This window comes from Schistocerca serialis, chromosome 4 (assembly GCF_023864345.2).
Source record: "Schistocerca serialis cubense isolate TAMUIC-IGC-003099 chromosome 4, iqSchSeri2.2, whole genome shotgun sequence".
Lineage (NCBI taxonomy): Eukaryota > Metazoa > Arthropoda > Insecta > Orthoptera > Acrididae > Schistocerca > Schistocerca serialis.
The window spans coordinates 799,733,725-799,877,903 of record NC_064641.1 but is presented as its reverse complement, the minus strand read 5'-3'; the positions used below and the strand labels follow the sequence as shown (position 1 = coordinate 799,877,903).

Here is a 144,179-nt window from a genome sequence, read left to right as displayed (position 1 = left end):
TTATGTCCACTGCCCATCGCGATGTTGAATGCCTCCTGGTGGTGTTGCAGGCACGTGAGGAAGTAAGGAAAGAAAGTAAATGGAAGAGACACGAATCGGCAGTGACTTTAGAGAAGAAGTGGTTCTGACAAAGGGCACATTGCTGTAGCGCTACGGCTAGAAACGAGAATCTCTGAAATGGCGAAGCTGGTCACCCGTTGGTGTTGTACTAATGTCGCGAGCGTCTATGAAAAATGGTTGGAGAATGGTGGAATAACGCTTAGGCCGTATGCTACTGGAAACCACGTCTGACTACAAAACCTAGAGGTCGGAGGATCCCCTATTGTGTAATTCAGGATACGTAGTGATGTGTGGCAGATCTGACGTCAGAGTACAATGCTGGTGCAGGCACAAGTGGTTCGGAGTTCACCGTTCAAAGTCATTTTTGAATATGGAGCCCCACATCCCACCATCCTACGTGTTCCTGTATTCATCCAACGATATAGCCAGTTACCATTGCAGGGGCACAGCATCACTGAATTTTCACCGTGGATCAATAGAAACATGTCCCTTATCGAATGAATCACATTTCTTGTTGCACCAAGTTGATGGCTGGGTCGTTACACGCCGTCAGGCGGATGGCTGCTTGAAACACCCACCGCGCCACACATGCAAGCCGTTGAGAGCAGAATTATGCTATGGGGTACACTGAGTTGGGCTTCTATGGGACCTACGGTACAGTCGAAGACTTCATGTCAGCCGGCCGATGTGGCCGTGCGGTTCTAGGCGCTGCAGTCTGGAACCGCGAGACCGCTACGGTCGCAGGTTCGAATCCTGCCTCGGACATGGATGTGTGTGATGTCCTTAGGTTAGTTAGGTTTAACTAGTTCTAAGTTATAGGGGACTAATGATCTCAGAAGTTGAGTCCCGTAGTGCTCAGAGCCATTTGAACCATTTGAACTTCATGTCAGCGGTGAACTATGTGAACATTATTGCGGACCACCTGCATCCCTTGATGGTTGCAGTCTTCTCCGACGGCGATGACATCTTCTAGCAGGATAACTTTCTGCGACACAAGGCCAGACTCGTGCTGAAGTGATTTGAGGAGCATGGTAGTGAACTCACATTGATGTCTTAGTCAGCAAATCCCCTGATGGAACACATATCGGGCGCCACCTGCGTGCCACAAACAACAGTTCCGTAATTTGAGGGAATTTAGTGGCCCGACAGTAGACATGTGGCGCTACACACTTCGGGAAACCTATCAAGCACTTGTCGAATCCATGCCAAGCAGAATCATTGCTGTACTGCGTATGAAAACTGGACCAAAACGCTATTAAACAAACGATCATAATATTTTGGCCCATCGGTGTGTATTCATGTTCGAAAGAAGGAAGGAAGGTTCAAATTGGTGAGCATTTAATTTTTTTCCTTAACTTGATTAAGCTGTATGTGAATTTGTTCGTTCATAAGACCACGTCAAATCTCCTCCACAGGCCACATTCAACTTCGCTCGTGGTCGTTCGCTAACTATCTCGACGTTTACGAAACTTCGAACGAGAAACTTCCTGCCTTCTTACTCACACACGCTCCTCTACCGTGCAAATGTAATCGAACAGTGGAGGCAAGTAGTCCTCAATCACCATACAAATGTAGAAATGGCAGATGTTGAGATAACTGATGGCGGAATAGAAGATCAACTACAATCTCTTAGTAGTGGAAGGACACAAGGACCAGATGAGATAGCTGTAAGATTCTACAAACATTATGCGACGGAAATTGCTTCCTTTCTAGCAGCAGTTTATCGTAGATCGCTGGAGCAACGAAAAGTACCTAGCGACTGGAAAAAAGCGCAGATCATTCACATTTTCAAAAAAGGTCGTACGGCAGATGCACATAATTTAAGGCCTGTACCGTCGGCGTCAATCTGTTGTTAAGTTATGGAATATGTTTTATGCTCACATAGTACGAAGTTTTTGGAGTACGAAAATCTCTGCTATAAATATAAACATATATTCCGCAAACAGAGATCTTGCGAAACTCAGCTCGCTCTGTTCCTCCGCGAGATCCAAAGCACGGTAGACAAGTTTCAGGAAGGCATTTTACATCGTCCTGCACTGCTGCCGTGTAATACACTCACACACACACACACACACACACACACACACACACACACACACACACACACACACACACTCACTCACTAGTCATACCGGACTCGAGAGTCCATTACCGCAGCAACGTATTTTCGCCATCTGTCCCTGTCTTGTGCTATTTCCTTCCATTTACCTTCAATACCTAGGCTCCTCAAATCAGCCTTCACATTGTCCTCCCATCTACGCCTGGGTCTCCCCACAGGACGTTTTCCTTCTAGTTGCCCTACCAGTACTCTGCGCGCTGCCCTGCCCTCATCCATTCGAGCTACGTGACCCGCCCATCGCAGCCTACGTGATTTAATAATACTGATTATGTCAAGGCTTCAATAGAGTTCGTGAACCTTTTCGTTATGCAGTTTTCGCCACTCTCCGCTAATGTCATCCCTTTTTGCTCCGAAAATTTTCCTCAAAATTTTGTTTTCAAATACTCGAAATGGCTTTTCATTTTGCACAGTGAGAGACCAAGTCTCACACCCATACAGCATAACTGGTAGAATAATAGTTCTGTATATTCTAATCTTTAAATTCCTAGACAATATCCGTGATGAAAGTAATCTATTCAGTGAGATGTAGTACGCATTTCCCGCCCGTAATCTCTTCTTCGGTTCGGAATCAATCTCACTTTTGGAGATAGATACTTAAATGTGTTTACTTTTTCAAACTGCACGTTCCCAACTCTTAACATTTCCTGATCTACTGCTGTTGGCATTCTAGTAGCAACCAGGTATTTAGTTTTGTCTTCACTTGTCTGCCGTGTAATGAACAAAACAATAGGAGCTTTCCAAGAATCTGACCAGATTTGAGACTGAATACATCTTTACAGATGGAGCTCAACAACGGAACAAAATAGACAGATGTAAAGGTAATTTTCGGAGTGCCCTAAGGCAGTGTGATAGGACCGTTACTATAACAATGCACATGAATGATCTAGTAGAAAGTGTCGGAAGCTCTTTAACACTGTTTGCAGATGATGCAGCTGACTATAGGAAAGTAGCAACAACAGAATACAGTATCGATTTCCACAATAACATTCAGAGGATTGGTGAATGGTGCAGGTTTTGGCGGTTTACCCCGACCGAAAATAAATGCGACATAAAGCGCATACAAAGGAAAAGAAATCCACTACAGTACATCTGTACTATTGATGAGAAATTGCTGGAAACTGCATCTGCCGTATGATATCTAGGAGTAACTATTTCCAGAGCAATGTTAAGTGGAATGACAATGTTAAACAAACAGTAAGAAAAATAACTGCCAGACTGAGATTCATAGAAAGAATTTTAAGGAAATGTATCTGATCCACGAAGGAAGTGGCTTTCAAGGCACTTGTTCGACCGATTCTTGATTATTGTTCATAAGTCTCGGATCTTTACTGGGTAAGACTGATAGAAGAGGTAGAGAAGTCCAACGAAAAGCGGCGCTTTTTATCACGGGATAGTTTGGTCAGCACGAAAGCGTTACCGAGATGTTCAACAAATTCTAGTGCAGACATTACAAGACAGGCTTCGTGCATCACGGAGAGGTTTACAGCTGAAATTTCTAGAAGCCACTTTTCGTGAAGAGTCGGACAACATGCTACTTCCTCTCACATAAATCTCGCGAAATGACAGTGACGAGAAAATTCGAGAAATTAGAGTTAATACAGAGGCTTAGCAACAATTGTTATTCCCACGCGCTATTTGCGAGTGGAACAGAGAAGGGGGAATCAGTTAGTGGTCACAGGAGTGCCCTCCACAACGCTCCGTTAGGTGGTTGACGGAGTATGATGTAGGGTGTACGTGTAGGTACAGATGTTAACGAGACTTTAAGCGCCAAACTTCGTCTCTTTCTACTCACAGAACTCCTCCGGGTAGCAAAGTTATCGAATCGTGGAAGCAGACAATTTTATGCGTCTATAAATTCTCTGATCGGGAGGAAGATACATTGTTTATCAGTGAACGAGATTGTGCTGATCATTAAGTCTCTGATTATTACTAACTGACGTCAGTTTTTCGACTACGTCTCTGTTCAGTTCACTGCTTCCGCACAATCCTACTTCACATCCAGAATGCAGTTAAGTGAATCGGAAAGTGACTGATTATCAACATCAATCGGCATTTCCTTGTTTTAACGTTGTTGGTAATTCCAGTCATACAAGAATGTGAACTGGCGGAGACGCGATGCACTACACCATGAACATCTTGCGCGAACGCTACTAAAGTGATACTGCAGTGACGAACAAGTGGTGATGAGTTGAACTCTAGAGACTGCACTGCGAAAAGATTGTAGGATTGTTCGACTGGCTGTTATGAATAGTCGCCGGCCGGTGTCGCCGAGCGGTTCTAGGCGCTTCAGTCTGGAACCGCGCGACCGCTACCGTCGCAGGTTCGAATCCTGCCTCGGGCATGGATGTGTGTGATGTTCTTAGGTTAAAAAATGGTTCAAATGGCTCTGAGCACTATGGGGCTCAACTGCTGAGGTTATTAGTCCCCTAGAACTTAGAACTAGTTAAACCTAACTAACATAAGGACATCACAAACGTCCATGCCCGAGGCAGGATTCGAACCTGCGACCGTAGCGGTCTTGCGGTTCCAGACTGCAGCGCCTTTAACCGCACGGCCACTTCGGCCGGCGTTCTTAGGTTAGTTAGGTTTAAGTAGTTCTAAGTTACAGGGGACTGATGACCTCAGGAGTTAAGTCCCATAGTGCTCAGAGCCATTTTGTTAAGAATAGTCGGATGACAACAACTGAAATCCGGGCAGAAGTCACGACCAGTGTGTCAGGACCAACTATCTGGAGCCGTTTACTGGAAATTAGGTTGAGATCTGGACTGGGATACTGGGTGGCATTTGGAGGTGTTCGACGATGAGTGTCGCATGTCTTCTTGGCGGTCAGATTCACTCCAATGTCTCCGTAGACGACCTGCGAAAGGCCTCAGGAACTAGCAATTCTCGAGACCCATATTGTCCAACTCCAGAATCGTGGTATGGGCAGCTATCGGTTGAAGAGATGCTGAATGCGTGCTAGTATATGACAAGAATGAGAAACCCTGTCGTCATACCAGGGCACCAAATTACATACACAGAATGATTATACAAGATCCCACACTGCAATCCACACTACAAACGCCTTGAGAACTGTATGAATCAGTCACAGGACTGCCTGTTCCTCTGACATTTCACACATACAGCATGATTGGGACGAGATATGATGACATATAACTTGATACCAATCTAAAGTCATCAATCTTCATGATCCGATAAAGTATATCACTGAGGCATGGTAATAAAATGCAAAAACAGTTTCATGTAAAAACATGAAACAGTATAGCGACAGTATCAAAGCAGCCTGTATCTTACTTTTTTTCATTTGTAGATGACCCAAGACTCACTTCCGTAGAATAGTGTGGGAACGATCATTACTTTAAAAAGCACTGTTCATATTAGTTTCTGATGTTTCTAAAGTACCTATTTATTGTTCACACTCACAAATACTGATTAATCGCTAAAACGGGTTCGAGTGGTTACTCGAAACCGTTTTAGCGATTAATCAGTATTTGTGAGCGTGAATGTTAACCTATGTAGTCAAGAGACTAATACAGTAGAGTAAAAACGGAAGTGCGACGTAAAGTATATTAGACAAGCGACAGTTACATGGAGTTTGAAAGTCGGTAATATTTTAGACTATAGGTGCTGCTACTGGAGACCGTCCAAATCGGGCTTAAGGATGGCGAGTACTGGATATTGATTAGTTGTGTGTGAGAAGACAAGATTTTCAGAACATGACACACATCTCTCCAGGTGTAGAAAAGTACGAATACGAAATAGAGTGGTATCAGGAACAATACGCGACAACAGAAGTCTACGGGAATACCTGCTATGGTGAACATATTGGAATCAGGATAGCACAGTATCAGAACATTTAAAGAACGATATTTTGGGGACACGCGCGCGCGCAAACACACACACACACACACACACACACACACACACGCACACACGCACACAGAGAGAGAGAGAGAAGGAAGAAGGAGAGTCGTATTGGATGTTGGGAATGTGTGACATTTGGTGAGGGATCACCGAAGAGAAAGTAGTGAGGAATGGACAGATTAGTAGTCTAAGATTGCAGACCATTGGTCGTTATATCGGAACAGGGGAAGTGAAGTTGGTAGTTTCTCGTCGTCATTTAACTTCTGAAATTCAGTTTATCCGAATATAGAGAATGGAAGATAGTAATAGATGGGCCAGACTCGAGTGACCTGGATGTTTCTATTGTTCACGAGACACGATTTGTCATGTACCCCTCTAACAGAAGAATAGTACTGCAACATGCCGTCGTTTGGAGCTGGGTCCACTGTATTTTAGTTACGTCTAAAATAATAAAATTCCTCCCTTGCGACAAGAAACGGCACTCAAATTCTTTATAAGTACAGAGTAGTATAAAGAATGGGTGGAGTTAGATCGAACACTCCTTTTATTTCGTGAATGGGTCAATGTTTATGAAAAATAATACGATATCGATGGGCAAGTAATTTCGTTTCTTCTTCTGAGCTTCAATTGTAAGGCCTTTACTTGTTGTGATATCCGTCCAGAGTTCTTCGGCCTATCGGACTTTAATAATTTCTGACTCTCTGAGGTGGTCTGCTGTTGCTCATTCTGTCGACATGTTAGCTCGATTTACTTCTATTGTATTTATTTCTATCGCTTACGTTAAGTACGTTTAATTTCTCCATGATATCGCTGTTTCTTAATCTGTCTACTCAGCCTTTCATATCACTAATAAATCTCATTTCAGCTGCCTGTATCTTACTTTTTGTTCGTCTGTAAATGACCCAAGACTCACTTCCGTAGAATAGTATGGGGACAATCATCACTTTAAAAAGCGTTATTCGTATTAGTTTCTTCTCTGTTGCTTCTAAAGTACCTGTTCATCGTTCCACATATGTTTCAAAATTTTACTACCTTCTTGTCTATATCTCCATCATACTCGTTGTGATATAAAATCGCAGACAATCAAAATACCTCATTTGTTCTATTGCTGTATTCTACTACTATACTGTTCACCACTATTTTTGTACTTAAGGGATCCCTTCCTATTAAGGCCATTGTTTTTTATTTGCGGTTTTAATCATATCGCAGTCTTCGGATATTTTGCTTAGAAAGTAAATTCCGACAGGCAGGCAGCAATGATTGTCGGACGAAATACTTAAACTTACTGGTTAGGAAACAGAAAAACATGTAGCTAAAATCTTTAATGCTTGGTATTCAAACACGAAGCATCCCCACCTCTTGGGATCAAACAGAAATAATGCTTCTACACAAGTAAGGAAGTTTTCCTGATGTGAAGAATTACTGTGGCATCAGTTTACTCACTGCAATCTACAACGTTTTTGCTTGAGTCTTAAACGGCAAGCCACAGAACTAGCTGGATTCTACAGTGGTAATAGCAAAGTTGACCGATTACACATACAGAGCATGAAGTAATTAGTCGAGCTAATGAACATGAAATGCAGCTACGCACAGCTTTCATAGGTTTTGATTGTGTCAACCATACGGCAGTTAATAGGTACGGCTGAACAAGGTGAGGGAACAAAGTACATAAACATTTTGTGAAACATTTGTGATATCTCGATGGCTTCTGTCAGCACAGGAAAACACACAAGGAAATTTGCCATTAGAAGAGGAGTAAACCAGGGTGCTCTCATATTCCTCAAACTGTTTATAGCTGTGCTTGAGAAACCTGTGTCCAAACTTATTTGGAAATAAGGGGAACTAGAACAAATGGGAAAGACTAACTTGAGATTGGTAGACGATATAGTAGTTTTAATCATCAGTGTTAAAAAGACTGCAACCCTCTGTAAAGGATTTATCAGTTAGTTCAGAAAAAGTGAGTCTTAAGATAAATCTGTCCAAAACAAATGTTATGCACAGAAAATCAAATAATACCGAACAGCAACTTCACAAAAGTATTAACGAATAGGTTTATCTGGAACAGTTAATTGGTGCCCAAAGTGACTTAAAACCTCAAATTTTCTTCCGAATGAAGCTGGGTTGGAAGGTTTATTGAAGAGACGCAACCGTTTTTAAATCCAATGTGTCAATAAATTTTAAAAGTGTTGTTTTCGAACGATGTGTTCTTCTCGTACTAACATACGGCTGTGAAGTTTGCTTTTTAAAAGAGTTTTTCAACAGAAAACATCGAACAGCTCTGAGAACTTCGGAAAGGTTATTCTTAGGTCTCACTAAGAAAGATCAGAAAGGAAGCGAAGAAATAAAACAGGCGTCCAGAATGTTGTGGAAAGGCTAAAGGCTCTGAAATGGAAACGAGCAAGGCATATCGTACGAAAAAATGACGGAAGATCGACAAAGGCAGTAACTGAGTGGACCCCAGGGAAAGACGAAGTACGCAAGGCAGATCACCCTAACACCAGCGTAAAGGACTGAAGAAAGCCGCAGGCTTGAACTGGCAGAGGGCAGCAGGAGACATGAAACATCAATTGAAATTGAATCTGTTAGCCTAACATTGAAGAGACTACAGTTTGTAAAGGTAGGATTAGCTTAAAAAGTGTGAGTGAAATGCTACACCCTTCTCTGACTCCCTTGTTAGTGGTGAAGGTTGGTGCCATTTATCTCTTTACCTCTAACGTGAATGTCGCGTTTTCATATGGGCTTCTTAAGGTGATTATTAAATGGAAAGTGTACCTTCTTTTTTTCGTTATGCTCCACTGTTTTCTCTGTTAGCTTTATCTAAGACTTTTGCCAAATCAACAAATGCTAAGTGTATCTCTCAATTAATTTCTGCTTATTTTTCAATGATCTGTTTCGTCTCAAATTCTTCGTCTGTTGTCAATCTTCCTCTATGGAAAGCCATTTGCCCTTCACATAATAAACACCCTGATATTACTCAGCTGTTCAGGATCGAAGCATTTCCCCATTTCCTGTCTTCCGTTACATACCAAAAGGATCTTTAGTGTTCGCACCATTATTGCTTTTTTACGTTATTTATCTGCACTGCTCCTATGTCTGATAATTATGTTAACCATTGTCATTGTCTTAGAGACTAGTGCTCGTCGTCCGTGGACGTCAACGTTGTAGTGGTTAGTAAATTTGATTTGATATTATAATCACTGAAATAACATTACTATACCCTCTTCACCTGCGAAGTTTCATTTCGTTTCCTCCTCTCATTGTACGTGCTTCAGTCTTTTTATCAGGAAGTTTCGTGAAGTTTGCATCGCAACAGGCGAGACCGCCTGCCTTGCCTTTCAATTTCAAGACACTTCTCGGACACTTTTGCTTTAGCTTCAGCACTAATAAGCGCTATATTGCAGTACTTGTCTTTTCAAGAGCTCTGGAATGCCCTTACAAGTACATCATTTGATTAAAAAAAATACACCTTATTCGATGTCACGGTCACTACAAGATTTAAGAACATCAACCATGCAACAAAATTAAGTACCCTTCTGCTTCTTCTGAGAATATACAAATAGCGCCTGCCTCATTGCTTTTAACGAAAACACAAAGGAAAACCCTGAAATTCATTTCTATTGATCTTACCCAAATAAGAAATTTGTAACACACAAAACAAATAATTTTCCAGTCAGGTGCATGTGGATATGTGAATGCAGCGCCTGTGTTAAAACTGTGTTTTTAGAATCTACTGCACACAAAAGGAAGAACACATCAAGATGTGTTTAGAGCGATGAAAACTACCACTATCTTCTCACTCCACCGTGCGAGTACTTATCACATTTTGTCTTTCATTTTATTGCTCTGGAAATATTCCCTTTTTATGATATTTGACACATGAATGAACAACATGAATGATAGCGAAACATGAGGTAATGAACTAACTTTCATAGCGCAATGGAACAATAAAGCGACCTTTAACATGCTGAATCAAGATAAATTGTAAAGAATGAGATTTTCACTCTGCAGCGGAGTGTGTGCTGGTATGAAACTTCCTGGCAGATTAAAACTGCGTGCCAGACCGAGACTCGAACTCGGGACGTTTTCCTTTCGCACGCAAGTGTTCTATCGACTGAGCTCTCCAAGCACGACTCACGACTTCAACTGTCCTTTTACTACGTATCAGCGTATCACTCCATAGGAGAGGTATGTGCAATACAGATGTAACTGTACATGGTATGAAATATCCATTCTCGGATGTTCTATGGAAGAGGTACTAATATCTATAGTGGTGTTACGTAGCTGATCGTACCACCACGCAGCCCTGGTTCTCAGTTGACCTCGCCTTTTCCAGTAGGAGGCATTGTCTTTGTGGTGTTGTCTGAAAAATGAGGTGCCGTGAGACCGTTAGTCACGACGGAACCACAATTAAGCACAACCCCTGCTAGACGAAACGACTAATTAGAGACTTCGGCGTAGACACGCCTTCAAGAGCATTCATACGCCGCCTCTGCTGAAGACTTGACTTACGCCAGAACAGAGTGCCGCTCAGCCCCACTCTGCAATCATCGCCGAAGACGACAGCATCGACTCACTACAGAGCCAGTAGCACGAAAGTTGTATTGGACAGAGCTATGCCTGCAAAGTTTATAGTAATTGAGAGGAGAGACTATTATTCTGTACTGTATCAAGTGGTTCGTCAGTGACAGTAACAAATATACGTAGACAGTTCTGCGGACATGGATTGTTTCCAAGTTAAGTATTTCATCTTTTTCAAGTTATAATAAAGTGATCCAGTATTTTGTGCATGTTGCAGCATCCGCTCGCCCTCGTCCAGAAGCAAAGCTAACAACCTACCACAATAACGAAGAGGGTTTTTCGTACGTCACGACAGTGTTGCTGCTTCGTTCAACGAAGTCCAAACGCTGCCATTGACGTGCATTTAAGCATGGCGGATGCAGTCGTCGAGATTTCCCATAGAAGGGAATATACATTAACTCTTAATCTTCATACATCCATAGTTGAAATGGAGGACAGTGGGACGTCAACTGGTATAAATTTATATTAAAAATGAAGAAATTCCTCCAGCTACATTTAAGGTGTCGATTTTATTTTTGCAACTAGTTTTCACGTTGTAACAACGTCATCTTCAGGCCCATACACTTCTTGACGTCAACTGCGTGCGGCTGATACTAGAAGTCAGTGGTGAGATACGGACGTGCTCTGTGTTGAAGGTAACTAACCACCTTCTACACGGAGCACGTCCGTATCTCACCACTGACTTCTAGTATCAGCCGCACGCAGTTGACGTCAAGAAGTGTATTGGCCTGAAGATGTTGTTACAACGTTGAAACTAGTTGCCAAAGAAAAATCGACACTTTAAATACAGCTGGAGGAATTTCTACATTTTTAATATAAATTAACTCCTAATAGCTGTCGATAAAATACGGGTTTGGAAGTTTTTAAGCTAACGGTAGGGCAACAGTAAGAGATTAATCGGTCCACTCGCGGCGGGTGCGCGTAATTGCACACAAAATGAGTGGACAAATCAGTATCGTCATTCTTAGTTACTAGCCTGTATTATCATTTGAACAATTATTAAGGCTATAGCGAACTGTTAGAAGCGTGACAGTTTATTTTCGAGAAGCAGTACAGAAATGGAAAACCTAGACCTGAAGTGTGACTACATTTAAGTGCAAGTGTGGGTACGGCTGTGTCTAACCATAGTCAGAAAGAGCGTTACTTACGAAATCAATAAATCAAGTGAATGGCATGGACCATTAACCGGACAAAATAACCTTTTCACTTGTAATTAAAGTACGAGGGCCGTTCAGAAAGTAACCTCCGGTTGATTTAAAAAAATACACCAAGTTAAATAAAAATATTTTAATATATACATCTTACAACTACATCTTTGCACTATTTTTCTACATAGTCTCCATAGCGATTGAGGCACTTATCGTATCTCTTCACAAGCTTTGAAATTCCTTCTGCATAAAAATCACCCGCTTGTGCCTGGAGCCAGCCTGTGACCGCATCTTTGAGCTCTTCGTCGTCATCAAACCGCTGTGACCCGAGCCATTTCTTAAAATGCATGAAGAGGTGATAATCACTTGGCGCCAGGTCTGGGCTGTAAGGTGGATGGTTGATAACGTCCCACTTGAAGGACTCAAGAAGGGCCGTTGTTCTGCGAGCAGAGTGAGGACGGGCGTTATCGTCCAAAAAAACGATACCGGAACTCAACATACCACGGCGTTTGTTCTGTATAGCCCGTCGTAACTTTTTTATTGTTTCACAGTACACGTCTTGATTAATGGTCGTACCACGTTCGATGAATTCAACCAACAACACCCCTTTGGCATCCCAAAACACCGTTGCCATCAGTTTTCTGGCAGAAAAATCTTGCGAGGCTTTTCTTGGTTTGGTAGGCGAATTTGAATGTGCCCACACCTTTGATTGTTCTTTTGTCTCAGGGTTCAAGTACTTAATCCAGGTTTCGTCACCGGTCACGATTCTGTTTAACAATGGTTCTCCTTCGTCCTCATAACGTGACAGAAAGTCTAATGCAGAGGCCATTCTTTGAGTTTTGTGGTGGTCTGTAAGAATTTTGGGCACCCATCGTGCACAGAACTTACGGTAACCCAATCTTGCTGTCACTATCTCGTACAAGAGAGTCTTAGAAATCTGTGGAAAACCAGTAGACAACTCCGACATTGAGAAACGTCGATTTTCACGAACTTTTGCATCAACTGTCTGAACGAGTTCGTCAGTCACCAATGATGGTCTCCTCTCTTCATCATGAACGTTTTCTCGTCCCCTTTTAAATAAACGTACCCATTCACAGACAACTCCTTCACTCATAACTCTTGGTCCGTACACGGCACAAAGCTCACGATGAATAGCTGCTGCAGAATATCCTTTGGCTGTAAAAAACCTTATGACAGCACGCACTTCACATTTGGCGGGGTTTTCTATTGCAGCACACATTTCAAACTGCCACAAAAACTAAACTAGCGCAGGTACGACGTTCACTCGACCACGGCTTGATGCCGACTGACCTGTTGAGTGCGTGAACGCACAGATGGCGTCGCTACTCCCCCCACAACCCGCACTGTGACCAATCGGAGGTTACTTTCTGAACCGCCCTCGTATTTAAAAACCCTCAATGTTCGTAATTAAAAACCTTCAATGTTGGTAAAGAAAATAACACACGCTCAAGTTTTGTACGAAGTGTCTTCTCGCTGCTGCCCAAAACTTACCAAAAGAAAACTGTTTCAATTAAGATCCAGCGAAATGTAACGACAGAGAGGTTACATTTGCTTCTGACATATTTACAAAAGGGAGGGCGAGAGAGGCAGCATTCTGCTTATGATTCATTCTGACTTCCGTCCACAAATCAGCACGTATTGGAAAGCATCCCTCGTGCGAAACTCAAGTTGGCTTTTTTCTCATAATATACTGCGAACAATGGTCGAAGCGCAACAGGTAGATTGCATGTTCCTAGGTTTCCGGTAAGTGTTTGACACAGTGCTTCATTGCTGACTGTTAACGAAGGACAGATCATACAGAACAGGTTCTCAGACATGTGAATGGCACGAAGACTTCTTAAGTAATACAACGGGACACGTTGTGCTGAACGGCCAGTGTTCGTCAAAGCCAAGTGCATCGTCAGGAGTGCCCCAGGAAAGTGTGATAGGACCGCCTTTGATTTGTACACTCCTGGAAATGGAAAAAAGAACACATTGACACCGATGTGTCAGACCCACCATACTTGCTCCGGACACTGCGAGAGGGCTGTACAAGCAATGATCACACGCACGGCACAGCGGACACACCAGGAACCGCGCTGTTGGCCGTCGAATGGCGCTAGCTGCGCAGCATTTGTACTCCGCCGCCGTCAGTGTCAGCCAGTTTGCCGTGGCATACGGAGCTCCATCGCAGTCTTTAACACTGGTAGCATGCCGCGACAGCGTGGACGTGAACCGTATGTGCAGTTGACGGACTTTGAGCGAGGGCGTATAGTCGGCATGTGGGAGGCCGGTTGGACGTACCGACGAATTGCTCAACACGTGGGGCGTGAGGTCTCCACAGTACATCGATGTTGTCGCCAGTGGTCGGCGGAAGGTGCACGTGCCCGTCGACCTGCGACCGGACCGCAGCGACGCACGGATGCACGCCAAGACCGTAGGATCCTACGCAGTGCCGTAGGGGACCGCACCGCCACTTCCCAGCAAATTAGGGACACTGTTGCTCCTGGGGTATCGGCGAGGACCATTCGCAACCGTCTCCATGAAGCTGGGCTACGGTCCCGCACACCGTTAGGCCGTCTTCCGCTCACGCCCCAACATCGTGCAGCCCGCCTCCAGTGGTGTCGCGACAGGCGTGAATGGAGGGACGAATGGAGACGTGTCGTCTTCAGCGATGAGAGTCGCTTCTGCCTTGGTGCCAATGATGGTCGTATGCGTGTTTGGCGCCGTGCAGGTGAGCGCCACAATCAGGACTGCATACGACCGAGGCACACAGGGCCAACACCCGGCATCATGGTGTGGGTAGCGATCTCCTACACTGGCCGTACACCACTGGTGATCGTCGAGGGGACACTGAATAGTGCACGGTACATCCAAACCGTCATCGAACCCATCGTTCTACCATTCCTAGACCGGCAAGGGAACTTGCTGTTCCAACAGGACAGTGCACGTCCGCATGTATCCCGTGCCACCCAACGTGCTCTAGGAGGTGTACGTCAACTACCCTGGCCAGCAAGATCTCCGGATCTGTCCCCCATTGAGCATGTTTGGGACTGGATGAAGCGTCGTCTCACGCAGTCTGCACGTCCAGCACGAACGCTGGTCCAACTGAGGCGCCAGGTGGAAATGGCATGGCAAGCCGTCCCACAGGACTACATCCAGCATCTCTACGATCGTCTCCATGGGAGAATAGCAGCCTGCATTGCTGCGAAAGGTGAATATACACTGTACTAGTGCCGACATTGTGCACGCTCTGTTGCCTGTGTCTATGTGCCTGTGGTTCTGTCAGTGTGATCATGTGATGTATCTGACCCCAGGAATGTGTCAATAAAGTTTCCCCTTCCTGGGACAATGAATTCACGGTGTTCTTATTTCAATTTCCAGGAGTGTATATACATAAACGATCTGACGGACAGGGTGAGCAGCAATCTGCGACTGTTTGCTGATGACACTGTAGTGTACGGGTAAGTGTCGTCGTTGAGTGACTGTAGGATGATACTAGATGCCGTTGACAGAATTTCTATGTCGTATGATGAATGATAACTTGCTCTAAATGTAAAAAAAAAAAAAAAAAAAAAAAAAAAAAAAAAAAAAAAAAAAAAAATGCAAGTTAATACAGATGAGCAGGAAAAAAATCCTCGAGTCGCTGACTTCAGTTTATTGGGAGAATTCTAGGAATGCGTACCTCATCTATCAAGGAGACTGCGATATTTGATTTGTGGTAAGTTCCTATGGGACAAAACTGCTGAGGTCATCGGCCCCTAGGCTTACACACTATTTAATCTAACTTAAACTAACTTGCGCGATGGACAACACACACACCCTTGTCCACAACACACACGCCCATGCCTGAGGAAAGACTTGAACCTCCAACGGGGGGAGCCGCGCGAACCGTGGCAAGGCGCCCAAGACCACGCAGCTACCATGCATGGCCAGGAGGCTGTGTATCGAACACTAGTGCGAGCCATTTTTCACCAGTTCGGATTAAAGGAAGACGCTGATGCAATTAAGTGGCGTGCTGCTGTATTTGTTACCGGTAGATCCCTAAAGGCAGAAGAATCAGCAATGATCAACGGCATGAAGGTGCATTAAAGACACGTAACATGTATCCACAGGACATGTGGCCTGTAAGTGAAGAAGTGTCTTGATGATCTCTCCTTTGACGAAAGATTCCGGAATAGTCCGCCATTCGGATCTCTGGGAGGGGACTGCCAAGGGGGAGGTTACCATGAGGAAAAGATCGGATAATCAACGGAAGGATATCGTTCTACGAGTCGAGGCGTGGAATGTCAGAAGCTTGAACGTGGTAGGGAAACTAGAAAATCTGCAGTAGGAAATCCAAAGGCTCAGTCTAGATATAGTAGGGGTCAGTGAAGTGAAGTGGAAAGAAGACAAGGATTTCTGGTCAGATGAGTATACGGTAATATCAACAGCAGCAGAAAATGGTACAAGGGAGTAGGATTTGTTATGAATAGGAAGGTACGGCATAGAGTGTGTTACTGTGAACAGTTCAATGACAGGATTCTTCTTATCAGAATCTACAGCAAACCAACACCGACACGTAAACTGAAGATGAAGAGATAGACAAAGTATATGAGGACATTGAAAGGGTATTACAGTATGTAAAGGGGATGAAAATCTAAGAGTCATGGGGGACTGGAATGCAGTTGTAGGGGAAGGAGTAGAAGGAAAGATTACAGGAGAATATGGGCTTGGGACAAGAAATGAGAGAGGAGAAAGACTAATTGAGTTCTGTAAGAAGTTTTAGCTAGTAATAGCGAACACTCTGTTCAAGAATCACAAGAGGGGAATGTATACTTGGAAAAGGCCGGGTGATACGGGAAGATTTCAATTAGATAACATCATCGTCAGACAGATATTCCGAATTGTACGGCATACACAGGGGCAGATATAGACTCAGATCACCATATAGTAGTGATGAAGAGTAGGCTGAAGTTCAAGACATTAGTCAGGAAGAATCAATACGTAAAGAAGTGGGATACGGAAGTACTAAGGAATGACGAGATACGTTTGAAGTTCTCTAAAGCTACAGATACACCAATAAGGAATAGCGCAATAGGCAATACAGTTGAAGAGGAATGGACATCTCTAAAAAGGGCCATCACAGAAGTTGGGAAGAAAAACATAGGTACAAAGAAGGTAGCTTCGAAGAAACCATGGGTAACAGAAGAAATACTTCATTTGATTTATGAAAGGAGGAAGTACAAACATGTTCCGGGAAAATCAGGAATACAGAAATACAAGTCGCTGAGGAATGAAATAAATAGGAAGTGCAGGGAATCTAAGACGAAATGGCTGCAGGAAAAATGTGAAGGCATCGAAAAAGATATGATTGTCGGAAGGACAGACTCAGCATACAGGAAAGTCATAACAACCTTTGGTGACATTAAAAGCAACGGTGGTAACATTAAGAGTGCAACGGGAATTCCACTGTTAAATGCAGAGGAGAGAGCAGATAGGTGGAAAGAATACATTGAAAGCCTCTATGAGGGTGAAGATTTGTCTGATGTGATAGAAGAAGAAACAGGAGTCGATTTAGAAGAGATAGGGGATCCAATATTAGAATCGGAATTTAAAAGAGCTTTGGAGGACTTACGGTCAAATAAGGCAGAAGGGATAGATAACATTCCATCAGAATTTCTAAAATCATTGGGGGAAGTGGCAACAAAACGACTATTCACGTTGGTGTGTAGAATATATGAGTCTGGCGATATACCATCTGACTTTCGGAAAAGCATCATCCACAAAATTCCGTAGACGGCAAGAGCTGACAAGTGCGAGAATTATCGCACAATCAGCTTAACAGCTCATGCATCGAAGCTGCTTACAAGAATAATATACAGAAGAATGGAAAAGAAAAGTGAGAATGCGCTAGGTGACGATCAGTTTGGCTTTAGGAAAAGTAAAGGGACGAGAGAGGCAATTTTGACGTTACGGCTAATAATGGAAGCAAGGCTAAAGAAAAATCAAGGCACTTTCATAGGATTTGTCGACCTGGAAAAAGCGTTCGACAATATAAAATGGTGCGAGCTGTTCGAGATTCTGAAAAAAGTAGGGGTAAGGGGTAAGCTATAGGGAGAGAGGGGTCATATACAATATGTACAACAACCAAGAGGGAATAATAAGAGTGGACGATCAAGAACGAAGTGCTCGTATTAAGAAGGGTGTAAGACAAGGCTGTAGCCTTTCGCCCCTACTCTTCAATCTGTACATCGAGGAAGCAATGATGGAAATAAAAGAAAGGTTCAGGAGTGGAATTAAAATACAAGGTGAAAGGATATCAATTATACGATTCGCTGATGACATTGCTATCCTGAGTGAAAGTGAAGAAGAATTAAACGATCTGCTGAACGGAATGAACAGTCTAATGAGTACACAGAATGGTTTGAGAGTAAATCGGAGAAAGACGAAGGTAATGAGAAGTAGTAGAAATGAGAACAGCGAGAAACTTAACATCAGGATTGATGGTCACGAAGTCAATGAAGTTAAGGAATTCTGCTACCTAGGCAGTAAAATAACCAATGACGGACGGAGCAAGGAGGACATCAAAAGCAGACTCGCTATGGCAAAAAAGGCATTTCTGGCCAAGAGAGGTCTACTAATATCAAATACCGGCCTTAATTTGAGGAAGAACTTTCTCAGGATGTACGTCTGGAGTACAGCATTGTATGGTAGTGAAACATGGACTGTGGGAAAACCGGAACAGAAGAGAATCGAAGCAGTTGAGATGTGGTGCTATAGACGAATGTTGAAAATTAGGTAGACTGATAAGGAATGAGGAGGTTCTACGCAGAATCGGAGAGGAAAGGAATATGCGGAAAACACTGATAAGGAGAAGGGACAGGATGATAGGACATCTGCTAAGACATGAGGGAATGACTTCCTTGGTACTAGAGGGAGCTGTAGAGGGCAAAAACTGTAGAGGAAGACAGAGATTGGAATACGTCAAGCAAATAATTGAGGACGTAGGTTGCAAGTGCTACTCTGAGATGAAGAGAAGGAAAGGAATTCGTGGCGGGCCGCATCAAACCAGTCAGTGGACTGATGAAAAAAAAAAAAAAAAAAAGAGGAAGAAACATGAGTCGATTTAGAAGAGATAGGGGACCCAGTATTAGAGCAGTCAGTCAATTAGCGTCATGGTTTGGCGCAGCTTGCTCCATGGAAGTCAGCCTGCCGTTCTGGAGTCTGGAGATGATCCTTAAGAAATGAAACCGGTCACTCCGATTAAAAGAAATTTGCGATCAAGACTGTTTTTCATTATCATATTAATATAAGATCGCTGATAATGTTTTCAAAAATTTTCTGCATCCAAGTTGCTTGCAAGAGTAGTATACAGAAGAATGGAAAGAAAATTGAGAATGCGCTAGGTGACGATCAGTTTGGCTTTAGGAAAAGTAAAGGGACGAGAGAGGCAATTTTGACGTTGCGGTTAATAATGTAAGCAAGTCTAAAGAAAAATCAAGACACGTTCATTGGATTTGTCTACGTGGAAAAAGCGTTCGACAACGAAAAATGGTGCAAGATGTTCGAAATTACGAGAAAAATAGTGGTAGGTAACCTTTAGGGAGAGACGGATCATAAACAGTATGTACAACAGTCAAGAGGGAATAATAAAATGGACGACCAAGAACGAAGCGCTCATATTAAAAAGGGTGTAAGACAAGGATGTAGCGTTTCGCCCCTACTGTTCAATCTGTACATCGAGGAAGCAGTGATGGAAATAAAAGGAAAATCTCAGGAGTGGAATTAAAATTCAGTGTGAAAGGAAATCAATGATACGATTCGCTGATGACATTGCTATCCTGAGTGAAAGTCAAGAAGAATTACATGATCTGCTGAACGGAATGAAGAGTCTAATGAGTGCAGGGTATGGAATGAGAGTAAATCGAAGAAAGTTGATGGTAATGAGAAGTAGTAGAAATGAGAACAGTGAGAAACTTAACATCAGGATTGATGGTTACGAAGCAGATGAAGGAACTACCTAGCCATTAATATAACCAATGACGGAGGGAGCAAGGAGGACATTAAAAGCAGACTAGCTATGGCAAAAAGGGCTTTCCTGGCCAACAGAAGTCTACTAATATCAAATATCGGCCTTAATTTGAGGAAGAAATTTCTGAGACTGTACGTCTTCAGTACAGCATTGTATGGTAGTGAAACATGGACTGTGGGAAAACCAGAACAAAGGAGAATCGAAGCATTTGAGATGGTGCTGCAGATGAATGTTGAAAATTAGGTGGACTGATAAGGTAAGGATTGAGGAGGTTCTATGCAGAATCGGAGAGGAAACGAAAATGTGGAAAACACTGATAAGGAGAATGGACAGGATGATAGGACCTGTTAAGACATGAGGAAATGACTTCCATGGTACTACAGGATGTTTTAGAGGGCACAAACCGTAAAGGAAGACAGAGATTGGAATACATCCAGCAAATAATTGAGGACGTAGGTTGCAAGTGCTACTCTGAGATGAAGAGGTTAGCACGGGAGAGGGATTAGTGGCAGGAGGCATCAAACCAGTCAGACGACTGATTACAAAAAAAAAAAAGATCCTTTCAACAGACGACTGTCACGGAAGTGCTCCGTATCCTCAAATGGCAATCCTTGGAGGTAAAGCGACGTTGTTTCCGCGACATACTATTCCGTAATTAAAATATTAGTGATTCATATATATTTTTCCTTATTTTATATACGTCGGCGGCGCAATAGACAATCTGATATACTTAGGTAACGTGTGGCTCTTGGCTACGTAATTTCCGAAGGTGCTCGTGCTGGTCGAGTGAAACATGTCAATAGAGGATATTTACATGCCACCTGTGACTGCTCTACATTTTTATTCCTAACGGTCTCTGTTCCCCTGAAGGCGAAGTTTGCACTTTTTACTACTGAGAAAATCTACAGGACTGCCATTCGTGGCTAATAGCAGAAGGATTGTACTGCCACCAACGTGCATTTCTCGTAATGACTTCGAAGACAAGATAAGCTGGACTCGTACACAGGCATACAGAAAGTCCTTTTTCCTTCCATTCATTTTCGAGTGGAAGAGGAAAGGTAGTGAGTACTAGTGGTACAAGGTAACCTCCACCATGTACAGTATGGTGGCTTGCAGAGTATGTACGTTGACGCTGATGCTACTGTGCATCTTGCCTAGATTCCAGTAAATACGGATGTAGTCATCGCAACCTTCAATAAATCTTCCGTCTGTCGAGTAATGGCATCCGGCGCTTCACTAGACTGATATTGGCTTTTATTTATGTGGCAGTCGGCATGTTCAGTTTTGGTGAATGTTTGTCACTAGTGTCACGCCTCCATGCTGCTACGGACTGCATCTAGGACGCCGGGCTTCTACATTTCCACTCTTGCAACATGCCAGTCGGATTTTTGTATTTTTTTATATTTATGGTACATGAAGTTCAGGAAAATATCAATCAGCCTTCTCTGTTCAATGCCAGTTTCAAAAATTCTCGAGAAAATCGAGTTTGTAGTTTCCCGCCCATTTTTAATACACAAAACAATGGCTGTTGTTTTCGATAAGCAATGTGCTATGCGGTAGACTGCACATATGACTCGTGTGGGGCATGACTTCAGTTCCTGATGGAATCAAATCTTTAAACAAAGATGCATATTCTACTAGCATTTGTGTGAAGCGTCAAGTGCTTAAAGAAGGAAAAAGCTGTAATTTTTTAAAAATATAAACAACTCCAATTAACAATCTTTTGTAAAAGATCAGTAATTAAGAACGCGTTTGCAACGAAAAGTGGAGCTAAGTGTGTGATGTGTACATGGACGAAAAAAAATTGCAACACCAAATAATAATTAATGTCGAGTAAAGAAATTTCTGTATTACACTTGTCTAGGCAACATATTTAACTGATTAAGATTGCAAGATCATAGGAAAATGTAAACATGCGCTATGCCATTGCAAATGTGAAATTCTGGTGCATTAATAAGCAGTGTAACCGCCAGAATGTTGAATGAAAGCATACAAAAATGCATGCTTTGTGTTGTACAGGTGCCGGGAGTCTGTTTAAGGGAGTAGTTCCAAGGTGGTTGCACTTAGTCGGGCAACACACGGATGATTAATGCTCGTTGTGGATGATGCTGGACTTGTCGACTGATGATGTCCCATACGGGGGCGTTTGAAAAGTCCGTGCAAAAATAAAAACTACTTACGTGGTTGGGGTAAACCTTTTTTATTTTTCGACATAGTCTCCTTTTAGACTTAAACACTTCGTTCAACGCTGTTCTAATTTGTTGATCCTTTCCGAATAATAGGAACTGCCCAAGTCTGCAAAATAGCTACTAGTTGCTGCCATCACCTCCTCATTTGAATGAAATCTTTGGCCCGCCAGCCATTTTTTTCAAATTGGGGAACAAATAGTGCTCCGAGGCAGCCAAGTCTCGAGAATAGGGGGGATGTGAAACGAGTTGGAATCCTATTTCCATTCATTTGGCGACCTCAACTGCTGAGGTGTGTGCTGGTGCATTGTCGTGATGGAAAAGAACATTTTTGCGGTCCAATCGCCGGCGTTTTTCTTGCAGCTCGGTTTTCAAACGGTCCAATAACGATGAATAATATGCTCCTGTAATAGTTTTACCCTTTTACAGTGAGTAGATGAGGATTATCCCTTGCGAATCCCAAAAGACAGTCGCCATAACCTTTCCGGCAGAAGGACTGGTCTTCGCTTTTTTGGTGCAGATTCTCCCTTGGTAATCCATTGTTTAGACTGTTGTTTGGTCTCAGGAGTATAGTAATGTATCCATGTTTCATCCACAGTGACGAAGCGACGCTTGAAGTCCTGCGGATTCTTCCTGAACAGCTGCAAACCTTCCTTGCAACACTTCAAACGATTCTGTTTTTGGTCAAGCGTGAGCAATCGCTGAACCCATCTTGCGGATAGCTTTCTCATGTCGAAATGCTTATGAAAAATATTATGTACCCATTTATGCGAGATGCCCACAGCACTAGCAATATCACGCACCTTAACTCTTCTGTCATCCATCACCATATCATGGATTTTATCAATGCCCCCTCCAAGGGGCGTTCAGAACGTTCAGCATCACTTGTGACCATATGGCCACTCCGAAAATTTTTGAACCATTTATAAACTGTTCTAATCGAAGGTGCAAAGTCAGGGTAATGTCTATCAAGCTTGTCTTTAGTCTTTTGATGCGTTTTGCCTTTCATAAACTAATGTTTAATCACCGCACGAAATTCTTCTTCGTCCGTATTTTGACAGTCACTCGACTTCCTTGATTCACACGAATGCCAAACACAAAGAAATAGACCAATATGTCTGAAGCTTGGTATGCGTTCTTTCCAAAGATGCTACTAACCAAACATGACCTCGATACACTTCGGTGGTGCCATGTCTTGGACTTTGCACGGACTTCTCAAACGCCCCTCGTATATACTCGATTGGAGATCGATCTGGTGATCGAGTGGGCCAGGGCAACATGTCGACACTCCGTAGAACATGTTAGTTTACAGAAGCAATATGTATGCCAGCTTCATTATGTTGGAATACAGCCCTGGAATGTCGTTCATGAATGGCAGAACAAAAGGTCGAATCATGCGTGGGATTACCACGAGAGTGCTCCTGCTGTCATACGAAGTCGCATCCAGACCATAACTCAAGGTGTAGGTCCAGTATGTTTAGCACACAGTTTGGTTGCAGGCCCTCAGCTGGCCTCTTTGTGACCAACACACGGCCATCTTTGGTACCGAGGCAGAACCAGTTTTCATCACAAAACACAACAGACCTCACCCTGCCCTCAAATGAGCTCTCGCTAGACACCTCTGTAGTTGCAAAAGGCGGTGGTTTGGGGTCACTGGAATGCACGCTGCAGGGCGTCTGAATCGAAGCTGTTCTTGAAGTAAGCGATTTGCACCGGTTCGTTCTCACAGTGGTGCTAACTGCTGCTTAAATTGCTTCTGCAGGTGCTCTCGATGCGCCGGAGCCAGACACCGAACTTGATGGTCCTCTCTCTCAGTAGCCAGCAATCTAGTTCAATGTCTACATTCCTGCTAACCTCTCTGCAATACCGCAGAAAGAATATTCAGTTTCAAAAAATGGCTCTGAGCACTATGGGACTTAACATCTGAGGTCACCAGTCCCCTAGAACTTAGAACTACCTAAACCTAACTAACCTAAGGACACCACACACATCCATGCCCGAGGCAGGATTCGAACCTGCGAACGTAGCAGTCGCGCGGTTCCGGACTGAAGCGCCTAGAACTGCTCGGCCATCGCGACCGGCAATATTCAGTTTCTTGTGGCTCTGTTGCACGACCTCGTTCAAACTGAGTGAGGTGTTCATAAGGGTGTCTTTCTCCCCTTAAAGGCATTCTTGACTAACATCAACTCACCATGTCCAGTCTCAAAGATAACTACCGCTCCCGACCGTCACAACTTTTATTTAAGCGAACCTGATTTGCATGTATATAGTGGCGCCACTAGCGCTAGTCTTAAGCAACTGGCGCCAGATTTTAATGGACTTCATGTTTTAGATGCACAAACAAGATTATGAACTTTCGTTTATGTCGCACAGATTCTTCTTAGTATTGCGATTTCTTTCCGTCAGTCAAATTATAAATAAGGAGACGTATATTGCTCATAAAGATGACAATTAGAATCGTCAATTAGCTTATATTTTATAAATTTTACTTTTAAATGCCTTGGGTATTTGAACTGAACGGAGAAAACTAAAAAAAATAATAACCGAAACGAGACTCATTCGAGCAATTACCAGACTCGAATGCTACCAAGTTTTTTACAACTTCACTTATTGGACGCTTAACGGAAACGTTCGTAGAACATACGTCTTTGCTTAAAAATTTGCTTCAGCCATGAATCGAACGTATGGCCCCTTGTGGGTAGCGAGGGAGCCATATCACGGAGCCACGCTTCTTGTCGAGAAAAGTGTCTACCTTATTTTAGCTTATTAATCCTCTCATTATCAAGGGGGCAGGGGAGGATGCTACGTGACTAACTTTTGAAAAAATATTGTGATCTAATCAGTTACTTCATATTTTAAAATTTTGAATAAAAATGGTTATTGTTTATAATGAATTCTTCTTCCGGATTCCATAAATGTTTTACATTTTTCAGAGACACTTAACCCAGAAATTTAAGTCTCAGTAGACTAGTAGATGCCGGCCGAAGTGGCCGTGCGGTTAAAGGCGCTGCAGTCTGGAACCGCAAGACCGCTACGGTCGCAGGTTCGAATCCTGCCTCGGGCATGGATGTTTGTGATGTCCTTAAGTTAGTTAGGTTTAACTAGTTCTAAGTTCTAGGGGACTAATGACCTCAGCAGTTGAGTCCCATAGTGCTCAGAGCCATTTTTGAGACTAGTAGATGTCAGACCCGCCAGGTTAGCCGAGAGCGTTGATGCGCTGCTTCCTGGACTGGGGGACTCGGGTAGGCGCACCGGTCCCGTATCGAATCAGCCCAGCGGCTTAACGACGGAGGCCAGTGTGCCGGCCAGCCTGGATGTGGTTTTTAGGCGGCTTTCCACATCCCCCTAGGTGAATATCCCGCTGGTCCTCATGTCCCACCTCAGTTACACGGCTCGCAGACACATGAAGACATTCACACTGTTCCGTGGATTACACTCGACACAGACAGTTGGGGTACACTAATTCCGTCTGGGGTATGGGGTGGCGGCAGGAAGGGCATCTGGCCACCCCTTAAATTAACCTTGCCAACTCCGATTAACCATGCCGACCCTGCGTCATTGCGGGAAGAATGCTCAAGCAAAAGAAAAAAAAAAGACTAGTAGATGTCACTTTGTCCAGTGAACCCCATATTCAGTATTTTGAAGTTTAGTACCTTATTTACACATCAACATTTTTTTGAAAAGTATGTTGTGCGTAAAAGTCACCAACAGTCAACGAAATTTGCACTTGTTGTAATTTTTTTGGGGTAGGCGAAAGTATATCCCCCCTCCCACCTTTGGCAGTACATGTTATTAAAAGTGTATTGATATTGCTAAGAGTGTGCTATAAGATATTTTCTTGTTCTGGACTCAGCTAACATACCAGTGCCTTTTTAAAAAATAAGTTGTTAAGATAAGTCAATTACAGTTACTGAATTATTTTTTGGCTAGGCATAAAGTAGCTACAATCCCTTGGTAATGCGCGTTATGGAAAATACGTCGGTGTTGTTGTTGTTGTGGTCTTCAGTCCAGAGACTGGTTTGATGCAGTTCTCCATGCTACTCTATCCTGTCCATGCTTCTTCACCTCCGAGTAACTACAGCAACCTACATCCTTCTGAATCTGCTTAGCGTATTCATCTCTTGGTCTCCCTCTACGATTTTTAACCTCCACGTTTCCCTCTAATACTAAAATGGTGATCCCTTGATGCCTCGGAACGTGTCCTACCAACCAATCCTTTCTTCTAGTGAAGTTGCCCCCACAAATTCATCTCTTCTCCAGTTCTGTTTAGTACGTCTTCAGTTATATGGTCTAGCCATTTCATCTTCACCGTTCATCTGTAGCATCACATTTCGAAAACTTCTATTCTCTTCTTGTCTAAACTATTCATCGTCCATGTTTCACTTCCATACAAATACTTTCAGGAAAGTCTTCCTGACACTTAAATCTATACTCGATCTTAACAAACTTCTTCAGTGACGCTTTCCTTGCCAGAGCTCATCTACTTTTTATATCCTCTCTACTTTGACCATCACCAGTTTTTTTGCTCCCCAAATAGCAAAACTCATCTACTACTTTAAGTGGTTCATATTCTATTTGAGCGATTTCCGAAATCTCTTGTATTTGGGGTCAGCGGCTGGTCGATGGCGTAGATGCTGATGAGAAGAGTGAATACTTACCCGAGGTATTTTCCGTGTATCCAGCTATTACAGATGTTACAGGAATAGCTCTTAGCACAGAGGATGTGTGGAAACGTCTGGATCAGATTTGCGGGCGCTCGCCGTAAAACTCTGTCATTAACTTTCGTGCAGTGATAATGACAAACTGTGTTATGCGAAAATTTGACACTCTGTTGCGAGTGCACCGTGCGTGGCGCTCTGTGACCTCAGCTGTCAGCAGCTGGACGGCCAGGTCAGCAGCAAAAAAAAAGTGCAATAAAAATGATACCCGGGCAACCAAGTTTCCGCCGGAAGGGTATAAAAGCGAGTCTGGAGGCATGCCGCTGTTAGAGCTGCAGCAGTGCTCACCATGGGGAGAGTCCGACACAGCCCGCCCCCGCTCTGGCTGGGGGCTGCCGTCGCAGTCTGCCTGGTGAGTGAGTCCACATCCTCCGCTCGCTTCCACGTCCACCGCGTGATTCTTACTGGGATTAGACAGTAGATAATACAGACCACGCGTGACGTCATTATGTTGAAACCGACATCTCGATCAGCTGACGAGAGCGGCGGTATCCCGTTGCACGCTACTTCTGGAACACTGTTCAGTTCATGTGAACATAGCTGCAGTAGTTTCAGCAAAGGTTTCTTTATTACAGTGGCGAAATCTCGCGTAGCGTTTGGTCACATATGTGACGGAAAGAAATATTCAGTTCCGCAGGTGAAGTTCTTTGGGATTAGTGAATTTACACGCTCAAGCTAAGGACTGATAGAGTTACCAAACGGGTGCGAATGGTCTTCTATTTGCCACTACTTATTTTTAATATGAATCGAATGATAAATATGATCGTGTTAAAAAAGAAACTTCTGTAGTTTGAGAGGCAGTACAATCGAACAAAACAATGAAAAAAGTTCCATAAAATTTCGGCCATGCAGCCGCATAAATTCGACATCTTCTTCTAATATTTCGGCTGTATACCGTCCAGGCATCTTCAGAGTGAGCTCACTCTGTACAATATTCAGCTAAAATGTTGGAAGAAGAGGTCGAATATATGCTGCTGCAGGCCACAAATTTTATGGAACAGTCTTCGCGCCACCAAAATATGGAAATGGACAACGAAAAAAGTTCAGTAAACATTGCGTCTAAAACACATATCTTGGGTTATGTGCGCTTGTTGAAAAGAACATGTGTTTCAAGGTAGTAAAGATCAGAAAGTGCCAATAGCTCGTAAGATATGCATTTTAGGGCCATGTATACTGGACATTTTTGTTTTGTTTCAGTGCACACTGTCATCTCTGAAAATGTTGTTGTTATTGTGGTCTTCAGTCCAGAGACTGGTTTGATGCAGCTCTCCATGCTAATCTATCTTGTGCAAGCTGCTTCATCTCCCAGTACCTACAGAAACCTACATCCTTCTGAATCTGCTTAGCGTATCTTGGTCTCCCTCTACGATTTTCACCCTCCACGCTGCCCTCCAATGCTAAATTGGTGATCCGTTGATGCCTCAGAACATGTCCAATCAACCGACCCCTTCTTCTAGTCAAGTTCTGCCACAAATTTCTCTTCTCCCCAGTTCTATTCAATACCTCCTCATTACTTATGTAATCTACCCATCTGATCTTCAGCATTCTTCTGTAGCATCACATTTCGAAACCTTCTATTCTCTTCTTGTCTAAACTATTTATCGTCCATGTTTCACTTCCGTACATGGATACACTGCATAGAAATACTTTCAGAAATGACTTCCTGACACTTAAATCTATTCGCGAAGTTAACAAATTTGTTTTCTTCTGAAACGATTTCCTTGCCATTGCATCTACAGTTTATATCATGTCTACTTTGACTATCATCAGTTATTTTGATCCACAAATAGCAAAGCTCATCTACTACTGGAAATGTCTCATTTCCTAATTCCCTGAGTATCACCCGATTTAATTCGACCACACTCCATCATCCTCGTTTTGCTTTTGTTGATGTTCATCTTATGTCCTCCTTTCAAGACACTGTCCATTCCCTTCAACTGCTCTTCCAAGTCCTTTGTTGTCTCTGACAGAATTACCATGTCATCGGCAAACCTCAAACTTTTATGTCTTCTCCATGAATTTTAATTCCTACTCTGAATTTTCCTTTTGTTTCCTCTGAAAATATAGAATACTTTTTTGTAATATCCTGTTTACAGGGTGATTCAGCTGCCCCTACCTATGCGTTTTATGAAACCTGCAACGCTTTCAAAGACCACGTGTTAGATTTCCATGTTCTCTCGCTTGCTATACGCAAACTGTTAGTGCTGCAGAAAAAAATAAAGTGGACCTTTTTGTAGGAACTTTAATGTGGATAAATTTTGTGGTGGAGTACATTTTCGTTAGAAGTCGTAGTGGTCGAATTATTCAAGATAAACCAACAAAAATGACCTTCAAATGTATTTTTATTCCGTGACTCAAACTCTGTGGCCTCCAGCAATAACGCGTCCGAGTACAAAATTTAAGCACATGAAGTTTCCTACAAAAAGGTCCTGTTCATTCTTTCTGTAGAACCAAAAGTTTGCGCATACTGAGTGAGAGAATATGAAAAGTTCGAATGTCCTTTTTGAAGGCGTTGCAAGTTGCATAAAACCCACAGTTAGGGGCAACTCAATCATCCTGTATATAGGGCGTCCCTCCTAGGAGTCATCAGGCTCATTTTTTCTGGTGTTTCAGCAGATACTTGCAGTTCAGTTTTTTGCAATGTGAACGTGGAGTCACCTCAAACAGATATTGCTAATCACGTCTTTCATGTGACACCCAATGCCAACTAAAAGTTTCAGTTTGTTACCCACTGCAAACAAAATGACTTTTTAAAACGGAATTTTATGTGCCCTTTCGCCGTGGCGGTTCACAGTTACTCTAGTGAGATATTCGTTTTACCGATATGTATTTACAGGGACAGTAAAACACGAAGAATAACCAGTGCTCTAGCAACGACCGAGCACCGCCATTGCCGGCCCTGACTGTTATCGCCATGCACCGGCTTCGCATGAAAAAAAAAAAAAAAAAAAAAAACCTTGATGAATGATATATAGACCTTGCACCTCACGTCCAAAGCTTGATGGATGACAAAAATTTTGAGACGACAGGATGTTAATATCAAACTCAATACTCATTTTCTAATACAGCATGCTTCTTATGTTAACATTGTTTCGCTGTCTGTACTGGACTCAATGAAACTCATAGAATATAATCGCTTATTTTTGTAAAAACCGGGCATTATGGAACAGAGACGTATCTCATTTCTTATAAAAGCATAATAAAATATTTCACATGTATTGTTGAGGAGTTGTCAAAGACTAAATACTTTCTGTCAAACCTATGTTTTCTTTTTTACTCCTGTGGTAGCAGCGAACTAATTGACTCACTTTGATACAAATACAGGAATTCAGCGAAGAACTGTAATTCTATTGCTTGCAACATAAAAATCTTTCACGCAGGGTTTAAAATGTTTCTTATCGTTACACATGGACAAACGTAAAGATGATAACTATCGTACTAATACTGGAAATGGACAAGTTGCGTTAATTATACTACTACATGAGTGTTACTAATACAAGTCGTTCAACAAATGAGGAAAATCGTAAACGTCAGCTCTACTTCGCACAATACGTGATGTTAGAAACTCGCCTTTTTGCTCTCCGTCACAAGACTCAAAGGCTGATTTCAAACCTCAACATGGCAGAAACAGGGGGGTGCGCAGTCTAATCGTTCCTATGTCTCCGTTGCCGGGTCTGCTTCATACAGCAGGTGCTGGTGATAGTCCTACGGAAAGGGGGCCTCCCGTAACAAATAAAACTTGTTGTCATCACTACTTATAATATGCTACATAGCCAATGATTTTAATGACAATAATAATAAATATATAATATGATTTAATATAATACTAATCTGTTTACATCAGCGCTTTACCGAGCGAGGTGGCGCAGTGGTTAGCACACTGGACTCGCATTCGAGAGGACGACGGTTCAATCCCGCGTCCGGCCATCCTGATTTAGGTTTTCCGTGATTTCCCTAAATCGCTCCAGGCAAATGCCGGGATGGTTCCTTTGAAAGGGCACGGCCGACTTCCTTCCCTAATCCGATGAGACCGATAACCTCGCTGTTTGGTCTCTTCCCCCAAACAACCTAACCTAAACCCTAAACATCAGCGCTTAGTTTGAAAGTTACCTGAAAGATAAAGTTCATTAATTTAAAAAATTAAAAACTAACGAAACCCCAGTCCTAAGTAAAACTGAGAACAGATATTTGACATGCTACATCGTTGGCGAATTTCAGATTTTTACGTGATTTTTATAACAGTTGGAGATATTAAACTTATTTTCTATTCTCCGCGGACAGCAGAACTCTGCGATGACTTCCTGAAGGCAGTACTTGTAACAAAAATGTCGTAACCTGGACCCTAGGATATGGCGTCCCAGGCTTTTCAGTTGGTAGATCTCTGTGCAGTACGATCCTTCGTAATGACAGAGCCAGCTTTCGTGTTTGTTCTTGCAGATTTCGGGCCATTTCTCTTTAATTTATCGAATGTGATGGTGATTATAATTCCATGTTCATGGGTGCTGATAATGTCGTGGATTCACCCCAGTTCCAAGAACTCCTGAAAATACACTCCTGGAAATTGAAATAAGAACACCGTGAATTCATTGTCCCAGGAAGGGGAAACTTTATTGACACATTCCTGGGGTCAGATACATCACATGATCACACTGACAGAACCACAGGCACATAGACACAGGCAACAGAGCATGCACAATGTCGGCACTAGTACAGTGTATATCCACCTTTCGCAGCAATGCAGGCTGCTATTCTCCCATGGAGACGATCGTAGAGATGCTGGATGTAGTCCTGTGGAACGGCTTGCCATGCCATTTCCACCTGGCGCCTCAGTTGGACCAGCGTTCGTGCTGGACGTGCAGACCGCGTGAGACGACGCTTCATCCAGTCCCAATCATGCTCAATGGGGGACAGATCCGGAGATCTTGCTGGCCAGGGTAGTTGACTTACACCTTGTAGAGCACGTTGGGTGGCACGGGATACATGCGGACGTGCATTGTCCTGTTGGAACAGCAAGTTCCCTTGCCGGTCTAGGAATGGTAGAACGATGGGTTCGATGACGGTTTGGATGTACCGTGCACTATTCAGTGTCCCCTCGACGATCACCAGTGGTGTACGGCCAGTGTAGGAGATTGCTCCCCACACCATGATGCCGGGTGTTGGCCCTGTGTGCCTCGGTCGTATGCAGTCCTGATTGTGGCGCTCACCTGCACGGCGCCAAACATGCATACGACCATCATTGGCACCAAGGCAGAAGCGACTCTCATCGCTGAAGACGACACGTCTCCATTCGTCCCTCCATTCACGCCTGTCGCGACACCACTGGAGGCGGGCTGCACGATGTTGGGGCGTGAGCGGAAGACGGCCTAACGGTGTGCGGGACCGTAGCCCAGCTTCATGGAGACGGTTGCGAATGGTCCTCGCCGATACCCCAGGAGCAACAGTGTCCCTAATTTGCTGGGAAGTGGCGGTGCGGTCCCCTACGGCACTGCGTAGGATCCTACGGTCTTGGCGTGCATCCGTGCGTCGCTGCGGTCCGGTCCCAGGTCGACGGGCACGTGCACCTTCCGCCGACCACTGGCGACAACATCGATGTACTGTGGAGACCTCACGCCCCACGTGTTGAGCAATTCGGCGGTACGTCCACCCGGCCTCCCACATGCCCACTATACGCCCTCGCTCAAAGTCCGTCAACTGCACATACGGTTCACGTCCACGCTGTCGCGGCATGCTACCAGTGTTAAAGACTGCGATGGAGCTCGTATGCCACGGCAAACTGGCTGACAATGACGGCGGCGGTGCACAAATGCTGCGCAGCTAGCGCCATTCGACGGCCAACACCGCGGTTCCTGGTGTGTCCGCTGTGCTGTGCGTGTGATCATTGCTTGTACAGCCCTCTCGCAGTGTCCGGAGCAAGTATGGTGGGTCTGACACACCGGTGTCAATGTGTTCTTTTTTCCATTTCCAGGAGTGTAGATGTTGAATGTGGATATTGCATCACAGACACAGTGTGTTCAGTATTGTCATTAAACCCGCCCAAAGATGTAACCATGCATGAGCAGCGCTTATTAGACGGAAGGGGTCCAGCAGCCGATCAGTTCCAGTCATTCCGCCAGGAAGGAGGTACACGGCTCGTGTTGTCTGTAGTTCAACAATGCCTAGACGGTCAATACCGCGGTTCGATCGCGTCCGCATTGTTACTTTCTGCCAGGAAGGGCTCTCAACAAAAGAAGTGTCCAGGCGTCTCGGAGTGAACCAAAGCTATGTTGTTCGGACCTGGAGGAGATACAGAGAGGCAGGAACTGTCAATGACATGCCTCGCTCAGACCGCCCAAGGGCTACTACAGCAGTGGATGACCGCTACCTACGGATTATGGCTCGGAGCCAGCAAAGCTATCATGTTGAATAATGCTTTTCGTGCAGCCACAGGACATCGTGTTACCACTCAAACTGTGCGCAGTAGGCTGCATGATGCGCAACTTCACTCCCTACGTCCATGGCGAGGTCCATCATTGGAAACACGACATCATGCAGTGCGGTACAGATGGGCCCAGCAACATGCCGAATCGACCGTTCAGGATTGGCATCACGTTCTCTTCACCAATGAGTGTCGCATATGCCTTCAACCAGACAATCGTCGAAGACAACCCGGTCAGGCTGAACGTGTTAGACGCACTGTCCAGCGAGTGCAGCAAGGTGGAGGTTCCCTGCTGTTTTGGGGTGGCATTATGTCGGCCGACGTACGCCGCTGGTGGCCATGGAAGGCGCAGTAGCGGCTGTACGACACGTGAATGCCATCCTCCGACCGATAGTGCAACAATCCCGGCAGCATATTGGTGAGGCATTCGTCTTCATGGACGACAATTCGCGCCCCCATCGTGCATATCTTGTGAATGATTCCCTTCAGGATAACGACATCGCTCTACTAGAGAGGACAGCATGTTTGACACACATAGTGGTTACGGTTACTACAAGCCACACCACAAGTTGGGAAACGGGGCCAAATTTCTAGTAGTTTACTGTCGAGTTGAGATTCTCACACACAGATGTTTTATTCATATCTTACAGAAACTAGCAATACGGCAATAAACAGCCTTTTAAACACGCCGCTAACGGCAATCAAATCATTTATAGCAATACAACAATTTTAAAAAAATTTCTTTTTAAAAAAATGGAAGTGACAGTACGGCAATCAACAACCTTTCCAAAGCACGCCGCTAACGGCAATCAAGTAATTTACAGCAATGCAACAGTTCAAAAATTTCTTTTAAAAACGGCAATCAAGTCATTTATAGCAATACAACAGTTTAAAATTAAAAAAAAAGCAGAAGCTAACAGTACGGCAGTAATAGCCTTTCAAAACACGCCGCTTACGGCAATCAAGTACTTTATAGCAATACAACAGTTTAAAAATTTTAAAGAACATTAGTCAACAGGTTACTATAGTAAATACAGAACTTTGTTAATAAAGTTCGGTGAGGTAGTGAAGCTACCCACACCGCCATTAAAAAAGAAAAAATCAAAAGCCTCAGCAAACACACGATTAATGGCAATAAAGGAATGGGGGAATTTAAAAGGTTTTTAAACAAAAGTGTCCTGGAATATCATTAGAACATAACAGATATGACGGACCCGTGTAAGGCGGCCACAAATCACTCACTCAGGGATGCTCAGGCTAGGCAGAATACTGACCAATTTAAATACGCCCGTAAACACAATTGCCACTCTCAGGCTGGTCACTGCACCGACTTTTAGCCAGCGAAAACTTGTAATAAGATGGCTTAACTTGCTAACAGAATTAGAGCTAACCTCGTGCAAGGAAACATTACACCACACAGTCCTGAATGAGCGACCACATGATCAACCAACAAGAAGCATGAATTTACTCATAACACACGACATAATAGCGAAACAACTTCAATTACACCGGTGCCAGGGACAGGAAACCCGATCGCCGGAGGCCACAAGGCAGAAGAGACACTGGTTACGCAAACTTATTACTTAATGATCAAACCTTCCACTAACTTAACATGCAATTACGCTCGAACAGGCATACACGACCTCCCATGGCAAGGATCCACACATCCGACCGCGCACGCGTCGCCAGTGTACCCAACACGCCACGGTCACGCGACAACACGCTCTGTCACCGGAGTTCACGTCTTCTCTGCAACGTTGACGGGTAGTGACCGCTCCTTCATGTTAGGTGTCTCCTTTTCAAACTCCAGTGTTGAAACGGAGGACTTAAAGAAGCTTGTTAACGTCCCACCAAGGTGAAATGAACAGCAACTGTAGTGACTTAGCAAGACAGCCAAGCCACTCGGAGGTAGCCGAAAGGCACGCGTTTAAGCTCACGCAGACTGGCGTGAGGTCTGGAACAGGACAATGTCTTGAGAATTGCAAAATAAGTACGAAGATCTTGGAATACTTAACTTTAATCCATAATTGGTGTACATCGCTCTTGAGGGTACATGTTTTACAATCTCAATATAAACTGGTAATGGCGCCTTGCTAGGTCGTAGCAAATGACGTAGCTGAAGGCTATGCTAACTATCGTCTCGGCAAATGAGAGCGTATTTGTCAGTGAACCCTTCCTAGCAAAGTCGTCTGTACAACTGGGGCGAGTGCTAGGACGTCTCTCTAGACCTGCCGTGTGGCGGCGCTCGGTCTGCAATCACTGACAGTGGCGACACACGGGTCCGACGTATACTACCGGACCGCGGCCGATTTAAAGGCTACCACCTAGCAAGTGTGGTGTCTGGCGGTGACACCACAGCAACTACTCGTGGGGCGATTCTGTATACAACCAACCCTCGGGGAGCTCTTCTGTCAACTCGCCCGCTCGTTACACACAACCGACAAACATCACGGGGCGACTCGGTACAACCGACCACGGCTAGTCCGCGCTGGCGAGCCACACTGCCCTCCCGTGTCCACCAGACTCTCTCAGCGCACTCCGCCCCTACTTCCGCGCCACCACACGAGGTTACAATCGGTCATAGCAGTTTCCCGGAAGCAAGTGGAGATATCGATAGCAGAGGGAAAAGACAACCAAGCAGCCACTTAATGACAGACAACATATCAAACAAACAAGTCATGGGAAGAAGAAAACCAATGCAATCTAAATACAAGGTGTAGCACGAGTCGATACACGGCTCAACCTCCTCCCCTCAAACTAGAAGCCGGAGGGTGATATCGCGAAATAAACTAACTAGCAGCTTCTAAAAGGCACAAGACAATGGCCACGAAAGGCCGCAGGCGATACACTCGGTCGGACCCACCCCTGCAGGGGAATCATGCCCTCAGGCTACCTCGACATCCCTGCCCCGGGACGGCACCAACCTAAGACCGACAAGACGACCAACTCACAGCCGTTGCTAAGCCAGCAACGAAAAATAGCGAGATACCCTTTCGGGCTTCAAGCATGCAGAGGAAACATTCCACAGGCAATCCGACATCTCTACACAGTAGAAGGCACCGAGCTAAGCCTCACAAGATGACCAAGGTTGAAGGGACTATTCGAAGCGGACAACCAATGAGCTACCAGAAGTTTAAGATCTAGCGAGATACCCTCTCGGGCTTCAACCACGCAGAGGAAACATGCCACTGGCAATCCGACATCTCTACGCAGTAGAAGGCACCGAGCTATGCGTCACAAGATGAGCAAGGTTGAAGGGACTATTCGAAGCTGACAACCAATGAGCTACCAGAGGTTAAAGACCAGAGGGTAATGCTCGGAAGCTAACGGACGCGGTTGATCAACACAAAACCAATTGTGTTTCGAGTTATCTGAGCCACTTAATTCAACTGACCCTAAGTCACGTATCCGATTACCGAGGTGAGCTAACTGCGCCCGCACGCTATCTAATTGCCTGCCACTAGGCTGAGCATCCTCTAAGAATTTTGCTGCCGTCTTACACTCACCAATCACTTCAGGCGTGATGACCACCGGAGACGAAAGTGCAGACCGTAAACGCGCTGCCAGCTCCGACACACTTCCTCCCATGGGCTGCTGGCGGATGGCCAATTCATACAACAAATGTTCCCTCTTCAACAAGTTTATTCCAGGGCACTTTCGCGGTTCCGTAATTACTAGGACGCTGAAACAGAGCAAATCAGCTTTTGCACCACAAAAGATTTCAGACAGTGAAACAATTTCTCGAACTCGACAGTAAGCAACTGACCAAGAGACCGTAACCACGCTCTGCTACCAAAGCTGACAAACACAGTGGTTACGGTTACTACAAGCCACACCACAAGTTGGGAAATACAAGGTGTAGCATGAGTCGACACACGGCTCAATGTTCTACAGACATGAACCCTATCGATCATGTCTGGGATAGACTGAAAAGGGCTGTTTATGGACAACGTGACCCACCAACCACTCTGAGGGATCTACGCCGAACCGCCGTAGAGGAGTGGGACAGTGCGGACCAACAGTGCCTTGATGAACTCGTAGATAGTACGCCACGACAAATACAGGCATGCATCAATAAAACAGGAAGTGCTATTGGGTATTAGAGGTACCAGTGCGTACAGCAGTCTGGAGCACCAAATCTGAAGGTCTCACTGTATGGTGGTACAACAAGTAATGCGTGGTTTTCGTGAGCAATAAAATGGCGGAAATGACGTTTACATTGATCTCGGTTCTACTTTTCTGTACAGGTTCCGGAACTCTCGCAACCAAGGTGACGCAATTTTTTTTTTTTTTTTTTTTGTGTATATGTTAGTGAAACGTTCTTAGCAAATAGGAAAGTTGTATTTATGGATTATCGGCTTATGATTTGGATACTGCTACAGAACCGATTATAACAATAAATGAGGCTCAGGATCAGACAGGGGCGAAGAGGAGATGGACAAGGGATGAGAGGAAATATATACAGAAAGTGGAAAGGAGGAGATGGACAAAGAGTGAAGGTGGGACGAGCTAGAGAGTGGAAAAGAGAAGATGAACTGAGAAAGTGGGCAGGAGATGATGAACGAGAAAGTGGTGTGAGAGGCGCAGGAGGGGATGGAGAGAGGAGGAGAAGATGGGCAGAGAAGAGGGGAGGTGATGGACAGAGGGAGAGAGCTAGGAGAAGATGGAGAGAGAGGGGAGGAGAAGATGGACAAAGGGTGGAGGAGGTGATGGGTTGAGAGAGGGAGAGAGAGAAAGGCAGGAGGGGATTGAGAGGGATAAGAGGAGGGACAGAGATGGGGTAGAAGGTGATGAACAGAGAGACGGGGAGAGAGATGTCCTGGGCAGCAGTAGGTGGACAAAGAAAGAGGGTGGAGGTGATTGAGGGGGGGAGGGGGGAGGGTGGAGAGTGGCACAGGAGGAGATGGAGAGAGAGAGGGGGGGGGAGAGAAGATGGTCAGAGAGGATGGAAAGGAGAAGGAAGAGACATATATCCAATTTCCATACGTATTAGAAACGAGTGCGTTTGTAATTTTTCTTTCTGTTCATTGTAACCAGACCCAGCCACAGCAATGCGTGGCTGGGAACAGCTAGTTCTCTACAAAAATCTGAGTTTTCGACGTACATCGTCAGGGAAGCAAGGGTGACTATCGAAGTGATGGAACCACACATAAAAGACTGTGATAAACTGCATAAGAATAGGCCACGAATTACACATTGCGATAGAAACAAAAACACCGCGGACGATATATGATTGTTTCCAGTGTAATCTCTGGTCACAGTGGTCGCTACCACATCTACACTCATGCTCATAAATCAAAGATAATTGCAGAATGTGGTGCCACACAACGTGGCACTACACAAAACTGGCGCTAAAAGCATTAGCACATAGGGAACATACATGACGCAGATTAAACACATGTGCTACAAAACGCCTCTGTTTCCTGCGCATGTACCCCGACATCAATATGCGATATGATCACCATGCACACGTACACAGGCCGCACAACGGGTTGGCATACTCTGGATCAGGTGGTCGAGCAGCTGCTGGAGTATAGCCTCCCATTCTTGCACCAGTGCCTGACGGAGCTCCTGAAGTGTCATAGGGGTTTGAAGACGTGCAACGATACGTCGACCGAGAACATCCCAGACGTGCTCGATGAGGTTTAGGTTTGGAGAACAGGCAGGCCACTCCGTTTGCCTGATATCTTCTGTTTCAAGGTACTCCTCCACGATGGCAGCTCGGTGGGGCCGTGCGTTATCATCCATCAGGAGGAAGATGGGACCCACTCCACCCCTGAAAAGGCGGACATAGTGGTGCAAAATGACGTCCCGATACACCTGACCTGTTACAGTTCCTCTGTCAAAGACATGCAGCGGTGTACGTGCACCGGTCATAAGCCCACCCCACACCGTCAAGCCACAACCTCCATGCAGGTCTCTTTGAAGGACGTTAAGGGGTTGGTATCTGGTTCTTGATTCATGCCAGATGAAAACCCGGTGAGAATCACTCTCTAGACTGTACTTGGACTCGTCCGTGAACATAACCTGTGACCACTGGTCCAGTGACCATGTACTGTGCTCATGACACCAGGTTTTACGGGCTCTCCAGTGACCAGGGGTCAGTGGAATGCACCTTGCAGGTCTCTGGGCGAATAACCCATGTCTGTTCAGTCGTCTGTGTCTGGAGACAACTGTTGCAGTGACTGCAGTAAGGTCCCGAGCAAGGCTACCTGCATACTCCGTGGCCTTCTGCGGGCACTGATGGTGAGATATCGGTGTTCTTGTGGTACTGTACACTGTGGACGTTCAGTGCTGTAGCGCATGGACACGATTCCTGTCTGCTGGAATCGTTGCCAAAATCTTGAGATCACACTTTCTGTCACTCGGAGGGTCTCTGCTACGACCTGCTGTTTCTGACCAGCCTCCAGTCGCCGTCGTATTCTACCCTCATAACGTCATCGATACGTGTTCTTTGAGCCATTTTCAACACACAGTCACCATTAGCACATCTGAAAGCGTCTGCACACTTACTCGCTCCACCGTACTCTGAGATGCACCAACACACCTCTGCGTATGTGGACTGCTGCCAGCGCCACCGTGCAACGACCGCAGGTCAAATGCACCGCATGGTCATATTTTTAGGTGATTTAAACCCGCAAACCGCCCACCAGAGCGTTGTTTCACCATCTGTCAGCACTATCCTTACTTTATGAACATGAGTGTAGTTCATCTGCCACTACGTTTACGTAGGTTTCCCAAATCCGGTTTTCGTAAACCGATTTTGGAATACCGCTTCTGGTTGTCACTTAAACTCCCCAAAATCTACTCTGGAACTTCTTCAATCTATATTTGCTCACTTGTAAACGCTGTACCGTTTGCAACGTGTTACAGGTGTCAGGTTTATACTCGCCTTTAAAAATTTCGACTAATCTTGTCGGAGTGAACTTTTATACAGCGTAGGACAAGAACGAGAATTAGAAATAGATTCAGCGAGAAGTTTTCACCACCTCTCCAACCCATTGCTCCCCACCCTCAAATAAGTCACTGAAGAGAAACAGTCACCGTACTGACTGAACAGACCACGTGTGTGTAAAACCGATATGTGACGGGGCTGGAAAAATCGATTTAGATTTTCGTATGTAAACTGGTTACGACAGTAGATGCCGACATTAGGTTTTCGTCTTTCACAAGTGGCATCGCATTTAAAGGTGATGTGTGCGATTCAGACACTTCTTTCACATTTAGGAGGTTTTATGAGGAAGAAAATGCTGGATATTGTTTGAAGCTCGGATTTTTGTAGAGAATTAACTCTTTGGTGTAACGTTTTCAATGCAATGGACAGCTTTTAATGGTAACTTCTCTAGCATTTTCAAATGCATGCATGGCATAACACCAGCAGGGAGTCCCCACTGTAGTGGGGATGCCTCTACGGCCTCATGCCTGACTGAAAACGCCAAAGAAGCGACCATTAACGGCTATCCACTTAAGTGGACAGTAGGCGCCACAGGGTTAAAACAATTAGTGCACCGAGAACATTTCATACAACACATCCGTTACTGAAAGACTTCGTAGTTATGTATAACTTGTTGTTTCAGGTGACCGTGGGATTGGGATTGGCTGTACCCCAGGGTGCAGGTGAGTTGAGTAGCATCCAATAACGCAGTACGTGAGTGTACCTTATTATAATACTGTTCGGAGAACTGACGCTTAGGTCAGATGCTACTGTACATAAGTTCTGTTCTGTCTTGCCTGTAGCTCGAGATGGCGTTTCCACCGTATGTAAATTCATGTCGAACTAGTTTCGAAATATCACAGTATGCTAAGTGAATTATCATTGAAACTAGTTGTTTGTACAATGGACCATTCCTTAATAAAACTATTTTGGTATGCAAGACATTTTGAGCTCATGGAGCATTAAAGTTGTAGCTTCTTACTCTGGATGAAAAACGATAATCAAAAGCTCTTTGTAGTAGAAACTATTTGTTGGCTGCAGTACAAAGACGAGTTCGGGACTGTATGGAAGATGTGCAGCGTACTCACCCACATGTTGCTAAGGTTGTTTCCACCACGCTGCAGAAGTTTCACTGGGAAGCCCTCACACATCCGCCATACAGACGCAACCTCCTCCCATGTGGTTTCCGTATTTTGGGAGCCCTGAAGAAAGACATTAGTGGACGTAGATTTGCGTTTATCTGGGTACAGTCGTGATTCCGTAGGCAACCGCTAACATTTTTCCATGGATGCATTGAACGCCTTGCCTCGCAGTGGGATAAAAGTGTTAACAGTTATTGCCATCATTTTTGATATAATAAACAGTTTACTTACGCTTTTTCATCTGTCTCATTCTCATTTGACTACCCCGTTTATGTGGGGGCTCACATATATGGAGAAAAATACACGGTACGTACATACTGTTCGAAGACGGAGTTATTACTGCAGCGGGTTAACACGCAAAGACGATTTCTGTATTTATTTCTGAAAAAATAAGCAGGAAATAAATAAAGAATTTAACTTTTGACTCGAGTGTGTTTCACTCTGGAAGGATTTCAGGGCACAGGCCACTGCAGTTCCAGTTAAATATACCATAATAGCAAGAGAACGTTGTCACATTTGCGAACATATTATTCTGAGAGCATCTGGAAGTAGAATAAACAGAGTAACAGCTCTGATATCAGTAACATTTTACACACAGACCAGAAAGAACTCCACTGTGATAATGTTTAGTTACGCCGCTATTTTGCAGATAAACGATACGCGGTTTTCGTGTATACGCTATCGTTTACCAAACAGAAATATTACCGTCTGTTTGCTAACGAGTACTACGAAGTCTGCAGTGTACAGACGAATGGTGAATGAAGCTTTGATGTAACTTGCTAAGATAATTAAGCCAGAATTCAACAACGCAGCAAGCCACATATAATGATAGTACCGTGTCATGCTACATGATCCGTATCTTCCTATATTCCAGATCCTTCGCTGAAAGATGTATTTAGTCGTACTATCACTTGTTACTTGAAGTGACAACAAATAAAATCAATTTTAATTGAAATGTGGTGCTGCAAATGAAAGGTCCGATGACATCCTCAAAACAAGAATATAAAAACGCTTTAGGCCAAATTATACCGGACATTAGTTATTCAGCTTCTTTTTATTGTTTAATATGTTAAGATGTGGCTATTAAATACCGTTTTTTTACTGTAGTAATTGAATTACTGAAACTAGATTTATAAGGTCACAAAATGATTGATCCACAAAGTTCCAAACTTAATTGTTGTGTTGTTGCGAATGAGAGCCATTTTTCAAATTTAAGGCAAAAATGGTAGAAACCGGCGCAGCTGCACTCGAGGTCTTTTGCTTGTGATTTTGGACTCCAGTGAACCACAATCAGTAATTTGTCAACGTAAGTGTTCGCGATTACATTTTGCAAGTGACTGTTTCATTGTCCCAGTGGAGACTTAGAGACATTTGCGGTCACTTTGGTGATAGATCCTCGCTGGTTTTCCGCGAATCACTAAGGTGATGCAGCAGTGGGGAATAGAAAAATTTGAGGACTGTAAGAGCGTTGGAATTTTGCTAAGTTGAGTAGTTTCATATTTTGGAACTAGGCGGCTTAAAATGTCATGATTGACTTTGTGCATATGTTTGTGATGGATTTCTGGAACATTTAAAAGCAATTAATGGGATTTGATCGCATGCTAAAACAACCACCTCTTTAATTTTGCTTTCTGAGTCAGTGTGAGAACACACTGAACGAACAAGTAGTTCATTCTTGGAAGTAGATAGTGTCGATTACAGTAATTTATGACATTTCATACTAGTTTTTGTGAAGTATGTCCGTTTTCACAAGTGCTAGATCAGCATCCTTCAGTGTAGTTTGAAATTTGTAAGCAATTATATTATCAGACCATAATGTTCGGCTGTGGGAACCTTTCCCACGAGTAGTCATGTGAGCTAAAGTAATGATAAAAACTGTACAGCAGCCTGAACCCCATATTTTCACATTCATTTAATGTATTTCTATGCATAGTGACCAGATTTGTTCTTTCTATACCGACGGCAACCTCACGGCAGGTGTCTGGGGATCCTGTGCCATCAGTATCCACCAGCTGGCAATTGACGTTTGCTGTAAACATTCAATAATAAGCCGCCACGTCTTGTTCAGTGCCTCGTTGATCTCCCTCTGGAGTGGAGAGACTTGTACCAGACAGTAAATGGGTCTTTGTGATGGAGTAGCAGAATGATAATCATTCTTAACGTTCGTTGCTGTGGAGGGGGAAGGTATAGGACAGGTTAAAACTACGTACCAGACCGAGATTTGAACCCGAGACCTTTGCCTTTGGCGGACAATTGCTCTACCGTCTAAGCTACCCAAACACGAGATCATGCCCCGTCCCCACAGCTTTACTTCTGACAGTACCTCGTCTCCGACCTTCCAACCTTCACAGAAGCTCTCCTGCGAACCTTGCAGAACTAGCGCTATTGGAAGAAAAGATATCGCGGAGACATGGCTTAGCCATAGCCTGGGGATGTTTCCAGAACGATATTTTCACTCTGCAGAGGAGTGTGCGCTGATGTGAAACTTGCTGGCAGCGCACACTCCGCTGCAGAGTGAAAATCTCATTCTGGAAACATCCCCCAGGCTGTGGCTAAGCCATGTCTCCGCAATATCGTTTCTTCCAGTAATGCTAGTCCTGCAACTTTCGCAGGAGAGCTTCTGTGAAGTTTGAATGTTAGGCGACGATGTACTGGCAGAAGTAAAGCAATTAGGAGGGACCGTGAGTCGTGTTTGGGGAGCTCAGACGGTACAGCCCTCGTCCGCCATAGGCAAAGGTCTTGAGTTCGAGGCTCGGTCCGGCACACAATTTTAATCCGCCAGGAAGTTTCATTTCAGCGCACACTCCACTGCAGAGTGAAAATCAATTAGAACAATTCAAAGTGAAGATTGTGATTACAAACGGCTATAATGTTTTTGCATAACTATACATCAATAAGAATTTTAAAAACGGGAGGTTCAAAATATTTTTACTTACTTCATTGCTGTACTACACAGTGTGATTCAGTTGCCCCTACATATGGGTGTTAATCAGCCCACAATTCCTTCGAAAATCGCATGTGAGATTTTCATATTTTCTCACTTGCTACACGCAAACTATTTGTCCGCAAACTATTTGTCCTACAGAAAAGAATTAGGAAATGTTATGTACCGGAATGTTATGTTTGGATTCGTTTTCGCTGGAGGCCACAGTTTGCGAGTTATTCTAGAAAAACGGAATTGAAGGTCACTTCTTGAATAATTCTAAAGCTACGCATCCCAGAACGAAATTTAACTGCATTAAATTTCCTACAAAACGGTCCTGTTCATTTTTTATGTAGGACTAATAGTTTTTACGTAGCTTGCAAGAGAATGTGAAACTCTGGTATCTGATATTTGAAGGCGTTGTGGGTTGCATAAAATCCAGGGACAGCTGAATTATATTTAGTTCTAATAAATATGGTGACATCAACTTAACCCTTTCCCCGTTGTAGGTGTCCTTTACATAGTACTTATCATCCGTTAGCATAGGTACATTAGTGTCTTTGAAACGATTCTCTTGGAGACAGCACTACAAGGACACCACCAATGGTGAGACTCCCAGCTGCTTCATAAGAATTCTAACTCGTTGATTTTTCCACTGTAGTCATTTACTCGTCAAATTTGTTAATCTCTGTACCTGTTTTATTCTGTCATGGAAAAGATCTTCTGTCTCTGGAGACGAATGAGTCAGGATGGTACTTTGGGGGATGGAGGGTTTCCCCAAGCAGATATCGCAGACCATACTTCCTGTAGAGTAATTGGACTCTTCTGGAAGTACTAGAATTGTATGGCCATAAGACTTCGGTATGAATTCCCTTAGCCCCTAGTTTACTATGTTAAGCTTCCCCTTGTAAGTGCTTTCGCCATAAGCGATATTCTGCCGCTTATCCTTCATTTACCAGTGGGGAAGATGTCATGTTTGCGAAATCCCAGCATAATCTGTGGGTTGTCTGGAGGTGTCGACGGGTTTAGAGATAATAATCTATTTTCTGTTGCACCTGTAAGTCTTGGCCCAGTCGATTTGCAGATGAGTTGAGATGTCGCCTATCCAATAGGTGTTTTTATATCCGAAGCAGTTTCGGAAGTTAGTGTTATTGTGTTTTTGTGTTATTATCGGTATAAAGAATCCGCCTCGTTTCCTCAAGTTTCCGAGTCTTGCATTTTCCAAAATACATAGGACATTCCCCTTATTTTAAATGCATTGGGGTACCATGTAGCAGTTAGGTGGAGTGGTGTTCGAGGTGCAGATGTGGGGCTAAATTTTACAATTATTTCAGTTCATATCAAAGTACAGGGTATCCCAGAAGCCTTTCCCTGATTACAGACGTGAATAAGGCAGAAGATATGACCGTAGATTTGACGTGCAGGTAACATATTCTAGTTATTATGTACAGACATACACTACTCATTTGAGGGTTAAAGGTTCGTACCTGCTTGGATACAACATTTCCGGGAAGATGCATTGGGCTTGGTGGTCGCATCAATTGGCCTCCACAATCACCCAACATAAAACCACTGGATTTGTTCCTCTGGGATTACACCAAGTACTAAGTTTACGGAATGCCAGTAAACAACATTACAGCATTACGATGCCGAATGACTGGCATCATAACACCTATCCCTCACGAAAAGTTGATCAACACATAAGTGGAACTGAAATATCGCCTGGCAATCCTTCATGCAACGGAAGGAGCATAACATTGGTCTTCTACTATTGCTACCGTCACCAGATAGCTACGAAAACAAGCTACACTGAACTCAAATCAAACTACCTATGCGTATATTTTTATTAATTTATACACAATAACAAAAACAACTGGTTACTGCTCACATAGAACAATAACCAAGATGAATTCTCAGCAATCACGTTCGCGGCGTAGTTGAACAAAACACTCTGAGATTAATGCAATTAATCACATGCATAGCGTGTAGTTAACAATCAGTACTGGTCTTGCTCACAGCATACACACGGGTGCATTCCTGCGTGCCATCAGTAAACAATCACAACTTGTTACTCGACAACCACAGGCTTCTATGCAGGATGTTGTCATTAGCACAGACACCCAGCACACCGCGTGTGCACTGTATAAACCACAAAACCACCAGTAGTGAACCGTCAGCTGCTAAACCACGAAGGTAGCGCTCCTCTTGACCTGCAGAAGCCGCTATCGCTACCTCCAATTGGATCACTGTCCCTCAGGTTGGGAAAAGACACCAACTTCTGCATCAGACTGTTGTTCCCACACAGCGGCCACTTCCCATGCAGACCATAGTGACGTCCGGCTGACGATACCCAAGCGCATTAATTACTCGAGGAACTAGCTCCCAGCTTTGCCCACAGATTGCTCGTTCGTCTCCGTGCAGCAACTGTCCACAACACTTTCAGGCCCAGCGCACCATTACGGCAACCTCATGAACCTGAGCCCCAGTGGCACGTGCAGCACTGGCGCCCTGGAGATGTTGCTGGTTCCACTGGCTGTAACTGACTGCCCCTCCCATCGACCGCCTTGTGACCAGCTCTGCCACGGCTCCATTCGCAGGAATCATGTGCCCGCGCCGTACGTTCTATGGCGCTCAAAAAGACTCTCTGGAGGCCGTTAGACACGGACCAAGAGTTTGAAGGTTCCATCCGCACCTTGCGAGTATCTTGAGAAATGGTGGATATCCAGACAGAGTCCCTATGTGTATACTAAGCTAATAAGCAAACCAAACAAAACAGCAAGTAACACCTGTTGTTACCCCAATAATGGTATCAGCTGGTCGAGTAATAGAGTCCACATGGTTCTTCAGGTATCCCACATTCAGCTGAAGCCGCTCTTTAATGACTGGATCTCTTAGATTTACAGCATTACTTAGATGTTCATACCTATGTTTCACTCGCTGTTCCAAACAGTCCCAACCATTTTCTGCTGGATTTTCTGATTTATCAGTCCAGTTGATTTGTGATTGGATGCCTGACTGTTCTTCAAACCAGGTACACGATTGTTATACACCCCAAAGGGGTATGTGCATACATAGTACTGATCGTGTAGTTGTGGGACAAGGGACGACACTAGGCCACCGATAAAGAGGAAATAAACATCATGGTTCAAGTTCACAGTAACCTGAATCAACGGGCCCAAGTCATGGTACGACAAACACCCACAAACTTTGCAGAACCACCGCCGGATTGAATTACACCCACCCCATAGTAAGGGTTAAAAGTCTCGTTGGGTCGTCGGTGCATATCGATGCCTTTGCATCATTTGGAAACAGACGAAATTGCGAGTAGTAGGAACACACTACAGGTATCGAGTCAGATACTGTCCAGTTTCGGTGTTGTTTGCTCCATTGGAGATGTCCAGATTTATGTGCCTCAATGAGCAGTGGCCCCTTGCCAGATACTGTACTCAGAATATCCACTGTTCACAACGTTTGCTCGGAAACTGGTTGAGAATCTGGATTCACTGACAGCGCTCTCATTGCCACTGTCACTGACAAAGCGTGACACTCAATCTCTGTTGGTCCATCATGGATAGTGGATATCGGCTGGTTAAGTACTTGTCAATGTTAATGAAATTGCTTCTTGGACTGCAGGTGTGCTTTTTTGCTATCAAGTCTTCGAGTGAAGCACTAGTGCAACGATTGAATTCACGACATCCAGAGATTTATGTTTCTATATGATATTTTCGTTTATTTGTAGTGACGCATATGGGACCTGAAGATGGCATAGTGAAATGCTGAAACTGGTAACCTTCAAAGTAAAAATAAAATAACATCTTAGGTTACACAGCTGTTCGTGAATTTCATTGACATTGACATGCGTCACAGTTGTTTCCCGTTTCCGTCGACTGGGATTTTTTTACATCCACCCTTCTTAGGCCTTGTTGCATGTCTACGACTGGTACATCATTCCTTGTAGTCACAGTGAACAGTCCGTGCTGATACATCAACAAATCGGGAATTTTAATTCACGGTACGGTCATGGACACGTCCAAATACGATGTCTCAATCCTGGCATTCTGTCACTACCACGATTCACGTCAGCAGTAGAGAATCACATGATCGTTTTGTACGAGTTCCAAGCTATCAACGGCATTCCAAACTGACCAGTGTGCTATATTAATGGGTATCTAACTTTTGTAAACCCTCGTAACCAGTTTTGTAAAGGCCTCGTCGCTACTGCTGTTCCGAGTTGCCACTGTAGTTACGGTAGGCCGAGCTTCTGGTGCAGTACACCGCTAAGACTGTTTCTCCCTGTCACGGTTACTTAGCTATGCGCCAGGGTCAGATAACAGGATAGGAGAACGAAGGTTCTACAACACACCAACAAACTAGTAACGAAGTCACACAAATGAGTTCAAATGTTTACTTGTCTTTGTGACTAGTTGAATAATTAAGTCTGCAACACAGCTTGTAATATAAAGCAAAAAAAGGCCCTCAATGGTTAAGTGCTAATTATCGAAGGAAAACTTCACAGTACATTGCAAATGCAATTTACAACAACCGTCTGTTCACTTCTAAGAATTCACTAAACGACGTTTCCTGATTAAGTCAGCCGTGGACGATGATCTATAACTTCCGAGTAGCCTTCTGTCAGATCGTCCAGTCAATTATGGATTGTACTCGATATTTTGTGCGGTGAGCTTAGACTAGGTCGTGGAAAGTGCCCGAAAGGTTTTTTCCGATTCAGCGACCATCCATTCCACAGGCTCGCCACACATCTTGAGGTTGGAGTTTTTGGCTTTTTATTTTATTATTTTCACACCTAGCCGGCCGGGGTGACCGAGTGGTTCTAGGCGCTACAGTCTGGAACCGCGCGACCGCTACGGTCGCAGGTTCGAATCCTGCCTCGGGCATGGCTGTGTGTGATGTCCTTAGGTTAGTTAGGTTTAAGTAGTTCTAAGTTCTAGGGGACTGATGACCTGAGAAATTAAGTCCCATAGTGCTCAGAGCCATTTGAACCATTTTTTTCACACCTGACCGTCTCGCAGAAGACTTTCCAGAATAGTTCACGGTACTAGAGGACTGACAGCGTCGGCCAGGCCGCAGAACACAAGGAAACGGCCAATTCCCTCCCCCATACACACACACACACACGCACGTACACACCATTTTATTTCTTGGACGCGTGAAGAGTGTAACGTTTATTGGCAGAGTCAACGCCAGGCTCGAACGGAATTTGTGAATATTCGAAGTCTCCCCAAAAATTCAAACAAAAGAAAAAATGAATATTTTATTCTAGTAAACTCAGACATGATAAGCTGATTAGGCAGTGATGTAAAGTCGGATACGTTACGTCCAGCTACCGAAAAATCAGAAATAATCAACTACATAGCCTGGATGAAATAGGGAGTGACGTGTTTGACGACTCGCCGCCAAAATGTAAGATGTTAAAATGGAAAAGATAGCTTTAGTGAATACTTTTGACGGTTTGATGTATGATTAGGTCCGTGTGAAGTCTTTAAGCTGCTGTTGTAAGGAATTCTTTAGTTTAAATGAGTAACAGATTCATATTTAATTTCATTTTCTTCTCTCTTAAAAGACCGGTATTCTCCTTCGAGTCGCGTGAGTAACTGAACTGTACGTCATTGAAATACATTTAACACAATAATGATCCGCCGTTCTACAGGGATGGGCAGTTTTCAAGGAGGTGACACGAACGATCATTTGAAGTAAATAATAAATACCTTAAGCTTTGTGAACACTTTTTTTCTTCGATACTGTGAAACAAATCTCTTCCACTGCTAGCTCATTGCTTTCCGTATTTTGGAAGGATGTAGTGTGGACCAAAAGAAGAAAGAATTGTCTAGTAAACATTGGCTATAAAATGCATATTTTAAGAGCTATGAACACCTGTTCAGCGGAAGAGATTTGTTTAATAGTAGCGAATACGGAACAGTGCTCATGTCACTTAAGGTACGCACTTTAGAGCTACGTTTACTGGCTTTTTTCTTGTTTACGTCCATACATCCACCTTTCAAAATATGGAAATGCAAGAGCTTGCAGTAGAAGAGTTTTGCCTCACAGTATCCAAGAAGAAAAAGTGTTCACAAAGATGAAGTGGTGTTCAAAGATCTTAAGGTATACCTTTTGTTGTGTTTTATTTATTTTATACCTATCATGACTTAATGTAACCTGCCATAACCTGGACTAAACATTGCTGCATTACATCGCTGAAATACTCTTACCAAAATAAATGCGTTACGAGTATATGCCGTTCTTGTGAGTATGCAGCATAGGCGCCGCTTCGGCCTATAAATAGACATGGTCCTTCAGAATCTGGTCCGCGAGTAGATACAGGCAATTTCTCTGTCGCAGTTAGGATATAACGTTAATGGTCTACAAAATTACCGGAGGACTAATGACACTATGCAAGATAGTAATCATGATGTGTTAGGTGCTTGAGGTCGCGCAAGGACGCCGACCTTCATGAAATGGAAATGATAAAGCCACCGTTTCCGTGTTGTTGTGACGACTCGCTGGGACTCATTTGCCGCATATTTCCACCACGTGTGTTGTGAGTGACGGCATTTCAACGACTGACGGAAGTTACGTTTGCTCTGACGTAATTTGTTGAGTTACGTGTCCTTTGTCTCACCATGGGTCAGTACAGTCATAGGAATCTGTACATCACGTTGAGTACAACACATGTTACATGTTGATTTTGTTTCTTAAATGACTGTTTTTTTTAGAAAAACTTTCACTGTATCTAGTTTCAAGGATGGTCAGAATCTTTTATGGATGGACGTTTGTTAATAAGTGAAATCACAGAACTCCAAGTCAAGCTTACGTTTGTGCTCTGTTCACAAACAATTATTTCCATTGTTTGTACTATTGTGCCAATACACTTGGTCGTATTTGGGTATTACCGGGTAGTTGTAGTAATTAAATCGTAGTTACTCACGGAGGACAATCATGGGTTGTAATTACCGTATGGCAGCAAAAATTGGTAGATTTGCAAATGCGTAACCTATTTACACTGGAAAAAATTAGTTCCAATTTCGGCAACCGCTTGGAAATCTGGCTGTGTACCGTCTTTGTATGACGATATGACACCCACGCTGTCATTTGAAAAGCGATAACGTGAATGAACAGTAAGGATACCGAGAAGAGGGACCGTACGCTCTTAGTGAGATTGTTTTATGTGCACAGCAGCGATTACAGCGCTACACTGAAAGATTAACGCCGACTAAAAAGCCAGAGGAGAGGCCAGATGTCATTAAGTGGTTTAAAGGAGATAAGAACGGAATTCGAAAACACGGGTGTGTTTGGTGTGGCACCCGAAAGAGGAAGACGTCCTACCCCGGTGGAAGTTGTTGACGAGGTTGCTGTTGCTATAACTCTCTAACTGTCAATGCAGCACGTGCACCGGCGAGTGCTACTACCTGTGCAGTGTCCATCCCACGGCCAACAGTACGGAAAATTTTGCGACCTCTTATAAAACAAGATCGAGGTGGTGCAGCAACTGAAACAGCCGGCCATGCCACAATTCATCAAGAGTAGTGACTGGCTTATTGTGACGAGCCACTTGCTCGGCCACTATTGACCAAACGTTTTCAGTTGGTGAGAGATCTGGAGAATGTGCTGGCCAGGGCAGCAGTCGAACATTTTCTGTATCCAAAAAGGCCCGTACAGGACCTGCAACATGCGGTCGTGCATTATACTGCTGAAATGTAGGGTTTCGCGGGGATCGAATGAAGGGTAGAGCCACGGGTCGTAACACATCTGAAATGTAACGTCCACTGTTCAAAGTGCCGTCAGTGCGAACAAGAGGTGACCGAGACGTGTAACCAATGGCACCCCATACCATCACGCCGGATGATACGCCAGTATGGCGATGACGAATACACGCTTCCAATGTGCGTTCACCGCGATGTCGCCAAACACGGATGCGACCATCATGATGCTGTAAACAGAACCTGGATTCCTCCGAAAAAATGACGTTTTGCCATTCGTGCACCCCGGTTCGTCGTTGAGTACACCATCGCAGGCGCTCCTGTCTGTGATGCAGCGTCAAGGATAACCGCAGCCATGGTCTCCGAGCTGATAGTCCATGCTGCTGCAAACGTCGTCGAACTGTTCGTGCAAATGGTTGTTGTCTTGCAAACGTCCCCAGCTGTTGAATCAGGGATCGAGACGTAGCTGCACGATCCGTTACAGCCATGGGGATGCCTGTCATCTCGACTGCTAGTGATACGAGGGATTCAGCACGGCGTTCCTTATGTCCCTCCTGAACCCACCGATTCCATATTCTGCTAACAGTCATTGGATCTCGACCAACGCGAGCAGCAATGTCGCCATACGATAAACCGCAATCGCGATAGGCTACAATCCGACCTTTATCAAAGTCGGAAACGTGATGGTACGCATTTCTCCTCCTTACACGAGGTCAACTACTGTTTGTATATGATAAATCGGTTGGAAACTTTCCTCATGTCAGCACGTTGTAGATGTCGCCACCGGCGCCAACGTTGTGTGAATGCTCTGAAAAGCTAATCATTTGCATATCACAGCAACCTCTTCCTGTCGGTTAAATTTCGCGTCTGTAGCAAGTCATCTTCGTGGTGTAACAATTTTAATAGCCAGTAGTGTATGTCAATCAGTGACAAGCCGAATAACAGTTTACATAAAGGGGCAGAGGTGAACCAACGCGTGATTGACTTGCTCAGTTTGTGAAGCTCTTTCTCTTGAATAAATCATCCAATTTTTTGGCATTGTAATACTTTGTTTGTTTGTACATCACCTGTATTGATTTCCGTCCCCATTCAGATAATTCCTACGTGCTGCGTTATGTTTTTGTTTGGCCATAACCTGCAGATAGACTTGCATGCCACCACTCTTCATTTACTATGACTGATGAACTTGGCATAGAGTTCAACCAACAAGGAATGACGTATCTGTGTCATCCGAGCTCGGTTACACCCGACTCCCAGTCACCCTAGAGTCGTCGTTTCTGCCAGTAGTGACAGCTCTGTGTGCCAGATTTCACACGCTGTACACTCCCAAACCATCTACAATTCTTCCTTCTAGACCGTATACGCACAAGATAAAATTTTAATATTTTCTATCTTTCTGGTGTTGGTATTTTATTCTCCCACAGTGTACTTGAAAATTAAGTACTTGAATATCTCCTTTAATTATCTGTGACCGAGACCGAAGTGATACGGAATTTGTGAAGAAATTCTTTGATGTTTAGGAGGTGTACCAAATCTTACACGGCTGTCCTCAGAAAACGGTGTCCTAATAACCACTGCTCACCTGAATCCCCCCGGCTGCGTCTGAAATAAAGTTATAAACACTCCAACACCGTTCATGACTGCAAACACCGGCAGCAATCACAAAAACAGTTAAACAGCTGAGCATTACCCATTCCTATACTGACAGATTCTCATGAGCCGTCTTAGTTTACAACGCACCCGCTCGTGTAAGACCACTGTCGCACTAACAGACTCTCCAAACACAGATCTCAGTCTCGCACCTGCTCGTTTCGCTGTTGTCTCTCTGGGGAGCTAGACTGACGATACTTATTTTAATAAAATATGCTTCACAGAGCGCACAGAGCAGATTCGAATGTGCGTATTTACAGTTCCTTCGGAAACAGTGTCCGCTCATTAGGATTGCTTGCGTCGATAATACGTGGAGCACATTGACCGAGGCACGCCTTGGATTTCACGACTTTGTGCAGTCTAGAAAGTGAGACTCGGATTGTTACAACATGACTGCTTTTACAGGCAAACGCTTTCATCTTGTGGTGGTCGCTTTCTGTCAGTTCGCATCCTATTTAATATTCTGCTTTCCGTGCATCCAATTTTTGAATGGACTCTAGTTTACTTTAAAAAAGTAATTTACTTGTCAAGTTTCCACATATGCAACCGGTTTAAATTTATTGGCTCTACTACATTTTTCTTGAATGTTGCTCGATCTTAGAATCTCCTTTCAAACGCGTTTTAGGGGAAATTTTGAAGTACAGTAAGAAACAAAAAAGTCCGAGCAGCTGAAAAACTAATGATAAACATTACATGCTTAAAATCTAGAGGTCATAGATCACACAAAAAAAATATCAAGTAAGTAAATTCAGTGTAACAAACGGAAGAGGTTATAAAACTTGCAACATAACTAACTCAAAGTACACTTGGACCGTGGCACTACCCAATTCTTTAGAAAATCAAAATTACAATCTTACCACAGTTATTTAAAGGGAATGGGAAGCCCGGTATCACTGGTGTTGGACAAGCTTGTGATTGTTTTACAATTTTAATTTGACTCAAAAGAGACTTTATTATAAACTTCAATTCGGACATTTGCCCTCTTATTGATGCAATATACAAATCTTCACTTTGATTGAATTACATAAACACGAATAAGAATCATATTATTTTGCAGCCGCAACCAAAATCATTGATAGTAGGCACGGTGAATAATCAATCACAAACAATCGTTCTTGTTTAACCATATCTCAAAAGAGTAGTAACACCATACACTTCCAATTCAAAGTTGCACAGCCACGTAATACCACAACTTCATAAAGAACAAAGAGATATTAAAGCTTAATAAAGCTGAACTGCCCAGATAAAGGTCGACAGTAAAACCTGCTTATACTAAAAATACAAAGTGGGCCAACCAAGATCGCAAACCTTGGATACAGGAATAATACAAGTTGCACGTTCATTAAAGATACACAAGTGATTAAATAAGAAGGACTAGCAATAACTCAACCAATAAAATGACTTACAGAAAAGTCAATATTAACAAGGTGGCCTCACTTAATTAACGGACATAATTACTCTGAATGATTCTCAAATTGCACTTAACTTTAGAGAACAGTGTTAAGTCCAATGGCAGTGTTTGGAAGCAATAGCGGTAGGGCCGGCGGGCAATACGAGCGTTCACTCCCCACGGCTTGTGCACAGGGTCACATAGCAGGCGGTATACATTTATGTACAATCCGACCGGCCCTACAGTGACCGGTCCTGACAAGAATCGATAACTGCGCCAACGCCAGGGAACGAGCAGTCTTAACAAATGTCCACCAGCACAAATAGATAGCAATGAAAACAATGTCAAATCAGCACGCCGTCAGTTCTTAAGGAGCAATACTCTAACATTGCCCGTCTCTCAGTAAATTAGCCGGAAACCTAGAGATCACTTCCAGTTGGCTGAAGACACTTTCACGATTAAATACACATACCAAATGCTGCCCTGACAAATGGTTAAACCATTAACTCTACAGCTGCCCGGCACGTACACAACCGCAGCCAGTCCCAAAGCGAACAACATGTCCTAAAACAACTTAAAATCTGCGTGAAAACCACTTAAAACACTCCACGGATGATCAAAAACGGAATGCGGAACATCAGCCTCCTTAAAATACCCATGCCGCGCGGGATTAGCCGAGAGGTGTAAGGCGCTGCAGTCATGGACTGCGCAGCTGGTCCCGGCGCAGGTTCGAGTCCTCCCTCGGGCATGGGTGTGTGTGTTTGTCCTTAGGATAGTTTAGCTTATGTAGTGTGTAAGCTTAGGGACTGATGACCTTAGCAGTTAAGTCCCATAAGATTCACAAACATTTGAACATTTTTTGAAAATACCCGCTGTGGAACCAAGTTCAGAATCATCTCCGGCAGCTACCCATGCCACAATAAGTTTCAACAATCTTGTTAGTTAAACGCAGAATAAAAGTGATACGTAACTTGGAGCTTGCAAGTTACGAGCTGGAAAGCTGTTCAGCGTGAGACGACTGATCCAAAACAATTTTGAACGTCAAGGCGCCCAATGATCGGCACAGTACATCCGGCGCGCACCAAAGGTCAAGGGCGGCGAGCACGGCGATGCCCATGCGCCACGGTTAGGGTCGTGGGCTTGTTTTCAACACAAGATGGCTCGTTGAACGCCGACCGGAGACTCCCTCGTCACACGTTCACCCGGAAAACCCGCCGGGGGAGCAGTCAGAGATAGCAGGACAGCCGAATATCGATATCAGCGATGCAAATCGAACACCCTAGCGCCAGTCGCCACAGCTCAACACTGACGGAAAAAAATCGAAACACCAAGAAGGAGTTGCGTGACATAAACGGAAGTTGGCATGCGTGTTTCTAGATCTAAAATATGATGTCTATTCATATTTGGCACCAGTCTAAAACGTGTGTGGCGATAGTAGCAACACAATGAGGTTGGCTTTGAATACACGCTGTAATGGTCGTGAGCGTTAGTTTCCTTTGCGATCGGACGTGGTGAGTTGATGTTAGGTAAAAACGCCTTTAAGGTGACAAAGACGCCGCCATCAACACCTCAGTATGTTTGAATGATGTTGTATGAATGTCTACAAGAGGCTGCATGTTCCTTTTGCAATACTGCAGAAAGACTTCGCAGGAATGTAGCCACTGTTCATGACTGCTAGCTGCGGTGTTGACGAGAATATGCAGTCAAAAAAAGACCGGGCTCCAGACGGCCACGTAGCACAACCGAGAGGGAGACCATCGTGTTCGGCGTATGGCTCTGGTGCAACGTATTGCATCTGCAACGGCAGCGCAGTTACACAACGAACTGTTAAAAATCGGTTACTTCAAGGACAGCTCTGAGCCAGAAGCCCTGCAACGTGCATTCCAATGACCTCAAAACACCGCCATCTGTGATTCCAATGGTGTCAAAGGAGAGCTTATTTGAGGACAGGGTGGAGGTCTCTTGTGTTATCTGATGAAAGCCGGTTCTGCCTCGGTGCCAGTGACGGCCGTTTGTCGGTTAGAAGGAGGCCGACTGAGGGCTTGCAGCCAACCTGTCTGCTTGCTATAAAGGCTGGACTTACACCTATGGTTCAAATAGCTCTGAGGTCATCAGTCCCCTAGAACTTAGAACTACTTAAACCTAACTAACCTACGGACATCACACACATGCATGCCCGAAGCAGGATTCGAACCTACAACCGTAGCGGTCGCGCGGTTCCAGACTGTAGCGCCTAGAACCGCTCGGCCACCCCAGCCGGCTTACAGCTATGGTCTGGGGTGTAATTTCGTATGATATTAGTTGTACTCTCGTGGGTATCATATGCATCCTAACTGCAAACTTGTATGTCAATGTGGTGATTTGATCTGTTGTGCTGCCATTCATCAACAGTATTCCAGGGGATGTATTCCAACTAGATAAAGCTCGACCACATACTGCTGTTGTAACGTAACATGCTCTACAGAGTGTCGACATGTTGTCTTGACTTTCTCAGTCACCAGGTCTGTCTGCAGTGGAGCACATCATGGGAGGACAGCTCCAGCACCATCTACGACTAGCATTAACCGTCTCTTATTGACCGACTATATCCATCAGGCACGGAGCTCCACAAATTGACATTCTGCACCAATACAACACAATGCACCCATGTTTGCATGTTTGAATTCAACATTCTAGCGATTACACTGACTATTAATGTACCAGCATTTCACATTTGAAATGGTTTATCTCGCGCTTCCATCAACCTGTGATCTTGCTGAGAGCTGGTTTCTCAGGATGGGACAGGATAAGGTTTCGATTGTGGATGGGGCCATAATCAGTTACTCTCGGCTGCACAACAAATACGCAAACTTTATTTAAAGAAATTATAATTTTAAAACACTCTCTTAAAAAAAACATAATTGACTGTATGACGGTTGAAGGCCTTATCACAAAAAATTCCACAATTTTGGGGCCGAAGGCCACCAACAATAACCTCAAACAACAAACGACTGAAGTCCTGAATTATAAGTCAGAATCCAAATAGCACGTTTAAAATAAATAACTTGCTTAAAAAAACTTACTGTAAGATGGCTGAAGGCCTTATCACGAAAAAAGTGAAATTATTTCTCGGCTGAAGGCCACACCAACAATAATTCGAAAATTACAGATATCCTTAAAACAAACATCACAGTCTAAGGAATCAGGACAAGCGGTTCTCTGCAAGTGTTCCAAGGGTCGGCCTGCGAAGGTAACTCAAACTTAAGGTAAAGTGAGACAGGCAGCCAAGAGCTGTACTCACGTAACAGGATGGAAACTGAAGCTAGGGGCAGCTTAAGCGCTGATCGACCGACTAACCAATCCGCCTAACGTCCGACCACCAATACAACGATGGAATATTTTTAGACAAGGGCGAAGAGACAGACAGCACTACGTCTTGAGAAAACACCGAAGGAAACACTAGAACCAAGATAGACCTCCCCAAAAATATGCAGAGTACAATGCAAGAGGCTGTCAAACTACACGACGTGTCGGACAGCATCAACAAGACGAGGAAAGGTACACTGCCAGAAAAGTACACTAACATCCAGGGCAGGTAACTGGGGCGTTAGCGGCCACAAGGCAGAAAATACCGCTGGTTGCACTTCACTAATAAGAATAATACTAAATACAATGATGAATTACAAATAGGGAAATACGGCTGCAATAGGCCCCGGCTTGCCCTGGCGCTGCACGGACCTGCTCGCTGCTGCGCGCCAACCGATCTGATTTCCGTTTGCAACTCTCCACCAAATCCAGTACGCAGACAGCATTAAAATAACTGCTCATTCAAAACCGCAAGATACACACGGATCCAGGAAAGCAATTCCACCAACAACTCACACTGTCAAACAACACGGACGAATTAAAAGTCGGCACAAACAAGCCAGAAATGGTCGGAAGAACAAATGCACGTCGTCCGCTGCAACGACCGACCGAACGACCGAACAACGGTCGTCCCCATTCAAGTCAGGCACGAATAAGATCCCAGTATAAATATTCGACTGACAACTTAACTTCGACGGGCGGAGACACACACACACACACACACACACACACAAACAAACAACTGAAAGTTGCACTACTCGAATATCACGGTCCATTCAACCAAATCTCGCTGAACCCGGTCCTTGACGTGGTCGTGCACTCTCGCGACCACATCCTTCCGTCGCACAGTGCATGCGTGTCGCCAGCGGTCGGGCGAGTCCTTGCTGTCCGGACCGCACCGCTGCTCCGACGCAACTCCCTAGCCCGACACACGACGACCCGGAAATACTAGAAGCCGTTCCCAAGCTGGTACTGCAGCACGCGCTATCGATAAGCGCTGCTGCTGACACTCAAGGACAGACAAGGACAGCAAACGTAGTGGCGCCAGTAAACACTCTATGAAAACGAGACACCACTATCGCTATTACAAGATGCCAAGCTACGAACGGTTCCCAGTAATTGTCAACATCTCTCCATAGCTGGCTCAGCAACATTCAAATCTGAATGATTTTTGCATTACAAGACACGTCCCGCTGCTGTTTGACGAACTACCGAGAGTCCTTTGGTTGCAGGCTGGGCGCAGCTCCTGAGGCATCGCCGCAGCAGTAACAGCTCTTCACCCCCGGAGCCTCCCAAGGACGCCAACGGCCGCCCCATGCCTCCCCCAGACGGCTACGCCCACGGAAGGGGGAGGAGGGACGCACACAGCTTTAGTTCTGAAACAACCACAGCAGTCCCACTAGAATACATCAATTCTGGTAAGTACCCATTCAGAGATACAGTGACCAGTGAGAACATAATGATCACCCGCCCACTATCGATATAAACCCGTCTGGCGATAGTAGCCTTACTTGGACAGGAATGACTCCCAGTCAGACACATGCATGGTGCATGTAGTATCGACGAGCATGCTTTCCATGTTTAGAATGGGGAATGTGCACGATCTGAGTTTGACCGAGGGCAGATTGTAATGGCCCAGAGGCTCGGCACTAGGAATTCGGAAACCGTACGACTTGTCGGTGTTAGAGGAGTGCTGAGATGGATTGCCTCATTATAGTTGTCGGACGTCATATGTTGGTCAGGCTGCTAAAACAGGACAGGAGGCGACCTGTGGCGGAACTAAAATCAGACTTTAGTGCTGGGCAGAGTACAAGTGTGGCTGGACACACAATGCACTGAACTCTCCTAAGGACCTAGTAGAGGATAAATGAGCTGTTCGTGGATGATGCTGTTGTCTACGATCAACTCGCTACTCTAGAAAATTGTAACAAATGGTTCAAATGGCTCTGAGCACTATGGGACTTAACATCTATGGTCATCAGTCCCCTAGAACTTAGAACTACTTAAACCTAACTAACCTAAGGACATCACACAACACCCAGCCATCACGAGGCAGAGAAAATCCCTGACCCCGCCGGGAATCGAACCCGGGAACCCGGGCGTGGGAAGCGAGAACGCTACCGCACGACCACGAGATGCGGGCGAAAATTGTAACGTAATGCATAAAGATCATCAGAGGATCGGCGCTTGGTGCGAGGATTTTCAGTTAACCGGCAACATAAATAAATCTACTGCGTTGCTTAAGAAAGACCCGTTATTGTATAATTGCGCGATTGTCGAAAAGTCACTGTAAACAGTCACGTCTGCTAAGTACCTGTATATAAAGACACGGACATTTTTGTAGTGGAATGACCATATAAAATTAATTGTAGGAGTGCCAGATGCTAGACAGAGATCCGTTGGAAGAGTGCTCAGAAAGTGCAGTCCACTCATGAAGCCGCTGGTTTACAAAAGTATTGTTCGCCAGTCGGGGGCGTACACATAGACCCAAAACGCTCGCTTTCGTGTGACCGAACAGGTCAGTCCAAGGAGGATTTCCAAGTGTCAGTAACCAATCTCGATGAAACTTAGCGGGTGTGCAGAAGAGGCGAAATAGTGCAATACATATTTCTTTTTTTGTGCCCAAGTTCACTTTTAAGTGTTGAAACACATCCCAAAAGGTAACGTGGCATTGTTGGTTTGGAGAGAATATCTTTGATTCTCATATAAAAATTGATATGTAATTAACGTTCTTGAAAACTGTATAATGGAATTCTGTAATAATTTGAAATTTTGCAAACCACCCTACCACTATTAATTAGTTTTAAAAAATGGAAAATTTTGTTACAACATAAATTAAAGAAGCTTTCAAGCTACTCACACCCATGTGTAATAAAGCTGTTTTCTGAAGTACTATTTCCGGAAAATAAACTGTATACTGTGCTGTCAGAGTATTTGCAACATAGCTTAATAAAATACCTAAACATCGACCCACTGTCCATAATTGTGTTGTATAAATGGAGATGATGTTTTAACTACTGACGACGCCTTTGGCACAATTGTTTTATCAATCTCCATTGCAGGATGTGATTTTAGTGTATTTTACTTCTGATGAAGGTATATTTAGATATACTGAATTTTTAATGAATCTTTATCCTGCAACTGTTTTGGCAGTCATCATTTACCGTGAAGAATTTCAACAGTTGCTGTTTCAGCCATGTTTAAAATCTTGAAATATCTAAACATTCTTTATTAGTCTAGTTGTTTATTATACTCCTTTTTGTTTTATGTTTAAATTGTTATTTTACGTTTTATTCTTTTGTTTTTAGTTTACCGTTTCACATACGTGGATGAGTTGGGGTTGTTTGGGGGAGGAGACCAAACTGCGACGTCATCGGTCTCATCGGATTAGGGAAGGACGTTGAAGGAAGTCGGCCGGGCCCTTTCAAAGGAACTATCCCGACATTAGCCTGGAGCGATTTAGGAGAATCACAGAAAACCTAAATCGGGATGGCCGGAGACGGGATTGAACAGTCGTCCTCCCGAATGCGAGTCCAGTGTGCTAGCCACTGCGCCACCTCGCTCGTTCACATACGTGTATTTTGTTATTGAAAATAATAACTCGTCATCATGATACAAAATCATCATTATAATATTAATCTGTAAATTACTGCTTAAAACATAACATTTTGTAACATCTAACACATGAAATGAACGAAATTTGTTCACGTAATGTGCATGATGGAGAACACAACGAAAAAAATAAAAATAAAATTAGCAGGATGTTAAATTGTCGTGTGTGATCCACTAAATATCTTGATTTGTATCAGACATATTTCAGTATACTGCTAAGCCATGGCGAAAAGAACTGATGATGCACTAGTGACTGCAGCTTAATTATATTGCATCTTAAGTTGAGATCGACATCTAACTCATTCAACAGAGCTAGATCTAAAAATCTGTACCTGTGCCGTCGAGTCCTTTGGGATCACCAGGTAAACAAGTCTCTTGTCCTCAGGAACGATGCTATATAATGTTCTTTCACACTGGCAGCCCTAAGAATCTAACAATAATACACATTTTTCTCCTTCACTGGGAACGAAAACACGTTTCAAATATCTTTTGAAACAGTCAGATGTTTGTTTATCAGATTTCCGTGTTGTCACGAGGACATTAGGGCTTCAAAAATAGATATTCAAATTCTCGGTCCAAAAGTGTCATTAGCTGTTCAGTGTGAAAAAACAGTTTTGACTACCACACGCAAGGACAAGAAACATGTTCATCTGGTGATTCCAAAGGTCTTGACGGCGCAGGTACAAACGTGGTACGTATACGTGTACAGCTTTAGACGTTGGAACAACTTCGTGCGAAGAATTTCAGAATTTCAGATCTAGTTCCGTTGGATGATTATGATGTCAATTTCTAATTGAGAAACAATGTAATTAAGTTGCAATTACTAGTACATCATCAATTCTTTTCTCCACGGCTTACCAGTGTACTGAAATACGCTTGATATAATTTGGGATGCTTAGAGGATTACCCGCGACAATTTAAAATCCTGCTGAATTTTGTTTTGTATTGTGTTCTACATTATGTATATTATGTGAAAAAATTTCGTTCCTTTTATGTGGAAGGTGTAAGACAACGATACGTTTTAAGCATTTATCTACAGATTATCATTTTTGTAATTATTTTTTACCATAATAATGAGTTATTTATTACTTTAGATTAACAAAATACACATATTTGAAATGGTAAATTAAAAAGAATAAAACGTAAACTAATTTAGAACATAAACCAAATACAAGTACAATAAATAACTAGACTAATAATGAATGTTTAGAAATTTTAATGAGGTACGTTGGAAATACTGTGACAGTACAATGGATGCAGATTATTTTCCAAAAATAGTATTTCAGAAACCAGCTTTATTACACATGCATGTATATAACTTGAAAGCTTCTTTAATTTCTGTTGTAACAAAATTTTTCATCTTTTAAAATTAATTAATGGAGGTGGCGTAATTTGCAAAATTTCAAATTATTACGAAATTCGGTTATACAGTTTTCAAGAACGTTAATTACATATCAGCCTTTAAACGAGAAACATTTTTTATAGGTCATCGTTTCGGTGTTATTCCCTGCACACCTAATATGCCAGACTACTTTTAGGGATGTGTTTCACACCTTAAAAGAGCAATTAGCAACAAAAAAATCAAGAAACACTTTATTTTGTCCCCTTTACACACCCGCCAAGTTTCAAGACCGTTTATTAACACTTGGGAATGTTGCCCTGTTAGTAGATGCAGAATCTTCAGACGAAGGGGAAACATACAAGAATGTGTCAGTGTGATGGCGTCAAAGAGTGCAATATCAGGATGTAAGTTCTAACATGAAAGAATGACTGGACTTCGGGAATCGGGTTTGTAGTTCCATGACATTGCGGCTCTTACATGGCACGCTGCTGCGGCAGTGCTGTATTTGAGAAACCGGTGGATAGAGCAGGGACCTACACAGCAATGAGCGGGTACTGCAACACACGCTGTGCCCATCACGCAGGATGACCGCCGTCTTGTCCGCATGGCCGCAACCGACAGATCAGCTTCGTTCCAGTGTTTGCTCGACGTTGGAGCACTGCAGTCAGAAAGACGGCTATAGCATACAATCTCGCCTCCTTACTCAGGATAACCTGAACAGCAACCTTTAGGTCAGGGAGATTTTAGAGCCCGAGTCACTAAACCTTCTGCATGCAGCTCCGCAAGCCACAATTCAATAGGACAATACCCGGCCACGAGTTGCAGGGATTGTGCAAGTATTATTTAATAGGTGAAGCACACTAGAACCTGTGAAACACGAAACCAGACAGTGAAAAGTGTATGCATGATGCGCGGGGTGTCCTTGTAACAGTAAACTGCTTGACCATAGGCACCGGGACGTCTAAAAACATTGAAAGTTATGCGGCTGTGACACCACACTTCCTAACCAAGTTACACAGAGTCGTTTTGAAAGATAAAGTTTGATAACAACAATTGCTCTGTGGAATTTAGTAGCTCCTCCTGCAGGAAAACATCGCACGAATAATTAAGTTTCTTTTGTTCATCGTTAACTGTTTCACATAATTACGGACTATACAACTGCACAATTTTTGATACTTCCTAGTGGTATATCACATTTTCGTAGTACGTGAATACAGGACTGCAGACAAAGAACGTAAAACACACTTGGAATCGTAAACGTACATCTTTTTTCGCGTTGTGTACGCAGTCGACCGCTCCTGTTGATCGTTACCGAGCGAACGAACACGTTTCAGCCGCCGTTACGGACTAGTAATTCTTGTATTCTCCTCACACAACACCCAGGGATCTCTGCGAGGCAGAAACTTCCAAAATGAAGAGAAGCTGATTTTCAAGGTGGAGCTTTCCCTGAACACCCAAAATGCAGACTTCTACAACCAAGGTGGCCGTCAAGTTAACTGTCGTTGTGAAAAATCTGTAGACTTGTAGAAAAAACATGCAGAGTAGGAATAACACCAACACCAAGTCTCATGGAGACAACTTGATTTTTTTAGAGGTGGCAATTGAAACTTCATTACTACACGTCGTGCTTTCCCATCGATTTCATCATATTCTTTTCTCACTCGCTCGCCATTTCCACATTTACATGACAGCAAGAGCTTATCAGCTTTCTGTCTTCCTCTGTTCTGTTGAGGGAGTCACATGATGTACAGCATCATTTGTCTCTATTGAGCGAAAATGGCGAGCAGGGAATATGTATTGCCGGCTAAACATCAGCGAGCCTGAGCCATGTTAATGAGGACTAAGCGAAGGCAAGTCTGTGGAGCCAGGTCATCATTCACACATTACGCTATGGTGCTCGGTAGTCGTTTATCTCGAAAGGAAGCGTGAGCTGCGAATATACGAAATGAAGAGTGGCCACTGACGTTAGTAGGTTAAATATTCGTGCATGTTTTCTCTTAATGACTCGATTTCATTAAAAGGGTATTTTTTTTTAATTTCAGTTGTACAAACCGTTTCGTACCAGATTTATCAGATTTCACGATACTGCAAGTGTTTTACATGAATGTAGACAGAAACTTAGGGTAAATTTTAACTTACATAGTTGATATTTTCAAAACAACCATCTGATTTTGCAAAGTAATATTTTTTACATAAGCGCGCGTACAACCTTAAGGTAGTTAATATAATTCACAAAATGTTCGACGTTCCTCCACGAGATGTGCAATAAACATCCAGACGATAGCAAAACTCGTCTTCTACTTTTTCGAGCACATGTGGCGTTACTGCACTCACTCCTGTTGCTACGAACTTTTCAGAGCTATGCAGTGGTTTACAGAATTCACGAGGGCCATAGTCACGCCGCTTTGTTGAAGTGGACAGGTTTACAGTCGCTGATACAGCATAACATGGACGAAGACGAGGTGCTACCAACAATTGTCTACAGGCGTGATGTGAAAAAACTATACATGCATTGTCAGACTGTTTTTGACAATGTCGGATACTATATTTCTGCTGATTAATTTATCCCATATGTTTATTTGTTGTGTTCATAACCTATCGAAAAAGCACTACTTAGTACGCACTGTACAAATACAAATGTACACTACTGGCCATTAAAATTGCTACACCACGAAGAGGACGTGCTACAGACGCAAAATTTAACCGACGGGAAGAAGATGCTGTGATATGCAAATGATTAGCTTTTCAGAGCATTCACACAAGGTTGGCGCCGGTGGCGACACATACCACGTGCTGACATCAGGAAAGTTTCCAACCGATTTCTCATACTCAAACAGCACTTGACCGGCGTTGCATGGTGAGACGTTGTTGTGATGCCTCGTGTAAGGAGGAGAAATGTGTACCATCACGTTTCCGACTTTGATAAAGGCCGGATTGTAGCCTATCGCGATTGCGGATTATCGTATCACGACATTGCTGCTCGCGTTGGCCGAGATCCAATGACTGTTAGCAGAAAATGGAATCGGTGGGTTCAGGAGTGCAATACGGAACGCCGTAATGGATCCCAACGGCCTCGTATCACTAGCAGTCGTGATGACAGGCATCTTATCCGCATGGCTGTAACGGATCGTGCAGCCACATCTCGGTCCCTGAGTCAACAGCTGGGGACGTTTGCAAGACAACAACCATCTGCACGAACAGTTCGACGACGTTTGCAGCAACATGGACTATCAGCTCGGAGACCATGGCTGCAGTTACCCTTGACGCTGCATCACAGACAGGAGCGCCTGTGATGGTGTACTCAACGACGAACCTGGGTGCATGAATGGCAAAACGTCATTTTTTCGGAGGAATCCAGGTTGTGTTTACAGCATCATGATGGTCGCATCCGTGTTTGGCGACATCGCGGTGTACGCACATTGGAAGCGTGTATTCGTCATCGCCATACTGGCGTATCATCCGGCGTGATGGTATGGGGTGCCATTGGTTACACGTCTCGGTCACCTCTTGTTCGCATTGACGGCACTTTGAACAGTGGACGTTACATTTCAGATGTGTTACGACCCGTGGCTCTATCCTTCATTCGATCCCCGCGAAACCCTACATTTCAGCAGGATAATGCACGACCGCATGTTTCAGGTCCTGTACGGGCCTTTCTGGATACAGAAAATGTTCGACTGCTACCTTGGCCAGCACATTCTCCAGATCTCTTACCAATTGAAAACGTCTGGTCAATGGTGGCCGAGCAACTAGCTCGTCACAATACGCCAGTCACTACTCTTGATGAACTGTGGTATCGTGTTGAAGCTGCATGGGCAGCTGTACCTGTACACGCCATCCAAGCTCTGCTTGATTCAATGCCCAGGCGTATCAAGGCCGTTATTACGGCCGGAGGTGGTTGTTCTGGGTGCTGATTTCTCAGGATCTATGCACCCAAATTGAGTGAAAATGTAATCAGATGTCAGTTCTAGTATAATATATTTGTCCAATGAATACCCGTTTATCATCTGCATTTCTTCTTGGTGTAGCAATTTTAATGGCCAGCAGTGTATTACAGCTTATCATAGAATGTTACGAAAAAGGTTTTTTTTTAACTAAACGCAATATCCCGAACATTCACGAATCAACAGGATAATATAGACTTTTGCCTTCGAAACTGTCTATATCTACTTTCAGTCCGCAGCCATAATGAAGTAGTGTTACAGGGAGGACTACCATAAAAATATGCAATTGTAACAGTAGTGTTAGATACATAACGAAATCCACTTAAAGAATCATTCAGTACGACAAGTGAGTCAATGCAGTTGACAGAAGCAGAAAATGCAGGCATTAGGAAATGTACAATTCTGCAAGTTTTTGCCTTTAGGTCTACAGCGCACAGAATCAAGTAGCGACGAAAGCTATAGCGCAAAAGTCGTTTTAAGATATCTTTACTGATTGTAGATCTGTGTGCTAGTGCGTCTTTACATAATAGGTAAAAGTGTTGTCTCCATTGAGATTATAGCTGGAAACTAACACAGGTGAACATTTTACCAATAAGCTAGCATACAACTGCAACAGACATCGCTGCCTTGTTGTCCCAGTCATGGCCAAGAAGGATAATTCAGAACCTATACGGCAAAGTAAGCTACAGTTGCTGCAGGAACAAGGTTCCAGGCGGCAGAAAAGATGAATTTACTTACCTCCGCGTCATCCCTTAAGTGAGAATGATTCATAATATTTAATGCAATCACAAAAAATACATCGAGTGGATTTACCAGGATAATTACGAACCACCCCAGGAAGTAAATCGACAGCCTCATAGTTGCCAAACGTTTTCTAAAAATGTTGCCAACTCGATTAGACTAGCCACAGGGAGAATACGTTTGCTTTGGTGATGCGTTTTCTTCGTTGGGGAAGCTTGCGCCAGCTGCCAACGCATTGCCTGAGAGTAGAAATACCTAGTAGTAACCAATAAGTTTTGTGCGCATTTCTGTAACTACGATTTAGGTCTAAAGTGTAGTTTCGAATAACATTCAGATGCACCGACTGCAATTCGTACATCATAAATAAAGAGCAGGGGAAATTATTTCGGCGGTTCTCCTCTAGTTGCTGTCATAGCTATTTTTGTTTTTCTGCCTTAAGCGAACTGCTAACTAACGAAGATACTCATTCACCGGAAGCGAATCGCTTTATTGGCGTCAGAAGTCACTATTAACACTATGAGTAAATTTCTATAATTTAATATTATTTACTTGGGAACAGCTTTCCTTGTGAATGCTTGCACTGGCACCATCTTTAATACATAGTAACACAAATTAGAAAGACAATGCAACAGCTATTACAAAGCGCGAACATCCACAAACAAATTTCAATAGCTACGAATAACATACAGTTTCAAATCATAAAACCAGTCTCTGTAAGGAAATTTTTAACAATGACAAAAAAATAGTACCCAACAGCCGCAGAAAGACAGTTAAACTTGTTAATAATTGTAGTGCAAATTCGATTCCAGTTATTGATGGGTAACACTCGTTTCACAACACTTCCCGCATTCGCGACGTCAATTTGACGTTACACGCAATATTGACGACAGCCTGATCGATTATCGTTTTTGTGACAAGGAAGATTATGAATGATTGTGCTCTTCGTTTCCCTTGTAGCAATTTAAGGTTAGAAATAATTCAAAATCCAAGATCGGTTAAATACTGTTTGCTGGATAACCGGTTTCAGCACACTAAAAGTGCCATCATCATATCTGAATGCAGCTTAACATTTATAAACCATTTGGATATAACGATACATGAGGCAGACCACCTGATGTAAAATCATTGTCACAGAAATAAAAAATAAAAATCAACTGCTCTCATGATCATTCTGTTCCATCAGATATACAAAACCGAAGTCACAAGATAAAACTACACTCCTGGAAATGGAAAAAAGAACACATTGACACCGGTGTGTCAGACCCACCATACTTGCTCCGGACACTGCGAGAGGGCTGTACAAGCAATGATCACACGCACGGCACAGCGGACACACCAGGAACCGCGGTGTTGGCCGTCGAATGGCGCTAGCTGCGCAGCATTTGTGCACCGCCGCCGTCAGTGTCAGCCAGTTTGCCGTGGCATACGGAGCTCCATCGCAGTCTTTAACACTGGTAGCATGCCGCGACAGCGTGGACGTGAACCGTATGTGCAGCTGACAGACTTTGAGCGAGGGCGTATAGTGGGCACGCGGGAGGCCGGGTGGACGTACCGCCGAATTGCTCAACACGTGGGGCGTGAGGTCTCCACAGTACATCGATGTTGTCGCCAGTGGTCGGCGGAAGGTGCAAGTGCCCGTCGACCTGGGACCGGACCGCAGCGGCGCACGGATGCACGCCAAGACCGTAGGATCCTACGCAGTGCCGTAGGGGACCGCACCGCCACTTCCCAGCAAATTAGGGACACTGTTGCTCCTGGGGTATCGGCGAGGACCATTCGCAACCGTCTCCATGAAGCTGGGCTACGGTCCCACACACCGTTAGGCCGTCTTCCGCTCACGCCCCAACATCGTGCAGCCCGCCTCCAGTGGTGTCGCGACAGGCGTGAATGGAGGGACGAATGGAGACGTGTCGTCTTCAACGATGAGAGTCGCTTCTGCCTTGGTGCCAATGATGGTCGTATGCTTGTTTGGCGCCGTGCAGGTGAGCGCCACAATCAGGACTGCATACGACCGAGGCACACAGGGCCAACACCCGGCATCATGGTGTGGGGAGCGATCTCCTACACTGGCCGTACACCACTGGTGATCGTCGAGGGGACACTGAATAGTGCACGGTACATCCAAACCGTCATCGAGCCCATCGTTCTACCATTCCTAGACCGGCAAGGGAACTTGCTGTTCCAACAGGACAATGCACGTCCGCATGTATCCCGTGCCACCCAACGTGCTCTAGAAGGGGTAAGTCAACTACCCTGGCCAGCAAGATCTCCGGATCTGTCCCCCATTGAGCATGTTTGGGACTGGATGAAGCGTCGTCTCACGCGGTCTGCACGTCCAGCACGAACGCTGGTCCAACTGAGCCGCCAGGTGGAAATGGCATGGCAAGCCGTTCCACAGGACTACATCCAGCATCTCTACGATCGTCTCCATGGGAGAATAGCAGCCTGCATTGCTGCGTAAGGTGGATATACACTGTACTAGTGCCGACATTGTGCATGCTCTGTTGCCTGTGTCTATGTGCCTGTGGTTCTGTCAGTGTGATCATGTGATGTATCTGACCCCAGGAATGTGCCAATAAAGTTTCCCCTTCCTGGGACAATGAATTCACGGTGTTCTTATTTCAATTTCCAGGAGTGTATTTGGTACATGACCGCTTGTGACTTCGGTTTTATATATCTGATGGAACAGAATGATCATGAGCGCAGTTGTTTTTTATTTTTTATTTCTATGACAATGATTTTACATCAGCTGGTCTGCCTCATGCATCGTTATATCCAAATGGTTTATAAATGCTAAGCTGCATTCAGATACGATGATGGCACATTTAGTGTGTTGAAGCCAGTTATCCAGTAAACAGTATTTAAGCGATCTTGGCTTTTGAATTATTTCTACAACAGAGTGATCGCCCCACAACACACTATGTTTTCACCGCAAAATGTAAGCTTAGGTTCATGGCTAACCACTCTCTCAGGAATCATCACAAACTCAGCAATAAACAGCGAAATATTTTCAACAAGGAATAATGTGAATGTTACACCTATTCGTTTCACTAGAAGCAGTCTTAGGTTCATGCCTAACCACACACTCGAAAGCGCCACATATTCGGAAGTAAAGAGCCAAATACTTGTCGTATGAAGAACATGAATTTTATTGCTGCTCGTTTCCGTCGCAGCCTCCCTGTTTGGTTCTTGATTAACAACACACTCGGAAACGCTAGATATTTATCTCAACCTACGTTGTCTAATCAGAATAAAATCTAAAGAACATCTAACATCTTATATTAGTTTCATAAGAAGGTACCATAATGTGTCAGCAACACTTACTTGAACAGAAAACTATTTACGTACGGCGAGATATAAACCTATATCTTTTAACTACAGAAATAACGACGTTATCCATTACGCTAACGCTGACTCGTTTGACTATTGTTTCTTGATCTGGTTATCACAGAATTTCTTGAATGCTTATGTAATTGATGCATTATTAAATGACATTTAAAGATAAAGGTGACATGTTTGTGAAAAATTTTGATGTTTCGTTACTTTGGAACGACATACTGCAAATTACAATACTATCGTGTTTCATACTTGATTTGTAAATTAATGACGATAGCAGTTCACATCTGAAGAGCACTCACATATGAACGGACTAACCGTCGATAAATCTTTATGTGAGGTTCAATTATAACAATAATTATAATAAATCATTCCAAGAATGACGTGTTTCTATAAATCTCTTATACGTGTACATGAAGTCTTGTGAGAGGACTGTATCAAACGATAATGAAAGTCGATAGCAGTTCCTGTGGTCGTCGATATTAAGAGTGACGTCAAACTACTGGTGATGCTCTGTCAATAAAAGGGAAAAGCGCATGGTGAATGTGATTTGTAGTTTTCACAGTTGGCGCATTTTGATCGTAGTTGTTTCACTATCTTGCAGTGTGGCAATAAATGTATAATAAAACACATGTTACATTGAAATACCAGTAAGAGTATGATAAACCTGTTTTGTACCGTAATACCCTATATTAACGCATAAAAATCTATAAGTTAGTTCACTGCAGGAACCAAAAAGACTTCATTTTTTAGTTACGAGCACTCTCCTAAAGATCCGTGACTACCATCTGTGCTGTCACGTATAACAGTGTTCACATTTATATGGATCAGCGATATTAATCATGTGTTGCTAGCAAAAAAAGGGAACGATTTTCAACACCAGTTGTATAATAATGCACAAGTTTTCAAATCAATGCTAACGATGTGACTGTAATTATATTGTGCTTTGTATTTATTATAGGTGTACAAGTTGCGAATGTGGAGAGTACGTTTAAGTTTAATAACGGTAAACCCTTATGTAGTATTAAATAAAATTACCGTGTAAATCATTTATTTAAATTATGCATTTACTGAGCTGATGGGGTTCGTAGTCAAAACTTTACTCACATACAATATAAGGCTGTCAAGAACGTTTGTCTGCCATGAACCAACCTTAAATTCAACCCATAGTGTTATCATATCGCAGACTTTAAAACAAGTTCACTGGTAAACTGTGGATTGCACAAGGTGATAAGGATTCTCTTGTTTTAAAGGCCAATGTCGTATCGCAGTTTGAAGAGTCTGGGCACATGTTTAATTCTGTTTAAATAGCACTACCCCCCCCTCCCCCCCCCCCCCCCCCACACACACACACACACACACAGGCGCGCGCGTGATAGCAGGCAGAGAGAGAGAGAAAGAGAGTCGTTGTTTTGGAAGTTGTGTCCCATTTGTCGCTGTCGTAAGATAAATAACCTATATGGAAGTAAATAAACATTCAATACATAGCCACAAAAGAACTTGAAAGGTGGGTTGGGTGCAGCTATTTCGCGACATCTTAACAGAAGTAACCAACTGTCATGTGTAGAGTATATCAAAACGACCGTAAATAATGACTTGTTAAGGACATAAGTGAGATAGTCTCTCACTGACTTCCAATTCTACGGAATCTGACAGTTACTGTGAATTTTGATGACACATAGGTTCTGCCAGAGAGAAGCGCAGCAGTGGTGATGACGAGGCCGTGGGGTCACCTCACGTCCTGGAGATGACAGGTGGCAGGAACCGTCGTTCCAGCAACCATTCGGCGCCACCAAGAGGCCCGCCCCCCAACCGAGGGCGCAGGGCTACTGGAGACCTTGAGAGTGGTGAGTGCATGCGACTAAATGTTCGGAGGCTGCGGATGTAAAAGCCGTACCGGCAGCAGGCGTACCAAGGCATTGTTAGCCGTGTTGCGACAGTCTAGGAATACATGGCGTTCCTACAAACCAAGGAAGAAATACAAAAATTACAACGCAGCTGACAGATTGTAATCAAACTGCATAACGCATTTTTATCTTCTATTTCCAACAGCCCTCTCTCTCATACTCGAATCCGGAAGTTTCTCAAAAGCATATATCGTTCTTTGATAAAGCTTTTCTATTGGACGCCATCCCAGCTTATATTATGTTACACTGTTTCATTTTATTATTTACCTGACGTCCGCGGCTCGTGGTCTTGCGGTAGCGTTCTCGCTTCTCGTGCACGGGGTTCCGGGTTCGATTCCTGGCGGGGTCAGGGATTTTCTCTGCCACAAGATGACAGGGAGTTGTGTGTCTTTTATCATCATTTCATATTCATTCGAAAGTCGCCGTAGTGACGTTAAAGAAAGACCTCGCGAGGGGTCTCCCGGCCATAATGCCATACGCTCATTACTTAACTGACTGTTTTATCTGTAGTATTCTTCACTATTAACTCTTCTTTCAGTCTGTTAACATCAATGTGCTGTGTGTGTTGATGAGACGTTTCAGAAAGCAGCAAACTATAAATGTGGTGGCTATTTATTGTATCTTATTCAATCTGACTTGGAAACCTACTTCAGGGACGACAAAAATGAATTAAAACTGTTTATTAATAAGAAGACTTTTTCTGATTGAGCAGCAGAGGCACGTGGCCCATTGAATTAAACTCAAAGGAAGAATGTACAGTAAAGAGAAACGAACTTCGTTGATAGTTTTATATTGCTTAGAAATTGCTCGTACTGAAATGTGACGTGCTCAGAGATCATACCAATGTGCGAGTAAACTGTAGGGGAGAAGAATCCAGATTACGGCGCCTGTTACTCCTTCCTTAAGCGACTATAATCGAATGTCAGGTGGAATTTGCGTTTATGACCTAAACTCAACCGGTAGTGAAACTGTGCCCCCTCAAACCCCTCTTGAAGCTGTGGCTGTCAGAATAAGGACGTCGCAGGAAATAATTGTCTGCAATGTATAACTTCCTCCAGATCGTGCAATACCCCCGAAATGCCTTCACAAAAGAAGACGAAGTAAATATTCAGCTGCCAACATGAGTAGCGTAGAAGTAAATATCCTCGGAGTTGTGAAGCAACTTAAATCACTTAGTAAAAGCAAGTCTTCAGGTCCAGACTGTATACCAATTAGGTTCTTTTCAGAGTATGCTGATGCATTAGCTCCATACTTAACAATCATATACAACCGTTAGCTCGACGAAAGATCCGCACCCAAAGACTGGAAAGTTGCACAGGTCACACCAATATTCAAGAAAGGCAGTAGTAGTAATCCACTAAATTACAGGCCCACATCGTTAACGTCGATAAGCAGCGGGATTTTGGCAAATATATTGTGTTCGAACATTATGAATTACCTTGAAGAAAACGGTCTATTGACACACAGTCAACATGGGTTTAGAAGACATCGTTCCTGTGAAACACAACTAGGTCTTTATTCACATGAAGTGTTGAGTGCTATTGACAAGGGATTTCAGATCGATTCCGTATTTCTGGATTTCCGGAAGGCTTTTGACACTGTACCACACAAGCGGGTCGTAGTGAAATTACGAGCTTATGGAATATCGTCTCAGTTATATGACTGGATTTGTGATTTCCTGTCAGACAGGTCACAGTTCGTAGTAATTGACGGAAAGTCCTGGAGTAAAACAGAAGTGATTTCTGGCGTTCCCCAAGGTAGTGTTATAGGCCCTTTGCTGTTCCTTATCTGTATAAACGATTTGGGAGACAATCTGCAGATGACGCTGTCGTTTATCGACTAATAAAGTCATCAGAAGATCAAAACAAATTGCAAAACGATTTAGAAAAGATATCTGACTGGTGCGAAAAGTGGCAGTTGAGCTTACACAACGAAAAGTGTGAGGTCATCCACATGAGTGCTAAAAGGAAATCGTTAAAAATCGGTTACACGATAAATCAGTCTAATCTAAAAGCCGTAAATTCAACTAAATACCTAGGTATTCCAATTACGAACAACTTAAATTGGAAGGAACACATAGAAAATGTTGTGCGGAAGGCTAACCAAAGATTGCGTTTTATTGGCAGGACACTTAGAAAATGTAAGCAGACTGCGTACACTACGCTTGTACGTCCTCTTTTAGAATACTGCTGCACGCTGTGGGATCCTTACCAGATAGGGCTGCACGTTTTGTAGTACCGCGAAATATGGGAGAGAGTGTCACAGAAATTATACAGCATTTGGGCTGTAAATCATTAAAAGATAGGCGTTTTTCGTTTCGACTGAATCTTCTCACGTAATTCCAATCACCAACTTTCTCCTCCGAATGCGAAAATATTTTGTTGACACCGACCTACATAGAGAGGAACGATCACCAAGATAAACTAAGTGAAATGAGAGCTCGTACGGAAAGATATAGGTGTTCATTCTTTCCGCGCGCTATAGGGGATTAGAATAATAGAGAATTGTGAAGGTGGTTAGATGAACCCTCTGCGAGGCAGATTTGCAAAGTATCCATGAAGATGGAGATGTAGAAAATTTCACAGCACTTGTGAAACACTTTGTAGAAATTTTTGTCTGCGTACAAGATGGTACTTCATGAAATACATTTTTACCTTCTAGAGACGGCCGTAATCGCTATAATTATTAGTATTGTTTTATTTTTAGACATAAAGAAAACATAGTTCTGACTCTGTACAAAAATAGAAAATATTTTGAGGATGGTAGTTTAGCCAGGCAATCTCAAACAGAGATGATCAGTCGGGGCTTATGATGGATGATGGGGGTAGGTCTAAGGAGACAACTGTAGCCCTTCTCTTTCAAGGGACGATAAAAACATAAAGAGCTCGATCTGCTCTGTTGTTACATCGCACCTATCTTTCCCAAGGGGCGCACTAGATGGACTTTTTTTCAATTTTTTGTCAATTCTGCCTCCTCCCGCACAAGGACGGAAGTTGGGCTGTCAGCAGTTGCAATTCCCCACTTTTCAGCCAAATAAATGATTTTGATTTTCAGATGCCGCTAAAAATAATGGTAAGTCCCGTTGGGTAAAAAACGAAAAGCTGTTTATTGAATTTGTTTAAGGTATTCACACAGAAGAATGAAGTGATGATTCTACGTAGACTGCGAGGGATACCGGTGGGAGTGTCATAAGATCAGTGGAATGTAGCATGGGTTTTATGTCAGGATGCCTCATTGAGGGACTTGGGAGGGTGACGAGAAAAGACGTTCTCGACCAAGCATTGGGATATGTGTTACCTTTTCCTCACAATCCTTATGTGTGATATAAGATAGCAGAAGAATTATCGCATAATCTTCTTCGAGTACAGGTTCCATAAATTTACGCAACAGTGTTTCGCTACACCTAGGTCGCCTTTATTCCAGAGATAACCCATTTAACTACCCGCGCATTTCTGTTAAAATTTGTTGTGGCCTATACTTAGCTATTACGACCCTATGTCTGTTCTGATGTGTACTTGATAAGGATTCCAAAGACTTGAACAGTATACTAGAGCTGGTTGCTTTAGTGTCTTGTATGTAATTTCCTGTACAGATACGTCTCACTTACCCAGAACCCTCCCAATAAATCTAAATCTTTAGTTCGTCTTCCCTAATACTGATTTTACTTTTTATATCGCATCCTAGAATTACCCCTAACTACTTACATGACATCACATGTTCAAAATGTTTACCGCTAATCTTGTAATCTGATACTGTCGTGATTTTTTTCTTTTTCTTATAGACATTATCTTACGTTTGGCCACATTTAAGGACAGCTCCGATTCATTACGCCAAGTGGGCATGTTGTCCTAGGCTTTCTGTAATTCATTACGAGCATCCAGAGACGATGCTTTCCCGAACACAACAGCATCGTCAGGCAAAATTCTTGTAGCGCCGCATATCCTCTCTGATAAATCATTTACACATATTGAAAACATTTGAGGTGCTGTTCGGCTTCCTTGTGGTCATTCTGTGTCACGACGGCGTGTCCAAAAGCAATGGCTCCCAATATTTTATGTGAAAACTCTTAAAGCTTTTTAAATGAAACAAACGTTATTAACATTCTACATCTTCATTCTTCATTTCAACATAGGCAACCTGGCGACGAACACAGTTCTCCCAAGGAGAGACCAGATTCTTGATAACGTCACTTTGTTGATGGAGCCATAACCTCACTTCTGGTTGCACCGCTTCTTCACTATGAAAGTGACGTCCTCGAAGGTGTTATTTAAATTCTTTAAACAGACGAACGTAGGATGGGACAAAGTCTGGACTATATGGAGGACGATCGATGACATTGAAGCCAAGGTGTCGGCTTGTTGCAGACGTATCAGCGCTCGTGTGTGGTCTAGCACTGTCATACGTAAGGGGAAGGTGCTCCATGTGTGGACGACCTCTTAGATTTCGAAACTCGATTACAGCACGCTGTTTCTCACGCCTCGACATAGTAATATTGCACACCGCCATGTTACACAATTCGGAACCCTCTAGCGGCAGAGGACTGCAAATATGTAGATGTGAAGAATAAAGACTCAGCGGAGGAGCGCCTCTGTGGATGTCCAGCGCAGTCATGGACGAAACGTGAGGAACAGGGGAGTTTCTTGGACCATGACCTTACATCCCCAAAGTTTTACCAGCAGCTAAGGATGTACAACGTTAATGACGTTTGTTTTCTTTAGAAAGCTTCAAGAGTTTTCACATAAACAAGTCAGAGGCATTACTTTTCAGCACGCACCCGTACTGTCATTTCTGTAAAACATTCACTGCCCTAATGTAGAATACCCAGACCGTGTGCAGTAACTAAAAAGTGCATCCTAATAGGTGTTATTTCTAATTCGACTGCTTCATTAACTTCGAACTCCGATTTGACTTTTCGCCGCTCTCGGGATACTATTCTGAGATAAATTACGATACATTTCAGCAAACTGAAACAGCACAATGGCTACTACAACGTTACTTCACACTGTATTTTTTTCATACGTTAAGATGATAAAACACAGATTTTGCCTGATGAGTGTTAATGATATGATTGAAACCTGCATGAGAAGGAGTACGTGGATAACAGTTCGGATATTTTTAGCAACCATGGTATGCATTTTCTTGAAGAGTGTCCATTTGAAACTGGTTAGTGCCCCAAAGTGACCTCCAGTACCAAATTAACGATTTCGAGATGCCTCAGGATTTATCCTATCACCCGATCACTTCTTTTATTGAAGTTGTGCAACACATTTCTTTTCTCCCTAGTTCAGTTCATGCCTCCTCATTAGCTATCTGATCTACACGTCTAATCTCCTGCATTCTCCTGTAGCACCACATTACAAGAGGTTCAGTTTTCTCTTGGTCTGAACTGTTTATCGTCCACGTTTGTCTTCCGTACATGGTTGAATTCCAGACAAATACCTTCAGAGAAGAATTTTTAACACTTTTCTTTTCCACAAACGTTTCAATCTGTATTTTATGTTTTCTTTTCTTCTCTCATAGTCAGATATTTTTCTGCCCGCTACTACTTCTAGTGCCTCATTTCAAAATCTACTTTCTTTACAATATTCTGACGTAATTTGATTGAATTCAATTATCCTTGCTTAACTTTTATTCGTGCTCAGCTTAAAACCTCTTTGCGAGATACGGTCTATTTCGTTCAACTGAACTCCCATGACCTTTGCCGTCTTCGTCGAATTACAACTCTTAACGTTTTCGCTTCTCACCCGCAGCCTTAATTTCTTTCTGAGGAACTACAAATCGTAAAGTGTTCATTTCTTCTCCCTGGATTTCAGTTCCTGTTCTTTATTATACCTCTTGAATTAGCTGATAACATAATTATGCGGAAGTTATTTAGACGCCGAGACGTTACGGTGACGCCTGGCATACGTTTCCTGCAGCTGCTGCAGATGGTGGAGTCGGCCAGTGGGACGATGCACAGCAGCCAGTAGCCTTAGAGAGGGAGCGGCGCGCCAGCAACCATTCTGGTCCTCCCAGAGGACCTCCACCCGGCAGGGGCCGCAGGGAACTGGAGAAGGAGGAGCCAGGTAGGATGCAGCTTTGCGTATCCGGACACCACCAAAAACATACGCTTTGCATATCAGGTGCATTGTGCTGCCACCTACTGCCAAGTACTCCAATCAGCGACCTCAGTAGTCAGTAGACATCGTGAGAGAGGAGAATAGGGTGCTCTGCGGAACGTGATCAGGTGATTGAGTGTCACAGGGTGATAGGATATCTGTTGAGAGTTCAGCGAATAATTTCCATTTACTAAAGGGAGGCATAGAGGGTAAAATTCGTAGAGGAAAACAGAGATTGGCATACATTCAAAAAATAAATGAGGACGTAGGTTGCAATTGCTGCTCAGAGATGAAGAGGTTTGGACAGGAGAAGAATTTGTCAGTGGTCTGATGAAGACGTATTCTATTTGTATGTTATTGCCGAGTAACATGTCAGCCGACCAAACAGTGCCGCGTAACTGGTCGCTTTACCCCTATGTGCCCCGAATTCCGCCGCACCAGCGAGTCAAGCTCACGCATTGTTCCGGGTTGTTATGAGAATTGTTAAAAAATTGGTTTTAAGATTTCGATGTTATTGCAAGAGTTATCTTGTTGGACATGACCTTATTAAGAGTATCAGAAATACAACGAATATTAACAAATGTGTATATTGATGGAGTATTCTTATTTCAAAATAGTTGAAGCATATCTCTGGATGATTTGTAATGGATTTCTTATTTATACCACCTTATAAGCAAGAAGACAGCTTGCGAAATGACGTGGGTGTGTATCTATTTAAAACCTCAGTTAATGCGCTTGTGCCATTACAATGGTTGATCTGTGAGTCGTCGTATCATCCAAATGGAAAAACACACATTTTTTGTTCGCTAATGTAGATTGCTTCAGTTCCATCTTTCTAGAAAGCGTCTAATTACGCTAACCATTGTTTCCGATTTAAAAGTAAAAGCCATCAATCTTATCACCGGCAAATTAGTGCTAATCTGGTTTTGTTGTAATTACACCTTCATCGCTCGCAGTTTTTGTCTTCAGGCTGCTCAGATGTATGCACCTTTCATCTAGGAAAGTCCTTGAGATTAAGTTCCTATCTTTTACAACACGTTTTCTTTGAGGAGTTTTTATAGACGTAAAAGACCTACACATATTAGAGAATATGCACCTTCATATGCCAAACTTTTTTCGTGATATTATGCATCTAATAACTTCTTTCAAATGGGATTCACATCCTGTAAAATGTTGTTAATTGTAGCCAGTGTTTTGTTATTCCAATGCCGCCTAGCAACTGTAAGTTCGTTTTCATTGACTGACTTCGGGAGTGTAGTGTTTGGACTAAATTAATCTCACAGTGTGTGATGACAGCTCATAATTTTCAAGCAGATGCGTTTGAATTTTGACATTATGTGCACATTCCTGATACATCTGCACATACTAATGACTTTGATAATATCCACCACGGTCGAAAGCAGCTGATGATGCACGACGTGTAGACTTTTGTGTAATTATTATAGTCAATAACGTAACACTGAATCTACTTAATATTACTCACCCACCCAAGTGGGATGCGTATCATCTGAACTGTGAAATGAATTGTGTCTTCCCCAAACACTCCAACAATATTGTGTTTGTGCGTGTGATTGGATCTTATGGACGCCCAACGGTGAGGTCAGCAGCGCCCTTACACTTGTTAAAGCAAACTTATGTAGTGATGAACTAAAGTTGTTTCACATGTATGCATCCGAAATGACCACACAGTCACTCTATCTCAGATGCACTCTTACATGCACTAAAACATATTAGTAGGGGAGATAGATAATCAAGAAATTAAAACACAGAGAAAGCAAAACACAGAAGAGCCAACAGAAAAGCACAAGGAAATGTGACTGGCTGACATTGTATTCTTGTATAAAATTTATTTATCCGATAGTAAACAGTCATACTAAATAAGAATGTGTTGTTAATTTTCACTATTTTTACAAACCGTGCCATAGCGATTACCCAAAGCAGCTGTTAACAAACATTGCGTATTTATCTGTACGAAAGACTGAACAAAAATCACATCACAGGATGTATACTGTCCAAGACTGGTCGTATGTAAAATCGATAACCGGTCTAAGATTTCCATTCAGTCTCTTGTTGACCAGCCAGGTTTGGCAGTTGAAGATAACAAAAAGAAAGCAAAAGTTTTTAATTTCACCTTCAAGACATCGTTCACGCATGAGAATCGTGCAAACATAATGTCATTTGACCACTGGACAGACTCTCGTATGGACGACATAGTAGTAGGCATCCCTGAAGTAGAGAAACCACTGAAAGATTTGAAAGCAAATAAATCACCAGATCCGGATGGAGTCCCAATGCGAAGAGTACTCTACGGCATTAGCCCATTATCTAGCCTACATTTATCGTGATTCTCTCGTCCGACACAAAGTCCCAAGCGAATGGATAAAAACGCAGGTGCCCGCATCTCGTGGTCGTGCGGTAGCGTTCTCGCTTCCCACGGCCGGGGTCCCGGGTTCGATTCCCGGCGGGGTCAGGGATTTTCTCTGCCTCGTGATGGCTGGGTGTTGTGTGTTGTCCTTAGGTTAGTTCGGTTTAAGTAGTTCTAAGTTCTAGGGGACTGATGACCATAGCTGTTAAGTCCCATAGTGCTCAGAGCCAAAAAAAACGCAGGTGTCTCCAGTGTATAAGAAGGGTAAAAGAGCCGGCCGGAGTGGCCGTGCGGTTCTAGGCGCTACAGTCTGGAACTGAGCGACCTCTACGGTCGCAGGTTCGAATCCTGCCTCGGGCATGGATGTGTGTGATGTCCTTAGGTTAGATAGGTTTAATTAGTTCTAAGTTCTAGGCGACTGATGACCTCAGAAGTTAAGTCACATAGTGCTCACAGCCATTTGAACAATTTGCACCAAGGGTAAAAGAACGGACTCATAAAGTTATAGACCAATACTCCTGTATGTTGCAGAATCCTTGAATACATTCTCAGTTAGAAAGTAATAAACTTCCTTGAAGTTAAGAAGCTCATGTCCGCGAACGCATCCCTCGTGCGAAACTCGGTTTGCCCTTTTCTGACATGATATACTGGGAACTATGGATGAAGGGCAACAGGCAGATTACATACATCTACATTTCCGGAAAGAATTGGACAAGGTGACCCATTGCAGGCTGTTAACGAAGGTACGAGCGTATGAAATAAGTTCACAGATATATGAGTGGCTCAGAGACTTTTTACGTAATAGAACCCAGTATGTTGTACTCGACGGCGAAACAAGGGGAATCTTCAGAAGTGGCCCAGAGAAGTGTGATAGGACTGCTGTTGTTCTCTAGGTACATAAATGATTTGGCGGACAGGGCCAAGCAATTCACAGTCGGCTGCCAGCTTTATTACCGGTAGGTTCGAGCAACAAGTAAGTGTTACGGAGATACTTCGGGAACTCGAATGGGAATCCCTGGAGCGAAGCGGACGTTCTTTTCGTGAAACTCTATCGAGAAAATTTAGAGAACCGACATTTGAAGGTGACTGCCGGGCGATTCTACTGCCGCCAAAATACACTGCGCGTAATGACCACAAAGTTAAGCTTCGAGAAATTTGGGTTCATAGAGAAGCATTTAGTCAGTCGCTTTCCCTGCTCTCTATTTGTGAGTGGAAATGGGAAGGAAATGACTAGTAGTGGTACAAGGTACCCTCCGCCACGTGCTGTACGGTGACCCTCCACCACCATCCGTGCGGTAACTTGCGAAATATCTGCGTAGATGTAGATGTAGATGTAGATGCTTACCGAAGTCTCCCACTGTTATGTCTTCACAGATTTGTGCAAGGAATTATACAATAGGAAAACGGGAACACATAAACCGATAGATTATGTTGCTAATGAGCATCGCTTTTTGCAAAACCCGATATCTGATCCTCAACTTAAAATAAATTTAATTTAACGTTCGTAAACAGATTCACTAACAAAATACTCGCGTATAGTATTCGTGAGTACTTGTCTCTATCTAGGGCTTTCGCCAAATAGCAATAGCGCATTTAAAGAGAACAGTGAAAAAAAAAGGGGAAAAAAGGATTGCCCCATTTGTTGCGCTACCGTTTGGTCCAGAGCGTGGCCGTTACAGAGGTGCTCAGCGACCTCCAGACGGGGTTGTTACAAGAAAGCCGTGGCACATGAGGTATTACAATGCTTTCAGAAAATCGAGAGCCTCATTTCAAGTAACAGATTAAACATAGATCAAAAGAATTTAGAAATTTGTGGTAAGTTGCTATGGGACCCAACTGCTGAGGTCGTCGGTCCCTAGGCTTACACACTACTTAATCTAACTTAAACTAACTTATGCTAAGGACAAAAACATACCCATGTCCGAGGGAGGACTCGAAGATCCGACGGGGGAAGGCGTGCGGACCGAGGCAAGGCGCCCTGGACCGTGGCAAGGCGCGGCTAAACATATATCAGCCGGCATATGTGTTGCTTTGTGATCGCGCGATAAAATTACACAAATCCAGGACTATGTAGAGGACTATCCGCAAGATTTTGTCTTCCACCGGCAGCTTTCGAGCTACCACTACATGCGCATTTGCAGTTTCCTCAGAAAGCTCTTCGTTAACAGAACCTGTCAAATTCTTCCACGACAAATACACAGAGTGTTAATAACGTTTATTTTGCCTACAAAGCTCCAGGAGTTTTCGCATAAAAAAATTGAAAGGCGCTATCTGTTGAATGAAATTCTCACTCTACAGCGGAGTGGGCGCTGATTTGAAACTTGCTGGCAGATTAAAACTGTGTGCTCGACCGAGACTCGAACTCGGTACCTTTGTCTTTCGCGGGCAAGCGCTCTACCAACTGAGCTACCCAAACACGATTCAGGACCCCTCCTCACAGCTTTAATTCCGCAGTGCCTCGCCTCCTACCTTCCGAGTTCGAGTCTCGTTCTGGCACACAGTTTTAATCTGCCAGGGAGTTTCACATCAGCGCACACTCCGCTGTACAGTGAGAATTTCGTTCTAGAAACAACCCCCAGGCTGTGGCTAAGCCATGTGTCCGCAACATCCTTTCTTCCAGGAGTGCTAGTTCTGCAAGGTTCGCAGGAGAGCTTCTGTGAAGTTTGGAAGGTAGGAGGCGAGGTACTGGCGGAATTACAGCTGTGAGGACGGGGCATGAAACGTGCTTGGGTAGCTCAGTTGCTAGAGCGCTTGCCCGCGAAAGGCAAAGATCACGAGTTCGAGTCTCGGTCCGGCACAGTTCTAATCTGCTAGGAAGTGGCATTATTTGTCTTTACGACGGCTCAAAAACTATTATGGCGCACAAACGTCAGTCTACCGAAGCCATTTAAACATCCAACAATGAATGGCGGGAGAAAATGTCCCTGATACTTCATCAACTAACTGAGAGCGATGAGCAGGTTTTCATCTACCCCCCACATTGGTGCATTCTGAATCGAATCAGAACTGACCAGGGCAGATGAGGAGCATTATCACAACAATGGGGACTGAAGTCCCCTACTCAAAGTGACTACACCAAAGAGAAGTAAACCGTACATCAAGCAATATTTGAATGTCCTTCAAAGCATTCATAGTGACAATGGATTACGTCCACAATTTGCCCACAGATCCTTTTGATTGGATTCCAGACATAGGGTTATAAACCCATTGTTAATGGTATATGGTGTGTATCTGTGTAGAAATCTATCTACAGGGTGAAAAGTATTTAAACCGACGAACTCTGGGAGGTTGGAGAGGAGATCAAAACAAATATTTTTCCCTAATGTCATTTTTTGCTATGAGGATTATTTAAACCGGTGGAGGCCGTACTACGCTAGTCAGTTGTTAGAGACCGTATTACGATCTTCAGTTGTTGGATGGCGTATTACGCTCTTCAGTTGTAGGCAACTGCTATCCACCAACGTAGTAGTGCATTATCGCTGGTTACTAATGGAGCGATACACCTGGAGTGAGTACACTGATATGGTTGGTGCGTACTACGTAGCGCACCACAACGGACGAGCTGCACAGCGGGTTTATCAACAACAAATCCTAATCGCCATATCCCGCATCATACGACCTTTGCTGCTGTGTACCAACGTCTGCGTGAGACCGGGTCATTTAGCAGATTAGCTGGACAGGGACGCCATCGCACGGTAAGAACGCTGCAATTTGAGGAAGCTGTCTTGCAGCATGTGGAGCGGGATCCTTCAGTCAGTGCGGTTCTTCGTTAATGTGTGGGTCGGTGTTGTTGGGGACTGTTTAATTGGGCCGTATCTGCTACCGAGGCCATTAAATGGCAGGCACTATTACAATTTTCTCGCCAGAGCTTTGCCAGAATTGCTGGAAGACGTCCAGCTCCCTATAAGACAACGCATGTGGTTCCCACATGACGGGGCGCCGGCACATTTCGGTCATCGTGTGCGTCGATTACTGGACCGACGGTTCCCAGAAACGTGGACTGGCAGAGGTGGTCCTGTACCATGGCCTGCTCGATCCCCAGATATGTCCCCTCTGGACTTTTTTCTGTGGGGCTAGATGCGCAACTCTGTTTACGCAACTGCTGTTGCATCAGAAGAGGATTTGGTTGCCCGGATAGTAGCAGCAGCAGGAACAATTCAGGATACTCCTGGGGTTTTTGCCCGTGTCAGACAGAACATGATCCGACGGTGTAACCTTTGTTTACGTGTAATGGAGGCATTTTTGAAAATCTACTACACTCCTGGAAATGGAAGAAAGAACACATTGACACCGGTGTGTCAGACCCACCATACTTGCTCCGGACACTGCGTGAGGGCTGTACAAGCAACGATCACACGCACGGCACAGCGGACACACCAGGAACCGCGGTGTTGGCCGTCGAATGGCGCTAGCTGCGCAGCATTTGTGCACCGCCGCCGTCAGTGTCAGCCAGTTTGCCGTGGCATACGGAGCTCCATCGCAGTCTTTAACACTGGTAGCATGCCGCGACAGCGTGGACGTGAACCGTATGTGCAATTGACGGACTTTGAGCGAGGGCGTATAGTGGGCATACGGGAGGCCGGGTGGACGGACCGCCGAATTGCTCAACACGTGGGGCCTGAGGTCTCCACAGTACATCGATGTTGTCGCCAGTGGTCGGCGGGAGGTGCACGTGCCCGTCGACCTGGGAAGGGACAGCAGCGACGCACGGATGCACGCCAAGACCGTAGGATCCTACGCAGTGCCATAGGGAACCGCACCGCCACTTCCCAGCAAATTAGGGACACTGTTGCTCCTGGGGTATCGGCGAGGACCATTCGCAACCGTCTCCATGAAGCTGGGCTGCGGTCCCGCACACCGTTAGGCCGTCTTCCGCTCACGCCCCAACATCGTGCAGCCCGCCTCCAGTGGTGTCGCGACAGGCATGAATGGAGGGACGAATGGAGACGTGTCGTCTTCAGCGATGAGAGTCGCTTCTGCCTTGGTGCCAATGATGGTCGTATGCGTGTTTGGCGCCGTGCAGGTGAGCGCCACAATCAGGACTGCATACGACCGAGGCACACAGGGCCAACACCCGGCATCGTGGTGTGGGGAGCGATCTCCTACACTGGCCATACACCACTGGTGATCGTCGAGGGAACACTGAATAGTGCACGGTACATCCAAACCGTCATCGAACCCATCGTTCTACCATTTCTAGACCGGCAAGGGAACTTGCTGTTCCAACAGGACAATGCACGTCCGCATGTATCCCGTGCCACCCAACGTGCTCTAGAAGGAGTAAGTCAACTACCCTGGCCAGCAAGATCTCCGGATCTGTCCCCCATTGAGCATGTTTGGGACTGGATGAAGCGTCGTCTCACGCGGTCTGCACGTCCAGCACGAACGCTGGTCCAACTGAGGCGCCAGGTGGAAATGGCATGGCAAGCCATTCCACAGGACTACATCCAGCATCTCTACGATCGTCTCCATGGGAGAATAGCAGCCTGCATTGCTGCGAAAGGTGGATATACACTGTACTAGTGCCGACATTGTGCATGCTCTGTTGCCTGTGTCTATGTGCCTGTGGTTCTGTCAGTGTGATCATGTGATGTATCTGACTCCAGGAATGTGTCAATAAAGTTTCCCCTTCCTGGGACAATGAATTCACGGTGTTCTTATTTCAATTTCCAGGAGTGTATAATTGAAAGTGGATTATGTTAATGTGTTGAGTATTGGTCATAAAAAAATGGAAGAGTCTGTCGGTTTAAATACTTTTCACCCTGTATTTGTTCTAAATAGTCATCTAGTATTTTCTTCATTGTATGATAAATAAACTGTTATAGTTACAACTTGTGCTGGTAGTAGCTGTGTTAGACCTATGCAGTTGTTATGTTACCATTTTGTTGAACGACACACTTTAGTGCTACAGTGCTGCATGGTACATGTTATGCACAGAGGCTGTGGACGATGATGGCCAGTGGAAAAACACATGGCAGCCAGTGGCAGTAATGAGGGAGAGGCGGGCCAGCAACCACTCGCGACCTCCCAAGGGGCCTCCGCCTGGCAACCATTCAGGACGTCCCAAGGGGCCCCCACCCAGCAGAGGCCGCAGGCAGCTCCACCAACAGGCACCAGGTGGGTCGAAGGAAACTGGGTAAAAGCTAAGAAAACAGGCCTCCACACACAGGATCACCGGTCCACCAACCTGCTCATGCAGGGGGTTAGTCTCAATCCACTTGTCTGTGTGTGGCTGATGGGCATGCTGTCAGGTCTGTGGTTTGGGTGTATCAATACCACTGGCATGCACCTACCTACTTACCATGACCACTACCTGCCAGCCCCCACTCTGTCAGCAGAGGCAGGTTGGGTCCCACAAGCAACTGATGGGTTCAGTGAGCTGCTTGCCAACCTTAGCCACAGCCCATCTGACTGTGTTTGTACACTGGCAAGTGCTTATATGGATGGAGTGTGGGCTAGCAGGTAACAGTCAGGGTGAGCGGGTAGGTACTTAATGGTGGAACAGACACATCCAAAACACAGACCCTACCGTGAACTCATCAGCCACACACAGGTGTGTTGGTATGGGCTGACACCCTCAGTGAATGGGATGGCTGAATGGTCAGCCTGTGCTTGGAGGCTTGTACACACACTATATTCAGTGCTAAGTTTCAGTGCAGGACCAGGCCACTCAGCTAAGTTCTTGCTGGTGTAAGAGCTACCTTGTTTCAGCACATCGTTACCACAAAATAATCTGAGACACTGACGTCACATTCCTTGAAATATAGATGCACTGTGAAGCGTTTAGCAAGCATGGAGAAAGGACATATTTGTCTGTATGTAGGTTTGTGATTCGTCGAGGGTGGCTGCTGCCTGCCCGTACTGATGTTCGTTTTTAACCAAATAAAAGCACAGTAGTAAAATTCTTCTGTAGCTACGGTACCTAACACAAACCAGTACCATGTTGCTCGAGACGTTAATACACTGAAGAGCCAAAGAAACTGGTATAGGCATAAGTATTCAAAAACAGAGATATGTAAACAGGCAGAATACGTCGCTACAGTCGACAACGCCTATATAAGACAACAAGTGTCTGGAGCAGTTGTTAGATCGGTTACTGCTGCCACAATGGCAGGTTATCAAGATTTAAGTAAGTTTGGATGTGGTGTTATAGTCGGCGCACGAGCGATGGAACACAGCATTTCCGAGGTAACGATGAAGTGGGAACTTCTCGGTACGACCATTTCACGAGAGTACCGTGAATATCAGGAATCTGGTAAATCATCAAATCTCCGAAATCGCTGCGGTCGGAAAATAATACTGCAAAAACGGGACTAACGACGACTGAAGAAAGTCCTTCAACGTGACGGAAGTGCGGCCCTTCCGCAAACTGCTGCAGAATTCATTGCTGGGCCATCTACAAGTGTCAGCGTGCGAACCATTCAACGAAACATCATCGATAAGGCCTTTCAGAGCCGAAGGCTCCCTCGTATACCCTTGATGACTGCTCAACACAAAGTTTTACGCCTCGCCTGGGCCCGTCAACACCAAAATTGGTCTGTTGACGACTAGAAACATGGTGCCTTGTCGGACGTGTGCGGGTATGGAGACAATCTCATGAATCCATGGAACCTACATGTCAGCAGCGGACAGTTCAAGCTGGTGGAGGCTCTGTAATCGTGTGTGCAGTTAAAGTGATATGAGATACGTCTAGATACGAATCTGACAGGTGACATGTACGTAAGCATCCTGTCTGACCACCTGCAACCATTCATGTCCTCTGTGCATTCCGACGGACTTGGGCAATTCCAGCAGGACAGTATGACACCCCACAAATCCAGAACTGCTACAGAGTGGCTCCAGGAACATTCTTCTGAGCTTAAACACTTCCGCTGGCCACCGAACTCCCCAGACATGAACATTATTGTGCATGTCTGGAATGCCTTCCAACGTGCTGTTCAGAAGAGGTCTCCACTCGCTCGTACCCTTACGGATTTATGGACAGCCCTGCACGATTTCTGGTGTCAATTCTCTCCAGCACTACTTCAGACATTAGTCGAGTCCACGGCACTTCTGCGAGCTCGCATGATCCCTACACGATATTAGGCATGCCTACCAGTTTCTTTGGCCCCTCAGTGTAAATAGCTCAACTGATGATGATGCTACAACGTTTAATCACAACAGCTTGGTCGGCCACAGGATTGCATTTGGTCACTTGACGTCCATGCACCTTTGCCATGGGTTAGTGTTGCTAGTCGCATGGTGTAGCCAAACTCGCTCTTGGTCCTATTACAGAGGAGTAGACTGTTTACTGATCCTCGTTTCGCCTCCTCCTTACTCTGTCTCATTGTTGTTATCAGCTCATCAGCGCAAACATGACGCTGTACTCTACATGCATTCATTATAGTTACATTGGGACGGATGTCTCCTATTTATTTTCCGCAAACACTTGGTTAATACGTATAGCTTATCTCATATTTTGTATATTGGATCGCCGTTTCTCCAAATTTATATTTTTAATAGGCTCGGTGGTGTATCTGCACTAAGAGTCAGGCGCGTCAGAACATGTAGACATACATTATGCACTCTGTATTGTCACATCAAATTAGTCCATGTGGTGTCACCGCCAGACACCACACTTGCTAGGTGGTAGTTTTAAATCGGCCGCGGTCCATTAGTACATGTCGGACCCGCGTGTCGCCACTGTGTGATCGCAGACCGAGCGCCACCACAAGGCAGGTCTCGAGATACGGACTAGCACTCGCCCCAGTTGTACGGACGACTTTGCTAGCGACTACACTGACGAAGCCTCGCTCCTTTGCCGAGCAGATAGTTAGAATAGCCTTCAGCTAAGTCCATGGCTACGACCTAGCAAGGCGCCATTAGCCTTACATAGCTTGTATCTACAGAGTCTCACTTGTATCGTCAAGAGTGATGTACCACAAGTATGGATTAAAGTTAAGTATTCCAGAAGCTACATACTTTTCTTTATAGCATTCATTACGTATCCTGTTTCAGACCTCACGCCCATCTGCGTGAGCTTAGCGCGTGCCTTTCGGCTACTTCCGTGGCGTGGCTGTCTTGCTACGCCACAACAGTCCACACCTCCTGGTAGGCAAACCATTGAACAGATTTCCAAGGCAGTCTTCTGTTGCGTTTTCCCAAGCACTTCATATCAGCAGCTTCAATGAATTGTATGCATGTACTAACGTTTACTATTTCACAAGGGGTGACACTATTTAGGAACTGTGATTTGAATTAAAAACTTGTAGAGATGCTCTATCCATTGATATGTGTTCGTTTTCTATGTATCCAGTTGCTTTTGTGGAGTCGTCTTCCGAATCCTCGGAGGTACTTATAAGTAGCACTACGTATTATGCATGGTCATTCACTGCCCCTACCGATGTTGCTTTATGCAGTCCGCAATGTTATATCTGGTTTTCAAAAACCAAGCGCGAGATTTTCATATTCTCTCGCTCACTACGCGCAAACTATTCGTCTCACAGAAAAAAAAAATGAAAAGGACCTTATTATAGGAAATTTAATTTAGTTAAATTTTGTGCTGGGGTAGATTTTCTGCAGAGGCCGTAGTTTTTGAGTTGTTCAAGAAAACCGCACAAACGTGACCATCAAACGCACCTACGAGGGCAGTTCAATAAGTAATGCAACACATTTTTTTCCTCTGCCAATTTTGGTTGAAAAAACCGGAAATTTCTTGTGGAATATTTTCAAACATTCCCGCTTCGTCTCGTATAGTTTCATTGACTTCCGACAGGTGGCAGCGCTGTACGGAGCTGTTAAAATGGCGTCTGTAACGGATGTGCGTTGCAAACAACGGGCAGTGATCGAGTTTCTTTTGGCGGAAAATCAGGGCATCTCAGATATTCATAGGCGCTTGCAGAATGTCTACGGTGATCTGGCAGTGGACAAAAGCACGGTGAGTCGTTGGGCAAAGCGTGTGTCATCATCGCCGCAAGGTCAAGCAAGACTGTCTGATCTCCTGCAATGGCGGAGCGTGCGAACACACTCGTTCGAGATGATCGACGGATCACCATCAAACAACTCAGTGCTCAACTTGACATCTCTGTTGGTAGTGCTGTCACAATTGTTCACCAGTTGGGATATTCAAAGGTTTGTTCCCGCTGGGTCCCTCGTTGTCTAACCGAACACCATAAAGAGCAAAGGAGAACCATCTGTGCAGAATTGCTTGCTCGTCATGTGGCTGAGGGTGACAATTTCTTGTCAAAGATTGTTAGAGGCGATGAAACATGGGTTCATCACTTCGAACCTGAAACAAAATGGCAATCAATGGAGTGGCGCCACACCCACTCCCCTACCAAGAAAAAGTTTAAAGCCATACCCTCAGCCGGTAAAGTCATGGTTACAGTCTTCTGGGACGCTGAAGGGGTTATTCTGTTCGATGTCCTTCCCCATGGTCAAACGATCAACTCTGAAGTGTATTGTGCTACTCTTCAGAAATTGAAGGAAACGACTTCAGCGTGTTCGTAGGCACAAAATTCTGAACGACCTTCTCCCTCTTCATGACAACGCAAGACCTCACACAAGTCTTCGCACCCGAGAGGAGCTCACAAAACTTCAGTGGACTGTTCTTCCTCATGCACCCTACAGCCCCGATCTCGCACCGTCGGATTTCCATATGTTTGTCCCAATGAAGGACGCAATCCGTGGGAGGCACTACGTGGATGATGAAGAAGTTATTGGTGCAGTACGACGTTGGCTCCGACATCGACCAGTGGAACGGTACCGTGCAGGCATACAGGCCCTCATTTCAAGGTGGCGTAAGACCGTAGCATTGAATGGAGATTACGTTGAAAAATAGTGTTGTGTAGCTAAAAGATTGGGGAATAACCTGGTGTATTTCAATGCTGAATAAAACAACCCCTGTTTCAGAAAAAAAATGTGTTGCATTACTTATTGAACTGCCCTCGTACATTCTCACAGAGCCCACAGGAGTTCTAATATATTGCTCATGGCACTCCCTCCTACCCTTGCATAAAATTTGCGACGTCACAGATTATTTCCCACATTCGACCAGTCATGTCACGCCGCCGGCTTACTCGAGCACTTACGTATTGTGAAACTGTCATTATTGTACCTTTTACCTAACAATTTTGTGAATTTTAACAGCATATAATAAACAATCACATCGTTGTATTCGCCAGGCCTTCTGCACGCGATATTGCTGTGCTTGTAAGAGTTAAGTTCGGATCGGACAGTCAATGTAATTGATTTTAGCGTAACGTTTACAGAAATCGATTTCTATAGTTAACTTCACAGGCACGTTTAAATTAATAACGTAATGGAATAGGCGACGATGCTGATAGCATAAGAGCCCTGTCAACAGAGACCAAAAAGGTCGAATATCGAGCTTAGTTCGTGTAGTCAGAAATTCTTGTACTGTGGCAGGGGGGAATGGCAAGAACAACGTACTAGAAATCCTAACTGGTGAGGGTTGAGTGTGGGGTTGATGTCCATTTGAAGATCACTCTTGTACGTTTTTCCTGAATAACTCGGAAACGGCGACCTCCAGCGGAAACGTATCCCAGTACAAAATTCAACTACAATTGCATTAAATTTCCTACAAAACGGCCCTCTTCATTTTTTCTGCAGGGCTCGCGTGTAGCGAATGAGAGTATATAAAAATATCGCGCGTGGTTTTTGAAGGTTTGTTTGTGGGATTAAAGGGACCAGACTGCTACGGTCATCGGTCCATTTTTCCAAATACTAAAAACACCCACAGAGAATAAAAACGATCAACAGAATAGATGACAGACAACACAGGGCAAGAGAAACTTAGACAAAGACCAGACAAAACGAATTAAAATCACACAGTGTGTGACGGTGGTTGGCCGACCATAGAAACAAAAATAGGAAAAGCCAACCACCGATAGACACATTAAAAACTCAGTTTAAAATCGTAGGCCAAAGGCCAGAATCAACACAAGAAAAACATAACAAACACTCAAATTAAATGATAAAAAACCCCTGCCCGAATAAAATGCAAAACTACGCCAGCCATGGAAGAGTCATCAGTTAAAAGGGCAGGGAGCGTATCAGGCAGCGCAAACGTCTGCCTGAGCACAGTTAAAAGGGTACACTCCAACAGAATGTGGACCACCGTCAAGGCCGCCCTGCAACGACAAAAAGGCAGGTCCTCACGACACAGTAAATAACTGTCCGTCAGTCGGGTGTGGCCAAAGCGGAGCCAACAAAGGACGACTGAGTCCCTGTGGTTGGCTCGCATGGATGACCGCCACACAGTAGTCGTCTCCTTGATAGGACGGAGTTTGTTTGGCACGGGCAGGTTGCGCCATTCTGTGTCCCATAAATCGAAAATTTTTCGGCGTAAGATTGCCCACAAATCAGTCGCCGGGAGGCCAATCTCCAGAGATGGTTTACTGGTGGCCTCTTTCGCCAGGCGGTCAACATTTTCATTGCCGGGTATCCCAACATGGCCGGGGGTCCACACAAAGACCACAGAGCGGCCGCAACGGGCAAGATTATGCAGGGACTGCTGGATAGCCATCACCAGACGAGAACGAGGGAAACACTGGTCGAGAGCTCGTAAACCGCTCAGGGAATCGCTACAGATAACGAAGGACTCACCTGAGCGGGAGTGGATATACTCTAGGGCTGGAAAGATGGCCACCAGCTCAGCAGTGTAAACGCTGCAGCCAGCCGGCAATGAACGTTGTTCGGAATTGTCCCCTAGAGTTGGAGCATAACCGACACGACCAGCAACCATCGAACCGTCATTGTAAAACACGCCAGAGCCCTGATACGTGGCTAGGATGGAATAAAAGCGGCGGCGGAAGGCCTCCGGAGGGACTGAGTCCTTCGGGCCCTGTGCCAATTCGAGCTGAAGGCAAGGGAGAGTTTTTGAAGGCCAATGGGTTGCATAAAATGACAGCGATAGGGGCAGTGGGACCAACCTGTACATATTTCGGAAAAAAAAACTCGTTTTCGCAACAAGACTTCTAAATTCAAACATCAAAGAATCAGTCAATACATATTCAATAAATGAAATGGGTAATACAAGAGCTGTTGTTGTTGTGATCTTCAGTCCAGAGACTGGTTTTATGCAGCTCTCCATGCTCCTCTATCCTGTGGAAGCTTCTTCATCTTGCAGTACCTACTGCAACGTACATCCTTCTGAATCTGTTTAGTGTATTCATCTCTTGGTCTCGCTCTACGATTTTTACCCTCCACGCTGCCATCCAATACTAAATTACTGATCCCTTGAAGCCTCAGAGTATATCCTACCAACCGATTCCTTCTTCTAGTCAAGTTGTGCCACAAACTCCTATTCTCCCCAATTCTATTCAGCACCTCCTCATTAGTTATGTGATCTACCCACCTAATCTTGAGCATTCTTCTGCAGCACCACATATCGAAAGCTTCTGTTCTCTTCTTGTCCAAACTATTTATCGTCCACGTTTCACTTCCATACATGACTACACTCCATACAAATACTTTCAGAAACGACTTCCTGACGCTTAAATCTATGCTCGATGTTAACAAATTTCTCTTCTTCAGAAACGCTGTCCTTGCCATTGCCAGTCTACATTTTATATCCTCTCTACTTCGACCATCATCAGTTATTTTGCTCCCCAAATAGCAAAACTCCTTTACTACTTTAAGTGTCTCATTTCCTAATCTAATTCCCTCAGCATCACCCTATTTATTTCGACTACATTTCACTATCCTCGTTTTGCTTTTGTTGATGTTCATCTCATATCCTCCCTTCAGGATACTGTCCATTCCGTTCAGCTGCTCTCCCAGGTCCTTTGATGTCTCTGACAGAATTACAGTGTCATCGGCGAACCACAAAGTTTTTATTTCTCCTCCATGGATTTTAATTCCTACTCCGAATTTTTCTTTTGTTTCCTTTACTGCTTGCTCAATGTACAGATTAAATAACATCGGGGATAGGCTACAACCCTGTCTCACTCCCTTCCCGACCACTGCTTCCCCTTCATGTCCCTCGACTCTTATAACTGCCATTTGGTTTCTGTACAAATTGTAAATAGCCTTTCGCTCCCTGTATTTTACCTCTGCCACCTTCAGAATATGTAAGAGAGTATTCCAATCAGCATTGTCAAAAGCTTTCTCTAAGTCTACAAATGCTAGAAACGTAGGCTTGCCTTTCCTTAATCTATTCTCTAAGATAAGTCGTAGGGTCAGTATTCCCTCACGTGTTCCAACATTTCTATGGAATCCAAACTGATCTTCCCCAAGGTCGGCTTCTACCAGTTTTTCCATTCGTCTGTAAAGAATTCGTGTTAGCATTTTGCAGCAGTGGCTTATTAAATTGATAGTTCGGTAATTTTCACATCTGTCAGCACCTGCTTTCTTTGGGATTGGAATTATTATATTCTTCTTGAAGTCTGAGGGTATTTCGCCTGTCTCATACATCTTGCTCACCAGATGGTAGAGTTTTGTCAGGGCTGGCTAATACAAGAGTGGAGGAAAGAAAAGATAATAAAGTACGTAACACGTTATTATCGCTGGCCAAAGAACTTTTATTGAATGCTGAACCAAAATTCAAAGTGAGACAGATGCATTACATTATTTTTGAATCTGGTCACCTGTTCTCTGTAAACAATGGACGTAAAGTAATACCAATCGTTCAGTTCCTCGATGACAGAAATCCATTGCATTGTGACTGAGTCATTCGAGAAGTGCTCTGTCAACGTCCCCTTCATTATAAAATCTATTTTCCCCCAAAAGTTCTTTCAGTTTACCGAAAATATTGAAACAGCATTATTCAAGATCTGAACACTATGTCTGGCCGGCATCAACAACGTCTGCGCGGACCGGGCGCGACTGTATTTGATCGATTTACCGCCGGAATTTCGTTAAGAATCTGAGGACAAACGTAGATCTTTGCTCAAACTGTGACGCACCTCTTATTTATACCGCAGCATAGATGCGTCTGCGGGAAACCTGGAACATTTACTCTCGTCTTACAATGCGCCACTCTTATGGAACAACGTGTATAACTCACTTTATGAAGGTCATCCATGTTTCCTGCGATACTTTGCCTCAGGAACACTGCCTTGCAAGGACCAGCGGCAGACGTAAAATGCTGCCTTGGCTACGCTTTTCCATGTCAGAAATGTATGGCGGAACAGTTCTCTACGTTCGCCATATGTAGAGCCAGTGTAATTCGGAAAGAAGTACAAATGATTATTCAAGAAATGACACGTTACATGCCGTAAGGTGCTATGATCTCTGTAGTTCTTGTGCAATACTGCGATAAATCGTAGCCCTATGGTTGTGTAAAAAGCTCTTGTAAACACTTGTCAACGACACACAGGCCGTACATCACTCAATAATTCAAGGAAATCGACATAAAAGTTTTCTGTGTGTTGGTACCGCGTCATAATGTATAAAACTATTGCTGCTGGAGAAAAAAAACAACATTTCGGCCACAGTTGCTGGTAGACCCTGAAGAAGTCCGCTGCAACCGTGGCCGAAACGTTGGTTTTTTTCTCCAGCAGCAGTAGTTTTATAGCGTACATTATGACGCGGTACCATACCCAGAAAACTTTTATGTCGACTGACTCTGGCCGCGGAAGCCTACGCAGTTCAAGCAAATGTTCATCAGAAATCCAAGTTTTGGTCAGTCAAATAATCTTCCCTTTATTTTGGATTCACCAATGCCTGACAACCACTGTTCTCTCCTGTACCATTCCTAATAGAACGCAGCAGCACCTCGCGCAACCGAGCTGCAAGCACAGAAATATGCTGTTACACCCACATATACAGATGTACGCCTTTTGTGTGCCTCATATCGGATAAGTGTGAGTAGCAGTTTAAAGTTTCCAAATGGCTCATTCAGCTAAACGGCATGAGCAAATGGAAAGGAAGGAAGTTTCTTCCCATTGTGGGGAAGTACTGCTTTCAGACTAAGTTTACTGGAATCTATGAAGAACTGCAATTCATTTACACTAAAATCGTGTCGCTAATCGCCTTCCTTTCTGAAATATTAAGCAAAAAATCATGACACTCAATTTGACACTGCAAGGAAGTGAATTCTAACTTTTTTGATGATGAAATTTTGGTGCTGCAATGAAGAAGATTCCATCTTTTTAATCATGAAGCTAAAAGCTCAGCCTGTTGCACCGGCGAATTTAAACCATGAACAAGAACGTTGAGATAAACTTGGGACAAAAAGTATGACTCATTTGATTCACAGTGGACTGGAAATGTAGGGTCGAAATTTTTATTTCCTTCGCTGTCCTTTGCGTGCATTCTTCTTCATCTGCTGTCACGTTCTTACCAGCTACAGATATCGGCAAGTCTTCACTGTGACATAAGACCCTATAGCGGACAGTAAATTTGGATACGACAGAGCCTTCCTTGATTTCGAGGCGATTCTGTCCATTTTTGTCACACAAATCTTACATTCCGCAGTGTGGCCCGCTGGTTCCCTCCAGATCAAGAGAACAGCGAAGGACCTGTGATGCGATCTTTTTAATCAGCCCATCAGGAGTATACAACACAGTGGGCAGCATACGCAGTGCTGGTCGCCATGCTTACACCCGAAATAAAGTACGCAGCCCTGCTTAACAACAAGATTACGTTCCCTATTTTTTGATTTCAGGGTTCATTCTCCGCGAAATTTGCACTATGATCGGAAGTACGAAGCATTTATCCTTCTGAATTAACGCAAAACCAAACCGCAAATCTTCACTAATTTAGGACGACAAGCAATCATTTCCGAATATGGTCAGAACAGTAAGTGCCGATATGCAAGTGGCAAAAAACACAACTCGATTCCACGTGTCCGAAGATGAATCGTCAGCAGTGCTGCCAAATTACCTTGTGACACGACTGTCACATATAGTTATGCAATATTATTTTCATTTTATGCCACTGTTTTGCCGTTATTGTATTGAGAGTAATGGGCATCATAAACAAATGAGGCACAAGTACATAAAAGCGATCTCAGAAAGGTACCAGTTAGTTGAATGTAGTCAATTACAGTCATTGGAAAACGAATGGACAAGGTACAGGGACACGGTACTAGAACTGGCTAAAGAATGTCTTGGAACAGTAGTGTGTAAAGGTAGGATGAAGCAAACAGCTTGGTGGAATGACACAGTCAAGGCAGCCTGTAAAAGGAAAAAGAAGGCGTATCAAAAATGGCTACATACTAGAAATCAGGTAGACAGAGAAAGTTATGTTGAAGAAAGAAACAAAGCCAAACAGATAATTGCAGCATCCAAGAAGAAATCGTGGGAAGACTTTGGAAACAGGTTGGAGACTTTGGGTCAAGCTGCTGGAAAACCATTCTGGAGTGTAATTAGCAGTCTTCGAAAGGGAGGTAAGAAGGAAATGACAAGTATTTTGGACAGGTCAGGAAAACTGCTGGTGAATCCTGTTGATGCCTTGGGGCAGATGGCGGGAGTATTTTGAAGAGTTGCTCAATGTAGGTGAAAATACTATCAGTAATGTTTCAGATTTCGATGTACAGTGAGATAGGAATGATGATGGCAATAGGATCACATTTGAGGAAGTGGAGAAAAGGGTCAGTAGATTGCAGTGCAATAAAGCGGCTGGGGTGGATGAAATTAAGTTGGAACTCATCAAATACAGTGGAATGTCAGATCTTAAATGGCTACACAGGATAATTGAAATGGCGAGGGAGTCGGGACATGTTCCATCAGACTGGGCGAAAGCAGTAATCACACCAATCTTTAAACATGGAAACAGAAAAGATTGTAACAACTACAGAGGTATTCCTCTCCTGTGCAAACCTCTTCATCTCAGAGTAGCACTTGCATCCTGCGTCCTCAATTATTTGCTGAATGTTTTCCAAACTCTGTCTTCCTCTACAGTTTTTGTTCTCTACAGATCCCTTTAGTATCATGGAAATCATTCACTGATGTCTTAACGGATGTCCTATCATCCTGCCGCTTTTCCTTGTCAGTGTCTTCCACATATTTCTTTTCTCTCCGATTCTGCATAGAACCTCCTCATTCCTTACCGTATCAGTCCATCTAATTTTCACCACCCGTCTGTAGCACCGCATCTCAAATGCTTCGATTCTCTTCTGTTACGGTTTTCCCACAGTCCAGTCTGGGTTCCAGACGTACATTCTCGGAAATTTCTTCCTCGAATTAAGGCCTATGTTTGATAGTAGTAGATTTCTCTTGGCCAAGAATGAGCTTTTTGTAGTCTTAGTCTGCTTCTGACGTCCTCCTTGATCCGTCCGTGACTCGCTATTTTGCTGCCTAGGTAGCAGAATTCCTTAACTTCATCTACTTCGTGACCATAAATCCTCATGTTAAGTTTCTCGCTGCTCTCATTTCTGCTACTTCTCATTACTTTCCTCTTTCTTCGATTTACTCTCAATCCATATTCAATACTCATTAGACTGTTCATTCCATTCAGCAGATCATTTAATTCTTCTTCACTTTCACTCAGGATAGCAATGTCATCAGCGAATCGTATCATTGATATCCTTTCACCTTGAATTTTAATTTCACTCTTGAATCTTCCTTTGCATCATTACTTTTCCGATGTACAGATTGAACAGCAAGGGTGAAAGAATGCATCCCTGCCTTAGACCCTTTTTAATCCCAGCACTTCGTTCTTAGTCGCCCAGTCTCATTATTCCCTCTTGGCTTTTGTACATACTCTATATTATGCGTCTCTCTATAGCTTACTCTTACTTTTGTCAAAATTTCGAACATCTTGCACCATTTTAATTGTAGAAAGGTTTTTCCTGGTCTACAAAATCTATGGAAGTGTCTCGATTTTTCTTTAGTCTTACTTCCATTACTAACCGCAACATCAGAATTGCATCTCTGGTGCCCTTTCTTTCCTGATGCCAAACTGGTCGTCATCTATCACATCCTCAATTTTCTTTTCCATTCTTCTGTAAATTATTATTGTCAGCATCTCCGGTGCATAAGTTGTTAGCTGATTGTGTGATGATTCTCATACTTGTCATTTCTTGCAGTCTGGATGATATTTTTCCGAAAGTCAGATGTTACGTCGCCAGACTCGTATATTCTACTACACCAACGTGAATAGCCGTTTTGTTGCCACTTTCCCCACTGATTTTAGAAATTCTGATGGATTGTTATCTATCCCTTCTGCTTTCTTTGATCTTAAGTAATCAAAAGTTCTTTTACATTCTGATTCTAATACTGAATCCCCTGCCTCTTCTAAATTGACTCCAGTTTCTTCCTCTATGACATCAGACAAATCTTCCCCCTCCAGTGTACTCTTCCCACCTATCTGCTCTCCTCTCTGCTTTTAACAATGATATTCCTGTTGCACTCTCAGTGTTACCACTCTTGCTTTTAATTTCACCGAAGGTTATTTTGACTTTCCTATATGCTGATTCAGCCCTTCCGACAATCATTTCTTTTTCGAATTCTTCATATTTTTCATGCATCCATTTCGTCTTAGCTCCCCTGCACTTCCTATTTATTTCATTCCTCAGCAACTTGTATTTCTATATTCCTTCATTTCGTTGAACATTTTTGTACTTTCTTCTTTCGTCGATCAACTGAAGTATTTTTTCTGTTGCCCATGCTTCCTTCGCAGTTAGCTTCTTTGTACCTATGTTTTTCTTTCCGTCTTCTGAGAGTGCCCTATTTATAAATGTCCACTCCTCTTCAACTGTGTTGCCTGCTGAGCTATTCCCTAATGCTTCATCTATAGCCTTAGAGAAATTCAAGCGTATCTCTTCACTGCTTAGTACTTCTGTATTCCATTCCTTCGAGTATTGATTCTTCCTGGCTAATCTCTTAAACTTCAACCTACTCTTCATCACTACTACATTGTGACTTGAACCCATGTCTGCTCCCGGGTACGCCTTAGGATCCAATATATGATATCGGAATCTTTGTCTGGCTGTGATGTAACCTAACTGAAATCTTTACATATCACCCAGCCTTTTCCAAGAATACCTCTTCCAGTTGTGATTCTTGAACAGAATATTCGCTATTACTAGCTGAAACTTGTTACAGAACAGAAACTAGCTGAAATTTATTACAGAACTCAATTAGTCTTCCTCCTCTCTCATTCCTTGACCCCAGCCCATATTCTCTTGTAATCTTTTCTGCTACTCCTAATCCAAAACTGCATTCCAGTGCCCCCTCACTGTTAGATTTTCATCTCCCTTTACGTACTGCGTCACCCTCTCAATATCCCCATACATTGTCTCTGTCTCTTCATCTTCAGTTTTCGACGTCGGCGTGCATACCTGAACTATCGTTGCCGGTACTGGTTTTCTGTCGATTCTGATAAGAACCATCCTATCACTGAACTGTTCAGAGTAACGCATCCTCTGCCCGACCTTCCTATTCATAACGAATCCTACTCCCGTTTGTTACGGCGTAAAGTCAAGCGCCTACACGCCAGTCGGGAATGACAGAGAAGACGGCAACCAATCACACGCTGAGCGACCCATCTCCAGGACGACGAAGCGACAGCAGCGGCCTCTATGTGAAGAAGCGCTGCGCCCGAACGGTCGCGGCCGAGTGGAACAGCAGCCTCAAGACTAGCGACTTGAATAGAAGCGTCAACGCTTATTACTGCGCTTGAATTAGGATTGTTTGCACTGAAGAACATTGATTATTTTGCATGTCGCCCTTTGCTTGTGACACATCTGTGGAACACTGAAAGTTACGTTTTATCATTTACTTTTTGTAATAAAACTCACTAATATGTTTTGTTTGAATTGTTGCCTAGCGAACCAAGTACGTAGGATTCCTAGACTCATATTTGAACACGGGTATAGATACATTTTATGCTGCTGTTGATATTACCCTGTACTCGTCTGTTCACAAATCCTTGTCTTCTTTCCATTTCCCTTCACTGACCCCTACTATATCTGGACTGAGCCCTAGCATTTCCCTTTCCAGATTGTCTCCTTTCCCTACCACGTTCAAGCTTTGACATTCCACGCCCAGACTCGTAGAACGTTATCCTTTCGTTGGTGATTCAGAGTCTGTTTCTCGTGGTCACCTCCCCTGTGGCAGCCCCCTCCCGGAGATCCCAATGGGGGACTATTCCGGAATCTTTTGCCACTGGAGAGATCATCATGACACTTTTCAATTAGAGGCCACATGTCCTGTGGATACATGTTACGTGTCTTTAATTCAGTGGTTTCTGTTGCCTTCTGCATCCTCACGCAGTTGATCATTGCTGATTCTTCCGCCTTTAGGGGCAGTTTCCCATCCCAGGGACAACAGAGCGCCCTGAACGTCTGGCCGTCAAGGCCGTTGGCAGGATGAGGGTGACTTCTTATGACGGAAGTCTTCAGCGGCCTGTGCTGATTATTAATCAAAATTTAAGAGATAGCAGCTTTACAACCAGATACCGATGATGTTTTGAGTACTAATCAGAGTCGCTATCCCTCCACCAGATATAGCATACAGCAACATTTTTATAGAAATATTTTATCGTAGCTTAGACCAATGGCTTATTGCACCGTTCACTCAGATATATGTCCTACAGGAAGCCAAACGTTTGAACCTTCATTTCCTGGAGGTAGGAATGTGAAGTGAGGGTTATGTGTGGTAGTTTCATGTAAGTCTTGCGTTTATTTTCGACGAACATACCTGCATAGTTTATGTTAAGCCACAACGAATAACCAACATGAAGCGTTTTCAAATGAAAACTGAGTTGGGTGCTCAAAAACGTATTTCAATGTCGAATTCAGCACCCAAAGTTTTGTAAAGATTAATATAGTGATAAATGTATTTGTCATTTATTGTTCCGTCTCAATTTCACATTTATTACGATATAACCAGTTTCAATCACAGTCGATCTATGTAACTGTCTAGCATCCCGTCGCGTTTATACAGGAACTACCGATCAGAATGCTGCCAGTGTTCTAACATATAAAAATGGCTCTAAGCACTATGGGACTTAACATCTACATCTACATTTACATTTATACTCCACAAACCACCCATCGGTGTGTGGAGGAGGTCACTTTACGTGCCACTGTCATTACCTCCCTTTTCTGTTCCAGTCCCGTATGGTTCGCGGGAAGAACGACTACCGGAAAGCCTCCGTGCGCGCTCGAATCTCTCTAATTTTACGTTCGTGATCTGACGTCATCAGTCCCCTAGACTTAGAACTACTTAAACCTAACTAACCTAAGGGCATCACACACATCCATGCCCGAGGCAGGATTCGAACCTGCGACCGTAGCAGCAGCGCGGTTCTGGACTGAAGCGCCTAGAACCGCTCGGCCACAGTAGCCGGCGTTCTAACATATAGTTGAGATACATACACGATGGGTTGCTTACGTAACTACTTAGCTCTGAAATTATGGATTATGATCGAAACTAGTCATACCGTAAAAAAATGTTCAACTGGGACAGAACAATAAACGACATATAGATTTTTTAAAACATCAACACATTTGTTAGAATTAATGTGTACGACCAGCAGCGAACGTGCCAATAAATTTCAGTAGATCACGAAAACCGATAACGAGTTACGTGCTAGCGAACGGAAAGTTCGTGAGCATGCTAGTAAATTTAGACACATCCTGCATTGTTTCAGTTTACGATGTGGACAAGTTAAACAACGGTGTTAGGTTACAGTGATACAGCCGTGAAGACGGGAAGACTGTAAAACTATATACATTAATTTTTTAAATGAAGGCTTATCATGTTAAAAATGATATGGGCGAGTCTATTTGAGACCCTTTTTATGTTTTGCTGACGCATGGAGTAACAAGTGGAGTAACGTTAAAATCCGTGCTCGTATAAATTTGGCTGAGACCGTTCGAGCTTGAAGGTCTAGACGAGGTATGTTTTTCAGCTAGAAATGTCGAAGCGGAGAATGGCGATAAAGCTATATTAAGTTGCTATTATAGTAGTCGGTCTTTGACGTTCGTTTCAAGTGGAAATTACTTTGATATGAATGGCTGAAAGTCATTTCTTGTATACGCTGTGTACATAAAATACTGATGTAAAGGTCTTTATGTGAAAGAGTGTATTATGCTTACCTTAAAAGTCATAATCCACTTCTTAATGACTTTTGTGAAATGACAATAACGTAACGTTCAGTGAACACGTAACAGCGCAGCCGCAAGGAAATTCTGAGCGCGGAATAACAAGTGCGACTCCGGCATTTTTGCGCCTACCTTACAGTGATTGAGTGTCCAAAGAGTTACTCCCCTTGATCACGAACCAATACAGGTGCGACGTTGTGGAGGCCCTATTCACTATTCGGGAATAACGGATACCGAGCTGCTTGTAGAGAGAAAAGATTCTCAGTTATGACGCTGGACAAGTTGGAAATCTCGTAGCCGTCATTTTACTGCATTAATTTCTAAGTCTTGTAGCAGCAGCAGTAGATACAGTGCTGGCGGTAGTAGCACACACATTTGGAGTAATTTGGACATGCCGTTAGATTGAAGATTAACAGCAAAAATCGTAATTCATTTACAGAAGCATTTACGTATTTACAAGTTTACTTTGAGAGGGATGGAACACTTAGCCGTGGTCTTATATTAAGAACCTTTCTAGCATTTTCTTAAGTAAGTTAGCAAAACAAAGAAAGACGTAAATCAAGATGACCGAATGATGACTATTGCTTCCATCCCCTGAAATGCTTAGGCAATTTGTTAACAACAATGAAATCCCATTGGATTTAACCCTAGAGATCAAAGCAGTTTTTTGTTGTATATTGTTGCAAATAAATTATGTCTCAACGTAAAAAGCAAGCGCTAAACTTTTCATTTATTTCTCAAGACTAGTCAAATGTAGCATCATCAGCTGACGTCAGGACCGCGTCAGTTATGTTTGGTTTCCATTTTGCGTAGCGCAGCTTACCTACCGTTTGCATGTCTGGAAAACGGTCGGCACCCCACCGTAGTGAGTCACAGAGCTCAGAAAGGCCGACCGGAGTGGCTGTGCGGTTCTAGTTTGGAGCCGAGCGACCGCTACGGTCGCAGTTTCGAATCCTGCCTCGGGCATGGATGTGTGTGACGTCCTTAGGTTAGTTAGGTTTAATTAGTTCTAAGTTCTAGGCGACTGATGACCTCAGAAGTTAAGTCGCATAGTGTTCAGAGCCAGCCAGCTCAGAAAGAGGATAGGATGTTAGTAAATAGTATCATTCATTGCAGAGATTTGGATTAAAGTTTGCCTGAAATAAACAATGGTGGATAGGCGTGCTGGTGTGTTGCGAAATGATGTAGGTGATTTTTTTCATTTATATTTTTTATGAAACTGTATTGATTGACATATCTTTTTTAACTGTCTTTTTAAGTAAATTTGCCTTAGTAATCTCTTTAACCGCTTTAGGAAATATATTGTACAATTTTATTTCTTGATAGACAATACTGTCTTCCACGATCGAGAATAGAACTATTGCTACATGCACTATCAATTTTTCTTCTTTTCCTATATACGTAAATGATTGGTAACTGTACTCAGGTGGTGTAATTAAATTACCCAATGTGCTGAACACATCTTTACAATGAACCCGGCAACTGTATCTGACTCTTATTCTTATGATCCTTTTTTGCAATTTAAAAACCACATTTATAATTCGTAAATTTATTCCCCAAAAAGCATTCCTTAGCTAGAACTGAGTGTAGATAAGAATAGACTAGAAGACATAGGAATACACTGAAATATATTGGCTGTTAGAATGTAACGGCATATTCGTAGTATGACATTCTGTTTGCTACAATCTCTGTGTGTCTGCTTCAATAAAAAAATTTATTGTCTGGTCTACAGGGTTAACAAATGATTCCGCAAAATTCTATATACTGTAGAGTGTGCATTCGTAAACAAGTGGAGGACGGGGACTCATGGTTGGTTGGTTGGTTGGTTTGGGGAAGGAGACCAGACAGCGAGGTCATCGGTCTCATCGGATTAGGGAAGGACGGGGAAGGAAGTCGGCCGTGCCCTTTGAAAGGAACCATCCCGGCATTTGCCTGAAGCGATTTAGGGAAATCACGGAAAATCTAAATCAGGATGGCCGGACGCGGGGTGGGGTCTCATGTGCGGAAACTTCATGCAGTAGCGGTACATGGCGTTGACCGTCTAAGGCCCGTGAACTGCCCATAGGTCGTCCTTTAGGCAGCGAAGGCGAATTTGACGGACGGCAAGAACAACTTCTTTCCGTAGACCTGATAGCATTCACGGCGCACCGACATTGCCACCCCTATCCTAGCAACACCGATTGAGATATATCAGCGTCAAAATTTAAGGGATGAGCTAGAGCCGGCTGCAGTGGCCGAGCGGTTCTAGGCGCATCACTCTGGAACCGCGCGACCTCTAGGGTCGCAGGTTCGAATCCTGCCTCGGAAATGGATGTGTGTGATGTCCTTAGGTTAGTTAGGTTTAAGTAGTTCTAAGTTCTAGGGGACTGATGACCTCAGATGTTAAGTCCTATAGTGCTCAGAGCCATTTGAACCATTTGATGAGCTAGAGACGGCTGTTGACTTCCCCCATGATTTAGACGCCCTGTGGGTGAAGTTTCCGTACTGAATTCCTATCCTGTCTGTTCCAAAAGAAACACTCTTCAGCCCCTCGTAATTTGTTGGTACCGTTTTCTTACACACTGTATGGTGGTTTTATCTACATTTAATATTGTAGTGACATTTTCAGTCTTCAGACTGAAATTGGTGGATATGTTTTCTTTGCGTTTTGTGTAACTTCGTTACATGTTGACCATTAAACGAATATGTTCCTGTCGTAAACGACCCATTGGAATAATGCCCCTAGAAAAGTTTGTTTTACTATCGTGGGCTATACCACCTACCTCAAACTCCACCTCAAGTTCCTCCTTTCTTCATGACACTGTTCCTGTAGATGTACTGAAGCTTCTAAATACATAATTCGACACGGGGCGAATGAAAGGGTTCTGTTGTATCGATTAAGGTAACTCGCTTTTAGTAAAATGTAAATCTATTCTCAGACAAATTAAAACTATGTGCCGGACCGAGACTCGAATTCGGGATCTGTTCCTTTCGCGGGCAAGTGCTCTATTCTGAAACGGTTCGCATGCTGTTTTCATGCATGGATATGAGTTACTTTCACTGTCAAACCTATCCAGTCTACTGACTGTCTGTTCGTGAGCATAATTACGATCTTACTGATTCGTTCCAAGCTGCACGGCCGATATGTCCGGATATTTTATAGCACACGCGATTCAGCATAACTTGTGCGTTAAGAGTATTGTCTGCACTGTTACGCGGCACACACGCACATACACTATCGATAACTGACGTTTACCACTTTTTCAACGTATCTAGCTTAACATCCCACTCGATGCTCTGATGCGCTATCTAGCATCCATTCACCTCGGAGGATTCCAACACACTCATTTTGCTGTGTCGTCCAAACAAGACATAGTCAGGACAAAAGCACCACATGCGCAAAGATGCGAGCTGGAGCCAGTGCAATAGAGACTCGCCACTATCGACAGCGCTGAGGATGACGATATCGACTCCGCCTCGCCCAACTGCTGGCCGAATACGATCCGCCAATGACCGGACGACAACGCGCAGAAGAGCAGCTCTCGCCCACTTGGTTTAGATCATCGTCCAGGGCTGATTTAGAAACGGAACGTAGTATAGTGAACTCTTACAAGTGAACAGACAGTTGTAATTGCATTTTCTATGTACTGTGAAGTTACCTACATATTACATGCATGTTACAGACTCCGTTATTCAACAAGTCACGAAGATAAGTAAACCTTTTTGTTGCTAATTTGTTGGAGAGTTGCAGAACCTTTGTTCTCCTATCCTGTTTCTCCTGACCCTGGGGTATAGTTGTGTAATTGTGGCAGGGAGAAACTGTTTTAGCGATGTACTGCACGAACTCACAAACTCGACCTACCATAACAACAGTGGCAACTCGGCCTCCAAAGCAGTAGCGACGAGGACTTTAGATAACCTTTTACACAGGAACTGCCAACTCTTGAACCTCAAAGAAACAAATGCGACACTAAAGACGCTAACGTTACTATCTACACATTCGATATGCAGCTTACATTATCATGAGAATTTTTTTCCTCAAGAATAAAACTGTTGGGAAATTCCATTGATGTTCGATGCGTTAAAAAAACAGTGTCAAGAAAACTTTCTATAATGATATGTCCAGACACCAATACCTGCTCAGGTCTGGGCCGTTGAAGATCCGCATTTCACAGCCAGCATGTTATTTACAGATAATCCAGAATTGACATGTGATGGCGTAGTAAACTGCCCCAATACGTACAGGTTAGCAGATGCAAATCCTCGTGCAGTCATAGTGGTGAGGTCAGGATCGCTTCATTGAGACTGTATGGGCAGGAATTTCCGGCGACTAACTAAGAGGACCATACACTTTACCAAACAGATTAACAGGTTCTGTGCATCAGCGATATCTTTGTGATGAATTACGAGCGCTTTTAGAGAACATTACCCATTCAGAAAGACAATGTTGTTTGTGCATCACTGCGAAACACCTCATTTTCTGTGAATCATGCGGCAGTAGTGCACCGCAAGATTTCATGTGGGGTGGTTTGATCGAAGAGATCCAGTGGTATAGTGTTCTCATTCGCTGTACCTGAAACCGTTGGATTTCTGGCTATGCAGACATTTAAAAGTATTGGTGTATGCCAAACACAGCAACAATGTGGAGACGTCACGGGACCGTGTGACCAATTCATGTGACGCAATCTGAATGCAGCCAGACGTATTTGAAAGAGTGCGTTATTCAGTGCGAAGAAGGGCTGGAGGAAGTGTCTGGACGCGTGGTAACCACATGAAGCACTGAGTATGGTTTCTGCCTATGCGTAACACACATGCGAATGAGAGGACAGATTGGCCCACATCTCAACATGTACTGGTTTCCGGACATACCATTATAGGAAAACGTCTTCTAGTTTTGATCGACACTATATCCTATAGAAATATGAGACATTTGTTCTTTAAACACCCTTTGTATGAAGAATAGTACTGATCCTAACTCGCTGTGTATAAAATTACATGAAAGTTTTCTTAAAAGCAGCTGAGACAATACTGACCTGTCCAAAACTTGAAAAATAATACTGGTATCGACAGTTACTTTTGAGGAGAAGTAATGCTAGAGAAGGATGTCCCGTTACAAACCTCATATCTCTCTGTGTCAGTTCATTGTGTATTTTACATCCGTAAAAAATACAAATTGCATTTTATAAGTAATAAAAATTAGTTGATCGCATAACTTCTGCACTTTTACGTAACCAAAGCAATTACTTTTGAATCAAGTACAGTTTATATGCACAAACATAAAAAGATCTATACAATTATTGTAATATTTTGCATTCTGTGGAAGGTTCTTCATTATGAACAAAGGCAAGAGTTCCTGTTATTATTGCTAAGTGTGAACATTGTGCTTGAATAACAAAAATGTGTTTCTACAAGCTCGACGAAGTATTGCAGTTCCAGTATTTGACAAGGCTTTGTTTTGCATTTTGTTTTCTTAATTTCACCTCTTTTTTCCGGAAATTGCGTTTTCTATCACTTTTGATAAATCTGCATTGCTTATTTCCATTTTTGCTACATCATCACTGTGTTTCACATTACAGATCAAAAATTTTCGAATATAACTAGAATCAAACAACGGCAATTTCAATTTTGCTATAACTACTGTTTATTTTTAAGTAACAGACATAAGGATATCTATGTAGAACAAAAATGTTCTGTACATTACGCGGCCTTTTATGTATCCTCAATCAGTATCTAGTCGGTCATCGCTTCCGATTTCTTGAGGAAATTACTAGGACACTGATCACATATGCAAACATGCAAACAAACCGATCGAAATGAGCTAACGCCTGATAGATATGCAACACACCTAATGTACAGGTAACGCGGTTACGATCTGAACTGAGGTAGGCTGCTGAGAAAGCTACCGTAGCCTATTCATACTGAAGAAGGCTGCTGGGAAAGCTACTGTAGTCTACTCATACTTCCTATAGTATCCGGTAGCCTACAGTAGTTTTACGACTCCAGTCACTATGAAGTAGTGCGTAGTAGGTAGTCCACAATGAAGAAATGGTAATTCGTAGTGTGGTGCGTATCTCACAGGAGCAGAGGCCGAGGACTGGGAACAGCTGGAGCAGAGTGAAGCGCTGGCAAGGGAGAGGCGGGCCAGCAACCACTCGAGACCTCCCAAGGGGCCTCCACCCGGCAGGGGCAGCGGCCAGCTGCACCACTCAGCAGGTCAGTCCCGCCTCTCAAGAAATCGCATATCAGTTACAAGTCTCAGTTTTCACAGTAACAGATTTACTGTATCTGGTGTTCTCAGTCACAACTAGAAGTCACAAGGAGCAACCAAGCCATGTGCCATTCGCTGGACGAACTTGGCACTTCTTTCAAAGAACCTTGTGTCACGCTATCGAGTCTGACTGCGATTTCAGTGATAAGTCGCAAATAAGTCACAATAGCAACTGAAAATAACATTTAACATTCAACTTCTTGTGCCATCCGTTGACCAATGATCGTGGTTCGTTCTAAATCCCCTTTTACACGATCGACTTTCTTGTCTCACGACGAGAACACGATAAGTTCATAACCCGGTTTCCCAGAAACTCCGCACAGTGAAAGAGAAGCCAAAACAAGCGAACTTGCGTCTCGGTTTATCCATATATACTCGACCGTTGCTGAGAAAACAACCGTCAAAGTGCGCGACGAGCTCAACCCAACTGATGGCATAAAATCCGATTATGGTTTTTATTTATTTTATTTTTTTTTTTTCATTTATCTACCCATGTCCGTACAAGGTTACTATACGATTTTTTCTTATTAAGTCAGAGGATACAAGGGCATTATATTAATAGTAAGGTTACAACTGGATTTCACAGTAAGTGTCATATATTTGTTGTACAGAGTGAGTCTTTTCACCGAGTACAAACTCTAGGGATTGATCGATGAGAGGATAAGGAAAAATAGGGTCTGATCAACTTATGTCCTGAAATGTATGGCTTCCATGCTAGAGACCATTTATTCAAACATACTTCGTTACAGCAACTGCGGTCTAGTAAGCTATGTATCATGGAGCCACATTACAGTATGTATGGTTTTCTCCTAAAGGTGGTACTGTTCCTCATAAGCATGCCCTACCGCCCTCTACTGCCATAGTAGTTGATAATGTTGTGTCAAATCCACTTCTCTTGCTGAGTCACCTGGTAGTGGATGTAATATAGCGTTGTACACAAAGATTCCGTATTCGAATCAAGAGCTTGCCGACATGGTGTTTAGTTGCGGAAAGGTAAATGGCAACGATCGGCGGGCCGCAAGGTCATATGAGGATGCCTATCCCCGCCGACAATAACCACTCATTCAATGTTTGCAACAGTGTTTCACAGTTTTCTGAGGCAGGGTCGTTTCAGGAAGCAGGAAATCATGAAGGACGTACCCGAAATGTTCGGACACCGGACTTGGAGGAAAACGTGACTAACACTGTGTAAGGGGACCGCCGTGTCAGTACCAGGCAGTTGGCCTACCAGTACATGGTATGTTAGACGACGGTGTGGATCGTTCTCCGTGACAATTGTTACTGCCATTATCACTTACATCGTGTGCAGGGCTTCCTGGCGACAGACTTTAGACATCGGGAGCAGTTTTGTCACTGGTTTCTTCACCAGGCAAACACGATTCAGGGGTTTGTGTCATCAATCCTATTCACAGATGAGGCCATCTTTACTCGGAGTGGTATCTTCAAATGTCCGGTAGTATGCAGAACCCATGGTATGGAGACAGCGAATCATTAGCATCTGTGCAGGCGGAATGTTTGGGCCAGGATAATTGGCGACCGTGTTTTGGGGCCAGTCTTCCTTCCACGTCGCCTAATAGGCCGGAACTATCAGCGTTTCTTGCAGGTGACTTTGCCTATTTTACTGGAAGAAGTGCCATTGATGATTCGATGGATTATGTGTCTGCTGTATGATGGTGCTCCATCCGACTTCGCCGTTAACGTCCGGACGCATCTCAATCGTGTCTTCCCTGGCCGATGGATTGGGCGAGGGCGTCCAATTGCATGGGGTGCTCGTTCACCCGATCTCAACCCGTGCGATTTCTGGTTAAAGGGCCACCCCAAAAGCATCGTGTATGCAGAGCACATTGTACATGTGGAGACGCTGGAGCAGCGTATTCATGCTGCCGGTGACACTGTTCGGATGCAGCGTGGCCGATGTGAACGTATGAGGAAGAACATGCATGTGTTGAGGCAAACGGAAACCATTTTCAACACATAATGTAACTGTGGCTGCATTTTACGCCGCTTATTGGACCGCAGTCTCTGTATGTGTGCTGTGGAAACCACTGTGAAGTGCACGGCGGAGGGTACATAGCATGGTACTACATGTTATAGCTTATCCCTCTTCCGGTACCGCATGAAGTGAAGGAAGACTTACTGCTTAAATGCTTCTGGGCCTGCTTTATTAGTCTAATATTGTCTTCGTGGGCCCTACCAAACGATACTTTCAAGGTAGAAGAATATCTTTCTATTCTTCACCTAAAGCTGATTCTAGAAGCTTTCACAGGATAATATCCGTCCATCTTCAAGAATCTCTCAAATCATGGAAGCAGTGGCGACTGAATGCACATATGGCCAACCTCTGCTAATATCAGTGCCAAATCCAGAATAAGCCAAGGAAAAAGAAAAATATCTTTCTTGTTGTAGGGCACTGAAGAGTTTCACACTTTTAAAACTACTTTTTGTGAAATGTGTAAATATGCAGTCAACATTTTAATAATTTCAAGTAACTATGTAAACATTTTATCTGTTTCGTAATATGAAGGCTATTCGGAAAGAAAAAAAATGACACTGAGCACTATGGGGCTTAACTTCTGAGGTCATCAGTCCCCTAGAACATAGAACTACTTAAGCCTAACTAACCTAACCACATCACACACATCCATGTCCGAGGCAGAATTCGAACCTGCGACCATAGCGGTCACGTGGTTCCAGACTGGAGCGCCTAGAACCACTCGGCCACAAACGCCGACTCGGAAAGAAAGGTACGATCCGGCCTGAAATAGAAACCACAGTGAAAATCCTTGAAGCTTTGCACAGATGTATTGGACAGTGTCTCTAGTATGCCCACCGATCGCATCACGTCTCTATTTCCAGTTCTGAGTGCACAGTGAGCACATACAGATCCCTAGAAAATAGTGTCTTCCGCAAAGTACGAGAGCCTGATGAGAGATTTCGCCTGATGTCTTGCAGACCATATAACGTACTTGTCATGCGTTTCCTTCTTCGTGCCAATTCTGGCCTCACTCTGCAGGGGCAATGAAGAAGCTCCTACAGCGTTATTATGGGAGGTGTTTGATCATCCACGTTACAGCGCATAATTCGTCCCCCTTGAGTTTAATCTCCAGTCACATGACCCGCTGGCTACGGAGAAAACATTTTGGCACGGACAACAAGCTGTAGACCATTATAGAGAACTGGCAGAAGGCACAGCCGGCTCCTTTCTATGACAACGTATTGGAAAGTTGGTACAACGCTATGACAGATGTCTAAGTCGGAGCGAAAACTATGTAGAGGAGTAACTGGAAGGTGTAGCTAACCGCTGCAAATAACATGTTTTTGATTTTCACAGTGGTCTTCATTTTGCGATCGATAGGACCTTACTTTCCGAACAGCCTTGACATAAACGCTTCTGGCTCAAGAGCGGCATGTTTTACCGTTGCCAGCCTGCCCTGTGCGGTGAGAGGGACAAAGAATAAAAGAACAATAAAGAAATAGAAGGCAGGCAAGGCTCTTGTTCGTGATTTGAAAATGACAGGGGGCTACGTGTCGAGATGTCGGTGGTTTTTGAGGAATCTGTCTGCACGCATTCCCGCAAGTTATTCTCATTATTCGAATCAAGCCATATTCATAAAGTGAGTTTGGGAGGCAGCTACAGGAATTGCACATTGCCATTCTGTCCTCGTTTGCCGCTGTCTTCCTCCGACATGTTATGATGTGCCAAGTGTGTATTCGTGGCAGGAGGGTGACTGTAATGAGTGCTTGTACAATATGTTGTTATATTTGTGTTGTTATGGATGAAAATTGGTTAGCTGTTTGTTCCTTGTAACATACGTACGACTAGCCATAATGATGTGGAACGAGTCATTCTGCATTTACATAACACTTTCACATGTAGCCATAAATATGTTTGCATGTTGATCGTCTATTTTTTTAGTACTGTTATGAGTTAATAATTCCCAGCCACCACCTTTTACACATTACAAAATTTGAAATTCTTGTGCATAGTAGAAGAGTTGCCAGGGAGGAACTTCTTTAGTTCATTTTCAAATTTTACTTTCTTGTTCGTCAGACATTGGGTAAGTAATCAAAAATTTTGGTGGCAGCATTGTACACCCCTTTTCTTGCTAAAGACAGGCTTAATGTGGAGTAATAATTGTCTTTTTTCTTATGGTATTTGTTTGAATGGTAAACGGTTTCGGTCAGAAAGTGACCATCTTCAGACCATTTATTCATTGATGGCAAGTGGTGTCGGTGAACGGAGTAGGTGGTGTGGCTCCGCGAACGTCAGCGAACAGCTGACGTTCGTGGCTCCACGAACGTCAACTACTCGCTTACGCTCGTGGAGCCACAACACCTACTCCGTTCACCAACACCAATTACCATCAATGAATAAATGGTCTGAAGATAGTTTGTGGCCGAAACCATTTACCATTCAAACAAATACCTCGTTCTGGTCAAGATTGTTTTTAATCCATTCTTAAAGTATTTTAGATAGATCGCTGATTGTCTCCACGAGAAATGTTCTGTGAAATTATGGCGACGCAATTTTCTTCCACCGCCAGTATCCGAAAAATTTCAAGTCGAGCACTTTTGCACAGCCCTAGCGATCTCGGGGTCGGGTTTCTCTCTGTTAATCGAGGAAACCGGTCACTGGTATCTTCCTAACGGCAAAAATTTTTGAGTGAAATTGTTAACTATTTGGAAATTTGTGGTACGTTCCTATGGGACCAAACTGCTAAAATCATCGGTCCCTAGGCTTACACACTACTTAATCTAAGTTAAACTAACTTACGATAAGGACGACACACACACCCATGCCCGAGGGAAGGCTCGAACCTCCGACGGGGGGAGCCGCGCGAACCGTGGCAAGGCGCCCTTGACATCGCGGCTAACCCACGCGTCGAAATTGTTAAGTAAGACACTGTATTAAATAAAGAGTGTCGTTTCACCAACTGCGACATGGCCGCGTATACAAACAGTGATCCAACACTGTCAAATGTTTTTTATTCCAGGCTTTTATCACAATATCAATTCTTTAGACGACACTCGGTTTCATTCCGTATGTAAGTAGGCTGTTTAGGTTTTTTTATTGGTAACGCCACGTAGCGCTCTGTATGAAAATCACTGGCTGTGCTGTGTGCAGTCTGTGGATGGTTTGCATTGTTGTAATATTCGCTATTGTAGTGTTGGGCAGTTGGTTGTTAACAGTGCGTAGCGTTGCGCACTTGGAGGTGAGCTGCCAGCATTGGTGGATGTGGGGAGAGAGATGGCGGAGCTTTGAGAGCGGACGATCTGGACGTGTGTCCATCAGAAAGAGTAAATTTGTGATATTGGATATCATGGACTGATATATATATATTATGACTTTTTAACACTATTAAGGTAAATACATTGTTTGTTTTTATCAAAATTTTTCATTTGCTAACTATGCCTATCAGTAGTTAGTCCCTTCAGTAGTTAGAATCTTTTATTCAGCTGGCAGTAGTGGCGCTCGCTGTATTGCAGTAGTTCGAGTAACGAAGATTTTTGTGAGGTAAGTGATTCATGTAAGGTATAGGTTATTGTTAGTCAGGGCCATTCTTTTGTAGGGATTTTTGAAAGTCAGATGCGTTGCGCTAAAAAATTGTGTGTCAGTTTAGTGTTGATGAGAATAGGTAAAGAGTGAAATGTCTGAGTACGTTCAGTTCTGCTCAGCTGTTTGAAAATCAAATAATGTAAGAGGTTTATCTGCACAGTAATTCATTAATTTTTCTAAGGGGACATTTCACGTAATGACCATCCTCAGATCTTCTTACACCATGTCCTAAAGTGATAAGTCCATAATGGCATCGTCAATACATATAAATGCTGTGCTGATTATATGTTTTGACGATGCCATTATGGCCTTATCACTTTAGGACATGGTGTAAAACAGATCTGAGGATGGTCATTACCGACTGAAACCGGTCATCGCCTAAAGAATTGATCTTGTGATCAAAGACTGTAATAAAAAACCTTTAAGGAGTGTCGTTTTCCTTCCCTCCGTCGTATTGCTTGTCATTGGCCGGCCGTTGTGGCCAAACGGTTCTAGGCTCTCAGTCCGGAACCGCGCGGCTGCTTCGGTCGCAGGTTCAAATCCTGCCTCGGGCATGGATGTGTGTGATGTCCTTAGGTTAGTTAGGTTCAAGTAGTTCTAAGTTCTAGGGGACTGATGACCACAGCTGTTAAGTCCCATAATGCTCAGAGCCATTTGAACCATTTTTTTGCTTGTCATTTATGGGTAGTCTCCTTCCCTAGTGAGTTGAGAAGGACGTGTGTGCCTGTGACGTCACGGACGCCCTTACGTGGGTTGCAGAGGACGAAGAGGTAGCGCACGCGATGCGACAGCGGCGGGACTCGACTTCGGACAGCAGCAGCAGCAGCAGCGAGGACAGCGCTGACGACGACGACGAAGACGAGGACGAAGAAGACGAAGACGACTCCAGCCCCCGCGGTCCGCCCCGGCGCGGCCGGCCGCCTCCGACGGGCGGCCCCCACGGTAGGGGCCCGCCCCCCAGGGGCTGCGGCCGCCGCCGACCCCCGTCAGACTCCGGCACCAACTCCACCACCACAGACACCGACACGGAGACGGTGGAGAGGTACTCCAGGCGCCGCGGCAGGAACAGGGGCTGACCGCCGCCACTGATGTGTACACACTTGTCAAATAAACCATCCCACGTGCACTGAACTCGAAAATTCTTTCTTATTTCTTACTTTTATTTCCTATATGTCTTGAAAGGAGGATATAAGACGAACATCAACAAATGCAAAACGGGGATAATGGAATGTAGTCGAATTAAATCAGGTGATGCTGAGGGAATTAGATTAAAAAATGAGACACTTAAAGTAGTAAAGGAGTTTTCCTATTTGGGGAGCAAAATAACTGATATTGGTCGAAGTAGAGAGGATATAAAACGTAGACTGGCAATGGCAAGGAAAGCGTTTCTGAAGAAGAGAAATTTGTTAACATTGAGTATAGATTTAATGTGTCAGGAAGTCGTTTCTGAAAGTATTTTATGGAGTGTGGCCTTGTATGGAAGTGAAACATAGACGATAAATAGTTTGGACAAGAAGAGAATATTCGAAATGTGGTGCTACAGAAGAATGCTGAAGATTAGATGGGTAGAACACATAACTAATGAGGAGGTACTGAATAGGATTGGGGAGAAGAGGAGTTTGTGGCACAACTTGACTAGAAGAAGGGATCGGTTGGTAGGACATGTTCTGAGGCATCAAGGGATCACCAATTTAGTACTGGAGGGCTGCGTGGAGGGTAAAAATCGTAGAGGGAGACCAAGAGATGAATACACTAAGCAGATTCAGAAGGATGTAGGCTGCAGTAGGTACTGGAAGATGAAGAAGCTTGCACAGGATAGAGTAGCATGGAGAGCTGCATCAAACCAGTCTCAGGACTGAAGACAACAACAACAACAACAACATTTCCTATCAGCGTCGCAATTTCCTAATTATTCATTTATTTGAAGGGTGGGCACCGAAAACGTTGGAAGCGCCGTTTTTATCACGAAACGTATTTTCAGAGCTGTTGTGTTATCAGTACTCTGTTGCATGTCCCTAAACTTGACCCACGTGCCAACACCCATGGAGAAAATCTGTGAAAATGAGTTTAGTAGATGGCGCATCGTTTGTGTGTCAAGCTGTGTTTTTGTTGTTGTCTATAGCTGCTGTATTTCTGTGCTTGCATTACTTCAAATAAAATGTAGTGTCTCAGTACTAAGTCACTTGAAACAAAAGCGTACTTGATGTATTATACACTACTGGCCATTAAAATTGCTACACCAAGACGAGATGCAGATGATAAACGGGTATTCATTGGACAAATATATTATACTAGAACTCACATGTGAATACATTTTCACGCCATTTGGGTGCACAGATCCTGAGAAATCAGTACCCAAAACAATCAACTCTGGCCGTAATAACGGCCTTGATACGCCTGGGCATTGAGTCAAACAGAGCTTGGATGGCGTGTACAGGTACAGCTGCCCATGCAGCTTCAACACGATACCACAGTTCATCAAGAGTAGTGACTGGCGTATTGTGACGAGCCAGTTGCTCGGCCACCATTGACCAGACGTTTTCAGTTGTTGAGAGATCTGGAGAATGTGCTGGCCAGGGCGGCAGTCGAACATTTTCTGTATCCACAAAGGCCCGTATAGTACCTGCAACATGCGGTCGTGCATTATCCTGCTGAAATGTGGGGTTTCGCAGGGATCGAATGAAGGGTCGTAACACATCTGAAATGTAACACCCACTGTTCAAAGTGCCGTCAAGCCGAACAAGAGGTGACCGAGACGTGTAACCAATGGCACCCCATACCACCACTCCGGGTGATACGCCAGTATGGCGATGACGAATACACGCTTCCAATGTGCGTTCAGCGCGATGTCGCCAAACACGGATGCGACCATCATGATGCTGTAAACAGAATCTGCAAACGTCGTCAAACTATTCGTGCAGATGGTTGAAGTCTTGCAAAAGTCCCCATCTGTTAACTCGGGGATCGAGACGTGGCTGCACGATCCGTTACAGCCATGCGGATAGGATGCCTGTCATCTCGACTGATAGTGATACGAGGTCGTTGGGATTCAGCACGGCGTTCCGTATTACCCTCCTGGAACAACCGATTCCATATTCTGCTAACAGTCATGGGATCTCGACCAACGCGAGAAGCAGAGTCGCCTTACGATAAACCGCAATCGCGATAGGCTACAATCTGACCTTTATCAAAGTCGGAAACGTGATGGTACGCATATCTCCTCCTTACACGAGGCATCACAGCTACATTTCACCAGGCAACGCCGGTCAACTGCTGTTTTTACATGAGAAATCGGTTGGAAACTTTCCTCATGTCAGCACGTTGTAGGTGACGCCACCGGCGCCAACCTTGTGCGAATACTCTGAGAAGCTAATGGTTTGGATATCACAGCATCTTGTTCGTGTCGGTTAAATTTCGCGTCTGTAGCACGTCATCTTCGTGGTGCTGCAATTTTAATGGCCAGTAGTGTATATATGCAGACTGAAATGAGAAATAAATATTTGTACCAAGGCCGAGATCTGAACCTGGGTCTCCTGCTCACGAGGGATATGTGCTAACTACTGCCACCATGGCACAGCGGCTATACACAACTGCTTGGACTACCCTAGTATGCCTCCCTCCTCAGCCCAAATTCACTTCCGCACCTCAGCCCACTTGGTATTCCTCCTAAACTCCAATAGCATCGCAGAGTGTCTCCAGCTGTACTGAAACAGCATCTCACCATCGAATGAAACGGTGGACCTGCCTGAAACCCAGACATGGGCGTCTTAATCAATCGAAACTCTGTGGTTTCAGAGATCTGGGTTTGATTTCCAGTTTTGGTACAAATTTTCATCCGCTAATTCAGTCTGCATATACAGCGTGGTCCGTTGATAGTGACCGGGCCAAATATCTCATGAAATAAGCATCAAACGAAAAAACTAAAGAACGAAACTCGTCTAGCTTGAAGGGGGAAACCAGATGGCGCTATGGTTGGCCAACTAGATGGCGCTGCCATAGGTCAAACGGATATCAACTGCGTTTTTTTAAATAGGAACTCCCATTTTTATTAGATACTCGTGTAGTACGTAAAGAAATATGAATGTTTTAGTTGGACCACTTTTTTCGCTTTGTGATAGATGGCGCTGTAATAGTCATAAACGTATAAGTACGTGATATCACGTAACATTCCGCCAGTGCGGACGGTATTTGCTTCGTGATACATTACCCGTGTTAAAATGGACCATTTAAAAATTGTGGAAAAGGTCGATATCGTGTTGATGTATGGCTATTGTGATCAAAATGCCCAACGGGCGTGTGCTATGTATGCTGCTCGGTATCCTGGACGACATCATCCAAGTGTCCGGACCGTTCAGATGGTTCAAATGGCTCTGAGCACTATGTTACTTAACATCTGAGGTCATCAGTCGCCTAGAACTTAGAACTAATTAAACCTAACTAACCTAAGGACATCACACACATCCATGCCCGAGGCAGGATTCGAACCTACGACCGTAGCAGCAGCGCGGTTCCGGACTGAAGCGCCTAGAACCGCTCGTCCACACCGGCCGGCCCGGACCGTTCGCCGGATAGTTACGTTATTTAAGGAAACAGGAAGTGTTCAGCCACATGTGAAACGTCAACCACGACCTGCAACAAATGGTGATGCCCAAGTAGGTGTTTAGCTGCTGTCGCGGCTAATCCGCACATCAGTAGCAGACAAATTGCGCGAGAATCGGGAATCTCAAAAACTCCGATGTTGAGAATGCTACATCAACATCGATTGCACCCGTACCATATTTCTGTGCACCAGGAATTGCATGGCGACGACTTTGAACGTCGTGTACAGTTCTGCCACTGGGCACAAGAGAAATTACAGGACGATGACAGATTTTTTGCACGCGTTCTATTTAGCGACGAACGTCATTCACCAACATCGGTAACGTAAACCGGCATAATATACACTACTGGGCAACGGAAAATCTACGTTGGCTGAGACAAGTGGAACATCAGCGACCTTGGCGGGTAAATGTATGGTGCCGCATTATGGGAGGAAGGATAACTGGCCCCCATTTTATCGATGGCAATCTAAATGGTGCAGTGTATGCTGATTTCCTACGCTATGTTCTACTGATGTTACTACTAGATGTTCCACTTCATGACGGAATGGCGATTTACTTCCAAATTGACGGATGTCCGGCACATAGCTCGCGTGCGGTTTAAGCGGTATTGAACAGCATATTTCATGGCAGGTGGATTGGTCGTCGAAGCACCATACCATGGCCCCCACGTTCACCGGATGTGACGTCCCCGGATTTCTTTCAGTGGGGAAAGTTGAAGGATATTTGCCATCGTGATCCACCGATAACGCCTGACAACGTGCGTCAGCGCATTGTCAATGCATGTACGAACATTACGGAAGGCGAACTACTCGCTGTTGAGAGGAATGTCGTTACACGTACTGCCAAATGCATTGAGGTTGACGGACATCATTTTGAGCATTTATTGCATTAATGTGGTATTTACAGGTAATCGCGCTGTAACAGCATGCGTTCTCCGAAATGATAAGTTCACAAAGGTACTTGTATCACATTGGAACAACCGAAATAAAATGTTAAATAGTACCTACGTTTTGTATTTTAATTTAAAAAACCGACCTGTTCCCAACTGTTCGTCTAAAATGGTGAGCCATATGTTTGTGACTATTACAATGCCATCTATCACAAGGCGACAAGAGTGGTCGAACTATAACATTCATATTTCTTTACGTACTACATGAATATGTAATAAAAAATGGGGGCTCCTATTTAAAAAAACGCAGTTGATATCCGTTTAATCAATGGCAGCGCCATGTAGCGGGCCAACCATAGCGCCATCTGGTTTCCCCCTTCAAGCTAGACAAGTTTTCGTCTTTGTAGTTTTTTTGTTTGAACCTTATTTCGTGAGGTATTTGGCTCGGTCACGATCAATAGACCACCCTGTATACATGATAGATGTCCCTGGTACCTTAGAGTTTCATTTGGGTAAAAATACTTCCTGCTTTTTTTGCGTGTCGAAAACCGACACATCTGAGACCGTTTCTGTGTACATAATACACGTTGAAAAATGCGAAAAAACAGCCATTGTTAGTAACAGTATTTCCTTTAACAAATAGTGCCTTTACAGGTTTCGAACCGACAAGTTTACCTTCAGACGGTTATTCACCTTTCATCAACTTTACTTTTTTTGGCTGCTTCTTTTCCAACAACTAATGTGAACAACAATAAATGTAACATAAACGTAAATACTCGTCTGAAGACGAATCTGTCAGTTCGAAACCGCTAATAGCGCTATTTGTGAAAGTGAGTAGTATTAGTAAAAATCGCTGGTTTCTGTTTTCTTCTTTAAAAGAATCAACTACTTAAAACTTTGATGTTGGTACTTAGAATCAATCAGTTTACCGCAACACAACTCTGTGAGGACAGAAATCAGTTACGTGTAAAGTGATTGACTTTTTTTAACTCTCGTGACAAACTATCGGATTTGACACAACTTTTTCCATTTCCAGTCTTCATTTGTTTTTTATTGATCTACTGACTTAATTATCCTGCCGAGTGAAGGGCCAGTTGTCCCTTTCTAATATCTGATCAGGCATTCTTATTGTATTGCATTACATTCTTACCACTCGAATAATTCCACCTGACAAAATATACTCATCCCTTAATTCTGCGCTGTAAGTGTTGCCACTGCCCCGTTACCATGTCAAAACACAACCTGTCACTCGTCTAAATCGCTGCCACACAAATCCGATAAAGCTTAACAACACTCAGTGATAAACATTCTGAGCAGTGAAGCGATTTATACTCATTACGTATGAAGGGCTTATTCCAATAGTCGTACAAGTCCATTTTTGTTCATTGTCCCTAAAGTTAAATGAGCGCTGAACAATCTGCAGTTGAGATACCAGAAATATTAGAGGCATACGGCTTCTTGGTAGAGATGAACCTTTTTTTCTGTTTGTTTGGATCATTAATTTCAGAAGTATCATAGGCAGAAAAGTGGAGGTAATGGACTTGTACCACTATTAAAATAAGCCCTTCATATTAACAAAACCTTACACTCGCGAACGAAATTGATGAGGTACGTCCGTCACATACATGTCCGTTCTCGACAACCCACACCCAACTTTTAACAATGACAATGGAGCTGCTGCCTCATACCTTTCGGACAATCAGGGGATAGGAAAATCCTCGCTTTCGTATGAGGTACGGCTTCACTCAGTCAGTAGGAATCGAACATGCTGGCTCCAGATGGATTGCGACGCTGTAATTTTCAACCGAGACGTCAACATCTTGTAATAGGCTCGCCAGCAGCAGGGCTTGCTACGTTTTGCACAATATTACAATTTCACCGACATTAATTTGCCATAAAAGTAACAAAACATTACTGCTGCTTTGGGGAACATGGTACATAACTTCTTAATAGCAGATACCAAATTCAAGACTTTACTCGTGTTTTCACTAAACTGCTATTGAGTGATGCAACCATATCAGATCTGAAAGAGCAAAGATTGTGGATGAGGCACAAGACATTTAACTAGTAGAACGTACTCCTTCAAAATTCAGACGCATAATTTCTACACGTATTTACGCTTATCATTTATTGCAGAATCAATACCTTTGGGAAGGAGATTAATGTACCCGATAGGAATTTTGTCGTGATTCTTGATGTTTGCCCCGGTGTTACGAATATTCTATGAGGTTTCGAGATTGCAGCCGGATCATGTGCACTTTTTGCCATAATATTGCGGCTGGCGGCCGTTCAAGCATCTTCAGGTGAGTATGTGCAACTGCAGACTGCTAGTAAACGGTATCAGCTTCACAGCAAAAACTAACGCGGAGGTGCATGCGACTGACGTCGCTAGATTTGTTATTATGAATAAAATGTCTTCTCTCAGAAGAAATTAAAGAGATCACCGGGTCGCAAGCCTTGTCCAGTTGAAAGCCGCCGTCACGATTTGTAAGATCTTGTGCTAGACGTATTTCCACATGTGGTTTAATTATTGAATCCCAAAAGGCTCTCGCCGGGGTAAAGATTTTTGTGGCAGAATAATCCATAGAGTGTCCTGTGGTAATATAATGCTCAGCTACGGCCGACTTAATAGGCTGCGAAAGGCGAGTGTGGCACTCATGTTCAACGCACCTTTCATGTACTGTGCGTATCTTATGACGTATGTAACCTTTGCCACACTGGCAAGATATTTTGTGAATTCCGGCCTTCCGCAGTCCCAGATCGTCCTTTACTGAACCGAGATGAGCTCTAATTTTTGCCGGTGTTCGGAAGATTACTTAAAGTTGATGTTTCCTTATGATCCTGCCTACTTTAGACGAAAGGTTGCCGACATATGGAAGGAACGCCCTGGATTTGAACAGCTCCTTATCTGACGTCTCTTTTTAGCGCCGCGAGCACGCTTACTGACAGAGTTCAAACATGTAGATTTACCTTTACTCATGCTCCCGCTCGCCACAGATGGAACAGTATTTGCAGAGGGCGCTGATTTCGATAGAGAACGCTCCTGTGACGGCTGCCAATGCGCATGTGCCTCCTCGCCATTTTTCCATAAAATATGTACCGTGAACTAGCAGTCTGCCGTGGCGGATACTCACCTGAAGACACCTGAACAGCTGCCAGCCGAAATATTGTGGCAAGAAGACAAAATTGTCCGGCTGCAATCCCGAAACCTCATAGAATATAGGAATTTTGTCACTGGTTAATTGAAAATTAGTACTGTTTAGTGGCGAAGCCACTTTCACCCATAACTCACATCAATGGTTAGACGAAAACCCACATCCCATTGTCTAGGAAAGTTTTCAAGATCGCTTCCTTGTAACTCTGTAGTATGGTATGATACACAATCAGTTGACCTTGACTATCACGTTACCACATCGTCTTACAGGGCATCGTTATCTAGACTGTCTTAAAAACGAGCTTCCATTATTATCGGAAAAGGTTCCTTTGGCTAAAACGGTGGGTATGTTCTTCCAGCACGGCAGGTTATCTGTACGTCATGTGGCACATCTACGAAACCTAACATTCCCCGGAACTTAAATCGGTAGAAGTTGTTACATCTCTTGGTTGCCAAGGTTTGCAAACGGTACGAGTTTTGATTTTTATTTGCGGGGGTGTTTGAAAAGCGAAATCTAAAAAAAGAAAGTAAAAAAGGGAGATGAATTAAACGTTCTGATTTACGAATAGTGCTGCCCTCAGAAAATAACACTACGACGACCTCTGAAGAGCTACACATTGTGTTGTCAAGAGAATTCGAAAGTGAATTGCAGTCGGAGGTACAGTTTATGAAAATAAAGTTTGCACTTAATCATTTACCTTTGCTTAACACTTTTCGTGTGTATTTGTTTGAGTTAAATTCTGTCTCTGCAAACAAAATATTGGACACATGTTACATGGAATGTTTTATTCGAATAAGTCGATACTACCACCTACTAAAATATTCACTGTCCCTCCCTAAACGCACTGCATAACTTCATCTTCAGACATATCAATACCACTGTCCAGTCGATCGACTACAGGATAAGACAAGCACTTCAGATAGCGTACACATCGAATCTAAAAAACTAAACTCCGCCCGAACAGGCTATGAAGGCTTAAGGGTACCAACCACCAGCCGTGTCATTCTAAGCACACAGGCGTCACTGGATGCAGATTTGGAGGGGCATGGAGTCAGCACACAACTCTCCCGACCGTACGTAGGTTTACGAGACCGGAGCCGATACTTCTCAGTGAAGTAACTCCTCAGTTTTGACTCTCTAGGACTGAGTGCATCCCGCTGCCAGTCGCACTTGGCAGACCGGATGGCCACCCATCCAAGTGCCAGCCCAGCCCGACAGTGCTTAACTTCGGAGATCTGACGGGAACCGGTGTTACCACTGCGGCAAGACCTTGGCAGACATTGAATCTATATTGTGCGATTCCCAATTGTTTTACGTATGTGATATTTTCCCATTAGATGTCTACGTTCCTCTGTCATCGCAGTTTGATCAGTATTCCAGCTACACTCTCCGTGAGTCAAATAAACCTTTCGCAAGGCCTTCTTACATTCTATGCCGCTGTTAGTGCAACCAGATACAGATCTCAACCATTTTGAGTTTCCTTGTGCATGATGTGCGAATGTTTCGCATACAGCTTCTCTTTTCGTAAAGAGATTTCAATTACCTCGTAAACTGTCGATGATCTGAAACCTGCATTTGCTCTTACGTACAACTGAGCGGGGTATGGTTGCATCACTTCCCCTCCTTATGTATACTACCCCCAATTAACTGAATTGCGTGCTTGATCCCTATAATGATTCATTAATAGGTTAGCCCAATACAACAACATTTGTACTATTTACAGAGGACGTTTTATCTATTGAAATAGAGTTTATAGTAGCTGCATCATGTTGATATTTGGTCACAATCTCATTAGAGATTAAAACACACATTTTCAAATGCTAACTAGTCATACATACATTACCACATCGTATGTGGTACTTTCCGAGTACAGTAATCGATAAGTCATTATCGTAACTGATGCACTAACAACTTACTAATAAATTGTTCATCCAATTTACTTCAGATAACATGCACTCTAGACAAATTTTTGAACGCAAAATGGATATCGAACCTAAGATTTTTTAAAAATCTGTTAGAAACTGGAGGGAATAATGCTACTATATTAGTATCATTAAAAAGTAATCTCATAACTGAATTCTTTTTTGTCAGAAATATTTTTTGATGTGTGTCATGGATTTCATATCATCTAAAAATGTTCCCGTCACCAAGATGTTGCGCTACTCTTCAAGAAATAATAGTACCTTTTTGTGCGTTAGTACATATACTCAAACACATCTGCTACAACGGAAGAAGAGCAAGAAAGCAGACTCAACTTTCTAAGTAAATGTGTAAGAAAAGACAATCACAACTACACCGAATACCTACATCAACAGACAAAATGGTAAATATAATCTCAAACTACCCACAAAATTACAAACAAGCTGCAATCAGATACTCGTTATATAGCCTCAATAAGATTCCTGTAAACTTTTCAGATGAAAAAAAGAGCTAACCATTGTAAAACAGATGACACTTAAAATGGATACAAAGAAACACTAGTAGATAAAGTTACAGAAATATAGATGCACAGCTTATAGTTCTTTGGGGATAATACTAAAGATTGGTATCAAATACTGACCACGCTTTGACCAAGACCACACAGATTCTGAGTGATACTGATCGAGAAGTAAAGCTGTCGACGTTGATCACGAACGATAACGATGAGGCAGTGGAGAAACTGATTCATAGCAGCCACAGATTTTCTGACGATGAGGAGTTTCGTGCAGCGGTTATCGAATAGCTCCGTGACCAACGAGTGCGGAACTTAACGATCAGCGGAACGTTCCACCGTTGTTTATAAAAACTTCGCCACTATGGCGAAAAATAGTGTCGTGTGTGTGTGTCACATTGAAATGTAGTGCAACATCCAATAAAAGTTATTTGGCCTTCTATGATAGTGTGTATTCTATTGTTTGAAATCCCATCTCATCGTATGATATACAAGAATGAAAGAAGTTTATTAACGATACATGGATTTGCGTTGGTGCATTATTAATTGCAGTGTTTTGCTGCTGGTGACACGTTTATGGGTAAATCGGGTACTCCTCATGTGCCGTTCTAGAAAGGTTACTACTGGACGGCATAAAGGATGTGTACTTTGAGAAATGATGAAATAAAGCTTGAGTTGTTATTGTGTACCATGCCGGTGAGTGTAATCGTTAGGCTAAATAAACAGCAAAATACATTTCAAGGTGGTGACTTAAACTAATTTCAGAAGGTGATAGAGACTCTGGATGGAAACGAGTTAAATAAATTGTGAAGTACCGGAGATTAAGCGAATACAATTGACAAACACGCAAAAATTTGCAAGGAGGTCACCACACGAACCGGCTTTCACACCTTCACATCAGACATGGACATCCTCCAACGTAGAACTTTGTGGAAATGTAGTGGATGAAATTCGATATGTGAGTAATCAACATTCAAAATGCAAAAAATATACGTCGCCTTGATAGTATTCTCTAATCTATGTCGTTAACACAACATAAATAATAGGAAAGTAGCATTTTACTTTACTGTTATTATTATTATTATTACTAGAAGTAGTAGTAGTAGTAGTACTGCAAAGGAAATAAAATCATTGAATGTGTTAGGACATGTAAGGAACTTTTTTCAAACGTTTTCGTTTAGTATTTCTGGAAATATGATCACTTGCTATAGGGCTATTGGTGATCAACCCTTTCATTAAAATACTTAACAAACACGCTAAAACAACAATTCATAATTATTTTGTGGAGTTTATATTTACAGTGTTCCCTGAGCAAGTTAATTTAAAGAGTATGGCGGAATGTAGGTTTCTTGTCCGACGTTAAAGAAGATCTTTCTCATTCCCCTTACGGTGCACGGTAACAGTGACTGTTTATACAGATCTTTCATATGTAAAATTAGTGTAACGATTATTCTTGCCGTCACTCGAACGAGGAGCGTGTTGATTTTCATTGCGTCATTTTTGCTTTACTTTATGTACCATTGCAGTGGTGTGCCCGAATAATTTACGAATTGGCAGTCCACGCACGAATTCGCGTCATAAAATTCATAATACTTATCCTTTTGAAACATTTAACAGATGGAGGTGTTAGATTGACATGAAATGGATTTTCATTTCTCGCTTTTGTAATTATATTTGGTCTTATCGCAACGACACGTCCGTAAGCTCAAAGCGTTTGCGACTCCTTTGTGTCCTCCTACATGTGTACAAATTATTTACATTCGAAGCAGCCATCGGCGTTTAAAACGTATGCAGCATGGGTACTGCCTTTCGTGCCAATAGTTCTCTCACGATTTTCGATGCAGTGATCGCCAGGTTCGCGGCTTCAGAAACCACAACCGTGCAGCACTTAATATTTTTTGACAAATGGAAAAACTCTTCATATCCATAACAGTAACGGGTGATTTATTTCCCTGAAAGCCCGGTTGATGACAAGAGAGGCATGTAACAGTCGGACGCGAATGTAATGAGAGCAAAAAGCAGAGCTTGTAACGAATTGGAAATCTGTCTGCATTCGCGGCGGCATGCGCTGTGGGAAAACACGGGAGCTGCTCGCTTTGTTTGAAGAGCCAGAAATGGAGACGAAATTTTCGGCGCAATATTTTCCCCTCATTAGAATTACAGCGGCACACATAATTTTCAAAAGCAACGGCGGCGTGTGCGTTGTCCTGCGAACCTAAAACTGCAGTGGTGTGGAAGAGCGTCCAGTGGAACGTGAGCACGGAGAAGAGTGCGGGAACTGCCATAGCGCCGTTGTAAGCTTTGAAAAGGAGGTGAAAGGTATGGGTGGAGTAAAAAATGAGGGGAGGTTTCGTTTTATTGAACTGCGTGATAGGAACCGGAGGGAAGGGTTAAAGAAGCTGTCAACTGGAAAAAACCGGGGGAACATGTCATTTGAATTGTGGAAAAGTTTCATTGCGATAAAGATTTTCATCAACTCCTTGCAAAAGTAGACATCTCACTGCTGGACGAATAATTCATTGTATTTATCTATATACGTTTCTAAGTTACCGACTTAGTGCAGGTGTTCACGCTCCCTCTGGTCAATCGAATCTCAGAAACGGGACTATAACCAGGGTCATAGGGAGATGCCATCTTAATTTCGTTTCTGAAGCCCTGAAGCCTGAGAAAGACCTTACTTGCCTTACTGGATACCACAGGTCAACCTGTCGACCAGCGAAACAAAAACCTTGGAGCAGATGGTGAACTGGTGTGTCATGTGGGTTCTCTAATCCCGACACATCTTTACTCACACCTAGTGTGGATGCAGTAAATATAATTCCACAACTGATAATTTGACCCTACTGCATATGGATGTGCTATAATGCTCAAATGTTTCCGAATGACCTGGGTTGCGTTCCGCCTGATTTGTATGCTAACCACAGAATGTAACATTCTTGCAGGTCCTCTAATCTCTTTTTGGTACAGTAATTTGATTACACTAAATGGTTACTACAAGAATCGACTAGAGAACACTGCTCCGCATGGCAATCAATTCAGACGCAAATTAATAACACGTAACGTAAATATCAGGTAACACATTATTAGAGATGACACAGTTTTATCGCAATAAATGACATTTCAAAAAGCAGTTTTCAACTTGCGATTACATGACGAATATTTTTGTATAGGACCAGGTCCCGGGAGTCCTGTCTACCAATTACTTTCTGAGTTAACTGACCACGAAAGAACTGAAATATGTTTTCATCCACAAATTGGAAAGTGTCACATGTTTAAACGTAAAATTTGTGTTGGACGCGAATTCGAACCCAATACCTAACAGGATAGCTTACTAACCATACTGATTTTTTAAAAATCGAATTTCTTCGTCAGTAGTGAAATGACCTAAACTGAAATGAAGAGACGAAAAGTTTTGCCTTGCCAAAATTCAAAACCGATGCCCATCGCTGTCGTTCTTAGCCACAAGTAGACATTAATATAGGTTTATTTCGCCAGTAAAGAGATGTGCACATCACTAAAATGGGAGTAACGTGACGAAAAGTTCTGTGTTATGTGAAAATCGAGCACCACACTATCGCTGACTACACACAACGAGATGATACCTATGGATTTCTTTTCGCCAGTAGCTAGGATTGGCTTGTTTGATTCTGAAATGATATATTGAGAAATTCTGCGTCTGACTGGGAGTAAAAACGAGCAACAGTCGTTTTTGTTGACATCTCATGAAGAAAGTTAAACACGTACTTCATTTTCACCCGTATTTTGGTTTCCACATGCTACATCTGTAAATTACAAGATCAAAATTTTTGTGCCCTATCCAGGATTCAAAACCAGACGCGTGACTTTCGTAGAGATCTTGGAGAAACGATGGAATTGTGTCATCATGAAGGGGACAAATACGAGGATGAGTCAAATTAAAACCTTAAATTTGTAATAACGAATCGAAATTTCGCGCCGTTATCTTGTAAGCTGGCAAGCGTGCTACAAACAATGTGCAGAATGGCCTGTAGGTGGCAGCATAGTGCAGACGCACACATGAAGAGGTACACCACGCGGTGCATGAGTGGTTGCGTGGGCTACCAAAAGAATTTTTTTCTTAAGGAATTTATACACTTTGTAAGCGCTGGAGGACTTTCATTGAGCGTGGGGGAGATTATGTTGAAACGTGATACAGCTTTGTACCACTTCTGCACAATAAATAACATTTAAAAAGATATTTAAGGTTTTAATTTGATTCACCCTCGTACTATGAAAGAGGAGATCTGATTTAAAGACCAGGTTTTCAACATCTCAGGTCCAAACACATTAAGAAGTAAGTGCCCCGTTACCTTACACTGCTTGTCGCGACTTCCACCTCTGTCGTGGTCCAACTTACACCCGCTCTCCACAAGTCATTAGCGAACTGACATTTTGTTTCTTGTGGATCTGTAACCACAGCACAGCCACATGTCGTTTAATTGCCATTGCTAGAGACGAAGAGGTTGTGTTCGTGCTCGTTAAAAATGGTTCCCTAAAGTGAGAATCGAATCCAAATCTTAAGGATACCAAGCTACCAACGATCAGGCCAGTGTACTGAACATCAGTTGCCTTGCTCATCTGCATCGCTATTCATGAGCTGCCTCAGCTACTCAGTGCGTACTTCCGACTTGACTTTGTAATCACTCAAATAAACTCATGTGACGGCCATCTGCGTCAGCTGACAGCACTGTAGGATGCACAAATTTCTGCAGGAAGTGCTGCTTTCCATGTCAACTGCTTTGGTGTTGTCATATTTATGGCGTAGTGGTAAACGTGGCACAGAGTAAACACAAAGTGGGGTTATCGATTACACTTGTCTCTTTACGCAGAAATTGAGCAGGTGGAAGTAGGAGTCGCGCACTGAGGGTTCTGGGTTATGTATGTAGACAGTTCATCCATTCCGGGAATCGAGAATCTCGTCGATTTTCGCCTGTTGTCGACATTGATACTGGCAATATTTTTTTTTTTTTTGTGCTTTTCATTCGGTGCCCTGATGGGGCAGAGCGGGCTGTTTTAGGGCTTGCTATTTTCCCTTTCCAGACATAGGTTTTAACAATTTTATTTTTAAACATTTATTACATTTTTCTTGCTACATAGTGCAAGTTTTCTTTAGATCGTTAACAATTAATACTGGCAAGATGTTGGTCCTAGGAATTCCAAGATTTTCGCGGATTTCAAATTTGAAGTTGAGAAGAAATGGCAAAGGAAATTTATTTTCGTGTGGTATCATTTCTGATTCTCTTCCTTTACTTGTACGGTGAAACCTTTCTTCTTCCCAAATTTCATGATTCTACGTCAAGGGCAAGTACACCACAGGTTTTAATTAGTGGGTTTGCGTCTTGAAAATAAATGACCGTATCTTGGGGTTGATTGACTGAGAAGCTTAAAATTTTTACATCACCATGGAACTATAAACCTCAGTATATGACATAAATTTTAATTTGACATGCCTAATCGTTCACGAAAACTATGGTCTTAAGAGCCAGAGGGACAGACAGACGATCGAATAACAAATGACAAAACATTTTAGTGTTGTATAACTACACATTTACAGTTTTTAGATTTCTTACTTTACTGTTAAAATTTGCTTCTTTCCAAATTTCATGATTGTGCGTCGACGGAAAGTACCCTGTAGATTTTGATGAATGAGTTTTCGGGTATGAAAATATTTGAAATAAATGGCCGTATATTTCGATTGGATCGACTGAGAAGCTTAAAATTTTTACACTGTCAAGAGACCGTAGCCTTAGTATGCCACATAAATTTGAATTTGATACACCAAAATTTTCAAGAGATAAGGGAGTCTTCACAGACGGACAGACAGATAGACAGACAGACGGACAACAAAGAGATCTTATAAGCGTTCCGGTTTTACAGATTTAAGCATCTGAATTTGTGACATTTCGTTCCCTATGGCTTTAACAGAGAGTTGCAGATAGCGCAGGCAGCTGTAATCATTTGCGACGGTTAAGTGTACAGCGCAACAAAGAAATCGTATCAGAAAATGGTTTTCGTTTTTCGAGGAGGATCGTTTCGACGTGAACTGTTTGCCACATTGAAGAAGACCAACAAGCTTTGACGAAGGCCGTTTTTTGGGTCTACCACTATTTTCCACCCGATTATTGGCAACTGCGATTAGCTGGTTACCTACGGCCATTTAACCTTTTATGTGAGACACCTGTGTTCAGTGGACAACCTTGGGGGAAAATAAAATTTGAGCAGGAATAGACAGCCGGCCGAAGTAGCCGCTACAGTTTGGAACCGCGCGACCGCTACGGTCGCAGGTTCGAATCCTGCCTCGGGCATGAATGTGTTTGATGTCCTTAGTTAGGTTTAAGTAGTTCTAAGTTCTAGAAGACTGATGACCTCAGAAGTTAAGTCCCATAGTGCTTAGAGCCATTAGAGCCATTTTTGAGGAATAGACATCTAGTCAACGACGTTTTCGTTGCAGACCAAGCGGAGGGTCGGGAAGGAAATCGACTGCGTCCTTTTAAAGGAAATATTCTAGCATTTTCCTTAATTGACTTAAGAAAATAATGGAAAATTTTAAATCAGGATGACCAGATAAGAATTTGAGGAAACTCCTGGTAGCTTTATAAAAAGAAAATAGTAGTTGGTCCTAAAAAAAAAAAAAATCTGAAGCAAAGGCCAGTGTGAGTCCACAAAAAGTAATGTTGTGCGTCTGGTGGCACAAAGAAGGTGTTTTACGTTACGAATTGCATTCGAAGCGCTTGTCCACTGCACTTAGCATTTGCTGCTAACAACTGAGACAACTTACAATCGCCATAGAAGAAGGAAACTGTATCAAGAATTGTTACTTTTGCACTTTGCTGAAGTCATAAAATGACCTTGGCTAGAAAGTCGTATCAGCAGCACTTATTCTTCTAATCTTGGCACTTGAATGTTGAACTTTTTTGTACTTTATCGAACAGCCACCAAGAAAAGTTCTTTTCGGACGAAAATGCACATTACACTTGGATTTACATCTTTAGCTCTGAACCAGTAACTTTCTACAGGCGTAGAATACATAAAGTGCCTAAGCATCATCAGATTGTTTTACTTAATGTGAGACAATAGATTACTAATGATTAATTTATCACTTTTTGGTAACATTCGATAAACCACTGAGAATTGATATCAAAATACGCACTGATTTGGTATAAATGAATTACAATTTACCATGATAACCTTACAACGAAAGTCAACATGAATAAAACAAATAGTATCCAATACAACCCTGCCCAAAATTGATGCATTAATAAGATCTTACGCAGTTTTGACCTTGATATGGCCCGTATCTACGTAAGGTACTATGTCTCACCCGAGAAACTTTTCTCAACGACCACAAAAATATTTAAATATGGCAGGAGAGTAGATCCAAAATAAACTCAGTTAAGAAATAATTCAATGCCACACATATATTTATAAAAAACTAAAAGTTAAGCCAGCATTAACAGAAGTAAATGAGTTTTAGGAAGGATGCAAAATCATAATTTCTTAAATTTTTCACTTTTAGATCTAGGCGATATTTAATCAAGGTTGCAAGAAGACTTACTGATTTTCGATCTGGAAGTTTGTAGATCGGAAAGAGAAGACATAAAAGGCTGACAAATTGGTTCAACAATCATGAAAGAAGGTTGTATACATGGAAGAACCCTGGAGATACTAGAAGGTATCAGATAGAATATATAATGGTAAGACAGAGATTTAGGAACCAGGTTTTAAATTGTAAGACATTTCCAGGGGCAGATGTGGACTCTGACCACAATCTATTGGTTATGAACTGTAGATTAAAACTGAAGAAACTGCAAAAAGGTAGGAATTTAAGGAGCTGGGACCTGGATAAACTGACTAAACCAGAGGTTGTGCAGAGTTTCAGGGAGAGCAGAAGGGAACAATTGACAGGAATGGGAGAAAGAAGTACAGTAGAAGAAGAATGGGTAGCTCTGAGGGATGAAGTAGTGAAGGCAGCAGAGGATCAAGTGGGTAAAAAGACGAGGGCTAGTATAACTCCTTGGGTAACAGAAGAAATATTGAACTTAATTGACGAAAGGAGAAAATATAAAAATACAGTAAATGAAGCAGGCAAAAAGGAATACAGACGTCTCAAAAATGAGATCGACAGGAAGTGCAAAATGGCTAAGCAGGGAGCTAGAGGACAAATGTAAGGATGTAGAGGCTTATCTCACTAGGGGTAAGATAGATACTACCTACAGGAAAATTAAAGAGACCTTTGGAGAAAAGAAAACCACTTGTATGAATATCAAGAGCTCAGATGGAAACCCAGTTCTAAGAAAAGAAGGGAAAGCGGAAAGGTGGAAGGAGTATATAGAGGGTCTATACAAGGGCGATGTACTTGAGGACAATATTATGGAAATGAAGAGGATGTAGATGAAGATGAAATGTGAGATACGAAACTGCGTGAAGAGTTTGGCAGAGCACTGAAAGACCTGAGTGGAAACAAGGCCCCGGGAGTAGACAACATTCCATTAGAACTATTGACACCCTTGGGAGAGTCAGTCCTGACAAAACTCTACCATCTGGTGAGCAAGATGTATGAGACAGGCGAAATACCCTCAGACTTCAAGAAGAATATAATAATTCCAATCCCAAAGAAAGCAGGTGTTGACAGATGTGAAAATTACCGAACCATCAGGTTAATAAGCTACAGCTGCAAAATACTAACGCGAATTCTTTACAGACGAATGGAAAAACTGATAGAAGCCGACCTCGGGGAAGACCAATTTGGATTCCGTAGAAATGTTGGAACACGTGAGGCAATACTGATCTTACGACTTATCTTAGAAGAAAGATTAAGGAAAGGCAAAGCTACGTTTCTAGCATTTGTAGACTTAGAGAAAGCTTTTGGCAATGTTGACTGGAATACTCTATTTCAAATTCTAAAGGTGGCAGGGGTAAAATACTGGGAGCGAAAGGCTATTTACAATTTGTACAGAATCCAGATGGCATTTATAAAGGTCGAGGGTCATGAAAGGGAAGCAGTGGTTGGGAAGGGAGTAAGACAGGGTTGTAGCCACTCCCCGATGTTATTCAATCTGTATATTGAGCAAGCAGTAAAGGAAACAAAAGAAAAGTTTGGAGTAGGTATTAAAATCCATGGAGAAGAAATAAAAACTTTGAGGTTCGCCGATGACATTGTAATTCTATCAGAGACAGCAAAGGACTTGGAAGAGCAGTTGAACGGAATGGACAGTGTCTTGAAAGGAGGATATAAGATGAACATCAACAAAAGCAAAACGAGGATAATGGAATGTAGTCGAATTAAGTCGGGTAATACTGAGGGAATTAGATTAAGAAATGCGACAGTTGAAGTAGTAAAGGTGTTTTGCTATTTGGGGAGCAAAATAACTGATGATGGACGAAGTAGAGAGGATATAAAATGTAGACTGGCAATGGCAAGGAAAGTGTTTCTGAAGAAGAGAAATTTGTTAACGTAGAGTATAGATTTAAGTGTCAGGAAGTCGTTTCTGAAAGTATTTGTATGGAGTGTAGCGCTGTATGGAAGTGAAACATGGACGATAAATAGTTTGGACGAGAAGAGAATAGAAGCTTTTGAAATGTGGTGCTACAGAAGATGAAGTATTGAATAGAATTGGGGAGAAGAGGAGTATGTGGCACAACTTGACACAAAGAAGGGACCGGTTAGTAGGACATGTTCTGAGGCATCAAGGGATCACCAATTTAGTATTGGAGGGCAGCGTGGAGGGTAAAAATCGTAGAGGGAGACTAAGAGATGAATACACTAAGCAGATTCAGAAGGATGTGGGTTGCAGTAAGTACTGGGAGATGAAGAAGCTTGCACAGGATAGGGTAGCATGGAGAGCTGCATCAAACCAGTCTCAGGACTGAAGACCACAACAACAACATGAGATTTGAACCAAGAGCTAACGTTTCACAAAGCAGCCACGTTATCACATAGCTAGCAAGCTTGTACACTCTGCCGTATTCTGTCATTGCCATAGTGAGTGATAAGAAAGGTAACTCATAGTAAAAAATATAAGATTAGATGCTGTGCAGAATGACCTTCCTGGTATCAAATCCTAAATTGGTGATTATTACAATTAAGTGAGAATCATTCAAATTATTTATCGGAAATGACAAGAAAATTTCAAATGAGTTTCGCAGGATAATTCTGAATCACTCCAGGATGTATGTCGATGGTCGCATAGTTCTCAAGTGCATCGTACAATGTTGCCACGTCTCCATTAGACCAGTGACAGGAAGGATACACTTGCATAGCTAATGTGTTCGTTGGGCTGGATAGTACGAGTACTTGGGGAGCTTACACTTCGTATACGCAGCAGTGCCAACTGCCACCATACTGAACGGGAGTCTAATTATCTAAAGTGTAGGTCAATGAGTTTTATTTGCATTTATGTAACTATGGTTTGAGTGTAACGCGCAATTATGAATAAGAATCATGCATCGAATGCAACTTCAATTGAAACCCTCCCGTCGAATAAATAAAAGAAATTGATTGAACTTAATGCCTTTAGACGATAACCTTCTCGTCTAGAATAAAATAATTTAACGTAGTTTCCGTCTAATGAAAGAAAGAAAGAGAATTGAACTTTTTGTACCTTGCAGCTTTCCTGTCTGGACTTGCTTTTGACAACGTGTCTGATCTGATAGTCTGTAGCGTACACAACGTTGTAAGCCTTGTGCCTTTATTGGTAACAATATTAATGTGACTGATGAAAAGATTATTTCGACGTGAACACATAAGATTACGCCGTGGCCCTTAGTACTGATTGTCTATGCAGTGAACCTGAAAACATACGTATATATTTTCCCTACCTTTTATTTTACTGGGTCGCCTCTGGATAACATCATCTGACTGCATGTCTGAATATAGTCAGTTTGATCTGTTGTTGATAATTATTTGGGTCGGCATTCAATTACTAGGATTGCAAATATGTGAGCTAAAACTGTACTTATTATTCATGTGCTTTTTTGAATCAAGTTACTGGTGCAAAATTCAATGTCATTATTAAATAAAATATTGTGAAAACTCAGCAAAAGTTAAACCTTGTGGTTACTGGGTTCAATGAAAAATAATAAGATATTGACTGAGATAAACTGATCTATTCTGAAAATAATTGAATGTAAATTTTTAACTCTTTATAATGATTCAATTTATAAAACTTTAGTTTGGGGATCGTTTATATAAAACAGATTAAAAATGTAACAACGGACTTACAATATGCAGTTAGCTCTTAAATACCTTTGATATCTTCATGACGTCGATTTTTAATAATTCATAAATGATTACCAATTATATAATTATAGAATTCTTCAAGTAGTATATAGCTGCTGGCGAACATGCAAAACGCTCTGTCTCTACACACAACTTCACTACACAAAGGTTGACTCAAGAGTTATCTATCGACAATGCTGCGCGCTTCTCTCCGCGCTCCCCATGTATCAATGTGCGGGCTCTCCCGCCAACAAAGAGCTTGTACGGACACTTCACTGTCACCATCGATATGCAAAGAACTTCAGTAAATTTTACAAAACATTTTTCTTGACATTTTTCTTACACACTATAATTGTTCTTTACATATTTCTTAGCTTATAAATATTTTTCTTCAGTTTATTACTTTGATTTATTTATGTTTTGACCTGGTTGATTCTCTATTGACATATTTAACAATATCATAAATAAAGAGCAGGAGGAGCTATTTGGGTGGCTTTCCTCTTTAATAACTGTCGTACCTATTTTCTTTTTTCTGCCTTAAATGTACTGCAAACTGAGAAGCTCATTCACCATAAGCTTCTTTAGCATCATCACATGCTGATGCCGTTATAGATTTAAAAATAGGTTTTCTTAAGATTGCTTTCATTGGCACCACCTCTAACAGTTGGTAACACAAATGAATGAAGAAACATAACAGTGATTGAAAAAAGCGAACATCTACAAAGCTGCAAATAATTTAGTTTCAGATGATAAAAGCTAACTGTGCAAGGCAATCTTGTGCACCGACTGTAAAATAAGACTCAGAAAGCCGTGAAGAAAATGAGAAAAGTGAATGAGGGCAGTGTAATTCGATTACATCTTTCGATAACGTAAAGGAGAAGCAGCTGCGATGAAACTGTGGAACAAGGAACACTGAACATAATATCTTGAAGATGTCGTCCTTAAGCTAAACTGTCACTGAGTCCATAAAAACCAAAGGAATGAAAATTATCATCTACTTATAATGACTACAGTATGAGAGGTTGTAGTGATTCGAGAATTTCTTTATAAATTCTTGAAGCACTCAGCCTTCTACCGTCTCGAACACACGATATTATGGATATGACTATGGGATGGTAGAATCCTACCTACTGCGCGTCACATGTTTGTGTTCGGAGTTTTAAAAACAGTCGCGGGAAGAAAGTAGACGCGGAGGACGAACCGCACCGACAAGTACTGTCGGTCAATCCATAGATGTTTTAGTGAGTGTGTAAGGAAGAACCATGGAGTTTATATGCAGCTCCGTGCTTATTGGGTCATTGCATATTGTTACTAAAACAAAACAGTTGAAAAAGAATTCTTGAAAACTGTTGACGTAAACTTGCTATAGGCAAGACTTATTTTCTGATTTACGTTAAGAAAATTTATGGTATCAAAGCCAACTATCTTTTAACTGTAATTTAATTTGTTTCTGACGTTCGACTGTACGAGGGACTTACCGGAAATTATATATTTATGTTGAAAGTGAGAGTTTTATTGTGTATGAAAGTCAATTACATCGTTAATTGATGAAAAGCAAAGTTTGTATGTCTGCTTATTTCATAAGTGGAAAGTGTCTAAAAATTCCTGTACCTTCGACGGAGGAGAAGTCGAGAGGGTTTCCAGCAGCCGGCTATCCACTAAAGAAGAGTGGCTGCAAATTCCAAGTAAGTCACCTCGTAAAGAAGTGGAAGGCGGTTTGGGGGAATAAGCCAATATAACCCAGATTGACACTCACACTTTGAGTCGGAAAAGTTAGAACGTAGCACGCGATTCTCTCACTTTAACATTATCAGTCAGATTATATTCATATTTTAGGACATGATCCCGGTGTTCCCCAGCACCACATTTGCTATGCGTGATTAATTACTTTTTCTACATGAGGAGCCGGCCGGGGTGGCCAAGCGGTTCTAGGCGCTACAGTCTGGAACCGTGCGACCGCTACGCTCGCAGGTTCGAATCCTGCCTCGGGCATGGATGTGTGTGATGTCCTTATGTTGGTTAGGTTTAAGTAGTTCTAAGTTCTAGGGGACTGATGACCTCAGAAGTTAAGACCCATAGTGCTCAGAGCCATTTGAACCATTTGAATCTACATGAGGAAATTATGGGCAGAATGTTCTTGTAATTGCATGAGTAATCTGTAGAGAGCTAGTACTCAGGGGACCATAGTGGAGACGACTGACGTGAGGGACCGAGATGAATTGGAGGCTATAAATGCTGAGCACAGCGACCTGGCCATGTGAATGGTTCTTACCTGCAGAGGGAGGATTGGATAGAAGGGCACTGATTCACAAAACATTTTACCTGGGCCAGGCTCCAGTCCATCATGAAAGGTGGCCAGATAGCTGAAAGTCAGTGGAGAAAGCCATTTAAGAGTGTACTGTAAACTGAAGTTTCCTCCAAATGGTGGGAAGATCAAAAAACTTCCTGCATTCTCATGTTAAATGCTGTGATGGTACTAAAAAAGCAGCTGCCTTACATGTCTAGTGTAGACTGTAATCGACCTCAATGCCAGGAAGTCGCCAGGTTCTTCTAGTGAGCGGTAAAAGCATATATTTCAGGGGCACAACTGATTTGGAAGCTTTAAAGCCTTCTCTCATAAACTGGAAATGGTTGGCCCTGAAAGATTACATCACTCCATAAATGAGGGATTATGGTTCCATGTAGGTAGATGGTTTTTGCCAAAACATGGCCATGCTTACCATGACAACGACGCCTCCCTAGTCTCTCAGACAGGAGAGATTTGGAGTCACTGATTGGCTCCTCTCAAGATATGCAAAGTAGGGACTTGATCCGCCGGAGTAGGAACACCAGCGCTGAGTCTGGATTGGCTACCAGGACAGCAGAACAGTCAAGAGGGGAGATCCAACGAGTAGAGGATAGTTCGATTGATTTGTGAGTATGGGAGCAGTTACATTTTTCTAATTCGGGTCCTGTATCATTCCTCGAGGACTCCGTCTTCTAGTCGACCCCTGGCTGAGAACCTCAGGTCTTCTCCTGGTGGGTGAGACATGTGGTCTGTATCTTGTGGCAGTCTACGACCGTGTGGCAGTATCCAACTGTACCGACAGTGGAGCTGCGTATTATCTCGGACATATCGTATGTCAACGAGGGTGAACATATTCGTCCTGAGTCGGTCGTCTGACGTTTGACAACTCTAACGTCCACAGTCGTGCCAGTGAGTTAAATTGGTTTGGCGAAAACAGAAAACGGGTGCACATTACACTGAAATCTGGTGGGGTTTCATTTCTCTGATAGGAAAGTTCCCCCACGTTCTGATCATCAAAACGCAAGAATGTGTTGTCTGCTTATTTTCGTAGACACGTCAGAACATTACAGCTGCTGCAGCGACCTCTCCTCGCCCGCAGCATCGTGTGGCAGTATCCAAAGAGTAAAATTCTGCTTCACCGGCCTAGGGTTGTTAAATGATATTCAGAGCTCCCTATTCTCAGGTGAATCATAGTTAGTGATTTACTTGGTTGTAGTTGATTCTATCTGAATAGAGTTGGACCTCCCAGTGGGCTGGCCAATGTGGCCCAGCGGTTCTAGGCGCTTCAGTCTGGATCCGCGCGACCGCTACGGTCGCAGTTTCTAATCCTGCCTCTGGCATGCATGTGTGTGATGTCCTTAGGTTAGTTAGGTTTAAGTAGTTCTAAGTTATAGGGGACTGATGACCTCAGATGTTGTCCCATAGTGCTCAGAGCCATTTGAACCATTTGAGCCTCCCAGTGGATTCATGTAAACAAAGGCAGACTGCGTTGAAAAAGGGATTAATTCAGGGGAGAATGTGCATAGCTTCCACCCGAATGTATTCTTCGCTAATCAAACATCATCCCTTTTCTGAATTGTTTTTTTTTTTTTTTTGTTTTCTAAGATTTTCCAGGTACGAGAGTCGTTCAATACGTAATGCCCCACATTTTTTTTTAAAAAAAACTATTAATATACGTAGACAAACGTCGTTGTTCATGCTTCACATTTGGTGTTTGTTCTGTGCGCCGGTGAAGTTTCGAACCGTTCTGGCAGATGGCAGAGCCGCAGTACAGCGTCAAAATGGCGTCTACATACGACTCCCGTCTGCCTCCGTAGCGTAGCGGTAGCGTTACCGCCTACCACGCAAGGGGCCTGGGTTCGATTCCCGGCAAGGGAATTTTCATCATCATTGACTCTCAAGTCGCCGATGCGGCGTCACCAAAAAAGGACTTGCAATACGGCGGCCGAACAACCCCGAATGGGATCTCCCGGCCAACAATGCCATACGATCATGTCATTTCATACGACTTTCGTTATAAGCAGCACGCTGTTATTTAATTCTTGTGTGCAGAAACCGTGGTGAACATCCATAAACGTTTGTGTGCAATGTATGGTGGTGCTGCAGTTATAGGAGTATAGTTGGGCGACGGGTAAAGAAAGTTGGAGCATCAGGAAATACAGAAACAGAGCTCCATGGTCAGTCACGCTCGGGACGTCCTGTCACAGCCACTGCTCCAGACATGCTGAATCATGCGGATGCTATTATCCGTGCCGACCGGCGCATCACAAATCGGCAATTGGCACTGCAGTTGTCGGTCAGCATTGAAGTGCTTATCTGCAATGACTCTCGGATATTCAAAGAGGTATTCACAATGGGTACCACGAATGCTCACAGCGGATCACAGTATTCAATGAAAGGCCATTTCATCTCAATTCTGAATTGTTGGAGCGTTTTGAGTCCGACGAGAGTCCTTTCTGTCACGGATCTTTACGGGGGACGAAAGCTGGGTGCACATATTTGCGCCGGAAACAAAAAGGCAGTCCATGCCGTGGTATCATCCTCCTTCACCGCAAAAGAAGAAATTCGAGAAAACCCCCTCTACCGGAAAACTCATGGTGACAGTCTTCTGCGATGGTGATGGCGTCAGTCTCGTGTATGTGACGCCAAGAGGGTCAACTATCAATTCAGAGGCATACGTGAAGACTCTGAGTAAACTCAAGAACCGTTCCCGACGGGTTCGATCGGACAAGAATCCAGCAGAAATCTTGCTCCAACACGATAATGCACGACCAAACACAAGTCTGAGAACCCGGGAACAAATCGCCAAATTGGGTTGGACATCACTGCCTCATCCACCCTACAGTCCAGACCTGGCACCCTCGGATTTCCAAGTATTTGGGCCGCTTAAAGATTCTCTACGGGGAACACACTTTGAAGATGACGAGAGTGCCAGTCATGCAGTGAAAACATGGCTACGCCTACAGGACAAGAGCTTTTACCAGCAGGGAACACATGCTCTTCCACAACGTTGGCGTACGGCCATAGAACATGGACGAGACATGTTGATGTATATTGTCACCAAATTCTGACTCTTAACAATACACATATTCTGAGAAAAAAAAGTGGGACATTACTTACTGAACGACCCTTGTAGCTATAAAAAGGTTAATAAAACTTATCGCTATTTTGTAATCTTAAATACACCACTGTTCTCATTCTTACTCCCTCTACTATTCACTGTTTGTATTTTAT

The 144,179-nt window shown here is 43.4% G+C and overlaps 1 protein-coding gene across 5 annotated transcripts; it reads left to right on the top strand.

The window, feature by feature from the left end:
• The first annotated feature begins 26,927 nt into the window (after positions 1-26,927).
• On the top strand, positions 26,928-117,462 carry LOC126474956 (proline-rich proteoglycan 2-like). 5 transcript variants are annotated; one of them, XM_050102477.1, is made up of 8 exons: positions 26,928-27,039; positions 40,680-40,719; positions 59,434-59,619; positions 72,859-73,023; positions 79,011-79,148; positions 87,484-87,663; positions 110,600-110,734; positions 117,106-117,461. In XM_050102477.1, the coding sequence occupies exons 1-8, from the start codon at positions 26,977-26,979 to the stop codon at positions 117,420-117,422; spliced, it is 1,224 nt and encodes a 407-aa protein (XP_049958434.1). In that variant the 5' UTR covers positions 26,928-26,976; the 3' UTR covers positions 117,423-117,461. The 5 variants fall into 5 exon arrangements, with proteins under 5 accessions (XP_049958434.1, XP_049958433.1, XP_049958436.1 ...); XM_050102476.1 differs by having other exon boundaries at positions 79,002-79,148; positions 117,106-117,458; XM_050102479.1 differs by lacking the exon at positions 79,011-79,148 and having other exon boundaries at positions 117,106-117,462.
• Positions 117,463-144,179: the final 26,717 nt, after the last annotated feature.

Excerpts from the sequence above, each read along its gene's own strand:
- LOC126474956 (XM_050102476.1), top strand. The coding sequence starts at position 26,977 with ATGGGGAGAGTCCGACACAGCCCGCCCCCGCTCTGGCTGGGGGCTGCC. Across the intron at positions 59,620-72,858 it reads ACTAGAATACATCAATTCTG|GTTCTGCCAGAGAGAAGCGC; the intron begins GTAAGTACCCAT and ends GATGACACATAG. Across the intron at positions 73,024-79,001 it reads TACTGGAGACCTTGAGAGTG|CTGCTGCAGATGGTGGAGTC; the intron begins GTGAGTGCATGC and ends CGTTTCCTGCAG.